General features: G+C 37.6%; 1 protein-coding gene and 2 long non-coding RNA genes across 6 annotated transcripts; 1 reads left to right on the plus strand and 2 right to left on the minus strand.

The window, feature by feature from the left end:
• Window positions 1–27,127: 27,127 nt before the first annotated feature.
• On the minus strand, window positions 27,128–34,462 carry LOC106484417 (uncharacterized). Its single transcript, XR_010886984.1, has 4 exons — window positions 34,345–34,462; window positions 33,164–33,386; window positions 30,884–30,910; window positions 27,128–29,601 (listed from the first exon to the last, which is right to left on the minus strand). It is a non-coding gene; the product is annotated as an uncharacterized lncRNA (long non-coding RNA).
• A 15,042-nt stretch (window positions 34,463–49,504) lies between these two features.
• PTAR1 (protein prenyltransferase alpha subunit repeat containing 1) lies at window positions 49,505–91,942 on the minus strand. The gene is made up of 7 exons (XM_067315461.1): window positions 91,837–91,942; window positions 84,128–84,297; window positions 75,142–75,208; window positions 69,884–69,988; window positions 65,838–66,051; window positions 60,150–60,466; window positions 49,505–58,704 (listed from the first exon to the last, which is right to left on the minus strand). The coding sequence occupies exons 1-7, from the start codon at window positions 91,920–91,922 to the stop codon at window positions 58,356–58,358; spliced, it is 1,308 nt and encodes a 435-aa protein (XP_067171562.1). The 5' UTR covers window positions 91,923–91,942; the 3' UTR covers window positions 49,505–58,355.
• A 186-nt stretch (window positions 91,943–92,128) lies between these two features.
• LOC136995281 (uncharacterized) lies at window positions 92,129–120,763 on the plus strand. 4 transcript variants are annotated; one of them, XR_010886831.1, is made up of 7 exons: window positions 92,129–92,203; window positions 92,843–93,071; window positions 93,164–93,292; window positions 100,633–100,793; window positions 109,565–109,708; window positions 113,818–113,903; window positions 119,817–120,745. It is a non-coding gene; the product is annotated as an uncharacterized lncRNA (long non-coding RNA). The 4 variants fall into 4 exon arrangements; XR_010886830.1 differs by having other exon boundaries at window positions 109,565–113,903; window positions 119,817–120,763; XR_010886833.1 differs by lacking the exons at window positions 109,565–109,708; window positions 113,818–113,903; window positions 119,817–120,745 and adding an exon at window positions 101,627–102,167.
• Window positions 120,764–121,896: the final 1,133 nt, after the last annotated feature.

Raw genomic sequence — 121,896 nt, forward strand, 5'->3', positions numbered from 1 at the left:
CCACAGCAGAAGGGTGAAAAACAAGTTACTCTTGCTGCTCTGCTATGGCAACTACCAGTGCCTCTGATAAGGACCTGCTTGTGCCTAACTGAAACTAGGTAGAGGAATCAAGGCAAAGGAAAGTAATTATGTCTAGTAATTGAATAAGGTAAGTTAAATTTATCCACTCAGAACTGGATAATAATTGAGGAACTTTGGGCTGCAGGCCACTCACACTGAGGTAATCCTGTCAATAACACCATATAAGGCTAACATTACCTAGGTAACAATACTGGAAATACCAAATCTGGGTATGCATGTAGCAACACTGGGACCAATGGCAAAAAAGTAATTAGGGGAGGGCTGTTTACTTGGGAAGAGTTTAGGTGGAGAGAAGGAGGTTGGTGAAAAGGTGGAGAATAAGGTATCAGGTAGAGAAAAAAAAGAAGGTGCAACTTCCGATGGTAGGAGTGTGGACAGCTACAGATGGTGGTAATGCTGACCTGAAGACCCAAGCCCACCGGGAGGCTGGAGGAAAACACGCTGCACAACCTGCTGGACTCTCCATCAGGTCTATGTTCAGAAGACTTGGCATGTTGGGGGAAAATACAATATTTGCACAACTGCAGTTCAACAGTGATCATATATGTGATTCCTTAGAATCTGCATTATTCCGCATTATGAAACTGTAAATTGGTATATTTGATTGCATAGACCCCCCCACTGATTTTTTTGCTGCTTTATTTCCAGTAGTGTGTTTGTTAATCAATAAACATCTTAATCAGTTTGTATCAGCTATATCTCAAGTCTCCAGTCTAGAAGGGGAGTGTCAAAACTTGACAGTAACAAAAACGCGCCTAATTAACTTTTTTTTTTTTTAACATTCTTACAGGATGTATAGTATGAAATCAGATATAGACAAGACTGTCCCTAGATTGTAAACCTGATATGCAAGCAATGCCCTGCAATGATACCAAGCTAAATCAAAATCAGTTTAAGTTACACATTTAACTGGTTAAAAAGATTATTAAATAAAAATATTAACAAATATGGAATGTTTGCCGATCATCGCTGGAAAAGTGTTTTTGAAGACACATTGTAAGAGTCCAATTTTCTCTACTAAGCCTATGAAAGCACTAGCTAGTCTCCACGTATGACCAATTTCTATGGTAACTCTTGTTCCACTGCTTCAGGTATGTAATATTTTGATCATGTCTGTAGTGAGACAGAAAGACATGCTCTGAGAACACAGCTGGCAGCTAGAAATCCTTGATTTCTATCTAATCCCTTCCTGACAATGGGCAAGTCGCATAAAATCTCTCCTTCAGTTTTCCCGTGTGCAACAAGCAAGACGCCAAAATCTATCAGGCTACTAGACTACGGTGAAAATCAGTCGGTGCATATTTGTAGTGAATTCTGAAAATGAAAAGCACAATTTGCATCAGCTAGTCCCAAAATGACACAGCACTGGCAATATGAAATACAGTGGGGAAGAGGAAGGCAGAAAATTTCTTTGAAATAAAACTTCCATATGCATAGGGAACACTTACACTGTATTTCCTTCATCTATTCTATTTTTGTAGCAGGTACACACATACAGCTTAAAACAAGGCTAGTCTACTTAAACATTCAGTTTATAAATACAGAAATGATGTCTCCGTGAAACAAATATCCTGAAGATAATCATCTGGGAGAATTTACGAGAAATGCGTACTTGGTACATAAGCGCATGCAACAGCAGTAATTAAATCAACCATCTCTCAAGCACATTAATTATATGTGATGTAAATTTTTTCACTGCAAGTTAAATGAGGCATACTGTAGCTGATTGAGATTTAAATACCTATAAATAGAGACTGCGAATTTAACTGTAAAACATATCAAGTTCTGGTGCACCCTTACACAAAAGCAGGATGATGAGAATAGGATTATTTTATTTTGTTTAAATCAAACTGGATAGCACTTGAAATCAGGTATGCTTATAATGAAATGATGTCACAAATGGAACAAAGTGAGTAACTCAACTCTTTGAGATGCAAGATCATAGGTCCTCCAAGTGTTATATAGCTGGCAGCAAGATGAAGTGGTAAAGCTTTTAGTTTGAAATTGATGGTATATTTATCAACAAAACTACAGAATTTCTCAGTTTACACAATTCAGGACTGCTTGCGTAGTCCTATTTGCTGTAGCCTCACTGAAGTGAACATGCAATGAGGAAGAGGTCAGACAGAATCTCTGTAAATGTCTTTACACATTATGGGAAACGCTTTCAAAAGCAGAGTGCTGCCATTCCACTCCCACTGCAGGGCAAAACCTGATTCTCTTCAGAGGGCTCACAGGCCAAGATGCAGACTGATCCTCTTATCCATGTATGCTGTCTGTATAATCCTGAAGCTACTTTGCAAGAAAAACCGCCTTTGGCTTCAGTAGATCTCCAAGTATGGCCATAGGCTTTGCCACGTATTTCAGGATATTTTAAATGCCCGTACGTTTTCCTAAAGAAGATAGCTTGAAAAAAAGTCAGAAAAATGCAAAATCCTTCTCCTGGTAGGATTCAGTAATAGTGTTTTATTAAGGCTACACAGCTCAATGGAGTGGGGTCACAAGGCAGAAAAATCTTCCAGACACAAGTTTTGCATTAACAATGGCTACCCACAATCCATTAAAAAAGACTATATAGTTTCCAAGACATAGGATTTTAAAAATCTGTCATGTCATAGACTCACTGGCCTCAAAATAATGGCCAAATTCAAATTTGTTGAATTTGATCAGAAATTAATGTCAGCTGCCTTAAGCAACTTATTTTCTAATTCCAGAGAAAGTGGGGGAGGGAAGCTTGAAAGGGTTTGTTCCTGGAAAAAAGGATCATATCTTTCCTTTGAAACAGTAATCATGGATATCAATCCCAGCTTTTCAAATATGTAATCCCAAGGAACTGAACTTCAGCGGAACCATAACAGGCAGCATACAAATTTGTACTAAATTCACTCCCTGAAATATAGATTTCTATTTCACAAATCAAACTGTGTGCACTGCGTCCAGTGAAGGCAGGTGACTACTGGAGGCGTGAACAACAGCTTGTCATCCACAAGCCTGCATTCTCAGCAGACAGCCCCAGAGCTGAAGGTACATGGAGATATCAAAAAAGACTGATATTTTAACCTGTTAAAGAGGATCAAAAGTTACAGGAGCACTAGCAGGCTGAACGAGGAAAGCTCACAAAATGGTTGTCTACACGCTGTACAATTCTGTGAGTAAGGAAAACAAAAACCTAAAAGGCCAAGACCATCCATTTCACGTTTCTCAAATCTGGCACTCAAAACAAGAACAGCTGAGTGACAAAATGCCACAGTCTGACAAACTCCATCCCCAGTCACGTCAGTGGATCCCAAGGTCACATGCTACAAGACAAGCACCTTTGAAAGGACCTGCCTGCACACTTAAGGATCTGCTCTTGCAGTCCATTTGATTCAAGAGTCTAGCCAGGTATGAACCTTACGCTGCACAGCATCTAACTCTACATTAGGCAAAGACATACAGGTTGGCAGAAACAAATTCTGAATTGCTTTGGCTAATTTTAAATATGCCTCAGCAATGAACTTTGCAGAACTGGAGGCTGAGAAGATGCTTTAATGACAAGGTTTTAGTCTGAAACACTTTTAATATGAAACAGTTTAAATATAGCATTGTGATAAAATGTCAAAGCTTTTTGTTTTCTCCTCCTTGGCTCCAGCCTCATAAATGTAATGAGGATTGTTTCCCTAAATGCAAGAGTTGCTTTACTATTCCAGTGTATAATATTATGTATTAGTTTGGTGTTGACAGCAACAAAAAATCCCCAAAGGCTGAAAATTTAAATTTCAGGTAAAGTTATTAAGCACAAAGAGAAGAGGAAAAAGTATAGAATTTGCAAAAACAGTTAGCGAAATGTGAAAATAACAGGATAATCAAGATGAAGATATAATTTAGATAAATAAAACATCTTTTTGCATTGATTTCATCATTTAGAGTGCTTACTTTTTGCATGTTTCAAAATACTCCTAAAACGCTTTAGCCTTGTGTGTCTCAAGATTTACTGCTTGAGAAATAGGGATCAATTTTAAATGCTGTAAACACATCTTCATGGCCTGAGAGGGCAACTGGTATACTTCTTTCTTTGGATAGCTCCTTTTTCTACCAGCAAAAAGGGAATGGTTACATATGTTCAATATAGAAGTCTTACAGAGGTCTGTGCAACTCAGAATTGCTTCTCAGTGGAATTTCGGGAATCAAGATCAGAATTCAAGCAGCAAACCAAACAAATTCAGAAATAACAAAACCCGAAGAATTAATTCAGATCTCAGCTGGAATATTAGTCAGAAACAATGAACAGGTACAGAAACTGGAACAGACATCGAAACAATCCTCAGGAATAACTAGGACAATTCTTGTAGGGGAATTTCCAGTTCCGCTACAAGGAAAATCTAGAGGGTCTGAGCTTGAGTTTAGCAAAACAAAAACCTGAGAAGTAAGAAGCTATTTAAACTGAGGGGCGATGCTGGCAGAAGTATAGATAGGCATAAACGAAATTTAGACTGGAAATAATGAGTTGGTTCTGCAGTAGCTTTCAAATGGGAGTTCTGGTAGAAGCAACATAGAAGTTTCAATCCCAGCTGTTCCTAAACAAAACACCAACATTTTATGTAAGGGATCATCTGAGGCATCAGGGACTGGTGAATACACATCAAATTGCTCTAGTATGGTATTTCTATATAGGCTTCTCTCCTTGTTTTAAAAGACAAGTCTGTACTTCATGTCTGAATAATTCATGTTTGAAATGCTGGGAGGCTGAGAAAGCATCACAACACTACCTTTCCTGTTTTTATACTTTTTCCTAAGCATTCACTGAGGACAGATGGACTTTGAAAATGTCATCCGTTCAGAGTGATTCTTGTGATTTTTATGAATGCAGTTATGCTAGATTTTGCAAAAATGCTACAGTATTGTAGCATAGTTGTATATAGCTTACAATTAACTGATTGACATTTTCTCAACATGCAACCTGGCTCTCCACTAGTAAGAGGCATATCACAAGCTGGCTTTTCAGCTGTTGCATCTCACAGCTTAACAGACATGGCACTGTCACAGGCACAACAGTCTTGACTTGGGGAATTTTACCTAATTTAACTTATGTCAACTCACACAAACTTTTGATGACTGATTCAGGTACTGAAAAAAGAAAAACATAAACAATTAAACAAACAGGAAAACACATTTCCTCCCCTTCCAGACTTGACTTCAGTCGAATACCTCCTCCCCACTTCCTCATACCAACTCCCCTCGTTTTCACTGCCTCACGCTCAGTCTTCCCCCAGTTCTTCTAGGGAGGTGGCGGGCAGGAGGCTGGGGTGCATAATGGTTTCTTTGTGCGTCTCCTTATTTCTTACTTATTTTCCTCTGCCTGCTCCTTCGTTCTTGCTCATCTCCGCTGCCCCAGGTGGGTCGCCCGTGGCCGCAGCCCTGCAGGTGGTGTCCCTGCCAGGGGGCCGAGCAACTGCTTCCCAGCACACGCCTCCAGCCCTTTCTCCAGCAACACCTCCTCCCACGTGTCTCCCCCCTTGCGTCTCCCCCCTCGCAGTGGCCGCTCTCTCCTAAATACATTGGAGCAGAGGTGCTACATGCCCCTCTGACTGGCTGAGGTTTTGGCACGCGATGGCTTGTTTTCCTCCGTTTCAGAGCAGGCTGGAAGCGGCTGTGGCAGGCACAGAGCAGTTCACGGCCCCCTCCCACACAGGGCACCCTTGCAGTCCCCTCTACCAAAACCCTGCCATTTATGCCCAATACAAGTGAGAACACAGTGATTCACAAATAATACTAGTGAACTCGAAGATGCATTAACATTTTAAACCTATGTATCAAGTACAGCATGGCCCCTCAAATGCTCAGAGCTAGCATTTCAGCAGTCCAAGTACTTTGTAAATTTTGATCATTAAAGGACTTCTATTTAGAAAAACTTTCCAAATATCTCAGACCATATTCACCATGCTTAAGCCTAAATCTCTTTGAATAACAGTTTGTGGTTTTGATGTAAAAGAAATTGATATTTATTGATCAACTAATCATGTCATAATATTTTTCATGACATTTCAGAGCACAGTATAGAATCACAGGAGCTGTTTAATTGTCTTCTTGAAAAATATTAAATCAACTGGAAAAACAATAAGCAATAAAAGCTACGCTGGGGGTGAGGTGGGGGGGCAGGAAGAGGGGAGTTTAATGTTAGCCAGAGTGGCAGCTCAAAGGAAAGCAGGGCTCCTGTTTTCGGGACGAGGGTAGATATCAGTGATCATGTTCTGAGCACTCTCACAGAATTTGCCTGGTCACATTTCACACTTGATTCAGTCATCAGCATGGAAGACAACCTTGTCGCCGACCTGGGATAATAGGAAATTCAATTTGGAAGGGACTGCAGGAGATCTCCAGTTCAACTTCTTGCCCAAAGCAGGGTCAGACCAGGTTGCTCAAGGCTGTACCCAGTTGGGACCTGAGAACCTTCAGGGATGGACGCAATACAACCTGCTCCACTGCTGTTGGTTGCCCTTGGGGGGAAAAGTTTCTCTGGATGTCAAACTCTCTTGCTTCCCCCCTTGCTGGCTGTCCTGTCCCTGCTGCCGTGCGGGCTGTGCCGAGCCCGGCGGTCTCCTCAACCCCCTCCCCATCAGGCATCATCTACCCTTGATAAATCCATGTGGGCTGTTCCCAGTCACCACCTTCTCCCTCACATGTCCTGAAATGTGCTCCAAGAGAACTTCCTCCATGATTTTTCCCACAGACTGAAGCGAGGCTAACGAGCCTGTAGTTCCCTAGACTGTCCTTTTGCCCTATTTCTGAAGATGGATGCAATATTTGCCTTTCTCCAGTCATGGGGGACCTCCCTGAATCTCCACAACCTTTCAAAGATGATAGAGAGTGGCCTTGCAAGTCCTGCCAGATTAAAACCTGACTTCTGGAACACAGGCAGTATAGATGACTTCTGCATAGTCACTTAACAACCCAACACCAAAAAAAAGATGCAAAAATAGTATCTCAACCAGAATAACTGCTTATTGTTCATTTCCAGTAGTCATTCACTTTATTTGTTTTGATTTGAAACATTTATCATCTTTTATTATCGTCTTGTTTCTGTAGTATGTAAGAAACTGAATCCCAATTTGAAACATTTTCAGAAATTTAACTATATTATCCCCTCTGAAAGCTCTAGAAACTTTATACCACATTGGACAGCAAGATGTCCCAAGGCACAATTTATATCAAAATTCAAAATACAGAAAAAACAAAGATAAACTAATTATGTTGCCTAATAATTCATACTGAGACTCTCTGTAATACTACAGAGACAGGCACAGAATAAGAATCTGAGCAGAACAGATTTGTAGATTATATTTGAAAAATAGCACCCAAAATAATGCAGTTCACTGTCTCTCCATGCAAAAGCAATTTCCATTTATGTTCTCTCAGGCATACTGTTCTATTTGTGACATGAACCAAATTATATCTTAATTCTCAGTTACTTAGAGATCTGACAGTGCTTTGCACCAAATCAGTCTCTTCCAAAATTCTTCATTTCCTCTAGGAATTATCTTGGACATTTTCTCTAATGTAGTATCATTCAGGAAGCAGAAAGCGAGAGCAGAGCAGGTCTCAAGAGATGGCACCTGGGAAAACGAGCAAGAGCAACACCAGTCTGCAAAACAAGTTATTTCAGGCTTCATTTGAGGGCTTAACATTATTAATTTGCAAACGTCTACTCTATTTTAAATTGCATCACAGAACTTGGATTCAAAAGACAGGCATGAAACAAGCTATAATTACAGATCACAGAATAAATGCATCCTCACCCAATCCACACTCCACCATAAATCAAAGTTTCTTGTCAGGCTACTGTTCTACCAGCCACATAGTATCCATGTCAGGTAAAAATGCTTCTCATACAGACAACTGTAAAGGCTTTAGATTCTGAAAGACAGAGGTTCAAGCAATATCATTTAGCTAAAAAGCAAGAAAGCTAGACCCCTTCCACTCCACCCACAGTTTACTTGTGAAAAGAGGATGTTCAGATGTGGTACATATTCTAACTAACATGGGAGACAGCAAGCATTCATTTAATAGAATACAAATTACAAATTTAAAACGTTAGTATACAAAAAGCTATACAAACACTGGGTTTACAACCCTCACCTAAAATCATGTACTGTAAGCAGCTCCCCCTTTTCAGAATCACCCTGGGTATATGCCCTAAGACTTCAGCTCAGGATCTAAACTATACATGGGAAATCACCAGGCACAATACTGACAAAGCTGGTGGCATTCTCCAAAACACATATATGATTCTTATATTGTGTGCCACAGATTACATACGAAATCTAAACAGTACAAAGGAAAAAAATAATGGAAGGAGTCAAGAGATATTAAAGTAGTAATAAAATGGTATAGTAAAGGAGATGAGCTCCACTCATTCTGTGAACAGTTCATGTTATTGCTCCATAAATTTAAGCAAGTAATTCTGCTGCTCAGACAACTAAAAAAAAGCTCAAATTCCTATGGCTTTCTATTCTTTGCCTTCTAAAACATCTCTATCATCACTATAACACAGTTGATTCTGTCACTTGATGAAATTCTGATCAGGCAAGAGATAGAACGATCTATGACGAGTCCAGACTACACAAGCAATAGCTGTTCAATACACACATCCACTTAGTCAATTGGCTACTGCCGAATTTATATATAAATCAGTTCAACTTTTCTTCTCAGTGGAGTAAATGAATTTTCCCATTATCTGGTCACCAATTTCATGAAACATGAATGGATTTATTGATTTTTGAGATCTCTACTCTTCCTCCAAATTTGGCTGAAACTAACAGCAAGGATACTGCTGGGAGACAAAAGGAAAAGGGAGGTTTATACAAATTGTTCTATTTCTTTATAATACAAAGGCCATGTTTAACTTCCTCAAGCTTCCTTGAAGACAGTGGAATTAGGGGTTGATTTTAGCCATGTGACTATAAAAATAATCTAAGTGCACAGCTACATGTAGCCTACCCGAAATCCTGTAATCACAGAATCGTATTTTGAGATGTTGTTTGATGCCATTGTATCAATGTCCCTTTTCCTGAAGTCAGGATCAATGATACTGATGACATTTCTGGTATGCGTATTTACCTATTCTCAAAGGACTCTGAGCATCCAAGGTCACTTGGTCATATCCGAGTGTTTTACTGTTAGAAAAATTTCCCAGCGTCTAGTCTGACTGCTGCAGTGGAAGCTGATCAGTCATATCCAGGCCTGTCAGCTGAGCACAGATTGCCCTCCTTCTCTATTTATATCCTGTGTCAGCCTTCCCCTCTTTGGCCTAACCAGTCTCCCTCCGTTCTTCATAGTCTGTATTTTCTGTCCATCTAAGTGCTTTCGGTACCCTCCTTCAGACCCTTTCCAGCTCCCTCTCAAATGCAATGTGTAAAAGAGGACACTCTAGCTGAGTTCTCATGGAGAATCCATCATGCCTCTCCTAAGGCTGTACTCCTGTATTCTCGGTGCAGCAATTGCATTTCAGTAACCATATGACACCAACAACTCAAGTTACCTTGAGACTAGCTACAGTCCCCCTAGAGGTGTCTGCAGAACTTGTCCTTAGGCAGCAGTTTCCTCCTGTATCATCCACCTTGCTCTTGTCTCTGTCAAAAAGCACCTTTCCTTCCCTTCCCATGATAACTCACCATGACTGTTTTCAATTCTGTTCCCGTCCTCCAACATACTGGAGGTTCCTCCCAGACTGCTGCTATCTGCTTATCAAATTTACATTCTCTGTTCTGTTTTTTCCACACCATTAATGAAAGTGCTGAGTACTGCTGATGAAATCCTGCAAAATTCAGCCTGATAAAGCTTTCAGCTTCAACACCGAGTTACTAGTGAGTGCTCACTTTTATGCCACTAACTTCCTCAGAACTACCTCCCCTAGTCCAACTATGAGAACAGCAGAGAAAAGTGCTTGTCAGCACATTTTACTGTACTGTCCCTACACACTTACTACACTACTACATATTCATTTAAAGATCACTACACATTTAGGGAAATTCTGTGGAAATCTGATGTGGAATATGAATTATATCCTATAAAACAGTACTAACTCAATTTAAATCCAAATATAATGGTACTCTGAAACCAACAAAATCTTCAGAGCTACTCAATGAAAACACACCAACCCCAAGTGTGAACCAGTCAACAGTATCGAAATTTAGGGCCTGGATCCTTCAATGTTTTCAGATTCTTTTTTATGGCCTGTGGAGTGTCTTCTGAGCTAGATTAAAATGCATTTCATGGGAAGCACTAATTGCAGTTCACCCAGCCTCTTTCCTGCCACCCCTGAAAAATAAAACTAGACCAGAAGCACAACAGGAAACTTTATTCCAAAGAGAAGAAAAATACTAAAAAAAAACAAAAAAAACAACCCACACCAAAAAGTTACTCAGCTTCCAGCATAAAGATACTTACATACTTCACACTTAACAGAGAGGGGAGACCCCCCTCCCAAAAAAAAACATAGCCAAAATAATCAATCATTAAAACTGTCATAGCCCTTAAACGACTCTGCCTCAGCAAGCAAAATTATGAATTTATACTAGGTCACTTACCGTATTATCTTTTTAAAAACGTAGAAGAGAATAGATTAACAAAATCATAGTGGCAAAGCTTCATACTACTTAAGCAAAAAAAATTACTACAATTAGATTATTTTTTATATCTTTAACCTGCTTTTCAAAACAAATCTCTTGATTCAGCATTGACAAAGAACTTGTGCATCACCTTAAGCTACTTAACCTTTTTCAATGTTCCATAACCTCTGAAAGCACTGTCGTACCAATGTAAGGCCCATGTAATTTTACACAATGTTAAATCTGACAGAATATGATAAATACTATGTTTAAACTGCTACAGACTGAATCAGTCTTTTACTGTAATAACTTAAAGAGTTCTCATTACTTTAGTACACAGGCACTTAACAGAAAACCAAACACTAATCTGTAACTGCTAGCAACAGACTAATAAAAACCCTTCTTCTGCCACTAACCAACGAGCTTGCAACAAGTGAGAAAACAGAAACAAAATGCCCCACTTAAGGTTCAGCTGGTAAACCTGGCCATAACACATATACCTGTTTGTGTTCCAACAGTAAAAGGACAGGTATTTACAGAGCACCAGTATGTCATATAACCAAAGGGCACTGTTGTCTTCTAAGGTGTAATGAGGCAACACCACCCCCACGAACACCACTAAACAGCATCTTTTAAGACAGACAGACACAGAACCACTGAGGAAATCAACAAGACACTCTTCAAATCAAACAGGAAATTCAGCATGACCACACAGTGATGGTAGCCACTGCTTATTTTATAAGGACCACCCTCCCACAAAAAAAGTCACCCCACTTCCTGATTTTTGCCCAGTAAGTGAAGTCCATAAATTAAGTACCCCTATATGCACCATGCACCATCTAGATGCTAGGACAAGACAGCTGAAGTGCCATGAAATTCAGAGAAGAGGATCCATTGCACAAACTGAGGGAAGCTTTTGAACGGGGACTGTGATCTCTTCCCACAGAGTGGAACTATTATGCACCACTCTTAAGTTCACTGCAAAAGTGGTATTAATAGTGACTGTCTTCTATAAGAAAATTCACCATCTGAGAAAGAGTAATGGGAAATTACTGTCATTTTTAGCAGAAGACCAAAGCACAGGCTAGAAAATTAAAGAATTTCAAATCTTCTGAGATCCAAAGAATTCAAATCAAAGTCTGGTAACAAATTCACAAGAGAAAAAAAATGTAACTACACTCAGTCGTAACTGTGTATTTTCCAATACAGAAGAGTTGACGGAAGTGAATAATGTTTGCAGAAGCAATCTTTTCTCTCCATCCTGTCTAGACAAGGATATTTGATACTGTTGGGATTAAAAAAAATTAAATTCCAGCTTTCTTGCTGTTTAAAGTAGTCACATAAACCAAAACCACATGGGAAGGAAAGGAGGAAGGGAAGAATAATCAAAGTCTTAAAGTCTGCCCTTAATCTCCTCATTTGTAAACAAGTATCAGAGTACTTAGAGTTCACACATAGATCTTAAAACTCAAAAGATGAGGCAGCAGAAAGTCAAAATGTCCATATCCAAGTGACACATGATTTCAAAGTTAAAATTTCTATCTCTTATAAAGTGTCTGAAAAGATAATATTAAAGTTTCCTTTCCTAGTTTACTTATCTAAGTAAGCAGACATACAGAGCTGAAAATGCCATCTATTTTAGGAAAATGATAACTATGGAGAAATTGTGCTGGCTTATTATTCTAGGGTGGATAAAAATCCTGGCAAGAAATGCAATAGTTATATCATACTGCCCAGAATAATTGATGTCCATTTTATTTTCACCTGCCAATCTGGATAGTATCTAAAATAGCCAGACAGAAGCCAAAATACATGAGTCTAAATAAAATCCCTTTCCTGATAAGCTATGCATTCATTCTGACGGGTTAAGTTCTGTTTCACAGGAGTGAAAGGGTAATTTACTAAATCAGCCTTTTGTCTAGAAAAATTATATCCAATTGAGCAACATATGAGTTTTGTTCTCCATAGCCCACTACTTTTGATTATGTAGCAGTTGGTAGACACATGACCACTACTGATAGTAGGGATTCAAAAATTATTTCAAATTTTCTATTGAAAATTATCAGAAGAAAATGTTTCAAACAAGTGTAAGTCTGATGATCACCACATTCTATATTTCTTCTAAGGTAATAGCAAATATTATCCTTAGGTTCATTTGCAAGAAGTTATTTCTACAAACAAAAGTGTTAATAGTAACTGCAAGATTCTTATAAACAATCACTGCAATTGCAAAATGACAAGAACTGGATCTAAAAGGGGCCAAAACTTAAGTTTTGTAGCAGTCTTCAGTAATTTTTGATTCAATTAATTATAGCTGAAGCATCTGTATGAAAGAAAAAGGGAAACAAGAAAAAAGTAGTCATGGTCTGCAATATAATCAATTCAGAATTACAGAGGAAGTTTTCTTTTTAAAAGCATGACATTTTTAATCTTCTTTTAGATACATGAATACAAGTTCTATTCTTCATAGAACATCAACTCTTCAAAGACTCATACAAACCCAAACAAACTAACAAAGAAGTGTTCACCAGTACTGCAACCAAGAAAGAGGTCCTTAAAATAAATAAATAAAAAGATGAAAGATATATTTAAGCAGTTTTTTGGAGAAGCTATCACATATGCAGTGTATATATAACTTTTTTTAATACAATTTAATGCTTGTCAAAAAAATGAACAAACAACTAAAACTTCATTAAATATTAATAATATTATGTTGCTGATTTTCAATTACTATTTACCAAAAAGAAAATGAAGAGCCATACAGGCTTATAATATTATGCATAGGTTGTAAATCTTAAGCTGAAAAAAATCCCTATGATCAAATGGCCTGGAAGATATGCTCTTTGATTAGATTGATAATATACAAACAGTAGTTTAAAAGGATTACATATTTCTTTACTTCTTATCCTTAACTTTTTAACCACTGTCTAATTTTAAATTAATTTTAGAAGTGCAGGAGTCTCAAAGGTAGTGCACTTCCTTTACGTTTTCATGGACAATCCCAATTAGTCTTCCCGCCAAAGGAAAGGCACATAACTTGGCCATTTTTCAATACATTTGGCAGCTGCAGGCAGACCACCCAGTGGGAACGACCTGACCAGCAAGTCAGTAAGTGTTCAGCCTTACATTATCCTCAGCCTACTCTGTTTCTTGACTGGTTTCCTAAGGCTTTCTCAGGGAACCTGGAGAAAGGATATGGGGAGTGGGACAAGAAAGTAATACAGCAGTAGTAGAGACACATGCCCTCGCCCTGCAGCCAGCTGTGAGATTTTCCTTCCCTCTCCCAGCTTTCACATGATACACAATAAAAAGTCGTGGGTACACAAAGACAAATGAGGGAAAACCTGCTATGTATTACAAAATGCACCCCACAATCCTATGGAAAAAGCCATGAAGTAGTCCAGTTTACAGATCCTGCAGGGGTTCTGACTGGATAGCGCATGGAAAGGTCATTTGATCTCCTCTAGCAAGAGAAGAGGAAAGTGATTACTCCCATTCTCTAAGGAAAGCTGCGATCAGACGCTCTTGTGCCAGGTTTGCTAAATTCCGGTTCCATCATCCCCAAACACAGACCTACAGCATTGTGAAAGTGAATAGTCCAGACAGCCTGCTGCTTTCATTTATACCAATGAACATGAAAGAAACTGAAAAGGCTTTAAGGTTAAGATACCTGGAGCTGATCCAGTTTTAAACCAGTGTAACAGAGACCAGAAGATGGCTCACCTTTGCTTGACAGCTGGGCAGTAGAGGACCTGGGCAGTAGAGGACGTACACAGTGTGGGAACAAGGAGCCAATTACACAAGAAAAGACACTCCATTTGTCTACCATAATCTTACCAATTAAAGTTTTAAGAGATGCTACAAAAACATCCAAACATCATACTACTGAAAAGTTTCTCTCCTTCCCAGTGTACAGAATCCACTTACTTAGCAATCATTTCTTTCATAAATTATTCTCCTGCTTGGCTTTACTCCCAGCCTGATTTCTTCTAAATTTTGCTATCTGCCTGTTGAACTTTGCTGGGTTCTAGCAGTACAATCACATAAGGACAAGCTATGACAAAAAGCAAAAGATTAAACACAGGAATAACTGCACAAGAGCACTTCTCAGGAAATATATAAATGTAGATCTAGAAGTGACAGTTCCTTGAAAGGGCAGTTTCTCATCTCCTGCCTGTTCCAAGGAGAAGTTAAATATACAGCCAGAAAACAAGGCTATATGGAACCTCTTCCATCCCAAAAGCATACATGGGATTTCATTGATAGCTTTTATATTAATCTATACTTTCTGTCTATACAGACAAATGAGCCAAGAATCTCTCACAAGAGACTCTTTCTCATGATATTTATATCATCAGAACCACTGACTGAATTGTGCAGAGACTTGGAAACAAATAAACAAACTAGTAATTAAGAGCTTTCAGAAGGTTCTCCACATCATCTGAAGAAATGCATCCTCATTGTTAAAGGCAGGCAATTTAAAACACCTCATAGTCTTTTAGGTGGAAATTAGTATGTAACTTTTGATTTAGAACACTCTTTTCATCCCATCTACTTCCTCATAAATCTGATACAGCTAGGAAGTAATATTTTCTGAATTCCCTTAAGCTTCATAAGCCTGCAGGTTAGAAGAGAACAAATTTTCAGCTGTTCCTACAAAAATACCTTATGAATATCAAAATTGTATTAAAACATCTTCCCAGAATCCAAATCAACCAGTTTGTGTGTTTTAAATCATATTGCCCAATACATCTCCTGCCAAAAAACAACAGCAAATTCACTGACTCCAGCAAGAACAGAATCGAAACTATGTGAAAAAAGAGAGACAGAACACTAATAAAGTGATTTTGCCTCCTGAAGCCTACTGAAATATTTGGGAAATGGTACTACCGAGAAAGCAGTCTACTTATTCAGCATGTTTTTTCTCTTATAGATTTCTTCAGGTGGATTTTTTCCCCAGCTACAGGCAAGTGTACAGAACAAAAAAAGTTATCTTTGCTTGTGAGTTCATCAACAGGTGAAACTTATTTTCTGCACCTTAGGTTGTAGTTTCAAAAAATACAAGATAAGAATCCAAATTTAACCATACGCACAGATGGCTACAGGTTACATCTTATTCTGAACAACTTCAATGCAAATATTCAGTGCAAAAGCTCATTAATCAACTGAGCAATTCTGGATTAAAAAAGGTGCAAGTATGAGAAGAGTATAGGATACAGCTTCCAGTATGAATGAACAGAGTTACTTAAACAGATTATGCTTGAGGACAGCAGGAAAAAGAAATGTGGAAACTTAGGGAGTTGCTTTCAAATAGAAAATGGAAATACCCTTCAAAGATGTCCACAAAGCCTCAGTGCCACTTCAGTTAAGTTCCCAAGTAAGGCTTCTGACAGCAGCAAATAAAGATCATGGATTAAACACTAAGGATCGACCCCCAGTTGATTCTAAATCAGTGCACCTCCACAAAATTCTGTATAGCCTTGAGCCATTGCTGTTACCACACCAATGATTTACATCAGGTGTCCCTAGCGTCAAAGACCATTTTTTCTTCAATAAATCTGGGGTTTTCTGCATTTCTGGGGCAAGTCAGAAAATCACCCCCAGTAAGCAGAGAGTTGTTCTGCAACTAACAGGGCACATACTGTAGAAATTCTGAGAGCGCATGAATAACAGCTCCTGCCACGCTAGTATGGCGATTGCAGATATACAACTTTACTGACTCCAAATCATTGTCTGGAACTTGGATAATTATCTTAAAAGTAGATGAGTTAGAGCTGCAAAGTCAAAGGATCTTTCAGCTTCTCAGTCCTTTTCTATTTTCCACTGAGGTACTTCTGCAAATTTCCAAAGATTTGTAATCATGGAATCACTGTGAAGAAAATCCCACTTAGGGAATATTTAGCTAAATTCAGAAATAATGCCACTGATAATACCCTTCACTTTTACTAATTTGAACCTCAGTGATTTTGGATGTCACTGCTTAAAAGCATAGTCTCAGCTGCTATTCAGAACTTTCATAACGTTGTACTCTACTGGTCTGTTCATTGCTCTGAAAATGCTAATGTACTGAACTCTGGGGCATTTCTAGGAGCTTTTCTAGAGCAAGCAATTAGTGAAAATGTAAACAGAAGCATGCTACATAATCAGAATCAAAATAATCTGTTACTTTAAATAAAAAAGGTAATCTCCCACATCTAAAGAATATTATGAAATCACTACTTCTATCCTTACTACCCCAAGATTAAAACAGCAATGTCACCTTAATTTTTTGGTTGCTCTACAGAGAAACACTGCATTGTAGCACTTTGCACATGATACACACTGAAGTAAGTTTTGGCACAAGCTTCAGTGAATTTAGCTGAAAGTCAAGGAAGTCTGCAAATTGCCTTAAGAACATTAACAAGCCCTGGGCATCAGGCAGTAAAGTCATTTAATTTCATATTTTCTAATTACTGAAATAAAGGCATCATTCATCTAAAGCTTCATATGTTCCTAGAAGTTGCAAACACTGCACCTGAGTCACCTTCCCATTCCACATAATAAAACTAAAAATTCACTTCCATTTTCTCAAAGACCTATAATCTGGGTTATATCTGCAACAATAAAAATCAACAATATATTATCACACTTAAGAAAAAAAAAGTTGACAGTACCCTAGCAGACGTTTCTGGTCAAAATCACAATTCACACAGTAAAAGCAGCTATTTCTATATTATTTTATACATGGAGAGCTTAATATTATACATGTAGAGCTTCATGTGCTCTAAGTTGGAAATTTCCATTATGTCCACACAAAAATTTAGGCCACAAAAACTACAGAGTGTCTTAAAACTCAAATGATTACCACAATGTAGGAAAGGTATGGCAGTCATGAAGTACAGCTGAAAGACATACCATCAATACAGCAGATAACAACTTTGATGTGGAAGCCTTCTCACTGAAACAAAAACCATCACTTCACTGGAGAGAACAATCCCTGCATATGGCTAAGGAGATGGACTTATCTTCTCCACTCTGCAAAAATCACTCCAGTGCTTACAGTAATGGAAGAAAACTTCATTGTTGCACCAGTTCTAAAGATTTGGAAAAGTCTGGCAAATTAACAGATTTCACTGTTTTAAAAAACAGAAAAAAATTTAAACAAAATGATAAAAATATATCCCTATCTGCTGCATATTTCTGATAGATGATGCTTTACTGTAGACTGCATATTTTTTCAGCTCTGACTCAAAAATCAGCATCATCTTTGGTAAAAAAGTTGAGGGAGGAAGGGAAGGAGAAACAGTATTTAAAATCTGTTAGATTATTAAATACTTTCAAGCAAAAATACAAATCATTCCATTTTTAGTACATCCAGGGAATTAGCCAATTCAATGACACGCTGTACAAAAATTTTCTCAGCTCTGAGTAGCACTGAAGCCACAACAGTAGTCCTAATCAGTTGCAATCAGACCATTTGTAATTGAAACCTCACCATCCAACAGAGCTGGGCTTGACACCTAGTTATTGTTTTTTGATCCTGGACAAGTAAGAGCTGTGATTGCTCAACAGGCAGCACCCCCTGCTTCACATGTTGACGGTATTACGGTGATGGGCAAAAAGTGTAAATGTGGGTGTGCTGGAAAGAACACCATAAAATTCAGGATGATTAAAGAGACAGCAATGGTATCCAGAAATAATGTTACTCAGTCTTAAATTACTAAAGAGCAGTTGCCACAGCGCCACATTTTAAGAGCATGGGGAATAAGCTGCAGCAACAAGCAACAGTAGGACTCCTTGGGGTTACAACAGAACCACCAGGACCACATGGAGTGAAGGAGCAGAGGAGAAAACCTGAGCTACCTCAAGGCACCTTGCAGCCATAATGACTCCATATTTTCAGTGAAAACAAGTTCACGTACAAACACACATCACCTTCTTATGACAGCCAGCAGTGGCAATCAAAGAGTATTCTGCTAGAAATGGTACTGTCCCTGCAAGGAAGATAATGGTCAAAGAGCACAGGGCCTGCAAAACTCTTCACTCATCTACATTCATTTCCCTGAAACCTACAAATCATTTCCCAACATAATCTAGTACATCAATTAATTCAGCATTATTATCACAATTTCTCCTCAAGCTCAGTATGATTGCTTCAACACCTTTATCTTTAGACCATTCTTCCTTGTTTTATCACTTTTGAACAATGTAATTAACCCCCTTCCACCCTGGACATTAATTCATTGAGGGTACATGCACAATGTTACTGTTTCCCTTTAACCTCTTTTTATCCAGCCTGTATTAGGCTCCCTCTGTCATTCACTGATCCCTACAACTTGTTTTTTTCTACAAATTTTGCTCTCTCTATATTATTTAAAGAGGAAAGGCAAGCAGTACAACTGAGATCATGTTTGCAGCTCCATCAGATACACTCCTTGGTACAGGGCACACTTGTTAGAAGCATCCCACTGACCTTTAAAGGAATAAAAAGATCACTAGACAACATGATCTTATATAATTACACTACAATCATCTGTTAGACTTCTAGATTTACCAATAACTTTTGATCTTCTGTGAGGACAAAATATACTGGTGTTCATTCCTAAAGTTTATTATATTTTATTCAAATATAAATATCAACCTAAACATTTGACCACAGAAACAGTCACAGAACACTCCTTCAAGAGCAAAACTAAACTGGAAGATAATTTACTACATCACAATAAAGTTATGCTTGTGGAAAAACACTGTATCAGAACACTATGTTTGATGACACCCCCCCCCAAAAAAAAAAAAAAAAAAGACAAGAAAATCTGATTACAGCTGTTTTAGGGATGAAGTTGTTCCTGATCACTAAAAACAAAGCCAGGTCAAAATCCTTCAGAATGAGATTATTCAAGTTGAGGATTCCGTCCTGTAGTATTTTTGAAGTCCTCTGTACCACCAGGTATTCAATTCTCCATAACATATCTTCTCACTGGGAGACAATTTCACAGTTTAATTGACCTCAGTCTTACAATACTTTTTCAAAGTTCAGTTTTCCTTTCTGTATCTCATCTCCTCATTCACAATTAAGTCCTCCTTGCTGTTCACAGTTTTGTTTCCCACTACCTTTATCAGGGAGCTCTGACTTTTCAGTTAGGAAGTAAAATTCTTTCCCCTTGTTAACAAAATGGAAATGACATGATTTTTAAGAATCATCCCTACTCTTTGAACATCCTTGTGATATTCCAAGAAAATAACTCATATTGTAAGGGACACACAACTAAGGCAAAGTTTTTAATTTCTTTTAAAGAGAAAAGCATTAATAGAAGGTTAAGCTCTAAGACCGGAAACTTGCTGCTACAATTCATACATTACTATTAACTCAGTCCCTGTACTCCATGCTGCCTCAGTTCGGTAAGACAAAACATTGCAAGAGCACAATCTTTTTCTCACAAACAGATTGTCAAAGCTGCACTCAACTTGGACTTCTGACATGTCTGAATTGTCCAAGGAGACCAAGAGGGGTTCTCCAATCCATGATGAGAAAGGAGAAAGAACAGGGTGGGCAATTTTCCAAAGCATATGGCAATATTACAGTGTCACTTCACAAAAATTCAGAAAAGGAGTTTTTCATACAACTGGTTTGCAAATTGCTTGGCCAGAAACTAATGGGGGAGTATTTGTTCTCACTTCTGAATCCTTTTAATTCACCTTTCCTTCCTTTGCAGTTACTAATTAACCTTGACAAAAGTAACAAAGAGTTTAACTAGTTGATACAGCAGGAGCTGTGGTAAGTAGGCAAGCAACAGAAAGGTTCTTAACAGTCCTTAAAAATAGATAACTGTTCAGAATACAGGATCAAGACAACAGATCATTTTCCAGGATACTCAAGAGAGACCTTGACACAATCTCCAAAACAAAAAGAAAAATAAAGATGACAGATGGAAAAAATGGGCTGATGACTATAGCTATCAGTTGTCAAAATACAAAAGAAAAGTTGATATAAAATCTGTATATACAGAACCAACATAAAAATGATAAAATGGCATATAGAGAGTATATACACACACCCATTATCTTGCATTTATTGGTTATTTAGAAAAAAATTTCTGAATATTAAAATAAAATGTTATTTTCACAGGGAAGACTAATAACCCAATTTCTGCCCCAAATGACTATTATTCTGTTCTTGACAGGGCAAACTATGTAGAGAAAAGCAATGAAGGAGTTCACGTCTGCAATCCAGGAATGCATCTGTGCATAGTAAATCAATAAAACCACACAAACCTCTGTACAAAGCAGCTGTACAATCACAATAGCAACAACGGAGTATCTTCCTTTGCTAATCAAGCACTACAAAATTGCCATGTACTTATTACGCAGTGACAAGAAGAGAAACTGTGTCTGCATCTGTCACAATGAGGTCTTCTATGTCTAGAAGTCACTGAGCATCTTTATTAGTGATGTACAGAAAAAACAAACACCATCTTACTCATCCAACATCTAAGTACATGCAAACAGCATCTTAATATTATATTTATTCATCTTTATTTAAAAAGAAAATCCAAACTGAGAAAATTTGATTTGATGGTCAGTTCACTACGGCCACAGAGAATGGAGAGGCTTTCCTTTAGTTTGGAATATGAAAGCTATGCAGAGTATCTGCCAAGTCTTTAGCATGAAGAGACAAAGGCTTATTTAGACTCTCTAGGCCACTGGATTCAAACTGTGGTCTGTGAAGCTCTTTCTGTCACAATGGTGAAGTCTCTGCCAGTCTTAAAGCTCTAAGGTTATCCCATTAACACAGTCCAGGATAATCCTACAGTCTCTAAGAGATAAAGTGATTTTTCTGAAGCATATGTTCCCAGATTAAATGCGCACACTCACTCTCTTCACATGAGTCCTCCACAGGTTCATCAGATCTTCTGTAAAGCTGTTTTCTTCTAATCTCAAACCCCAGCAGACAAAAATCCGCTCCCCCCCCCCCCCCTTGTGGAATATGTCATACACATGCACCAGGAACTCATGAACTGGGCTACAGTTGGGATGAAGAACTAGCCTCCTCATGATAGAAGATGAAAAAGTGGAAATGATAATGTAATTTACAGACCAGATATAGATGGGTGGGAAGGGAAAAGAGAAAAGGATCACCACATACAGTTCCAAAGCATTTATAATACACTGAACCCACTGCAAAACTAGAACAGATAGAGTAGATGCAAAATAAAACATATATATGAGTTTGCTTTGCAGCCCTTGTCACAAGGATGCTTCACATGCAGATGAAACTGAAGGACTATAACACTATGCCTTACAAGAAGGAATGTAATTCTCACATGCTTCAGCTGGGGACAGAAAAAAAGCCAACACTCTCATAACTAGCACACAGGAAGGCTTCCTGTCAAGTACCTGTGTGCGCGACTCAAGCAAGTGTGAACATGAAGATAATCTTGTAAATACAAATAAAAGCACTGCTTGCTACCCTGAGTTCCCAGAGAAAACCTGGCATTAATAATAAATGAGCCATCTTACAAAAAAGCAGAATGAAATAGGTACATTTTTGCTCAATTTTCACTTCTGACACTCAAATGCATCATCAGAAGCAAAAGTGACAAAAATCTCATCAGTTCTCTGTGTCAGTGCTTGGTAAGCTATAAACATCAGCACAAACACATTTGGGAGCTATTAAAAGAGAACTCAGATACCAGAGGCTGTGGGGAAAGCATCTCACACAGCAATATTTTCCACTGATGAGCAATAGAACAAGACAACTAAACCTCTAAGGTTTTAGCCTCTCCTCAGTAGAAAACAGCTTCCAGAGTTTCACAGCATCCTTGCACCTTAACATATAACCAGTTCATTTTCTCTTTAGACAGGACTGCAGCCAGAAGATTTGCCTTCTGAGTAACAAGAGCATGATGGAGAACTTTGTGGGGGATTCCTTCATTTCAGCAAAAAAAAGTTCATATTCCATGAATTTTGTTCTTAAACAGCTACAGGCATGGGATTTTAGACTGTCCTCAAAAGATTCAGTTAGTAAACAAGAAAAACAGTGAACAAGTGTCAGAAACTATAGAAGTCTGGATACATAATATTCACTAGCAGGTACTTTCTGTACTTTATGCAAAGTCCTGGTTATGTATTTGGCATTGTACAGCCAAACAGTAAATATCACTCAACTCACTACAAAGCTGGGACATCAAAATGCACCAGATAGGTGTTCCAGTTAAACAAAGTCACTTCCCTTTCCCATTCTTCTTCTCCAAACATGATGTAATTTTTAGAGAGCAGTGACAGGTGCCAACACAGAAAAGCCTATTTTGAAAGTTACTTGCTTACCAAAGTGTAATCACTGCTCCAGTTATTTTGGTCAAAACTAACTGTAAAACTTGGTGTTGACTTTGAAACCATTTACAACACTGTTGCGCTGCAGTATATGCAGGGCTTCTTGCAGGGGGGAGCATTATTCTTACCATGGTGAACATATAATTCTACATGATGAAAAGTTTCAGGCAAGTTTGATTTCTTTTCTAAATAACTTATCCCTGCCACCAGCCTCACAGCTCCTCTAAGGCTGGCTTAACAGATGACTGATACTTCTTCATATGTTAAACATTCCAGTTTGTCCTTTCTTCAAAAAAAAATATTAAATGGACTGCTCCGCTTCCCATATCCTTTTCATTAGGCTCACACAGAACTCTTCATATCATCTGTAAAATGCTGCAGCCAGAGAGACCAAAACATGACCCTGTTTCCAGCACACGACAGTGGAGCAGAGTCTGTTCTTCATTTGTGACACCAGTGGGAACTTCTGGGCTAGAGGCCTACTTGCAGGTTGCCAACTGAACTGCAGCAAGAGATCTCTATTTTGCATTTATCTTCTCTATAAGTCATGTTCTCTTTCTTAATACTGCTTAGGATTTCAACTGATTATTCCATGCTGTTCAAACTAAGGATAAATGATTATAACTGACTTTACAGCACAGTACTTCATTCACTGCACATGGATTTGAAAGACCTGACAACAATGTGTTATTTATAAATGCATCTGCTCTTTCTACAGATACCAGATAAAGACCAATGAAACCCACAGAAAGACTATGCAGACTTTACTGAATTGTGATTCAGAGCTACTAAAACAGTGAGTTTTATCAGATACACTCACTATTCGATATGCTATTATTTCTATAAAGCCAATATAAAAAAACTGCCATTAGGATTTGTATGTTACTATGCCATAATAATGGTATTAGATATAGCAAAAACATATAAAGCAGCAGAATTCCTGTACTAAATTAGAGACAGAAAAGGACTTAAACATGGCACAAACTTAAACTTAAAGGGGCACAAGATGTGCATCTAGTTGGAGAAGGTTAGTTATTAAGGAGGGTGTGTATGTGTGTGTGCGTGATTTTTTACATTTTATGTCTTAATAATTGAAGAATAAATAGGATATTTTAAAAACAAGAGGATAACAGCTTTGTGTAACCCATTGCTGTTCATCTGATTAATAAGCCTTCAGACTGACTTAAGTATCTTAACTGACTCGAAAAAATATCTTCCTCTTCCTCGTATCACAAAAAAGCCCTGAATTAGTCATCCCAGCTCTGCAACCTCTTGCCCAATAATTCAGCCATCTGATTGCTGGTGCAAGATACCTATGAAAGAACAGTCCACATCCTTAAGCATTTCAACTGTCCAGTGATCCAAAAACTATTCAATAGATTCTGCTATTTGAAGATACAAGGCTCTGGGACAGGAAGCTTAAACAGTCTCCTTTTCTGAATGAAGTGCTTTTTCTGAATAAAAAAGAACCCTTACCTTACTACTAATGCCATTCTGTTATCTGGAGGGTGTCTAGTGGATGCATATAAGCCTGCACCACAGTACATGTGGAGGTCACTCCTTAAAAGACATGTATACAGAGTTTAACACTGGATCCTAATTAAATCGTGAACTGCTCAGGTTTCAACACAGTTATATACTGGAAGAAAAAATCCAAAACATCTTTGGGGCCTCTGCTTAATAAGTCAGCATTTTCATGGATAGAGATGATGAAGAATAAGAAATGAACACGAATACAATGAAGACACTGACGTTACATTAAAATACCAGACAGCCTTTTTTTCCTTCTTGAAGGCAGTCCCTACTATAAGATGCATTCCAATGTCTCAAGGTATGAAAGTAATGTCACCATATATCCAGCTAGAAGGGCTACAAGGAGGACAATCTGATGCTTCCACGTTTGATCATATGAGGCTGTCATGAGGCAATGCTATACAGTCCACAGAGTAAGCATTACGAGTTATAGCTGAAAAAGTAGTTTTACAGTTGTGGGAGTCGGTAATTCTTTTATCTTCTATTCCTTTTTCTCCATGTGATATAAAGCTACTTCACATACTAAATTCTTCTTTTTTAGTGGGGAGAAAGTTTTAAAAGAATTTGCTGAAAAACTCTAAGAAATTTAGTGGATTAAAAAATTAGCTAATTCAAGCCTTATGATTATATTCAATTATATCAATGATAATATTTCACATATATTTCAAAATATACCTTAGATATACTCTAATAAAATTGGGTAACCTGAACACATTTTACTTACACAAATGCTATGGGGGGGGGGGGGAACAGCAGAAAAAATCATGTAGGAAGACCCTTGTCTGATAGATAACTAAAAACCAGCTCTGATTTAGTTATATTTATAGTCTCCTCAATATTAAACAGTTGGGAATTTTTCATAATAGCTTCCAAAAAGGAACTGGCCAATTATTCTGTTTCAAAGAGCAATGGAACTTTTGAATCATTCGCTACACAAAGCGGCGGCTAGCATGAACATTTATAGAACTTGTTACCAAAGTCATTCTGGTTCCTGGAGATTTGCCATCTTGGAAGGTCCCTCAGCAATTTGATTCTTCCCTCCTTAGTATCACTTCTGCCTTTCCCTTTACTGCCTTTCCCTGTACTTTGCCCTTTCCCACACTCAGCAACCCAAAATGTTTTTAGATTAAGGGGAAGAAAGCACATATAATGTTGCAGAAGAAATTTCTGAAAATGAACAGTGACTCTGGCATGATGTCTTGGCAAAATTAAAACACAAAACACGTTAGTCTTCCTCCAAAACCAGATATTCCTTTGCTATTAAAAACATAACAACCATGACTTATTTTGAAAGAATATAGTTAACTTACCTGTCCCTTTCCCCTACCCTAAAATAAAAAATTACTGTCATGTATGAAAACTGCCCATGCTTCATGCACAAAAATGCTGTCCATAAAACCTACTATTGCAGTTGCAGTTTTAATTTCTAGAGAAACACCAAAATGCAGTAATTTTTCCAGAGTAGAGAACCTATTATTTTTTTGAAAGTGGATTGTATGAATATTAACTGCGCAAAGGCTAGGGTTGCGCTTTTAATATATACTTTTCATAAAACCTCATTTCCACATTGCTATTTAGATCAAAATGCTATTAACTAGCACACAAAAAATCAGGAGGGTAAATTATCCTAAGGGGGTTTTGACAGAGAACCAGATCTCCTCTAAGAAACGTAATGTGATTTCCTGGTCATGAAAAACTAACAACTAGATCCCAGCAACACAGGCATTCTCATAACCAACGTATAAGACAACACGGGATAACGTTTCATGTCACCTACAATAATCCCAAGAGCTACATGATACATTATTGTGACTTTTCTTCCATAGGAAGTGATATGTATAGCAAATACACATTACATCACAATCAAATTTTTTTAATTCTTCTCTTTTGTAGGGAATGAGGATTGGCTATTTTTTAAAAGGCTCCTATATGGTTCATTTCAGTCAGTTCTATTTATTTTTTTCTGGAACTAAATTTTGCTGAAGTAAACTGCTTATGAAAGCTGTAGCTCTTCTGCATTTTCACAAAGATTGTATTTTTCTCTTGAGTTGAAGTCAGTTCAATAAGTAGTTTCTCCAGAGTTCAGAAAGTGTTTAAGTTAAAAAAAAAAAAAAAAAAAAAAAGGAAAAATCATTTTCCTTTTAGCTTTCCTTAAATGAAAATTAAGCTCAAGAGGCTGAGATATCTTGGCTCCTTTATCACTGACCAGAAACAATCAGATCAGTAGCTAATTAGGAATACTAGTTCATTTTAACAAGGTAGTTAGATTTGTATGCAGAACACATTTTGATGAATTGTATATCAAAGTATCAAATGAGTGTAACTCCTGAAACATATGGTTTTCTGTACTCTTAATTACATTTAAATTTACATCCAAAAGCAGGTTGACCTAAATTAAAGTCATTTAATTTTTACATTATCCTTAAATAAAGAAAAAGAAATCTAAGTGTGTGTTAAGATACTTAACTTTTGAGTGCCTCTTCCCAGTGACAAAAGAAACAAGAGTGAATTCATTTTAGAGGCTAGTTAGCTACAAAATCAGCAATTCAACAGTTAACAATGACAGGCAACCTCTCTCTACAAGAACAACTGAAAAACATAATCAATTTTAAGCTTGTTTTATGTTTATTGAAACCAAGGATTGCATGTGTCAATTTCAACTGAGATGAAAACTGCTGATTCAAAAATCAGTGTGACTCAAAAGATATTGCACACAAAATATAAGAAGTTAAAACGGTATGATTTGTACAAGATGGCCAACTATGGCGAAAGAAATCAGACTAATTATCACGAGGTCATAGGTAAAACACTGAAGTCTAGCGAGTCTGTGCATTTAAGTCATTACAGAACCAACATTATTAAAAACAGAGCAGTACTCTCAAACTGATGCTCAACTCATTGTGAAGAATGCAGCAAGCTCAAACAGCTCTCCCACTCTTCTCGCAGTCTTAGTACTTTTCCGTAGGAAGAAGCTTTCAAGGACTTTGGGATTTGCTCATTTTGTTGGTATGAAATAAAATTAAGCATGCCAAAATCTGAATGATGTCACAGCAATCTTATAAGTGGATTACATTAATCATTTATCAGCAAGGCATGACAATTCTTGAGTGAGAACAGAACCTGAGTTCATCCCTATTCATCACTCTTAGACAAAATGTACAATAGCTGTGGATATCAGAAACACAAAGAAGGTACAGGGTATTTAAATGTCCACTGAAATACAATGAAATTACAAGGCTACAGACTGTTTTTACACAGGATCTTTTATTTAATCCATACTTTTAAAATTTGCTGTAGGACAGATCAAAACAGGCAACCCTAAAATTATTAGGGGAGATTTTCTTCATCAGCCAGAAGGTAACTGCACAACATATAATTACTGGGAAAGCTGCTTATTAAGTCTTTCATTTTTTAAAACTAGTACTCAAGTTTTTAAACTGTTACAACGTAATTTAATACAAAAATGTTTTCTACACTTCTGGAGGTTATTTTTCTTCCTTTTGAGAGTCTAAAATTTTTCTTTTTTCTTTTTAAGATTATTGGGTTACCAGCTAAGGTAATACAGCCAATACACTCATATTTCAGTAATTTCTGGGGTGGAGTGAATACAGTATGAAGGATTTAAAAACAGAGCCCACCAGAACACAACCACTGTTTCCTTCACACAGCACACACTCTCTGTTGCAACATTGCCATCTGCCCCAACAGCACTCAGCAAAGTGAATTACTCTTTATATAAGTTCTGTAGGCAGACAGCTATAGTTCAGAGAAAAATCTTGCCTCTACCAGTCATATTTCATACTGGATAGACTGTACACCAAAACCTTTTGCATTCTGTTTGATATTTTTGAAACCCACTAGAGAAGCAGCACTTTGGTTTCAGAATTTCACACATTAGTAGTTCAAAGCCTATATATATTTAGTGTGTAGCTTTTGTTTTAATCACCTGATTTCAGCAGGGTTTAGATCAGATGGCATTCAGGGATCCTTTCCAAACAGGCTTGTCTAAAACAGGTGTTAAAAAAAGAAAAAAGAGGAAAAAAAACCCCCACAGCTCCTCCACGCATACACACAAAATGTGCCAACTTCCTGTTCCAACAGTAGAGGTAGTATTTATGCTCCTAAAATTCACCCGAGTCAGGCAATATATCATAGAATATAACCGGTCTCATCTATCCATCAGATTTAAGTTTGTTAGATAAAACTTTTTTACCTTAGCCTATAGAAGTCCTAGATTTATACCTTCCACTTCCTCCCCAATCTGTGATTGAAGCTCTTTCAAATGTTACTGTCTTTTTTTTTTTTAATGCTTTTCTGATTTAAATTTACCTGGTCAAGGAAGAGTTATACATAAAATTACAGAAGCACCAAGATTTCTAACAATATCTAAGTTCCATCAGAACAGGCATTATACAAGTATTCATTAACACTATCAGCAAAAATTGCAACTCATATATAAGAACGGGTTCAAAAAAAAAAAAGCCATCAAAAAAACCCCAAGCACATTAGAATAAAAGATCATATTTGTGTAAGTTCTAAAATTTCCATGATGTTGTGATTTATTTTTTCTCTTATTTCTGCTTAAAGTTACCTTCTTTTACCCAACTTCTAACCTCTTGCCCTCCTCAGTGCCCACCAAGTTTCCAGCAAAAGGTGTTTCTTGTCAGGAAAAAATTCTGACTGACCAAAAATTGGACAAATGGATCAAAAGTGGATCAGAAACCTCTTCTGCTATCTGCAAAAATGAAAATAATTGGAGAGAAACCAAATGATTTATTCAGCTCAATACAGGGACTCAAACCCATATCTCCTAGACATCAGTCCACTACCTCAACCCCCACTTTTTCCCCCACTCCAGAAAAGCAGTTCTTAGCAGTTCTTCCCATGGTATACGTCCCAAGCACAGAAAAAACAAAGGAACAGTGAGTTAATTTAGGGTAATAGCTCAGCTGAGCTTGGTAGCAGATGGCCAAGTTTTTTAAACGTCATGGCTCTGCTCTCCTGATGTTTTCCTGATCTGTGCTCATCTTTTGGAGCTCGCAGTTTGAAGATCAAATTCAGCAGGGACACTCCTGATGCTCAAAGAGGGTGCCTTGAAGGTTCAGAAAAGCTTAATTAGTTGAGAAACCAAATTACAGCTTAAAAGGATTCAGTCAAAACTTCAAGGATGTGTTGCTCATCTGGCATAACATTTACCCACAGGTTTTTCTGGAAGTCTCCCACTCTCTACTCTCACATTTTCCTCATCTGTGGGATAAGGTGGTCTTTGACCTACAGAGACTGATTTTTATTAATATGCTCATAAAAAAAAATAATGCAAGTACTGCTTAATCACTGCCTTATGAGCAAGACTGTACAGACTAAATAGACAATCCAATAACAGATGATAGCATGAGGGGGGCTACAGCACATGTCTAAAGTTTTTCTTTTTAAACATTCTGAATTCATGGTCTAAATTTCACAGAACATCTCCTCTGCCTTTTGCTAGATGACAGCAAAAATGGAAGTTCCTTGTCTGGTCTACCGCATCTAGACCTCTACCATGTTGTTTAAATATTTCCATTCCATTCCTTTCATTAGCATCCTTTCTGATGTACAAAACCACACTAATTATCAAGAAACACTTGTTCATATAGACTTATTCTTCCACTAAGTATTTGAAATCATACAGAACACAGTATAGGAAATACCTTGTAGGATGTGACCCTGTAATGACCACAGTGTAGACTAGCTGAACATAACCCAGCCCTGTAAATAGCAAGGCCTGAATCCCATTTTCCCAGTAGTGATAGTGGCATCTCCCTATTGACTCCCTGGAAGAAGATTTTCACTCTCTTTTCCACCCCTCTTCTTATGTCAAGACAGACTCCTTCGAACAGAAAGAGTCTAACTGAAAAATATCATCCTATGGTTCACTCAGCTACAGTATCCTTAACTAAGTCTTCTGCCATCTACAGTTGGTATTTTCCCATTATACTGTTCTTTGTTTCACTTCCTGTGCTTATTTATTTATTTATTTATACTTGTTATATATATTTTATGCATATTTATAAAATTTATTTATTCCTGTATTTATAGGAAGTATTCTTAAGAATTAGGATTATCATCATTATATGTCTGCATATGCGAAAGCAGCAAATGAGGATATTTCCCCATGCCCTCTCAGTAAAATAACAAACATAGAGCTTTTTTGGAAAACACAGTCTCATGCAGTGCAAATAGGAAAATACTATCACACTGCTTGCTTATCAAGTCAATTAATACTATGAAGCAAAACCAATCAATCTCTTGTTTTCAGAAACCTTTAACCCCTCTACAACACATATTACACACAACCTATTAGAAATAAAGGAGCAGAGGGTTGCTTGCCAGACCTCTCATTACGTAGAAATCTTCAGCTTCTGTGAAATGAGAAAAGCAAATTTAAAAATGCATTACTAGAACATCAAGGTTTGACTTAAACCTAGAGTAATAGGATCTTGTTTAAATTTAAGCCTCAGTTATTCAAGCTGCACTGCCTACAGACAACATACATTAAACTATCTGAAGAATTTCTAATTTTTTTTTCCTGAGAGAGGATACACAGAAAACATCTAATTCTTCTCAAGCATAATCTAGTGTAAATCCAGAACAGCTGCAGCCAACAGCAGTCAACTTGTGTGCAAAGGGGGGGAAAAAATCCGAATCTGGTCTGAACTGCCTAGGCAGAGAGATGCAAGTTAAAAGTTTTAGCTCTAAGTTTGATTTTCCTTAATTTTGTCAACTTGAAGAGCTCAAAATCTATAACTACTTTTAAAGAAAGCTGATTGTTAAGTTTTAGATTCTAACCCTGACCTCACATGCAGTAACACTGCAGAACCAATATAGCATATATTTTCTCAGCTATTATTTCTGGGTTTACTATCCCATTTCTCTGATTTTGTTTGCCATAAACATTAAGGCACACTTACAAAACCTAAAACCAAGCAACACTGCAAATGACTTAGCATGCTGGCATATTAAAAACATAAAACAAGAAGCTGAACATTTCTTCCCCCCTGCCTCTCGTGCCAGCTTCAGTGCTGGTAGGCACTGCTTACAACAGCAGAAGGTTAACAATGTTTCAAAGATGCACATAATTCTCATGCTGCAGGCTTTTACTTCTTCCTTTTAATTTAAGAATGTAAACATTGTACATGACTGTGGCTTAAAATAATATCAAAGAAATCAGAAGACAGTTACGGAATTAAATTAAAATTAACTCCAAATAAATTTCATTCAAATCTTAAATACAAAGTATTCCAGCTTCTGATTACTATTGTTTATTGGATAGATTCCCACAAACTTTAGCATCAAGATTTTTCCTATTTAAAAGCATTATGTATTCTTAACATTCATATACAGTAAATAAGATGTTCATGACTACCTCTAAATATCCACATCCACTTTCCCCGCCCCAGAAGAATGGGGGCACAATTGACTATACCAAGCACCTCCTGCATCCATTACATCACCCCATCCAACATCACAGAATTTCTTCCAAAGCATTACTTTGTATTCTTTTAATACACATGAGGACAGCTTTAACAAATAAAAAATTGGGAATGTACTTATACTCTTCCCAAAATGTAAGGGCTTACCAACTTATCATACATGAGTGTTTAAAAATTATACTATTAGCATAAGAAATTGTGAAAATTATTTTACATTAAGTAACTACAATACTGAAAGTTATACTAGGAAGTATTTGTCTCTCTCCCTGCTCTCCAACACATCAAAACTATTCTTTCTATCTAACTAGCTGTACCAAATCACTTTCGCAGCATTCTTCCATTTTATGGTCAAAGGACCAATCCATGAACATCTTTATTTTAATAGGCTTCTAAAAGACTGACCTTGCATCTGTTAGAAGACAGAATAATAGACAGAAAAACATTATAGTTATTTTAAGTGAGGACAATGCATTAATGCAAGACAAATGTATTGCTTCAAGCTACAACTAAAAAGGTCCAAGAAAACTTGGACCAATGAACTATAGGATTCATACTATACAACTAACCTTGAACAGCCAGCAGTTTGTAAATCAGTATGGCCTCAAAGCTCATCTGTTTTTCAAATTCAGATTACATTTTTTTACAGTGAACACAAGCTGCTTCTCCTCTCTTTCAGTCAAATTCTGTTTTATATTTCACTCATTAGACATCCATAAAGCCCTTCCCAAAGTGCATTAGAAAGCTGGATTTGCTGGTTTTGCAGCTCCCCATGATCTTGCGTTCTTATTTACTGGACACTTAAGTTTTCAGTATAAATATACACTAACACACAGGTGCAGTAGAATTCCGTGTTAACTGTTCTCCTTCAGTAAAACACAGGTCACAAAGTAAAAATGAATCAAATATTTTTAAGACTGTAGCTCCTTCATTCAACAAGATTTTCAGTAAACTCCCAAAGTTTAAAGAGTTGAGAAACTGAAGAATATAAGCTGCGTTTTGAACTGACTAGGAAAAGGCTGTATGTGCACCATTAGAAATTAAATTAAAAATAGTAACAGGTAAGCAGTCTTCCTCCCCTCTCCCTTCAGATTAAAGCAAAAGGTAAATATGCACCTCACTTCTAGTTATCTGCATATCACTAAAATGTAACAGCTAGAAAATAAATACATTCTTTGTCCTCACCAGGGTTTGGGGAAAACAATGCATCACATACTTGTTTCAGCCACAGGCTGCAGAGACAGGGTCGGCCAGTGCAGATTTTGACAGCAATGCAGCAGAATCTGAAGTACTGTGACTGGAATATTTTCCAGGGCAAGTTGGTCGGGACCTAAGGGCCACATCCACGCAGCAGAACCAAAACTGCAGCCGCTTGGATACAATCTTGTAAGCTGGCGTAAGGTAAAGCCTATCAAAGACAAGAAAAAATGCTACATGCCCAATCTGCCCTACACCCACGTTAGCTCACTCTTAATGCATGCAGAGTCAGGCAAAAGCATCCATGCCGTCCGTTTCCTCGGCAGCTATGAAAACAGCCGTCTCTGTAGTGCACCCTCTCAAATAAACTGCAATTCTACAGCCCAGCAAAGCCACAAGAGGGGAAAGCAAAATGATGCTGTAGTTTTCCAGCCCAGGCCCAAGTTCCCAGCCTCCCCTGAAACGCAGATTTACACATCACGAGAGCGAAGTAAGTCTGGTGCCTATTAACGCTGATCTTTCCAGAAAGAAGGGAGAATACGTATGGCTGCACTGATCAAGGATGTGGCTGAGGCAACGCACAGCCCCACTGCACCGCAGTCGGCGCAGCTGCTTTTCCGGAAGAGAAGATCGGGGGTGTCCCTGTTCCCGGAGCCAGTATTCGACCCCAACAGAGGCTGCCTCCCCTCGCAGCTCAGCGATGGGGGGCGCGAAAGGGAAATCACCGACCCCAGAAGGGGGGCCGGGGCGGCGCAGGCCCCTTCTGCCAGCCGGGGCCGCGCAGGGGGCCGGCAGGCGGCCCCGCTCCCGCCGCCGCCGCCCCTCGCACCCGCGCTGCGCCGCGGGAGGGCGGCGCGGGGGGCAACGCGGCCCCGCACCGCAGCGCCGCCCTGCAGCGTCCGGCAGCGCCACCGGCGCCCCGCCGCGCACACGGCGGCTGGCGGAAGGCTGGAAAGCAAGGCGTTCACACGTTTCGTGCCCTTCGCTGCGGCGCGGCGGCGGGCGCTAACGGACGGACGCACGGACGGACGGACACACAGACCCGCGGCCGTTGCGCGCGGCCCCCCCGCCGGCGGCCACGTCGACCCCCGCCCCGCCGGCCCCTCACGCCGCCCGGCTGCGGCGGCGGCGGGCGCCTTCCCCCCGCGCCCGCGCAGCGCGCTCCGCACCTGGGCGCGGGTGCGGGTCCGCGCCGGCCCCCTCAGCACGCGGGGCGGCTCCGGCCGGGGTGGCAGCGCCGCGGGGGGCGGAAAGCCCGGCAGCCAGCCTCGCCGCCCGCCACCGCCAGCTCCACCATCTTCCTCCTCCTCCCGCCGCCGCCGCCGCCTCGCCCCGGCCCCGCCCCGGCCCCGCCCCCAGCCGGATCCCTCCGCGGCGGCCGCCGTGGTGAAGCGGCCCCGCGTGAGGCGGCGGCATGGCGGCCGCGGCGGGGCCTGCGGTGAGGTGGACACACGGCGCCGGGTGCCAGCGGAGAAGCTCGGCGCGCTTTTCCCCCAGAGCTCCCCTTTCCCCCCCCATTTCTTTCACGCATCGTCATCAGAAAGCCCTGAGCTTCACGCTCGGTTTTGTTTGGGTTCCTTCCCGAAAACGTAGAGATGCTTCTTGAGTCTTGCAGACCGCGCTTGTGTGAAATTAACTCTTGGGCAAATGTGAACAGTCATTTTTCAAACTGAACGGAACACGTTTAAAAACAGTAAATCAAACAAAAAAAAATCCTTAGTGCCAAGAATAGTCCATAAAATTTGTAAAATGGAGCGAGTCTATGAATGAGTACCGTCTGCTGAACGTTAAGTCAAAATCCTGTGAGGGCGACAGCTTTCTGATACACTGTTTATGGTAACCCATAAGAAATGCAGATCAGCCATTTCTGAAATATTCAGATGCTCCTGTGGTGTAAACAGTGCTGTTTATACTAAGCTAATTTTTCGGTGCATGTGCTTTCCCCCCGTGTTGCAGTTTAAAGACAGGCGTTTACCTGGTCCCAGGTAGCAGTGGCTTTCAAGGCTCAGTGCCCCCACAGCACCCAAGCTCAGGGGAAAACGGGGATAAATTGGCCATTCCTCCCAGAAACTTTGCACCAGCTACAACCGGGCTTGTTGCCTCACATATGGCCTGCAATGACGCTGGCCCGTCCACGGTGCTGGAAACCGTCGACCTCCAAGGGCCCCTCGGGACCTGCTCGCGTGCAAAGCTCGTCCTGCGTGTCATGGGCAGCGTCACGCGAGGTTTCTAAATCTGTTTTATGAGGCCACAGTCTGCCCATACTCCAGTAAGACTTCAGGGTCATTTGGCACCAGCAACATGTTTGTTTCGCAGAGAAGCATCTGGCCCTGGTTTCATGCTGACATCTCGGTAACTGGGCCTGGATATATGCCTAAGGGGAAAACATTACACCGAAGGTGTCACACTGTCATGCTATGAAGGTTCCACAGCAACGACTGAGACAGTAATATAATAATAATAAAAAAGATGTTTATTTCCTCACACAAGCTCTTGGATTAGTAACATCCATTAAAATAATGCGATTACTAATTTAGAAAGGATAACATAAAACCATCAGTTACTAATTTAGAAAGGATAACCTGAAACCGTCGATTACTGCGTTATTAATTGGAAGGACTGCTTATCCCTACTTGAAAGCTTTCTTGTTCACTCTCCTAGTGAGAGGGCTCTCAACCTCGAGGAGTTACCTTAACCCAGCGTCCCAGGAAAAGGGGAGGGGGGGGGAATACTCACGGTCCAGCTGGAGAGGATGATCAGGTCACGTTCCCGTCCCTGCTCAAACTCTCCTAGCTCCCAAGTCTCTTTTTATACGGCTGGGGCTCTGGGCAAACACTGCTTTTGCTGACTTTTAGCAAGTTTCACAATCACAGGACTGTCTGTTTGTCTGCTTGGGAGGACCCTGCTAGGAGGCAAGACCACAACACCTCCGTATTGCTTCTTCCCTCCCCGGGGGTCCGTGCAGATTCCAGGTGGCAGACTTCTTCAGGCTTGTTAGTGCTTCCATTCCGCAGCCTTGTGCACATCAATCCTTGTGCATATCGGTTGGTAGACGACTGTAGTCCTGTTAAGTCCTCTGTTCAACAGCTTTGTGCACGTCAGCTCTGGTGCTATCAGTTCTTCTGCATATCAATTGACAAACTTCAGTCCTGTTAACTCTTCACTCGCCCGTCAGAAGGCTTCTCTTTTCAGAAAATAATTATGCTCTGTAAAATACATTGTTTGGACTCAGCGTGTCTACGTTCTGCCTCTATTTATACATCCATTAGCCCGGATAAAAAACCTTGCCATGACAGCTCAGACTTTTTTTATACTACATTAGTCTACTAAGCTTGTATGTATTTTCAGAGGTTTTCAGGGAAATTGCAGTGGTCTTAGGTCTGTGACTTGCTACTTTCAGCCTCGGGCCAAGGGCAAAGGAGCACTCCCAGACTGAAAAGACCAGTGTAAGCTTGACATAGTTTTAAGGTCAGATAGCTCAAGGACCACTAGGGACAGAAATGGATGCTTTTTACCATCTGAAAGCTTGTAATTACAGCTTTCATTTGTCATGAAGCATTAATCTCTAACTCTACTGGTTTGTGAAATATCTGCAGCTAGAATAGACTGTTTCAAAGATTCTTCATGATATTTAAGCAGAAACATAATATTCAGAACTGGAAATGTTTTCAAACTCTGATACTAGCTGGACCAAAGAACTGAAAGAACATAGTTTTATTAATAAAGTCTCATACACTCCACCATCTTGCTTAGTTTGGTCAGAAATAGCTATGTCAGGAGTGCAGAGTCAGATTTATGGATTTCAAACCTGGAGGCCACCATTGTAATCACCTATTCTGATCTCCTGAATAGCGCACCTGTAAAATTTCACCATTTCTGCATCAAGTCCATGACTTACTTGACTGTCACACAAGAGGCACTTGAGTTCCACCAGCATTTTTCTTCATTAAAAAAAACTTCCCATGTGAGGGAGTGATAACATATCCTTAACTACTCCTGCACACTAGACAAGTGCTACAACTCTTGTTTTCTGATGGTCTCCTCATCCCATTGGCCATTGCTTGGAGCAGATATCACATGTATTAGAATGGAAAAAATTCACTTGCATCAGGTTGCGATTATTGTAGTCTGCCCACCCACAGCTTGTAAAGAACAGGTTGTTTCTTTTCTAATATTTTAACAATCTGAGGGACAGTATATCACTAGTTACACTTTGAAGCATTTATTTTGCTTAAGGAACCATATACATAAATTTTTAATTAATTTAAATTGTAGAAATGCAGCGTAATCTATGAAACGGCCTTAAATATGGATCTTAGCTGGCAAGGAGAAAGCTTTTCAGAGTATAATAAAGGAAAATTACTGTGCTGTCCAGAATACTAGACATTAGATTTAATCCCCCAAGAAATTAAAGATTTTGAAAATTTTAAGTGTAATAAAAGAGAACACAGTCAGTAATCAGCCATGTGGATAGTATCATAATGTATATTAGTATTTGGGGAATTTAGCAAGAACATATCTAAGTAGGCAATTTTGAAAGTTTGGAGATATGTTAAAGGAGTGTAATTTGCTTGAAGGCTACCTTCAATTTACTGTCCATTTTTACAAACTGTATAGAGTTTTGCTTCATTTTCCCCTTCACTAGTGAATCAGTCACTTTTTCCTGCTGTTCAGGCAGTGCTTTGAGACATGAACATAGAAAAGCAATACTATTCCTTCCTCTTTTTTCCTTGTTCAAATTAAAGTTGATAGTTGCCCTTTATAATGAATTGTTAAATTAATGGAAAGTGTATGTTTTTCAAAAAAGCTATAACAGTTTAAAGACTTAGCTTGAGAAAACCTCCTCTGTATGATACATGAAGTCTTTAGGAATTTTAATGACCGCAGTGATGGAAAATAAAAGGCATTTTTCAGGTACAACATTCAGAAGAACTATTTGTATAGTAAGTATAAAACACCATTTATAATCAGATTGAAAAATATGTCAATGATGTGACAAATTTGTCACCTACTTTGCAAAATACCTGGCTTTGGACTGTTTTTGCTTTTTTTTTTTTTTTCCTGGCTGCTTTTTCTCAGAGCAGCATCGAACAGCATGGGAAATTTACTGAAGCCAATGAATTCAGAGAGAGTATGTTGCACTTAATACACCCAGCTGGGCTTTTTCATATTTCTCCCACAGCTGCAGAAGGGAATCTCTAGTGGAACTTACACATCAGGAAGCTCACAGAAGGAATAAAAAGGTTAAATTAAATAGGATAGCTGTACTTGCAGATTCACCCTTCTAATTACTCAGTAAGTTACACTAGCCAGCACTTACAAACAGTGGAAACAGGAGCGTAGGGAGCTCGAGAAAGACTGAACTGATTTACCATACCTTACACTCTCTCTGACTTTAGCCAGCTGCCTTCATGTGTGGGATTTCCTTAGGCTGCCTGTTGGCTATGTCCTGACTGTTTGCAACGGGTGAAACCAACAGTGAAGTTTTAGGTGACAGGCATTGTCTTTGTCTTCCTGCAATCGTGTGATACAGAAGGCATTTTCAAACAAGAAGTAAGTTCTTACTGAGAATGACTTCACTTTACCCTCACCACATGCTCCTTTGCCATGGGCATTTTTCTTCTGGATACCATTAGTGTTAGGCTTATTAGCAAGAACATTTCAATGTCACTTGTATTTCTTTGACTTCCTATTTTCCAGGCCTTGCTTTTCAGACCCTCAGATGCCAAGAAGGCTGCATTATTTTTGAGCGGTCTCTTCCAGCACAGTGCCAAAGTGTGCCAAGTAGTTCCATTAGGTGCTGTTGTACAGGTGATTGTGAAACATTAGATTACCTGCCTGTGAGATCTACACAGGAGATGGGCCAATTCGACACTACCTTGTTCTTTCCAATTTAGGACCTATCAGCAGATGGAGTTGGGCCATTATTAGCCCACCCAAATGACCTTCTCAAACAACGATTCTGCAGAATCCCAATGCGCAGTCCAGATTAATCTGTCCAGTGAACACGTGTTAAAAAGGATAGAGAGACATTCTGGGCTGCACGGGTTTGAGCAATGTCATTTTTGCTGATAGCTTCAGCTCTGTTTTGTCTTTTCATTATAGTGCAGTTTCCTAGGTATCTCAGGGAGAGGGAAGTGAGTGGGCTTAAAGCCTGATTTTGGAGAAGGCAGCAGTAGTATTGTGGTTGCCAAGGTCAAAAGAAGTGGAGGATTTGGCAGGGTCTTACGTCTTCCATCTGTTGGTGAAGTAACCTCTCACCAAAAACACTTGCAGATAGTGCAGATCATAGGAGTGTTTGTTTTACAGAGTAAAAAAATCAAATGTATAATTAATTAGGAAACTGGATTTCTTTCCTGATTGAGATTTTTTGTGACCTCAGTAACAAGCCAAGAAGTACCCTCACTTCTGAGCTGGTTACTAGGGTCAGGTATGTTTAGCGCTACAAATGATGCTGCAGAAACCAGCCACTGCAGCAGCCCAACTGCTTGACAAAAAAGGCTAAAATAAGACACAGCTCCATTTTTTTAATCCATAGCCTCCTGCCTGCAATTCCAGGTTTTAAATTAATGACTTGGCACCAGTATCCTTCACATTAGTTTTCTTTTTTCATTTCTGTCAGTGGAAAGAAACTCAGCTCATGCACTTTTGGTGGTGTCCCCAATGAGTCTGAGACAGCAAAAGAAGATTCACTATAAGGCATCGCTGGAAGGTCGAACTCCCTTCTCCTAGTGATCTGTTAGGTCTAATGGATCACCTGCACATGATAGCCTTCAGATCATGCTGCAAGGCTTATTTTTTCAAGGTGAAGCCCTTCACAAATACAAGGTGTGATCTTTTACTGTTTCTTCTTCAAGGCACTGACATGTCACAGCAGTATCTGTATTATGCAAAAAACATATCACATTATATCACACGTGCTGGCTGAAAAGTACATAGCACTTTGCAAGTTTTTATGTCTTAAGCCTCCTAACACTTCCCTGGAGGACAGGAAAGGACAGAAAGTCTTCTTTTAAACACTGTTTGAGAGAAAATTGCCAGTGAACCCCCCCTCACCACTTCTTCTTCTTTTTAACATGGCCACTAATTCTATGTGAGCCCTTTTAAGAGTCAGACTCGTAATAACTTGCACTACTTAAGCCTTGCAGACCAGAGGTATATGTAATATAAAGGAGGGAGTGAGTGTCTCACATCAAACTGTGAATGTGTAGAAATAAACCTCAAAAGCCTCGCCCTGTCTATCTAACTCACTCAGAGTCAATGAAGAATTCATTGGTCTAGGTGCGTGCCTGCATTTAGACCACAGGAGAAAATAAAAGAATGAAGAGGTCAACAGTCTGCTGAAATACAAAGCAATTGAGATATGTAAGAGTTAAGCACAGACCCAATACAGGAAAAGCTGTGATTTTTAATAATGAATGCCATTGGATAATAAAGGCATGTGGAAAATAGAAATAGTCTTCATAATCTTTGAGAATACAGAAGGAACAAGCTAAATGAAAAACAGTCTCGTCTGTCTAGTCTCTTGTTTATACTCATATTTGCATTAATTCGAATTCTAAGAGCAACTAATGCATCTGAAGTCTGTTATAACATGATTTTTAGGACTCTGATGAATTATAGAGATAAATCAATCTCTAAATGTTAAAAAGGTTAATCTGTATCCTTAAAACAGAATATCCTCCTTATCAAAGTAAATTAGCCCAGGAGGAGGCCTGCTTGTTTAGAGTGAGTTCAGAGATGTCTACTAGATTCAATATAAAAAGATCCCTTTATATCCTCCAGTTGGAAAAACTTCATTTTATCAGGACTATGCCTAAATACTGGTCACCAAATAGTTGGTGGCATCAATGAATGAGGTGATACAAATTCTAATAGATTCTAAGGATGATATATTTCAGTCATGGTTACTCTCCATTTACATTTTTTTCTTATTGAAAATTAAGATCATTGAGTTAAGACTAAGGATTACTATCATTTGGTGAAGTGAAAAAAGTGGGTGGTGTAAATGAGTGAAGGGAGTCAGTAGAGGGCTAGTCAAGATTTTTTCTGTATAGACCATGTGGCATTGGCACATTAGCCACATTAAGGTGAAAGGCAACCTTATGGCTTTTGCTAAAGAAATGGGATCTTTAATTTTTTTGTGGGGGACAATTTCATCCCTGCTCAAAGGATTTCTTTCTGGGTGTGCAGCTGTACATAGATTCCTAAACCTATGTTCACATATAACCCTTTCTTCACAAAGAAGGAAGATGGCAGCAAACAGAAGATCCTGACTCTTATTCTCAATAAAGACCTACATTTTCCTCCCTTTCAGGACAAAGATAGGACACAGAGAAACAGACCTGCTTACAAACCAGTATAGACAAGAAATGGAAAATATTAACTGTGCGGTTCCTTAAAAAAAATAAAAAGTTAATCTTACTGTAAAGATGTAGCCTGCCATTAAATAGTGTTTACATATACTTTCTTGGTATTATCTTAGCTTAATTTGAGCTGGAGATAGGCTGGTATTTGTGACCTCTCTTGTGATGTGTTTTGTTTTATAGTATGTCACCATAAGAATGATCTGAAGTGTATTATTCCAGAGCGCAGCTAACAGAGGCAGCGAACAGACACAGCAGTTTGCGCAGCAGTGTTTGGGCTCTGACTAGACCTTGAGGATCTTGTTGGAAGTTGTGGGCTTCCTGAGGACCCCCGAGGAACTAGCAGGTGATCGCTGTGAACAGGAAAGGGGAAGCTAGGCAAGGACAACTGCAGGAGGCCTTGACTTCTCCTGGGAGAAGCTCTAGCTAGGAGTGGCTGCTGCTAACGAGCTCTCTTGGTTGCCCCTGGCCAGAGGGAGTTGGGGCCTTTGATCCCCGTGGCCCTTGATGAGGGCGGGTCAAGCACCCTCTTAGCCAGTGCTAGGGAGAGGCCTATATAAGAGCCAGGCCCAGAGCGCAGCTAACAGAGGCAGCAGTTTGCACAGTGCTTTGTGCAGAAGGGTGCATGAAGGCACCTTCGTTTCTGTTCCCTGTGGTGTACGCTTCCTCAAGTATGGTCGTGACACGCCGCACAGCGCGTTCCCCAGTGGCTGTTGGAGTTGCTGTGCCAGAGGCTGGGACCCAGACCGACCCTCTGACAGCAGATGCAGGTCTCAGGCTGCAGGGAGTGCTTGGGGCCTCTCCGGGAGGCCTGGGCTGGCAGCCAGCTCTCCTGCAGGAGGTGTGCTGCTGTTGGCGAGCTGTGTCGTCAGGTAAGGGAGTTACGGGAGGAGGTCAGTAGGCTGCGCAGCATCCAGGAAGCGGAGCATGAGATAGACAGGGTATTCTTGGAGACTGTGCAGCTTCAGGAGTCCCAACCCCCCACAGCAGTGGAGTTGCCGGAGGGCTCTGTGCCGTGTGAAACGGTACATCATAACACCGTAGAAGAAGGCTGGAAACTGGTCACTGCTTGTGGGAGGAGAAAGGCTCCTACTCCTCCTGAAGACTTGAAGCTGAAGAACAGGTTTAGTGCCCTCCAGGATGAGGAGGAGATGGGCATGGCATGTCTTCAAACACATCAGTAGCAAAAGGAAGACTAGGGGAAATGTGGGCCCTTTGCTGAATGGGGTGGGTGCCCTGGTGACGAAGGATGCAGAGAAGGCAGAGTTACTGAATGCCTTCTTTGCTTCAGTCTTTACTGCTCAGGCCAGCCCTCAGGAACCGCAGACCCTGGAGACAAGAGAGAAAGTCTGGAGGAAGGAAGACTTTCCCTTGGTGGAGGAGGATTGGTTTAGAGATCATTTAAGCAAACTTGATACCCACAAATCCATGGGCCCTGATGGGATGCACCCATGAGTGCTGAGGGAGCTGGCGGATGTTGTTGCTAAGCCACTGTCAATCATCTTTGAAAGGTCGTGGAGAACAGGAGAGGTGCCTGAGGACTGAAAGAAAGCCAATGTCACCCCAGTCTTCAAAAAGGGCAAGAAGGAGGACCCAGGGAACTACAGGCCAGTCAGCCTCACCTCCATCCCTGGAAAGGTGATGGAGCAGCTCATCCTGGAGGCCATCTCCAAGCATGTGGAGGAAAAGAAGGTGATCAGGAGTGATCAGCATGGCTTCACCAAGGGAAAATCATGCCTAACCAATCTCATAGCCTTCTATGATGGAATGACTGGCTGGGTAGATGAGGGGAGAGCAGTGGATGTTGTCTCCCTTGACTTCAGCAAGGCTTTTGACACTGTCTCCCATAACATCCTCATAGACAAGCTCAGGAAGTGTGGGCTGGATGAGCAGACAGTGAGGAGGATTGAGAACTGGCTGAATGGCAGAGCTCAGAGGGTTGTGATCAGCGGTGCAGAGTCTAGTTGGAGGCCTGTAGCTAGCGGTGTCCCCCAGGGGTCAGTACTGGGTCCAGTCTTGTTCAACGTCTTCATCAATGACCTGGATGAAGGCACAGAGTGCACCCTCAGCAAGTTTGCCGACGATACAAAACTGGGAGGAGTGGCTGATACACCAGAGGGCTGTGCTGCCATTCAGAGGGACCTGGACAGGCTGGAGAGGTGGGCGGAGAGGAACCTCATGAAGTTCAGCAAAGGCAAGTGCAGGGTCCTGCACCTGGGGAGGAATAACCCCATGCACCAGGACAGCTTGGGGGTTGACCTGCTGGAAAGCAGCTCTGCTGAGAAGGACCTGGGAGTGCTGGTGGACACCAAGTTAAGCATGAGGCAGCAATGTGCCCTTGTGGCCAAGAAGGCCAATGGTATCCTGGGGTGCATGAGGAAGAGTGTTGCCAGCAGGTCGAGGGAGGTGATCCTCCCCCTCTACTCAGCCCTGGGGAGGCCACATCTGGAGTACTGCGTCCAGTTCTGGGCTCCCCAGCACAAGAGGGATGTGGCACTACTGGAGCAAGTCTAGCGAAGGGCTACAAAGATGGTTAGGGGACTGGAGCATGTCTCTTATGAGGAAAGGCTGAGAGAGCTTGGCCTGTTCATCCTGGAGAAGAGAAGGCTGAGAGGAGATCTTATCAACGTGTACAAGTATCTGAAGGGAGGGTGTCGAGAGGATGGAGCCAGACTCTTTTCAGTGGTGCCCAGCGACAGGACGCGAGGCAACGGGCACAAACTGAAACACAGACAGTTCCATCTGAACATGAGGAAAAACTTCTTCACTGTGAGGGTGACAGAGCACTGGCACAGGTTGCCCAGAGAGGTTGTGGAGTCTCCTTCTCTGGAGATATTCAAAACCTGCCTGGATGCAATCCTGTGCAACGTGCTCTAGGTGACCCTGCTTGAGCAGGGGGGTTGGACTAGATAATCTCCAGAAGTCCCTTCCAACCTCAACCATTCTGTGATATTTAAACAGTGAGGGAGGAAGAAGGACTTTTTTTTAAGATTAGCTTTTATTAAAATAAAACTTGTTTTATTGATTTATATTTATTATTGCTTTTTATTGAACTACATGGAAAATAATATGCTTCATTGTCATTTAATGTATAGCAAGACTCAACTATTTGTAAACTGATTGCATATTAACTGTTCAAATATATAACTAATGACATGAAAAAGGAAATGTTTGAAATCAGAACCTTTTAGTGTTAGAGATCCTCCTAAGTAAAGGCAATTGTGTGCAGAAACTAACTTCACTAGCAGTTTAGAAGCAAATTGTGGTAGGTAGGAGTTTAAACAGTTAAACTTTTAAAAGTTTTTATATATGCAATACATTCAAACAAAAAATATCAATACTAAGACTAAATATTGTGGTTGCTATGTGATATATCATAAAAATGCCACAGATTCTTTGCTGCAGTTATAATGTACTACTTAATTTTGCAATTGTGGTAAAAAAATATGTCCATTGCTCTTTTCTCCAAGAACTTCCCATTTACTGTTTTTAAGGAAGTTAGAAACTGAAATGACAAAATCTATCTATATGTATATATATTTTTGGCATTATTGAAAATATAGGAATAGTAAGATCATACAATCAAACTATGGTTTGGAACTGCCAGAATGAAAACTTCCCATACAAACCAAATTATTCTCCTTTGTATGTATGCCATATGCAATATGGAAGTTAAGGGCTACACCGAAGCAGTGTATTCTAGGTGCCTCCTCTACAGAAGTCTTACATGGTAGTGCTTTAACAAATTTGCTTTTTTTTTTAAAAAAAAAAAACAAACATGTATGCACTGCGTATTCCTCACTTGTAGGTGCTCAATAGAAACTGTGGTGTGCTGAGCAATGCAGAACACTGCCACTGAAAAAAGCTGGGTGCCGAACATTAAAAGCACAAAGGCCCCAGTTTTTTTCAAAGCAGTAGTCAATTTTGACAGATTTAGTGTTTAGCTTTCCTGTGTTAATAGCCTATATATAAAACATGATCAGTATTGCCCTATTTCATAGGGAGACAGGGAAAACTACAAAATACTGAATTAAAGCACTAATAACTCTTAAGTTCATTGTCCTTAAAAGACAGGTATCTGAATCCCGAAAGATGGAGACACCAGGCAGACTGAATTAATATTTGTTTTTAAACAAGCAAGTTTATATTGAGAACAAGATGTTTGAAACACTGTGTTCTGCAGCTAAAAGTCTTTGTTGCTTGCCTACTGCTTTGAGCTGTAAGCCACCAGGAACGCTTACTACAGCCAAAGAAATGCCAATACTACAGGGAATGTCAGAGTTGAGATAGCATATATGCAAAGGAAATAAAAAGCTGTCCCACAGTAAAATAAATTCCCTCCCTTGTGAGCGTTCCACTTCAAGTGACGTAAGGCATTTGCCCTCAAAAGACTGCTTTTTTCCTTTACACACTGCTCTACTACTTTCCAAGCTTGTCAATATGTCTGCATAGTAACTCATCCTCGCCTTATGTATGTAATGACGTGAGACTGATGACAAAATTGCTTTTTCCCCTGTGTTCCACCAGCATACTCCTCTCTACTGGGATATTTCCTGACACACAAATTTTCCATTTCTTTTCTTTTTTACTTCTCTATTGGATACTGTTGAAAAGAAGCTCTCAAACGTTTCAAATGTTTGATTACAAAGTAAGCAGTGAATCCACACCTTGCTTTCTAAAGGTATACCAACCCCAAACAAACTATAGGGGAACAGCCAGGGGCTCCATACCTTTGAAAAAACAGCTTACTAACCAATGAGTTAGTAAACTTTTTACAGTTTATGATATAACATACATAATAATAAAAAGAGAAGAAAATAAACCAAGAGATACATATCAAAAGATCAGTTGGGTGCTTTATTGTCTTGTTTTTCTTGCTGATGCTTCTATAAAATTCTCCTATTAAATTGTATTCAACTTCAAACAATTTGTCTGTCCTGATGGTTCAGCTGATAGTTCTACAATCTGTACCATGAAGATGAGAGAAACTGATCCTGAGCTCTAAATACAAGAGGAACAAACAGAGGTTTGTGAAACGGAAAACAAACAAAACCCCATCCAACCCTGCATCATGTGAGCACATCTACAGACAAATGACAGTATCACAGCTTCTTCTGGAGCAATCTCTATTCCTTTTACCAAAATGGTTGCTTGGCTTCATTGCAGGGTTCTTAATGGTAGCAAACATGAAAGGAAGGACACCAGGAAGACTGGGTATGAAAGGATGGAGAAAATACTCTGAAGATCCCTACTGCCTTTCCAAAGTACACTTTCTACTTCAGGCATTTATAGTATGCATTTCAGGGTTCCAGTGAGCAGAAAGGAGAACTCCTTTTAACATAGAGTTCTTGGAGTTTAATGGAGTTTTCCTTTATAAATCTGCACAAGCAAGACTGAAACATACCAAACACCTGGTAGATTTAATATTTTTATTTGGAATATCCTGCCTGTCAGAACAGAAAGTTTCCATTTCAAATCTGTCAGAAAAGAAGCAATGCAATGTATGGATTCAGTATACAGGTATTTTGCTTAAAATAGGGTATTTGGTATTTAGCTCTTTTGTAAAGTATGAAAAAAACATTGAGGAAGCTCTGCTCATATGCCCGAATAAAATGGCAGCAGCAATGCTAGCTTCTTTCTTCTATTAAAATGCTGCAGAAAGCACTTAGATATGGGGGAGGAAATTAATAATCTCTAGGACTACATGTAATTTGCTAAGTCTGCAAAATATGAATACATATTACATCAGGAGTTCTGAGGAGCAGACAGTTGTCCAGTATAGCTATTAACTCGTATTGTGTGGGTGAAACAGCATTCTGATACCGATAATTTTTAATGGACTTTGGCATACGCTGACTTTAAACAACACCTTAAAAACTAGGATGGTCTCAGCAGTACCCTAACACGCAGCCTTCCTTTGGTGTTTCACATGGTTTTGTTATTAGCATTAGTTTTACACTTAGACTTTTGCACAGTTTAAGTAGCTGTGCATCAGAAATGAGACTCCTTCAATACATGTGGAACCATGCATATTTATACATAGCAGCAGTTCCCAAAGCTCTGGTCCTGCAAGGAGGCTGGAAAGCAGACCCCAAGCTGCAGTAGTCTCTTGTTCCACACTGTTACCCATAAGTTATCAAACCCTAGGGACCACTAGTTTAGGTGAACGGTCTTTGAACAATAGCGCAGGTACTATGTATGACTACTTTGGTCAAAGTAGTGAAATGTCTCTTTGTACAGAAGATGTTGTACACTTGTTCAAATTTTTTTCTGGATTTTGTGGTGCTTCTCTAAGGAAAAAAAGAAAATTTAAACCCCTCTATTTACTACTACATGGATGTTTGTTATCGCTTTGAAGTATGTGTCTATTTAATGGCAATCAAATTTGTAAATATGAAAACGAGGTGGTAGTGAACACAAAAAGCCTACACAAAAAGGGCACTAAACTCTTAAAATTTTTTGACAAGCAGAACCAAAACCAGTCTTTTCTGACATCGAGCAGGGAGTTCTAAGGTTTCAATATGCTTATGAGTTGCTGAGGAACATTGATATTTATTAAGGATTAGAAAACAGTGGAATATTTGAAGCCCTATACCAGAGAACAGACAAGTGTTATAAAGTGCAAACAGAACAGATGACTAAGCAGACACATCACATTATTTTAACGCCATCCATGACTTTTCACATGTATCTGATGAACAAGATACCAAGATAACAATATAATCCAAAAAATATGCAAGTAAACTTAAAAATAATTGGACCTAGGATTCCAGTCATGCCCTGTGAAGTATCTAAAATATGCAACTGACTAACTTTATATGGAGCAGCTTTTACATAGACCCATTATACTAGAATAAGCTAGAATAAGTTTTAGATGGAAAAAAAAGACATTCTGCTAGTATCAATAATTATGTAAATATTGTGAACCTCAGAGTTATCTGGATAACAACCTGGAATGAAAGATCTTTAGAGAACTATTCATTGCCCTGATAAACCAAGCATTGGAAAGAATTATACTGCAGCTTTACCTTAATCTATGAAAGACATCTTAACATAGAATTTTGATAAATAACAATATTCAATAAATGAAAACCTCAAAATTATTCATAAGATAGAATGTTATTTGAGAAGTATAACTGCACATCTAAGAACTCACACTGTAGATCCAGGTGTTAATGCATATATATTTGCATAATTAGGAAGTTTAGAAAAGTAATGAGCATAAGTCAAGAAATTTTTCATCAAGTTCAGTTTAGGAGTCATCTAAGGATTCTTATCAGGTAGTTTCATCACATTTATGCAGCAAAAGTTTTGTTCTAAAGGCAATCAACTGCAATCAAAGTACCACACTTCTATATTATCTCTATCTTTAATCTGAATCAAGCAAAGCATATTGTTTGAACATAAAAAGGCAGCTACCTAGCTTCATGCTTTTAAGATATGTGGTATGTTTTCTAACCAATCTATAATTATAAGCACAGGGAATTTTATGGATCCTAGGAAGACCACTGTCCATGTGGCATAAGCTATTATAGCTGACCCTCCAGATTTAAGAGAGGCAAGCACTTTAATACACAGGATGCTGAAAATCAAGGACGTTACAGAAACATGAACTTCATTCAGCCGTCAAAGTTTTACAACTTTAGATAGTGCCATCAGCTCTCTATTGTCAAAAGCAAATTTCTTAAAAGCAAAAGTTACAGTTCTTCATCCCTGAATAAGCTATGCTCAAACCAAACAGGCAGGAATGCATTTGAAAATATCTTAACTGTTGATGCTTAAATAGACTGTGAATTAAATGTGCTGACACTACCTTATGTTCTGTTCATACAAGAAGATGCAGTCCCTATTGCAAGAAGCAGCTTACCATGGAAAAGAGATCAGCACTAATTAAGAAGGATATCTGTTTGTAAACAATGAATTTGGACTCTAGGTTAAATAAGTTGCCACACAGAGATTTTTTAGGAGATGAAAACTTTATTTAAAAACTGCCAACATTTAACAAAAACAATTTTACACTATTTTCCATTTTCTACAGAAATACAATAACTTACAGCTGTGCTTAGTACATTCTGTCACTAATACATATAAAAACAAGTCTGCTGATAAATAAGTGAAAAAATCCATTTACCAACCACCACCACTAAAATTGTACCTGTAAATTTTGGAAGACATCTGCATAGAATGGTTAGGACTCAAGGGGTGTTTTTTTAAATATATTTTGCACTATTAGGATATGTAAAAATATAATTAACATGCAATACAAAATATTTGAGATAAACAAGGTAAAACTCAGTCTGCACAACTAGAAAGCAATGTTAGAATGCCCTCCTATGTTTCTAACTAGACAGCAGAGAGCTGAACAGTTTATATGGTGGAATTTCAACTTCCCTTCAGAGCAAAGCTAGATTTATAATCATGTTCCACTGGAGAAGGATTAAAAGAAGTGGAAGAAATGAGCTAGTACTAGATGACAACAAATAATTCTAGAACATCTCAAATCAATGTTAAGTAGCTGCATTTAAAAAAAACAAACTAGCTGTTACCTAGGTATAAATGTTCGTGAGATGACAGGATGACAGATGTGCAGTTTATTGTTGCACCATAAATGTTTATAGCACACTTTGAGAACAGTAAGACTTCAGCCACTTGGTATTTATTAAGACTTCCTTCCTTCAAGGTTATATCAGTTATGACCTAAAAACTCACCATCCCTCCCTAAATATCTGGCATCAAGCTCAGTCATCAACCTATGTTCATGTCTTGATATGCAATACTTTCCAAACTTCTTGTGCTTTACCCTGGTTTGCATGCATGCACATTGTACAAAATCTTTTCCATTAAAAGAAAGAAAAGTTTTCCTAGCTGTTTATATCTGGTAGTACTCATATTTCTCTCTAGCTGTCCTTTTAAACCTGTAACATTCCACAATCTTAACAGTCTCTTCTCAACAACAGTGCTAATGAATAAATACTACCCTAACAGCTTTTTCCTATGAAGCCATAAATACAACCATTTGCATAAGACAAAGAAGTCACTTACAATCCATCACACTAAATATGTCAAAGCCACCACGTAGCGACTAATATCTTTTCTGCAGTATGGCCTGATCCTATCTGAATTTTGTGGCAATACTGTCACTCATTTTAACAGAAGTAAAAATCAAGCACACAAAGTGGTAACAAACTAATGACCAGATCCTGCAAATTGTTTTTGTACAAGGACTCTAAAGGATTTGTTACTTGCTCACACTAAGCTCTCTGATTTAATGGACCCCACAATTATACCTACCCACTCACAGCTTCCCATAAATCCTTTCAGCCTTTCATCCCAGCAGCTAGTAAGATAAAATGAAACAAGCCATATTTCCCATATAAGCAGAAAATGTCTCTGCTTTAAGTTTTGCATTTAAAATGATGAACAATATTTTCATTAATGCCCTGTGATTTTAGGTGCTCATTTTAAGACATTCAAAATGAACCACATTGTCTAGGAGAAGAGAGGAAAGGTGCTAGCACTTTCCAATAAAATTGAGGCTCTGGGAGAGATTTAAAACTCAGTAATTTAGAAGCAGGATGCATTCAACATGACTAGTAACTTCAAGAATCTTTTAATGTGATCTATTTTTATAAAAAGAACCACATGAGAAAACACTGAGAATGAGAAAGTACCAAAAAGACTATTTGATGTTTGCATTCAAACATCACTTTCAGTTTACTTTGTGTCTTACATGCTTTCCTCTTCCTAGTTTCCTGAGGTGCTAGAGCACTTCATCCATAATGTGCCTGCCTGTTCCTTTCTGGAGGACTCTTGAAAGGTATCCTGCAGGTAGGACATTGACTGAATGCTTCTCAGTTCTCCCAGCTAAACTTGCAGGACCCTACAAACTCACTCACTGTCTCAAACACTCCCTACAAACACTGAAAGCAGGCAATGCCACCAATAATTTGGCTTGGGCAAATGTTGTTCATCCACAAGGATCACAGAATGAAGGCAGACCAAGCTGCAGAGGGGAAGCAAGAGATATCTCTGCTTTCAGCAAACCCTGATATTGGCAGGGATCTAGACAGATTCAAAGACTTATCTTAAGTCTTCCACAGAAAAAGATCTGTTCATAGATCACCAGTGTTGCATAAAAATAGGCATATATGGGAGATTTTGTCCTTTTACAGAATATTACATTAACACAGTACTACCATCCATCCACCTGTACATACACACACACTTATTGTGGGAGAATAAATACAGATCATTTATTCATACCTGCTAAGATAAGATCTCCTACTGATGACAAAAAATAATCTCTGTAATAAATTTATCCTATAACAAAGTAGAACCAGTGAAAGACAAACTTAATGCTTTATATTCAGTATGCTGTAGAACACGGGTCATTTATCGGTGTCCAGTGTCTTACTGTTCTGTGTTTTGTCATCATTTTATTCTTTCTCCTACAAAACTCACCATTTATCTAATTATCAGCACTAGAAATCTGTATAAAATTCACAGTGGTCACAACTGTGTATCTGAGAATTTTTCATAAAATGCAAAATATTGTTATGGTTAAAAGAGCTGTTTTTTCCTATTATAAAAGATGTGAGAATTAAATATTTTTTCATGTATATCTTGATAAAATAAACATTTTGCCCTACGGAATAGTACTCTGATGGGGGTGATGATGTTACAGAATTAGTGTTTAATAGCTTACATAAATACTGTAGTGCTGAGCTTCACTATCATGGGTTAGAGTGCTACTTAAAATCATTCAAGACGTCTCCTATTTTCTATTACATGGAATTAAAGACGACCATTCCCTGGCATCCTTTTACAAGATGATTACTCAGTTTTAAATGTAGCTACTACAAAAAGAAAGAACTGGAACAAATGGAAATTGTCACAGTAGATATACATGTATTTCGTCTTGTAAAAACAAGTTCTGGTACCTTATGTCGTTAATGTGATTTTTCAGTAACAGGCAACAGCATAATCTTATGTTAAAAAACATTCATTTGTTCACTCATCACAGCCATATAGGGAATGTGACTGTATTACTGGTGAACAAAGTTATGAAATTGGTACATAATGAATGTACAAGAAGATGTCTTCCAAGAAAATCTCTTTGTTTTACCATAATTATATTCTATTTGGAAAGTGTCATGTGAACAAAGTATGCACCTTGTTTGCTGTGAATTCTTTTTCCTTCTCCTCCCTCACTATCTATATGTAGGATTAACAGCAGTTTCCAGATGGTACAGATAAGGATGCTTAATAAACTAGACTTCGGTTAAGAGTTCTGCTCTTTAGAATATTTGTTTCATGCATAAACATATGCTGGCTATCAATAATTAAAAGTTTTTGTAATTCTAGTGTTCAGACTCCTACTAAGACTTAAAAAAAAAATAATAAAAATCTAAGCTACATAGTGTGTCAGCATAGATACAGAGTGAAAAAACATCCTGTAGCTTTACAAGATATGACCTTCTGAGATACAAAATGTCCTACTGAATGGCACTAGGGAGATTTCAGATGACACCCAGCAGTCAGGAACTTTCTGCCAGACTGCAACAGTAATTAAATATACAGAATAAAATATGCGTACGGAAGATGAGTACTGGTGGCAGATAAGATGGGAAGTCTAAAGCAGATAATTAGGTACAGTATTAGCTAGTGGCTAGATATAAAATACTATTCTAGACAAAAAAAATCTTAAAAGCCAGTTATTATATGTTTAGCTTTTTTTCTTTTTTTAAATTAATGACTATAAACTCTAAAAATGCACCCTAATTCACTATGATAGTCTATGCCCTGAGAAGTAACATTACACACTAAGTAAAAGCCACAAGGAAGTGTCAGGTTTATATATTCCAAAAGCATAAACTGACTACAAAGAATTTCTTGGAAGCACATATTTCCTCCATCTTTCAGCAATACATTGCTTTTTCAGAGGAAAAGCCTAATGAAAGTTAATGCAAATTATAGTTTTCCTGACTTTAACCACGACTTGAAGTTTTTCCTTTATTTTTTCTTGTTTGAACTCTACTGGGCAAACTAGATGGCTTCATAGATAAAGCTCTTCCTTTTTACCTCTGAAAGAGGATCTAGACCTAATATGAGGTACCAAAAAATTGAGCCTGATGAACTCCACTTAAGGACATTAATCAGAGCACTTTTCGGGAGGTAGTCAGAGTTACCTAAATATTAAATGAGGCCACCTCTCCAACACTTTGCTACATTCTTCTTTGCTGGTTGGAAGAACAGACAAGAAGTTTGGAAGGAAACATGCCTCTGAACACATTGGAAAAAAAGAAGGAAAATTATCTTAGACAAGGACACTGGCCTTCCTTTGAAAATAACTTGAATGTTAAGTGCATTTAAGAATAGGTGATTTCCCCTCTCTCTCCCCAGTAAGTTCTAAGTGTAAAGAACTCTCATCATCAAAAGAGAACAGGACAAACATGCATTTAGAAATCACATCTACCTTTCACTTCACTGCTTTTTTCAAAGTCTCTGTAGAAGATACAGCCCAATAGGGTTTTTCTTTTCACCCATTTTAAGTGCAAAGGTTCACTTCCTACTAAATCCAAAAAGCTGAGGACCATTCTTCTCATGCAGAAGGTAAAGCAAAACTAGGAAAAAACCCTTGCCCAAAAATTCAATCATCAAGTCTCTGAAGACTCGTTGCTTAAATTACTCTGTGGTAGTCACATTGTGTTCATTGTATTATACATTATTCTGAAAAGGTTTGCTTGCTCAGCTGGCTATGCAGGCAAGCCTTTTCAAGACCCTTTGTTCTGTTCATCATTATTACACAGTACTGTTCTAAAACTTCATTAATTACCTACTTAGAGTAAAAAGTTACTCCTGTCCATAAAGTTTAGCTACACTTTCTGATTAGGTAGCACTAACATAAAACTTGAAATGCCTGAAACTTTGATTGCAAAAGAGAATCTAAGCTTTCTTCCTATATTAACACTTTATTTCTCTTTGAACAAGTTCTGTAAAAGGTAATCAATCAGTATAAACTGAAAACTTACTTTTCTTTGTATTAAACAACACAAGGACACTGACTGTATAAAAAATGTGTAAAAAGTCAACAAAATACTGTAATATGCAAGCATGAATAGATTAACAAATATTAATCACAGTAAATACAGGGATGGGTTCCAATAATAACTTTATATTAGTTTGTTATTGTAGCTATTTTTAATGCTGCACATGTTGCTCCAGTGGTTGTAACATACAAGATGATAAACCAAATGCCAATGCAGTAATAGTTAATGCATGTAACAGCATAGAATTTAACACATTAAAAATATGATCCTTTCTGTTCTCATTTCAGTAGTTTCAAGTTAAATAAAAGATTTTGAGGAACAGATGTATTTCTAGCACAAAGAAATTGCTCACAGATTAATCCAGTGAACAGAAAGTTCGAATCAATTTAAATGGCACATATTACAGCAAAAGATAAAATCAGTAAAGATGCTGAACTTTTTATGAAGATGTTTACAGATGTACAAAGTTTGATTTATATCGGAAGGAACCTCAAAGAGTGACAGCCTTCTACTCCACAGCTTCAGTTGGATGTTTCCTCCACAACAGGACTAAGTTAAAATGCTCTGATCTCCGAAACACAAAATGACTAACATACATTACTTAACACTGTGGAGCTGTTCTCAGTAACTTTTATGTATGTTAACTGCCAAGGCCCTGAAGCCAATTTTTTAAAACTGCTATTTAAGTAATTTAAGGAAAAAAAAAAAAGTGGCCAAATGAGGCTCTGACCAAATATTGAGTGGTTAAACTGATTATGTTACAAAACTCATGGTTCCAGGATATCATACAATTCTGAGCTTTTTATAATTTATTGGAAATATATCTTCAATCATGTCATAGAAGAGGCCTCACATAAGAGACTTGACAGCTTTGAATAATTTAACTATATATTTTCTTCTTTAGCATCATTTATACTGTTAAGATGAAAAAATTAAAACTGACAGTTTACTAAATACATTTCTTCCAAAATGGAAAACATGACCTGCTGCAATCAGGTTTTTTTTGTTTTTGTTTTTACACTATTTGTTTTTCTGTGTGGCAAACTATGGTCTCAAATACTTCTTAAATGTAACTGTTCTCATTGGCTACAAAAAGGAGAATGTTTCCATCAGATGTAGGTTTTAAAAACCTACACTTTGGAGTCAAACTACAGCCATCAGTGTTTTGTAAATGTAATAAATTATTAGCGCTATCTCTACTCAGAATTATCAGAACGTTTTCCAGGTATGAAAACATAATGTAACTCTATTCAGCTATGTAGGATCAAATCATGTATTCACACAAGCATGCATAATGCATAAGCCCTGATGACAATAAATAGGGGCTGCAAACATGTATTTGATGGCAGCAGTTTGATCTTAAGTGTTTATGATGGAAGGACTGTCAAATTTGACATCACAGTATTTCCATGATATATTTCTAAGAAAGCCAACTAAGACCCCAGATTACAGTCTAGAGAAAATATATAATGGATTTCAAGTCAGATTCTGCTGTACTCTTGCAAGTTTCTTTGAAAATCTCAGTCATTCCAGTGCAAGGAGAAGAGAGCATTTCTTCCCTTCCACAGTTCAAGCAGTATTTCTTGTCCTGCCCCCACTTCCCAGTCTGCTCCTTCCTCTAATACTTTTCTGATGAACAGGTAAGTTTTGCAAAGGTAAACGGACAAAACAACTAAGTTACTAAGTAACCTAGGACCAAGAACATGATCCATAACAAAGAATGCCAGCTGACTTCACACTTTCCAGATACACACTAGTCTTTAACGGGATATCTTTACCCAAGCTGACATAGGCTATTACATTTGTTTTAATACGTCTTTTGAACACAGAAGACAACCTGCGGTCTAGTATGGATAAAAGTTCTTGCTTGTTTTTCAATGGTCATAAAGACAACATCATATAACCTAACACTCCTCTCATTCCATTCCAACCCCTCCTTCCCACATGATTACATTATTCTGTAATTAAAACAATCATTGAAGAAAGTATCCCAGAGCATCTGAAAACAAACAGCCATGTATATCCCCAGCTTTAAAGTGGTAAGTACAGATGCTCACAGAGGCAAAGCTTTGCCATGAAGATGCTTGAGTTTTATCTAGAAACTGTAAACATTAGAGTGTACATTTAGAAATGTCTCTGTTAGCTATTCTGTGGCTGAAATGAGTTTATGAACATACTAAGACCAGAGGTAGTCCATCTCCATTTTGAAATGGAAAGAGTAACTCCTATCCACCAACTTATTTAGAATTGCTGGAATTCCACATATTTCAAGCACTCTTCTTTTCAAGTGGTAACTTTTTGAGTGGGCTACCTCTGTTTGTTTCTCTCTCACTGTTGCTCTCTGCCCAACAGAAACAACAGCTTGAAACTTATAGTCAAGAGGCACTTTGGGCAGGAGACACACATACAGCATTTTGGCAAAGGCTTTAGCTTAAATATCTAATCCCCTCAGCAAGTAGTCTCTGTTTTGAACAGAGGTAATGATGCCATTGCACAAACTTCTACAGTTGTACAATATTTCTGCACTGGGTCTTTGGATCACCACAATTCCATTAGTGTAAAATTCCCTTAAATAGGTAAATTCTAAGGAAATTACAAAATAATCCATTCATGTTTAATTCCACTGGAATAGAAATTTGTGTATCAGATTTCCTTAACATTTACAGTTATGTAAACAGAGGTGTATGGTTGGAGAAGAAGTGCTGTCTGAAAGAAGGGCCAAAAGAAAAAAAACAAACTCAAACTGAAGCCCTGTAGAAGAACAAAAGGGAAGAGATAGCTCCCTCCTGCCTCTTTTTTTAGACTGTATAGTTTCAGTGACCAATCAGCAGAATTATTTTGCCTCATCATCTGTTGGACTTGCACAGTCTTGGTTCATGTACAATTTACAAATATGTGATTTAGCAGGCTGTGATTCTGTAGTGTACACAATACATTCAGAAATGTGTATCAAGTGTCATTAACTCTGGATTGTTGAGGTAAAATAAATAAATAAATACAAAGTAGGAAATGAACGTAAAGATGTCTGTTCAAAGAAAAATGTTTCCAATATAGTTCTGACTGTGCACACATGTGAGGAAGAAAATTAGTTCATTTTCCTGCATCTGCTTTTAAGAATTTTAACTTCATAGATTTTCATATCAATCTTATGTGACAACTAACAAGCAAAAAACCCCAAATTACACTAATAGCAAGCATGACTCCAATACTGTTAATGGAAACTGGAAGAAGAAACATTGCAGTCTGGTCTCCTACCAAAGATTACTAACACAAAAGTAATAGCCCTCACTGAATAAAGCCTGAACCCAATAAGCTTTTGTGAGTTACTAGCAGGATCTACTATAGTAAAGAGGAACAAACTGGAAACAGGTTAAGCTGATACTGACAGATCCTCCTATTTCTTTTCCAGATACTCCACCTGTTTCAAAAGCATTTCAGACTCTTTTCTTTAAGCCAAGTTATTCAGAGTCCATCTTAACACAGAAGTTAAAAAATAGGAAAATAGTATGATAGGAAGCTGCCACAAGTAGAAAGAGAATGATTTTTAAAAGGATTAAAGATAGCAAACTGTATATGCTTAATAAAACGGTCTGCCAGTTCTTTAATAAGGTGACAGACATCTACTCTGAATATGAACTTTAGCACTGACCATTAAAAGAGTGAGAACCACATGGTTAGCTAACACTTGCAACCAAGACATGCATTTGTGTCTGAAAAGAGAATATTGCACTAAAAGAAGAACCCTGCAGGCTTTGAACTTTTTCTTCACTGACCTAAAAAAGTAACTAACCATTTTCGATATGCAGTAGCAAATCTGACTTGTTCCATGTCTCTACAAGTTGATAAAACTTTGTCAATGAACCTGTACTCCAATTCTGGGCCAAGAGAGTCCTGCACAGGGGCACGCTTCAGACGTTTTGTTTCTTGGGTATAACCTTGCTTGCTGCTGGATTCATTCAAACCATCAACATCCATAGCTTGTGCCATGTGACTGGTCGCAGGACTGGGTTGTGAATGATTCAAAGTTTCATCACTGCTGTCCACAGACGACAACACCACATTTAGAAGAGGAATTTTGTTGCTTAGGTGGTGCTGAAGGTAGAACACACGCCTTCTTCAGAGAAAAAGAAAGGAAGAAAGAAAGTAAAAGTCATATACTGAAAATAATTTACTGTAGTTGCTGAACGTATTTTTATTAAATGTCAGTTTGCCATCCCATCAGATTTTCCCACAAACACAGTAAACTCCAGCTTACTGAAAGCTGATGGAGAGTGTGCTAACTTCTAGTTTAACAAAGGGAAATGAACCCTTGCACTTCTCTATGTCTATCTCAGAAGTAAAAATTATACCACCATCCAACCAATGGTATCTCAAACACTTTTTAAAGAACTGTAAAGTTTACTGCTTTCCCTTCCAAACTGATATCACTGCACAAAATCCACTATCACAGATCACATGTTACAGAACAAGCTCAGAGGCACCATGCACTGAGTTACTTTATGCCAAGGTGAAGATAAGCTGCACAGGCAAAGGAGAAGGACATGTGCTGTTGCTGTCTGTGTTACATTGGTTCCAAAGCTGAACAGGAAGATCTTTTCTCTATTTGCAGAACAGGTTTAATCTAGGATCTTCATAAGCATTATGCCTCATGTCCAGATTCCTGCTATCTCAATGTGCCTGTAACCCCATGATGTCTGATCTCTGACTGAAAGCTGCATCAAAAAATACAGATACTTTGGTACCAGAAGTCCTCAGTGCAGTCCCTCTGTTCAGCCTAGACAACACTTGTCAAAGAAACAGAGATTTAACTGGGGAAAGCAACTGTTGCATGTATATAATAGCTGTTTCCCTCTCACACTGTCTTTCTGTATTTACCACACAGTAGAAATGTGATCCTATAAGTGACTAGTCCCGAATTTAAGAAACAGACAGATTTTTTACTTGGAAAAGGTATCCAACCACTTCATGCAACATACACTTTTTGTAGCAGCTTTGGCTGCCATATCAGCATACATCCACCCTGTCTAGTTATGTTTTGTCACTGTGCTTTCAGAGTGAGACAGGCCTCCTAGGTAACGAAACACTGCACTGAGAGAGAGGATCAAACACAAAAGTATGTTATGTATTCATCCATTTTGGTAGAACGAAGCAAAAAAAAGGCTCAGTGTCACTTTGACAATGCTGCTGTTACCCAGTCAGGCACAAATATCCAGCTGGCAATACAGAGGTTTTCTGCAGTTGAAGCATCTTTTGTCTATCTTTTGCCCTTTTAAACATTAAGTGTGAGGAGGCTGATTAACAGTAAGGATGTCTCTGGCACCAAATGCCCTCTGGAGGGCCACGTGGAGCTTATGCCTACAAGGTGCTTAAGCCCAATCAATTTTTCCATTCAATAGCTCTGGAAAAGGTTCAAGAGAAAAATCAAAGACTCAGGACACATTAGATTAGAAGTCTGTTACTGATCAGTACACTTTAAGTTTAGAACAACTATTTTTCTGGAAACATTAGGCAAAGAACAACCCAATAATCAGAACAACACTCTTGACCAAGTCCTCTTACCTATGACACCACAAAGTTTCATGCCCTGGGTAAGTATCGATCAAATCAGTGCAGAGTTCTAACTCTTCCTTTAAATGACGGGGGAGATCCATGCTCTGTTCTTCTGCACAGGCAGCCTCTGCCGCTTCACTTTCCTCCTCCTTTTGAAGGCTAGGGTTTTGCTCATTTACCATTTGTTTTTGTACTAGTATATTATTGTCAGGCATAGTTCTGCCTATCAAGGACTTCAGTAAGAACTGGCGGTAATGAAATCCACTATGGTCTGAAACATGCGTGGACACCCAATATTTAGTGGAAGAAAGTTCATCAAGAAGAACCTGAAACAAAAAGCAGTAATCAGTCAGTATACAGGAAGAATTTACCAATACTTTTCCACACTGAGGTTCTCTCTCCATTGGAGTTTCTCAGAACTTACAGTCACTGTGATAACAGTTTTAGAATAGACATAGAAAAACTAAATAATCCATCATCTTTGTCCACTGTGCCCTGACAGATACCTAGGCATCCCTGAACAAAAGCACTTACACTTTCTCCAAATCCTGAAAAGGTAGGAGTCTTAGAAACCTTCCCACAGAATCAAGAAAAAAAAAATAGGAGGAGAAATAGGCACTGGCTTAAAATCTCAAAGTGGCTAGGAATAAAGGTTATTTTGAGAGAAGCAGAAGGTACACCAAACTACATGGAAGATACCATGTAAAGGATTTTAAATTTTGCCTAGTGAATGATGTGTGTCAGAATGCAGGGCTGTTAAAAAAAAAGAGAAGAGATTTAAAGTAATTTATACTTTCATTTTCCAAGAAAGAATTTAAACCCATAACATTGTGTTCTAAGTCCTAGAACCTGCGGAATACAAAACTGTATGTCCATAATTAAGTTGCTTGACTTAAAATAGCTAAGGGGTAAACTCCCAGAAAGGCTTTCAAATGAATTATGATGTATTCGTACATTGATGCTGCAGCTGTATTTGTAACATATCTGGCACCAAATAATTTTCATTCTGAATTTTTTAAGCCTTCAGAATAACTAGAATTTATTAGTAGGAAGACACACAAGTCTGGCTATTGGACAAGGCTTATTTTACTTTACTTTCTCTTACTAGAGCTAATGGATGTACTATTTAGAGGACTTAACCTCTTCATATTGCTCCTCCTCCAGAAGTTTTAAACTCTCTGAAGAGTTTAAAACTGTACCTTTTTCATTTACTTCTATGGACTCTGGATATAACCTTACTAGCATATTCTCCCTTTTCATCACATTTTCTAAGCTGCCTCCTTCACTTAATAAGTTCGACTGATACAAAGAATGTTTCATAGGTAGAACATAGGTAGAAGTACTTCTTTTTTTCTCCTGAGCACAACAGAGACAGCCTCCTGGAAATAAAACCATACCTATTCTAAAAGGTATTAGATCAAATGCAAACAGTATAAATAGCATCTCCTACCCGAAAAATTCAGCAAGCTTTTTTTGTCTTGACAAGAGAGATCAGCACAATCTTCCTTTTACAGACCAGCAAACTGATGTGCACTATCAAGTAAGACACCACACATGGTCTCTTAAGGAAGCCAAAACTCTCCATTTTCAGTCCTGCACTTTAAACCACGTGACCAGCTTCTCTCTTAAGACAGTAACTTCAGATCTGTTGGGAAGTTACTGAACACTACTATTTTAAGACTCTACTAAGAACAACATAAGGCTCAAAGGGTATATGAGAAAAATCAGACAAACCTTATTCCGCTGGAACTGATGCTAAACACAATGTGCAACTCAAATAAATAAGATAATTCCAAGATCTAACTGACATGTTTTAAGCTACAAAGTTAGAGGGGAGCACTGTGATTATGTATTTTAATTGCCTGTATAAAACAGGGTATAGGATTCCCAGCAGCACCCCTTATCTGAACTAGAACACCTCTTTTAGAAAAGCAAGACAGAAAAATTCCATCAAATCTCTTGAGATCTATTAATAAAACAAAAAGCTTCTCCTCTAGGAACCTCAGAGGTTTGGTAACAGTGAAAGATGCTTTGAAGAACTGGAAGTAAAAAAACCAAACCAAAACAAAAACAACTAAAGGCTGACATCCAATTAAAATGCCATTAAAAAAATTTTTTTTAAGTCAACAGTTATCTCCATTTCAACACTAAATAGAGCAAGTTGGTTGTTATTTTTCCATGAATCAAAGAGGAAATAACATGAAAACATCTCCCTCTCCATTACTGACACCTCTCCCAAGGACCCTCTTTTATCTTAGGTGGTAAAGAGAGTATAATGGAATTGGTAACCTGCTGCAAAGTGCATTCAGTGTGACCTCTCTCAAACCTCTGGATTTTTGCTCCCTCTTATACCGTTCCTCCCTCTCCTCCTTTCTTTTTTAATGTGGTAACCACCACAAACTGCGGCCTAAAACTTCCTCTTCAGTCTGGGACAATGAGGAAATGAAAAGGGAGCCCAGTCAGTGAAAAATGTTCATAAGAATAATGAGATAAATATGTCAGCCTCCTCTCACATAAAAATCAGGAAGCTTTGGTGATCCAGTCATTCCAGCAAAAGACAAAGCCTTACTGGGAATGACTACAGGAAAAAACTTACTTTGTATCTTATGGCATACTTATGTGTTCTGGGTAGCTCACAAGATGAGGTATGGCCTTAGTTTGAAACAGATAAACTTATAAACATAAAAAAAATAAACTTTTATCATAACAAATAAAACTTATCTTAGATTATTTCCATCTAAAGAGAAAGCTTTTTTAACATCTTTGTTGAAGTACACCCTGCTTTGCCGCTAAACAACTTCTCCAACATGTCAAGATGGGCTTGAATTTTCATGGACTATATTGGTACAACACTCTTAATTCTGGTTCTCCAATTAATGATGTGCCCACACATTAGTAGGTTCTTCCAGCCCATGTTTCCCCCATTAGCTAATGGCATTGTCATGTCAGACAACATAAAAACTTAACTGAAGTCAAGTGTTTTATTCTTTTATGATGCAGGTACTCCAATAATAGAAGGATTAGATTGATTTGGAATAATCCATTCTTGACAAACACAAATTGAATATTAATATTATTCAAAAATTATGCAAACCTGCTAATACAGTTCAAATATTGCAGGAAAAACAAGTTGAGATGTATATACTTAAACAAGACAGAACACTTTCTACTCTCTAATGTAAGAGTGAGGAAACATTTGTATTTTGTAAAAAAATCTTCATATAGGGCCTAACCTTCCCCTCCTTTATTTCACATATTTTTCCTAGAGAAGAGTGCCACCCAGTCTGAACTGAGTTTCAAAATGTTTTAGTTCCGGAACCACTAGGATTACAAAACCAACCCCCCCCCCCCAAACAAACAAACAACAACAACAACAACAACAACAACACAAAAACCAAACCAAACCAAACCTCAAGCAACTTTCAGAAATAAACTCAAAAGCAAAAGTTCTCCCTCTAAAGCAACCTGACAGTTTTATAATTGATAAACCTGTTTTGAGAAGTTTCAATAAATATACAACATATCCATTATTTTGAGGGGCATTTATTTTCTTGCACACATGGGATAAAAATGCCTAAAGAAAAAACAAAATCAGACTATAAGCAAAGTTTGTATGGTAAGAAGAACATGGACTTAAATAATACAGGGTCCTCTAATTTGAGGCACACTTTCAAGAACTAGATGGTGAAGAATTGCAGTAATTGTTTTATTGGCTGACTTTTTCATCACAGGTCTAGTTTTTTGTCTCAATGACTTTTACAGTTCTTTTCAGATATTTAGACACACAACTGGCTGATGATGCAAAAAAAACCCACTAAGCAAGAAGAAACCTTTCTATTTTTATGAAAATCTGTTATGTCCTTTTTCCCTGTTTTCCTTAATTCCTTTTTTTTCCTGTTTTTTTCCCCTATACCAAATCAGGCAAATACTCACTTTCTAATTCTGTCTTTTAAAGCTCCCTAGAAAAATATTGTATCTTAAAATTATCAACAAAATTATCATCTTTTATGTTCCAAACCGTTTCCTAGTTTTCCTGCACCCCAAGCATGTATTGCAAGGTTATTTGAGGAGATGCATCAGTGTTGTCATGGAAGAATGGGGAATCGACATGGGGGATCTGCCCAATGGGTTAAACACACTATTCCATGAGCAGTGACACTAGTGAATTGTTGCCAAAGGGTATGAAAGCCAGTTGGACGAAAACAGACAGAACAATCACTTCCTTAGTAACCAAGGATGAAAAGGAGACCAGTAGGGGAACTGGGATGGCTGCCAAGGCCACTTGGGAGTGACCTAATAAATTTAAATCATTTCCTCACAGCCATGCTTGGGACCTGTCATTATACAAAGCATTCACAACTGCCAATGAATAAAACCACCAGACAAATTCTGAGTCTGAGAAGAGTTATTTCTATCAAGTTGTGATTCTTTCCATTTATTTAAAACATTACAGAACAGCAGATGTAAAAAGCACTCAAGGTGGTGTCCTCACCTTCAAACTACTGTCAACTAAAGGATACAACAATTGCATTTTAATTAATAGTGCTAACATTTTTTGTTCCCTCTTTTTTTTTCCTTTTTAATAGAGCTAGCAAAGATTAATGTGAAAGTCCCTATTTCACATAAATAGATCTCTAACCCCTGATTTCTAACCTCCAATCCATCCTGATTCTGTAATTCTTCTGAATTTTCCATAACTACCTTTTCATACAAACTTACTTCATCGATGAGACCTGATTCTGGGCTCTCTCTGTCAGAGAGAACATACTTTCTGGAACATACTTTCCATTTACTACTGAACTCATAGCATTATTTTTAATGTTTGCCAGGTAACAATTAACAGGAAACATCAGCAAAACAACACCCACCCCTAGCAGTAGCTGGCCCATAACATAAAAATAATGGCTCTCAGACTCAACAACTGTCTATAAATTCCTCTCTTACTCCCACTATATTTTTATATGATGACAAAAAGCAATAACTTCTGCTGAAAGAGTGAGTTATGGCCTCAGCCTAACATAAACAGTGAATTCACCTAACAGCTTAGAAACCACAATATTATAAAACTGCACCTGTAATTTTAGATCATGTCATGTCAATTAATTCTACTTACAACAGGTGTCTGAATGTTTTACATGTTACCATGTGACTTGAAATTTTTCCCACTGCATAAGACATCCCTGCTGAAACTGAAAGAGCACTCAGTACAAGCTCTGCCAAAAGATGCTCTTGGAGCTGAAGAAACCAGTTACAAGCACAATTATTTCTTCTCTAAAACTCCAACAGTTTTTTCCTAACATTCAATATTCTGACACCATAAAGAAGCAGAATAAGGATAGCACAACAAGAAATCACATCACACTATGAAAATAGTATCTGTCACAAATTATCTTTCTATTCTATTAGGAACTTCAAGTTCAGCACTAGGGATTTAATGCTCAGCTGTCCCTTCTTTGTTTCAGCTCCCAGAGTCCTATCTACCAATTCATTAAGACTAAGTACCAACAGCTGGGCAGAAGCTACATTAGCAAGAAAAATCCAAAATAGCACTCACTACTGCAGTATTTTGCCTGGTCTTTTTAAAATTCCTGTCTGCCTGTGGTAACTTAAAATCATACTCTCCCTCCAAGCCATAGACCTGTTTGGCAAACCATTTTTTTTAAAAACAAAAAAACTTTTTTCACTATTGTATTATACCTTGACAGACAGCTTTCCCAAGTGCTGCAAAACCCAGATGCGATGGGACCAGGCATTGTAGTTGCTTGGATATCTCCCAGCAGCTTCGGAGCAGACATCCATTTCTTCCTGCACTAGTCGGTGAATTCTCTCCACAGGTGCTGCTCCCAAATTTCCTTTAGTCACAAGAGTGGGCAAGGAGTTTTCCTGAATTAGTTGTTGCAGCACCCATCGTCTGGTTAAATGGTGTACAGCGTTAATGATGTGAGCAGAATTTAAAAAAAAAAAAAGTTTTTTCATTTATATTGATCAAGCAAACTTAGCTCAGATAAAGGAATCTCAGTAAAGTTGTAACTAGAGGCTGAATAAAAAGGAAGTAAACAATCAGCTGAGCTATTCTCATACTGAAAGCTATTGCTTTACAATCACATTCCACAGTAATCTACATTTCCAGCTGTATTTCTGTTTGTTCACTTACTGTAAGTTGTCACAGCTACTTATAGCATACTAAAAGAAAAGGAAATAGCATTTTTAGGAAAAACACTGCTAGAACTGGCTGCATGAGATTTCTGATAAGTGCCTCTTTCAGAGACTTCTGTAGCATTAAAACAAAGTTTAAAAAATGAGTCAGAAAAAGTGGTTCAATAAAAATATTTAACTGCACTTCATATTTACTTTTAACATTTGTCAGTACTACTCACAGCAAGCAAAATTAACTTCTGTACATTAACAGGAGAAAGAAAGTGCAACAAGACTGAAGGTTTTAAGGGTTATGGGCACAAATGAAACAAATATTTTTACTACCAAATTATATACATTTGATTTGAAGTCACCAAGACAAACAGTGATTCCTATATGGCTTTTTATTTTGGATTTATTTTTAGTTGAATTTTTAAATGAGAACTGCATTTTGAGAGGTGTCTTCAATACTGCGGAAAATGTATATCTGTGAATTCTTTACAAAGCTAGAAAGAATCATAGTCATTAAGACTTTCATGCAGTAGCATGTGTCAAGAAAATGGCTATGGGACCCCCAGAAACCCTCTGGAAAGCTGGGCATCCTTTGGACAGTGAATCTTTTTTTTTTTTAATTTTGTCCCCATTTTGTACTGGCTCACAGCAGTTTCACAAGCAGCTAACAAATGCTTTGAGAAAGGTGGCAACCTTTAGCAAAAAATCTTAAAATTAAGATGAATTGAATTAAAAAAAATTTTGGCACTCTATCTGCTTTTTCTCTTACATGAAAGCATTTATAATATTCCTGCTTGTTAGTATTATTATATGTTTTATTTAAAATGTGTTTTTTTTTATTTCAGTTATTATAAGCAAGATTTAAACTGGAAGACAATAGTGATAATTCACTAGCATGTAATTTTTGAATTAACTGTGAGTCTCAGCAGAAATAAAAAGCAGTGGGTTCAACCTGCATTCATACACTAGATTCCTATATAGCATTCACTTGAACTAAAAATAGACAGCCAAACAAATCATGCTCTTTGACTGTTACATGATTTTATTTTTTGAAATGAAGTGTAGTAATTTTGCAGACTTAATTTTTGCCCTTTAAAAATGTCTTTAAACCAAACTTGACCACTTAGTGTTTTTGAACTTCAATAAGCAGATATGCAAGAAATGGGAAATTCTAAAAACATTTAAGCAGGAAAACTGAATGAATAGAAAGTCATTCTTTAAAAAAAGGATAAACATTATTTAATATTGATTTTTTGGTAAAATCATATACTAAAAGAGACAATGAAAGACAGATTACTTTAATCCTAAAATTATTTGTTTCTTAAAATGAGGATTGTTTATAAAACAAGGAATTTGGATAAATGAGAAATATAGAAGCGTGTGAAAAAATACAGACTTTATAGTCTCCAGTTATGACAAAAAATATAAAGTCAAGTCTGAGCTACTTTCTAGACTTTTTCATGGGAAAAAAGAAAGTCAAACACTACCTTAGAAGATTTTTAATAAATATGTTCGGTACCTATTGAATATCATTATATTATTTCAGAAGTTTTAAAGAGATTTTTTGCTCTAAAAAATTTGGAGAAAAGAAACATCTGATTTTTTCTTTCTCTCTATATATGTTCCTACTTCTATTACTTAAGATATAGCATGCTTGAGAAATGTCTTGTTTAGGCAAAATGTATCTGAGAGGTTCAGTTTCTGGAATTACAGTAAATGAATGCAGGATTACTTGATGACAATTGTGCAATCAGTAAATATACTGACCATATATGCACGAGATCTATATAAAACTTCAAAAAAGTTATGAAATGAGTTGCAAAATGCAATGCAAAATGCATATGGCAAACTGTGTGACAGATGCTTTGACAGCAATATTGAGTGTACATGCCATGTATAAGAAAAAAGAGTTTTGAATATATTTTACTGAACTTAATAATTGCTCCATTCAATTCTTTTGCAGTTCTGTTTTGCAATTTGGTAGCATATGGTGACACAAAATACTAAATAGACCACTATGATGATGAAGAAAGAAAATTCTTGCACATCTTGTTTTCTAACACGTACTATTAATCTTGTTCAGAACAACCAAATCTGAAAAAGACATTTGTAAAATCCATTCTCAAATCCCCTTTTTTGTTTTGATCAATCATGAGAAAGAGCAACTAATTACAACAGGAGTAAAAATATTCCTATTTTAGGACTGTATAGAACTTACAGACAGAAATTTTTATTATTTCTAAGATGTAAAGATATACTAAGAACTTACAATTCTGATGAATTTCATAAGAATGTATTGGTCATCAAAATATACACATGGCACCAGGTTCAGCATGAGTTACATGCTGAAATTAGTTTTCCTACTATGTAGGTAGGGCTAAAGCATGGAAAACTGCAAGATTTCACCCCCCTCCCCCCCATTATTTCTTCATGCTCCTTTTGCTCCATACAATGCAGTCATGCAGCATGAATAAGTTGGAGATGATGAAAAGCAGTTGGAGAACAACAAAATGAAATGTCAAGATTGCAAAAATTCTTTAACTTTGTTGCTATATCAACACTACTAAGAAAGAAATTAATGGAAATTATGTGGGTGCTTCTAAGGTAAATAAAACTTAGTAATATAAAACGTATTACGTTCTATGTTAAAATTCAGAATTTTATGTCCATGCACATATAAAGAAGAGTTTACCAATAACTCCCACTTCCAAAAATTTGTATGTTATCAGTCAGACTGAAGCTTTATTTAATTCTTGATAAACCTGAATCCCTTAACGGGGTATCAACTTTTCGTTGTTCTAACATTGGACACACAAAATGTAAACATTGTGAACTGCTTTCTAATGTGTTACATTCAAATCTCTTGAAAGCTGTCTATAAAATGATGAATTATCATGTTAAAATATTTAAAAAGATATGCATATACCAGGAATTTTTATTATGAAGTTGAACTATGTATCTATACTTTACTCATTTGTGCTACAGGTATTTTATATACACTCAATCACAACTGAGATAGCCTCGTGCATTTGAGCAATAATGGAGTTACCTTTTCAAAAAATGTGCTTTATTATTTCAGTGCTCAGTAATGGTGATGACATAATGACATTGCATAGTCAGACATGACAAAAATAAATTCACAATGCCAAAAAGACCATAATGGAATAGAAAAGAGCCCAACTTCAGTTACAAAAATTAACAGTTCCTTGTCTTTCTGGAATGCCTGTAAGCAAGCAATATGGCACTAAATTGGGGGGGAAAAACCAGCAATGCTCAAATACTCACTGTTATTTGAATCAGAATTCTCAAACTGAGAATTTTAGGTGCTGCAAGAAATGATAAACCATTAGGAAGAGTAATCCCCCTCCCTCCAAAGTTGTATTAAAAATATACAACATAAAAAGGTGCAGAAGATTTTAGTTTAAGTACAAAATATAGAAAGGTGTCTTCAAAAGCCAAAGCACTCAATTTTATGGCTGGATCAAAGAATCTGCTGTATTCTAGAAGTCCTTCACCTATCACTCTCTCCTTCACAGAAGAAAAACTGTGAAAAAGGTTTAAATTTTGGGACATAATACAAGACAACAAAAACAAACCTATGAATCCATGTTTCTGGACTCTTTGGAAACTTGGTTAATGCCAGTTTTCCAAGATGCAAATCTTTAAGTGGATTTAAAGTGCCAGACAGTATTAATTCTTTCCTATAAAAGATAAAATAAATTTGTATGAATAAAAGATATAACCCAAAAACAAAAGACAAATCCCAGTTACAAATAGATTGGCATTTCCTTTGTAGCATAATACAACTTCACTATCAAACTACAAGACTTTTATAAAGTCCTCAGTGGATTAACCCATTCCATTATATCAGGCACACCCTATTTAACCAGGCCCAACAAAAGTAAACTCAAATAAAAAAACTGTATCTTAGCCCGAACACACACAATCTTTTGGTTCCCAAACCTAAGCAAAAATCATCGAGAGAGTCAACTGTATTTGAGTATTTGTGTTTGTATTATCTGCATGCTCTAAAAGCATCTCAATAACACAAGCTACCTTTTGGGGGGTAAACAACCTGAATATAGGGTTGTATATGTGACTAAATATTACTTGAAAGTAGGGCCTTAGGTCACTCTGTACACCTGAAATGCAGTCATTCTTCCATGCAGCCTCCTCCTTCCTCCTTTCCTCTTTTTTTCTCTCTATACACAAATTTTAAGTATGGTTCAAGATATGGTATGAGGATACCTAAATTTAGAGGAAGGAGAAAATGTTAAATGTGTGTAGAACACTTTAAAACTTACCAGAAAATCAAATGTACTTGCATGTAAAACATAACTTCCGTTTTAAAAAAAATAAAACAAAGAATTTACCCTAACAAAAATTAATGTTCATCCAGTGCTGATTTAATTTATCAAAGTGAAAAGTCCACATTTTCTTTTCTTTTCCTTTTTTTTTTTTCCCCCATGAAACTCCCTGCCCTACATCCTCTTTGTCTTTCTAGGTTAATTTAAAACTCTTACTGCCCTTCTCAAGTGTATTTTTAGATACTTTCTTGTCACTGTGCACTCCAAAGACATTAGTCTCCATATCTCATTCTCCAATCTAGTAGACAGCTACTGTGAAGATGAGAGCTGGTACAGTAAATTCCAAAGTTACCATACGTAGACAGGGAACATGGAATTCCCAGAACCTCCAGAAGTAGAAACAGAACATGTAATACGGTTTTAAATTTATGGACTGACTTGCACAAATAAATTGAGATAGTCTTTTGATGTGAATATTTACTGGCATTATCTGTTTTGGACAACTGTGCAGGGTTCATTCATTTGTGTTCAGTAGGAAACTGACCCACTCTGTTAGGTTTGGATTTGCGTTGCTTTAATTGAACCAGCACTTACCCACTGACCCAGGAGCTAATGGTGGCAATGGTAAGATTAAGCAACGCATTATTTCAATGCAAGGAAAATGATGACATGTATACAATGCCTTTATTGACTGAAAGATGATCCCAGAGAACACAAGGAGGACAGTAGCCTAGACACATTTGTTGCTTCTGAATGAATGGTTGAACAAATCCATAAGTAGGTTTTGCTCCTGAACTCTAATGAAGTCAGTAGAGACTACCTGAAGAGATCAGAAAACATAGTTACTGGGACATTTGTTTTTATCTGAATCAAGTACCAGTAGACTGATGTTTTTATTAGGTGCACAACAGAAAATCCAGGTATCAGTCAGGAATGGCAGATTGGCCAGATTGTTCAGGCACCATACAGCTTCAGTGCTTTGCCTTTGCAAAACAGCCTAGAGAAAGACTCAGTCAACGGAAGTATTGAGGGAGGAAGAACTGGCCCATTACTGCAATGGAAAAGGTGACATTTTGCTAAAAATCATCAACCACATAAACGAAGAAAAAGTGGCCTACATCATTCTAAAATTTAAAACAAATGCATGTACATATTTAACACAGATTGAGATTACCAGGCCAGCTACTTCTCAAAATGTAAACTCTTGGTGGGAATATTGTTCTTCCTATACTGAAGTATTACCTGACAACAGTCTCGCGCACATTTACTCTTCAACTTTCCAAAACTTAAAGCAAATTCAGGAACATTACAGACAAGATTCAGTTTCACTGCCACAGCAGAAAAGCAGTTTTTAGCTTAACAGGTCTTTAAACATGAGATCCTCTCATTCACAAATAAGGGGTTTCAGGCACAGGCATGACTAAAGTATTATATATCCCCAAATAAACTTTCAGGCTCTTTAAGTGAATATCTAACTTGGGATATATAATTTTCAGCTCACTTTTTGCCATTTGAACCATGGATAATTTTTCAGCTTTCAGAATTCTAGCTCACATGGAAGATAATCTGAAATGCTTTTCAATTGCCTTGAGTTTTCACTGACATCTTAAGTCACTGATATCTTATGGGAAAATGTTTGACTTTCAGAGCTTCTTGTTATCTGATGTCCTTTGACTTCTGATCAATTGTTTATTTCAGCAACTCTATCAGCAAGAAAAAATCATATATGAAGTTCTCTGCAAGCATTTCTGTGACAGTTCCTTCACAGTCACTTACATAAAGATTTTGGTCATTTTAGCTTGGAAGATTTTTCAGCTTCCAAAAACAGAAGATAACTGAAATAATGATAAATGGCTGCAAATGTTGTTTTTCCCTCTTGTTGCCCACTCAGTATAAACAGGTTATTTTGTTGACTAAGCAATATTTTCTGTTTCTGTCTTTTTTCCAAGTGGTTAAGTTCCCTCTGAGTTCTAAAAAAAATTACATGTCTTATATTTCTTAGCATGCTCTGCTATGCCATACAGTTAGTTCTTGTTCAGTTCTCCTGGTTCTGGTTATATTTGTTGCCCTCCTATGCCTTCCCAATTATTTTTAATTAAAATAAATAAATAATGCACAAACCTTTACAGGCATAGACATTAAGTAATTACAAGTGTTTAGAGTATCACCAAAATCAAGATAGGTCATCTGTTCCTAGCAGGCAACACAGTCTAAGTTTTACCTTCTGCTGTGCACCATTAACCAGGTAAAACCTCCTGAGATTGTTAGCTGAGTCCAAGTGCTCATCAGCCTTCCCCTCTTTTATTGTATTCCAGTTCCTTGCTCTGCTGAGTCCCATCTCCACTCCTACAAAGAGATTTCCTTTTCCTACTTTCAAACAACTCTTTTCCTGTCTCTCCAAATTCAATGCTGTTGGGTCAGTTGCTACCTGTGAAGCTCTCAGACATAAATATCTAGCAGAGAATTCAACACAGGAAACAGGGGATTATCTCAGCCTAAAATGAAACAATACTATACTCTATATGCAGCACTCTACAGGAAGGGTTGTTGTTATAGAATTTTGGTAAATAATTATTACACTTTTTGTTTTTTAGGGTTCCTAGAGTCCATGATACTTTTTTCCCCTCCAGATAAAATGAGGAATTTGTGTGTGGAGAATATAAGACAGATCTGATGCAACAAAGACCTGTTAAGCAAAATGAAAACAATCATTCCACTGCAAGCAGAGTGCAAATTGCACACAACTACATTCCCAGCTTATTCTAACTCACTGTAAGGTCATTCCTTGCATATTAGTGTGGAACATAGTCTGTCTTCTACTCTATGACCCTGTATGCCAGACATGTTTGACTAGCTTGATCTGTAATCTGGTGACAAGTAGCATTTAGTAGGTATTTCACAGAACAGAAGAGAGGATGCAGTTTTTCAGCTGGGGTCACGCCACTTAATGGTGCCTAGCTTTCAAAAGAGCCAACTCCCAGCAGCAGCCTAAACCAGTGTAGGTTTAGATTCAGCTACCCTAATCTTCGTTAGGGTAGACTAAATGGTACATTCCACAACTGTTGATGAATGGCTGATACCAGGCTCTCTCTGAACGCTACACAGATGCTTCAAAGACACTTTAAAGGTCACAGAACAGAAAACAATCCTCATTTATATCCCTAAATACTTTTATTCCATGTGCAACTTTAAACTATTCATCTCATGTATGCCCTAGCAAACTCTTTCAGCTGTCAAGCAGAAGAAAAAGCCCTGACTAATAAGGATGGACATATAGTGGATGCATTTCCATTTAAAAAAGTACTAAAAGTAGTACCAACAAGATAACATTGTTACAGTAGCTCTAGTATTTACACATGCTGCTGATTTAATTTTATCACTTTATATCTACATGGCAATGTATCAAGGGTACAGTTTTTCATGATAGTAAGTTCTTTGTTATCACCTTCAAACCCCTTTTCTTAGACCTGAGACAACTGAAAAATAAGGTCACAGCAGAATCCTTGGGAACTACACCAGCCGTGAAAGAAGAGCTGAAATTGCTGTATCTAGGGCTGATGGTTTCCCAGAGATAACACCTTTCTAGGTCATTTTGTTCATTTTTCCTACTGCAATAGAGCATCTTAACTGCAAAAAGTCTATTTTTAATATTGAGAACCCTCCCAGACACGAAGATGTAATTTCCTGCCAACCCTCCAACCCCTCTAAAACTATTCTTTTAAGACTGTCCCTAACCTTACCTATGTAGGAGAAAGCGAACATTTCCCCACCTGTGCTCTCTACACAAAAATAAGATGCTGTCAATGGGATTACAAGGTTGTGAAGAACTGCTACTTCTGGACATGGGCAAGAGCAGGAAAGTAAATTCCTGCTCCTCTTCCATAAAGACTTCTGAATAGCAAGGTGCTGCAGCATGAGCAATAGTGAAGCTAGACTAACTCCAACAGGTATAAAAAAAGGAGAGGGGCGGGTGCAAAATGTGTCCAGGATAAAGCATTGTATCTTTCTCCCCTTCTTTCACAGCATATCTACATGGCAGAGTACTACTGAGTGCTATTTAGCTTTCATGAGCTGCATGGATAAGGGCAGTAAATAGAACAGTTATCTCAAAAGGACTCAGGTATAATATTCGAAGAGAGCTAAAATGAGAACAGTGAGAAAACACAGCAGACATCAGTTGGGTGCTACATGATTTAGGGAAAAGGGTATGTCCAGCTAAAGGTTACAAATTGCCTTCCTTAACTGACAGGAGAAGAGCGGCAGTTCTATGTGACTTATCCAAAAAACATGAACCAATTGTGTTTTCACATGCAGTGATATAATCGTTAGCCTGCACTTAGGAGAGGAAAAAAAAAAAAGAAAAAGAAAAAAGCAGTTTGAATTATCTGAGAGAGATACAGAATATAAGAGATTTTTTAAAACTTTCAGTACTTCCTAGCTGAAAAGCTGTTGCTGTGTCACCCAGTACCACTTAAAGCTTATGGCTGACTCATACTTAAGGTGGCTGGCCAAGGTCTTTATGATGCCATCTGCTGAGTACAACATACCTTACATTCCAAGCAGTGGTGAAATCTGGGTTCAGTAGCAGCAGCGTACACGTGATATCTATCAGTTCTAAGGGATTAAACAAAAAAACCACAACGATTAGTAGCGATTCACATATAACAATGGTGTTCTCACTGCATTCCCGCAGTTCCTGTCCTTCCTGAAAGCCTCTTCTCCACTGGCTCCCTTACCTAGGATGCTCACCTCTGTAAAGTACTGCTAAGTCTCATTCCAGCAGAACTACTAGCTTAGTTTAAGAGGAGCATGTGGCCAGTTTAGTTCCCCTTTCCTTGTTTAAAATAATGAACTTCTATCAAGCTGTCATGCTTCTCGTATCTAAGAAGTTTGGAGCTGGAAGTTTACGACCTTTACCTGTAATGCTATAATCAAAAATACAGTATGTTCTCAGAGTGGAACAGAGATTGCACAGAATCCTTGAGAATTTAGTGATTTAAATTGCATACATGCAGTGTAAGTCATAAACAAGAGAATTATTCAAAGAAAATTCAACAACTTTGGAATGACAGTGACATAAAAAATACACTCTATTATTCCAGTACAACTTTGAGCTGCAGATGGCTTCTCTACACTGTACAGTTACAAAAAGTAAATATATTATAAAAACTACATCTAGACAAATGAAACACTATAACCATGAATAAGGATCACGGATTAAATTCAGCTATCTGGCTGCATAGCTATGTAACAGACAATACTTTCAATTCATTCTGAACTGACTGCCTTGCTTCACATTGAGGTACTATGACTAATTCACCAAATAAAGAACTAACAGAAGTGTCTATAATATTTATGTCCCTTTAAGTACAGCACAGACTGTAAATATGTATTACACAAATTTTAACAGTGTCTTAAGAACCAAGAATGAGGTATGTGGTGGCTGACAATGGAGGAGTAATACCATTGTAACCTAGTCTCTCCTTTTCCCTCTGCATTCCTCCACACCAATCAAGCAGTTTGATTCCAAAAGTAAAAAGTATAGTGCATGAGGCTTTTCAACATAAAACAACTGACTGCCTTCAGTATGTCAAGTTTATTTCCTTAACCTCTACTCTCAGGAGACAAAAAATCAGCTCAGTTAATCTGTCTCTGCAGTCACAATTCTTAAATTTATATGGTAATTTTCTGATTAAGTAATAATGAGACAAAGCTTTCTTCAAAGCTGAACACAATTATCCAGGCTTTTACTGCCAAGAATGTTTGGTCAGATTCCTTCTCGCTAATCCTACACTTAAGATACTAAATAGACCACACTAAATTCCATGTGATTTCCAGCAGACAGGAGTCACTGCACTACTTTTTAAGGAAAAAAAGGAAAAGGGAAAAGGAGGATGTCTCATGGAACTAAATCTCTTGTTGCTCAGTTAATATGACTGTAAAATCAAAGCAAAAAAATCCACTGACAGTATAAAACAATAACGGAGCATATTAATGCAAAATGCACAGAAAAATGACATCATGTATCTTTCAACTGAGATGTTTTCCAGAAAAATAAGTTGTTAGCCAATATTTAAGAAATAGGCCAAAAAGTGGAACACCTTTCCACTTAATATACTTACAGTATATTTCTGTATGACTAATTGTTCATACACGTCCAACAAAGTAATTTGTGTTTCCCATGATGTTTCCGCTTAGGAAAACATGTTATGTTGTTATATTACTGCAGTAAAAAAGAACTTCGGGGCGGTGGGCAAATTTTATACTTAGCTGTTATGGTGATATTTGAAAAAATTACCTGAAAGAATTAATTCAAATTTGTATTTCACGTTTTGTAGTTAAGGGCTTCCCCCCACTCCCGGTAATAAAACATTCCCTTTTGAAAATCTCTTTGTTGCCAGGGCATGAATGTTGCTAACGTGATAGAATGCTTGTAACTTGTGAGATGCTGCCTAAACATACAATGAAAATTCTTTGACTTACCCATCCCTGAACCAGCAAAGTACCTAAACACCTACTAAACAGATTAAACACCTATTTAAACAGATAAATTGACCAAATGAAAGTTCCAAGATTACTCACATATTTAAATTAAGCATCTATTAAGTGTTTTACTGGCTACTGTTTCAATTTTAAACAAAAAAAAGCCTGAGGGGCAACATTTTACAAAGCAGCACTAGTTTTATAATGAGAAAAATATACCACATTGTGAGCTCTGGTTGTTTTGTGTACATTTTCTATTTTATCTTCTCAAAATATTAGTAGCTATTTCATCTTTTTAAGAACTCTCAATTGCAGATATGATGCATACACATAACCAAATTCTCTGAGTATTCCACTATTACTACCTTGTGTCACAAACAAGACATACACATAGAAAGCTTTCTGTCTTTCAAAATGCAATGGAGCAAGAACTAATAATAATTCTTCCAAGGTAATATAAATCTTCCTCTTTACATCAAATTCACAGTATCTACAATATGGCAACTGACAGTTTCTTGTAGGGAAGAATTCAGGGATTACAATCTTTGTTGCTAATTGGAAAGCAAGGCTAAACAATTTGGGCTATTCCATTTTTACCCCATTCAGCCAATCGTCTCTCCAACTGGTGATTATTTAAAAAAAAAAAAAAAAACTTTAATATTAGTTTTTCTCCAAGACAAAAGTCACATGCATCTTAAGCTTAAGTTATGTTTAATCTAAACTACTAGCAAATTGCTGGCTTAGTATACTTTAAAACAAATAATAAAGCATTTGGAGCACCAAATCTAGGCTCATTAACACTTCCCATTGTTGGGCAATATATTGAACTATATTTCCAGTTACTTTTCACATTGCCAAGAAGTCTGTAGACTGCACCTAAAGGCTCCAATGCTTCTGCTCAACCATGGATATATCTACCCAACAGGACAGTAAAATAAAGGAGATCTGTCTGCAGGACCTTCTTCATTTATTACAGCTGAAAGGTATGCAGTCAATGGAACTGCAAAATGCAGGATAACAAAAAAATGGAGAACCAGCAGAATGCTGAGAAAAAGAATGGAATCAGAGCACAGACTCTGACATAAAAGAACTCTTAGCTTTTGAGTGTTTGATTTTGTAACTTTAATAATGGTTTTAGTAATTATTAGGTACTATCAGTGTCTATCCTATGGCAGACAAGCTATGTTAAGTGAAACATTATTACAGCCTAGTTCAATGTGTCTTTCAAATACTTTTTAAAAATAATTTTGATAGCTTGCATGACTCCACTTTGAAGGGTATAGTTTGATTATCCTACTACATCATGACTCCCAGCTTACATGGTTATTCTGGTAACGTCAAAGGACAGGGAGAGCATCAAACTTAGCTCAATTTAAATAGAAGCATGCCTACCATTTCTTCTGTTTTCCCACTACAGAAATGTTGGAAAAAAAATCACTGTATCCTAAATGTTATCAAAGGAAGAAAGCAGACAAAAAGAAAAACTCAAAACAATACCTTGTTCTTTCAGTTTTATTATCTTTGACGTTATCTGTAACAAATAGCAGATGAAGATTTCATAAAGTGTGGATTCTGAGCCAGAGATGTCACAATGTCACAATTTTAGTAACCTCTGTATCTCTGTAGCAACTTTTTCTGCAGAAAGTCATATGTCAGATATGGCACACAACAGTAGTAGCTGCCAGCTAGTTCCTTCTGTGACAATCACAAAAAATGGCACATATCTTCTAATTGTAATTACCAAAGCACTTTCTGCTGGATCGAGTTTAAGCAAAATAAAGCATCATGGGTGCTCACAGCATAGGGATCCTCTGGTACACCAAAATTTCACCAACTGCAAAAGGACACGTATGTCAGCATGCTTTTAGCTCATTTTCTTTTTAAATATGGCTGTATTCAAATTTTTGTTTTTGTAAGTGTATCACACTCAGGTGTGCTTTTCAGAGGAATGTTGTAAAAATGGAACTACAGATTTACAGAGAGTAAGGATATTCAGTTGCTCAAGGGGACAAAAGGGCTGTAACACTTTCAATGTAATATCACAAGGGTGATGGTCTAGTTCTGCAAGAACAGGAATGTTCAATGATTTACTAACAGAGCTACCAAGGCAGCTCATGGGTATATAAAATCTGGGTCAAGGCCATTAGGTTGCCATTATGCTGTTCCTCTGCTATAACCATTTATTTCATTTTTTCTTGAGCAACTGGCACTTGTAGATCCCCAGCTGAACGATATCAGCAGCTGGCCCAATGTCCATCTTGAAATTACTTTTTACACAATAACATTTCCAGTTTCAAAATCAAATTCTTTTCATGCTTTCAGAGAATGAAGCAAATTAAAAATAAAGTGACAGTGAAATATGTAATTTTGACAATATGCACAACAGAATACTCTGCATCAAAAAGATGAAGATATCTGTACTCATTTCAGACCATCAGACAAACAACTTGTGACAATACTACAAACAACATATATGCATAAATTTAAAAATGTTGGAGAAAGGATGAAAAGTTACTGAAATTAGGATTTCCAAATGTCTTCAGTTCAGGCTGATGGGAACAATAGCAAGAGAAATTAGTTATGATTCTGTATTCCAAAACACCTTCTTATTGAAGTATACAAAGCAAACCATAACTAGATTAAACATCTGTCATGGTAAACTATCAATGGAAGACAATAAACCACTCGCTTCTTCTAGAATCCTGCCAGAAAGATATCAAATGTCAAATCTGAAAGCAGATGCTTGAATCAGGACCCTGTTTTTCCTCTCTTTTATATTTAAAATGGTTTACAGTAATTCAAACAACACAAAAGAGTTAACAGGAGACTAGAGTTGCAAACACAGGTACAAGTATCAACAGAATATGCAACTGAGTTTGGCAGCAGCGATAATCAAATCTATCTTCTCATTATATTCAGAAAAATACAACTACTGTGCAAAATTCCAAGTACTCAGGAGTTATGTCTATGAAAAGAAATATTGAGGAAAATCCTTGAGGATACTATATTCCAAATGTATGAAAAGGTAATATCTCTTAGCAGACTATGCCTATTTAAACTACATTAAAAACAATTCTGTAACCCCACCTGAGAAAAACCTCTGCCTTCATTCCCTCCACCACTATAGTTCCGTTTCTGCTAAAACTCTCTATCAAATATGGAACTCATTTAAGGCTAAGGCATACTAAATGCTATTAGCTATAGATTGCCTTACAAAGAGGTTATCAACACTGTGACATCCTTATAGTATTTTATAGTAGTGACACACGAAAATGTCAACAGACATGAAAAGGTTGTAGATCCTCTCTTCTCACACATTTTACACTGAGTTTTGTAATTAAAGTAACAAATGAGAAAGGAGTTTCTCTTTAAAAGAAGAAAGAGAAACAACTCTCAACAAATCAGGCAGAAATCTGAACTTCACACCGCTCCAGTATTTATTATGTGATACAGTTCTGTGATCTGCATTTCAACAGGAAAGCCTCTGAGAGCCTCTGGCCTGGTGTAGGATGAGTGAAATATTTTCCAAATAGTTAAAGCACGCTTGCCATTCTGGCAGAATAGGCAGGTGCTGATTGCTGCAGTCATTGCTAGTGTCACCGCAACAAAGTACCCCAACCTGCGTAAACAGAGCAGGGTGCCAGGGAATTACAATCCACCTGCCTTTTCACTAAATAAGAACTATTAGTTGCCTCCTTCCTCTAAATGCAAGAATGAAACAAACCTTGGCTCAATGGTTTAAATTTCACCTAGAGGCAAAGAAAAGGTTTTCGCTGTATGGCAGCTCCTCAGGCAGGACATTTCTGTAATGGTTCATACTCAAATGAAAAATTTCCATGCAGATCTGCAGCATAATCAAAATACATCTTGCAAGGTTCTGTATTCTATCTCAGATGTGCAAAAACCACTGCATGAAAAAATGTTGTTCTGACTGTCTGTCTTAGCAAGTTTTGCTCTGTAAATATTAAAATTTGCTTCTACTACTTATCAGAGTCAACATCATTTCTATTCCCTATATTAAAGGTTTTACTGAATTTTATAATTGTATGCATCACAAACTCTGAATTTGCAATTAGAACACAATTACTGGTTTCTATCAGAACTGAGTACACCAGCAGTAACTTGGTAGCAGTTATCAAAGAGATTCAGGTCTTATTATGTCTAAACATAAACCACTGTATCTATAGACCAAGTACAAATAGGAGTTGCTTGCATTAGAAATACATATCCCTAAGAACAAAGACTTCTAAAGAAGGAAGATTTTTATAATGAGAAAGAATGTTCAATAAAATATATAATATGAAAACAATAAAGGGACAAATGTAACACTTAAGGTCCAGAAAACACTTTCCCTAAGCAATCACACAAAGGCATGATGTAAACCTTCTCTTGTGCAAACCACATGGGCAAACCCAAGAAAAATATTTTGTTAAGCATAAAGAAAATTCAGACAATCAATAAGTCAGTCATATAAAATACTACATGAAAATATTTCAACTTTCCTAAATTACTTTTTGAATACAGAATCAGTTTCAAGTATCAGGACAGACCCTTGTTGCTCCAGCAACTCTCAGGCACTGAGTACCCAGCAGGCACTGGTAGACTGTACGTTACCAGCAATATGGGTTCCTCTGTATCATAACCTGGCTTGCAATCAGGTTACAAAGTTCCAATGTATGACCTCTCCCTGCCCACAAGAAAGTAAGCATGCTCATACTCACACTCTGAGCCTTCTCTGCCATTTAATGCTATTCTTTGCAAAATGCTTGTGTATCCTAGTGCTTGTAACAAGGAATCAAAGTCAGTTTAATAACTGTAGGCCCTACTCTCAGTCAAACTAAAGGAGGCAACATTCATTACCTTAAGAATGCTCCCCTGCCAAGATTTACTGAAGACCTCAATCTTCTTTCTCTATGTTGTCCAGAATATACAAGATGCTCAAACAAATTTTGCTAGAGGCTTCTTGTGTATGTCTGCAAATAAAATAACATTCCCAGAGTAGACTAACACCATCTGACTGTCCCTTATACTACACTTCAGTATTGGAAAGTGCACAACTGGCTTTACCCACTTAAAGTGAGGCAGAAGAGTAAACAGGAGTAAAGCACATGGCATTTATATCAAGAAGATGTTACCAGCCAGGCCTCTTTTCCTAACCTACACAGACCTCTCCTCTCAAAACCCATCTATTCAAGATAACACAGCATGCTAATTCTATGATGACTAGATTCATATTATCAATGTTTTCAAATACACATCAGATATCTGCTAGCGTTCCATTATTTAAAACATTACTGTTTAACCTACAAATTCCTCAAGACCTTGGAATCCAGCAACTAAGGAGGCTGCCTTTGGGCCAATACCATTTGCTGTAGTTGCAATCAACATGACCTAATGGATGATGGCTGTTGAGCACATTCCAAGGGGGGAATTAGAACAAAAATGAGTGTAACAGTTTGGCATCTTAAATTCACTCTTGCGCAGCATTTACATTTTCCAAGCTTTTGGAAGAAACACACACACAAAAAAGCGTAGACAAATACCTGTTGGTAGAATGGTGTGCTGTGCAGTTAGATTCTCAGTTTCAGTATGTGCATAATGCAAGCAGAAAGCTAAATAGTCTGAGACAGACATTTTCATGCACAATGCACACATCCAGTGCTTTATGCATTAATTTCATGCAAACAAAAAAATTTAAGATATAGTAACAGCCTCTAGCTAAAATCCAAGTGCATGTGATATACTAAAGAGCTGAACTGTGTGCGTGGTTACTGGGTATTCTCTGACATAAGAGATGCCCCTATTTGTGGAACACAAAAACAGGAGTAATGCTCTAGCAGCTGAAAGACACTAGAAAGAAGCCTTAGAAGGAACATGAACAAACACTAGAAACATGAACCTGACAGAAGTCTAAAATAAGAATATATTTTTAGGCTGAGTGCTGCTTAGAAGAGACCTGTAGCCATGAGCTAAGAAACTAGTTTCCCTTTTTCACTCCTACGTTAAACAAAAAGAATACCTTGTAAGCAGTCATATATCTGGTGTCACACTTGCTTATAATCACTTCTGCAAATGCTGTGTCCCAGCAACTGAGGTTAACAATTGTTTCCACTTAGCTACTTCAGGTGCCTCACAACAAGTTTGGTCACTGCCAATTCCTGTTTTTCTTGCAGATTACTGTTTGAACACCTATGTAAAAGTCTGCACTGCTGAGGTTCTCTTCCTGCTCTTAGCATCAATAGTTTTTTGGGTTTTTTTTTAAGATCCAGGTCACTAATCTACTTAATTATTTTACTTTCATGAAGTAAGCATTATGTGTATCAGTCACGAATCAAAACTAAAAAAATTTTCCATATTGATCTCTTTTCTTTCCTGGTTCTCATTTGCAAGTACTCAGTATGATCTTATGACTTCATGAAAAGCTTTCCAGATAAACTATTAAACTGTTTTTATTTTTATCCACAGAGGAAATTTTAATAAATGATCTATCAATTCCTTCTGAGAAAAAACTTTCCAACTTTCTTGTGATGCTCTGCAAATGAAGCAGAACTTTGCAACATTTTTCATTAAATAACTTTCCAAATATAAAACATATACACAAGTTTTTTCATGCAAGTAAAACAAATTAAAAAGCAAAAAAAAAAAAAAAAAGATAAAGGGGGGCAAAAAAAGGCTTTACAATTACCACATTGCTTGGACACATGATTTCTGGGACCCCAAAATCTGAAAAATGTCACACTTGTTGCTTAGATTCACACATCACCAGAGCTGTCCTTCTGACTCTGGAAAGCAGGACAAAATTCCTTCTTTAGACAGAAACGTTATTTTCCTAAACCACTCAAGGGAAAAATCTCCCTTTAACTATTCCAACTTGGGCAAGAGAGAGTGGATTTGCATTTTCAGCACAGCAGCACTGCAACATGCTTAGGTCACCATGATGTCCTGCACAACACGTTAAACTGACCTTACGAAGGGTCAGTGTAGTGTCACAAAAAGTAAAAAAGATTGTGTATGTAGAATCACATAAGACTTTGCAACTGAGTAACTTACCATCCTTGTTCAGCCATTGTTTTCTTTGTCTGTAGAGGAGAAGTTTATTGTGGACATATGGCAAAAGAAACTTGACACACCAGCTCTCCACACCAAGCTTGTTTTCTACCAGGACTATAGGGCTCCGGTTATACCTGGCTTCGGGACAGGGTATTAATCCAATTTCATCTCTTCAAAAACACAAAGAAATATAGTTAAACTTATTTACAGTATTCACCAAGTATGCTTCTCAACATAACAGAGTGCCAGTTCTTCCCACCCCATTGGCCCATCACCTTTTTCCTTGCCTTTACTTAAGGCTCACTCATTATCTTCAAGTCACCCTTGATTTTTACTGGACTGCAAGTGCTATAAAATACATTTTCAAAAAGGCCTTCTTCTGCAAAACTCATGCAGTAAATTAATTTGGCAAATAAATAATTCACGTTTTAAAGCATGAATAAAGATTTAAATTGAGAAAAAAAATGTGTTTTATATCTACATGATTTATTCAGATACAGTATAAAAGCTAATTGTGGTTTTCAATTAAGAGCCATTAGGACAACTTATATTAGTTCCCCAATGCTCTGCTGATAGAAAAAACAGGAACATTTTAAGATATGCTGAAAACTCTGAAAGTAATTGCTGCAATAGATGTGCAAACATGAATTTAAATCCTTTACATGTTTTCTAAGAAGATTGCTTCCGCTGATTCTGACTCTTACCTTAAAATTAATTGGAAAAGTTATATCACATTTCCTGAAAGATCCTGCCGGGGAAGACCCTTTTCTGTATTTTTAGTTTATCACCTAACTACTTTAACCCAGTTGAAATAACATGAATAACTCATTTTGTGATGGAGATGTGATGGAGCTGTAACAACTGCTACCACAATGGAAACAGGGCACATTAATTGGTACAGTCACCTGACTGACCAGAAGCTATCAAGATGTGTTCAGTGAAGCAGAGGATGTGTGACAAATTGCTCTAAATCCAAAGACCATGCAAAAGAAAATCACATTCTTTCATACTGTTAACAACACACAAAGCAAGGTATGCATTCCCACACGTACACATTTCAACTCCCATTTTTCCTTTTCCTATGCAAGGCATCCAGTTGAACAAGTGGAAGATTTGAATCAGAGAGGCCAGTTTGACTAGATTGCAACTTAATAAAAGGTTACAACGTTCTGAGCTTTAACCAAACCTTTACATAACAGACAACAACGGCCACAGAAATTCATACAAGCAAACAAAGCAGAAGAAACTCAAGCTTTTTAGTTTCAAAGGGACTTTTTTTTTTTAAAAAAACTTTTTCCTTGCCTTTCTCTAACATGTGAATGTTGCAACAGAGGCTCTTACTAGCTTCCTAAAACTAGACAGAGACTGTCAGTTAATCACATTCATTGGGACAAAACGCAGCATTATTCTGTACTTTCTATTATGCATGATTTCACCATCACCTCTTGTTTAGTGGAAAAATTCTGTTGCTGTGGAGGGAGCTTATCAGATCTCGGACAGAAAAAAAACCCTGTTATTATCTCAGATGGAAAGACACTAAATTCTCTACCTTATATTTTCTTTGCACAAGGTCTAGAAATGCACTCGAAGTGTCAACCCCATAATCTGAATTTGATTTTATGTTGTTACTGGATAATCTAAATGTACTGATTGGATTCTGTGTCCTCATTACTAAGCTAATTAAAAGTAAAGTGACACCATGTGCTTGTTTAAGAACGTATCTGCCTGTTCAGAAAACTGATTTATTCTGTCAGACTGCAACATAAATCTTAAGCCACAAAAAGCAAAAGTAACTTTAAGTAAGGTACATACAAACCACTTGGCCCTTTCTCCAAATACATATTAAGTCCCTTACCCATCTCTTGTCATCTGAGATCAGAAAGAAGAAAGCAAACATTTAGCTGCTCCACCAATTATAAGCAAATGGTATCAAAGCAAGACCCTCACTTCTGCAGCTCCACTCAAAATAATTTAGGCTTTTCAGAAGGCTAGTCAGGTTAGACCTAAAATGACATTCCAGATTGCTTTTTTCAAGATGACACCTTATATCCAGAGGTTTGTACTCACTGTTGGCTCCATTTTCATTTATGAATGTTAAACCTCATCCTTGGACAACCTGTGTCTGCCCTTGCATACAGGGACATACCGATTCTCAGCAGTAATGAAGACAGTTACCCACAACTTTGCTAATTAACTTTGCAAATGATCATGAAAATTTACCAGCCCATGCTCGTACACAGACATATGAGAGGTAAACGTGTGTGTGTGGGGGGGGAACAAAACAAAACAAAAACTATACACCCACATCTTCACTTCTTTCCAAATGCAAGAAGTCTGACTCAGCCAAGCTAGATTTCACAAGATTGCTTTATATATGCCATAATGACAAATAGGTAGGGTTTGTACAGAGCCAATAAGTCAGTCCGAAACAGCCCAATTCATTCAGTAAATCCAAGTGGACAGAGGATGTAGACTGCTGGACAATGAAATTCATGATGATAAACTATTTTCTGCATTGAACTGCATTTGATAACTATTCAGTTTATCCCAAGATGGAAATCAGGACTTGACTTTAAGCAGACACATTGTCTAGAATACTTTAGTATTGTTTTTGATGATATGGGTAGCTCAGAAACCATTTGTTGCATTTAGTTCCTGAGAAAGAATAGAATTTGCAATGTAAAATATCTGAGGAAGAATGGATTTATTTAAGGTGGGGTGCCTAATTTATGGCTTACCAAAACAATTCATCCAAACCACCACCTATTCCCAGCTGACTGCTCCTGAAGGGGCTTCAGTCCTGCAAAAGGTGCAAATAATGGGGTAGATCATTCATTTTTTCAGCTTAGTAGCCATAGCTTGAAAGCACCTGCAGCCTCTCCCCCATCATGTACCCAAAAACACAGCTGCAGCAGGATTGGTATGCAGACACCACCAGTCACACTGTTAGCGCCTATAAAATTATGCGACTGAAATACGCTTAATTGTGTGCAAAAAGCCTCTGGTCATGTGACAGAAGGTATGCAATCCTGTCATATGACCAGGCACAAACCTATTGCAGGACGGAAGATGACTACATTTAGGTCAAGTGACAGATACAAGCTGCTCGCATTACTGTAGGAGACAATGATTGGCAGCTGCTCTCTGGTATTTTCTATTAGCCAAGGCACCATCTACTGTGAAAATAAGGTTTAATATCTCTCCCCGGTTTTCTGATACTGCCTCTTGAATTTTAGGATGGTGTTGGTGTTTTTACACTATTTTCCTAAGAGCAAGTAACACAATCATATTCCAAAATCTGCATTAATTATCTGCAAATTTTCAGGTGATCAAGATACCACTCTAGTTCATGTTCCTAAAATACATCCTGGAGGCAGCCAAAACTAAGAGGAAGATTTTAACTAAGGCTAGCCTCAGAAGAATCAGCTTCTCATGAAGACTACTGTAGTCACAGAGCCTTTTCAACCTGTGTTGAGACTGGGGAAGATGTCCAAGAATGTGGAGTCCATAGACCCTGGAGCTGCACAATCCAGACCTTGTTCACAGTTACAGTCTTAACCATGGCAAATCAATACCGATAAGTTGTTGCAGCATATGCTTCAAGAGCCCCAGCCTGGTGACCTAGCCATTCAATAGCCCACCTCAAACTAAACTCTAGCCAACCTACTTTGAACTTTTAAAACTCTGATGACACAAAAAGTTCCCTCTTTCACAATAAACATAATATTACAGTATTGTTAGGGAGCGGTTATCATGATGGGTCTTCAACTTTCGGGATCTCAACATTAAGGGACCTTGTCTGTTTTTTCCAGAAGATCATCTTTAAAATGACCATACTTCACCTCAAAGAATAGGCAAGAGGATATTAACTAATGGTCAGGAGACAGTTAAAATTTGAATGAAGTATAATCAATTGATATGGTTCAAACATTATCGTACTGACAAAGATGACCGGACCTAGGTAGTTAAATATTCTGGTAATTATGAAGATCTTCTAACAGAGCATGAACACTTGAGAGGTTTATATTTTTAACTTAAAATAAGTCTCATGACAAAACTACACACCTAATGAATTTTCAACACTTGAGAGGAAGAGGGGACCTAAATCCAAACTCTGAAACTTTTTCTTCCCATTATTGTATAGTGCATCATATAAAAAATGAATTTGCAAGTTATGATTAGTGATTATCTTAGTGGGACAACAAAAATCTCTTCCACAAATGAAACAGTGAGATATTACTGAAATCCAAAGTACTTTTTGCCACTATTTGTTTCTAAAGAAGCTGTAGCTATTAGTTCTTCAGTCTCTAAAAGATTACTATTGTTTGCTGTCATATTAATCTTCCTTTAATTCTCAAACTTTTGCTGTAATAACAAAGCTCTGCACTGGTGAGCGCTATCTCTATTATAAGCAAATTATTATGAGCAAATTATTTTTACTTAGTATTGGTATATTTCGAAGCAACAATGTATTACAAAGCTACTAAACAGTCTCAAAAAAGTAAATTGGCAAGAAGAATTTCATATTCAGCTACAGTAAAAACTTAAGAAAGCAGTTACAGTATTTTTCTTTCTGAGTCCCCAGCAGAGACATTTTTAATCACACCAGGAGACACGCTGACTCACATTTTCAAATCTAACCAAATGAAGTGTGGTATTTTTACCATATTAAGAATGTGGTGAATTGAGACAGAAAAAGTGAACCGAGCCAAGCTGACATTAATATTTTTTGACAAACTAGAAATGGTGTCCTCTGGTTTTGTACTCAAATGCCAGGCTATCATCTACGAGATCATCTTTCCAATTACACGTATCAAATTCATACGCTTTTACGACAGTCTGCATTTCTGACTTCACATGCAAAAGAAAAGTTTAAAAACAAAACCAAGAACCCCAACAACAACATGTTGTTTTTTTCTTTACAATTGAAAATATTCCCAGTTTCCTGGAACAGTAATGGCATTCTGTAATTTCTGGAATTGCTGCACCATTTCCTAAAGGTGGTTCTGCTCTTGAGAACATAAGTAAGCATTGATCTGCTCACTGATGGCAATCCATTTAGTTCCACTGGGCCCACTCATGTAAATGATTTTATCAAGATCTATGCTTGTAGAACTGGGTAAAAACATCTTGCAAAAAATTTCACAACCTTACAAAATTGAAAACTAGCATGCTGACACTATTATTCCTCTGAAGATGGAGCTATCAGTGAGACAAGGCAAAATGAATGTTGTATTGTATGTTTAATTAGAAGTAAGCTTGCCTCAAAAAGATGCACCTTCTTGCTCCAAATTTAATTGAAAGCAAAAAATGAGAAACAACAACTCAATATTCTATTTAGCCTAAAGCTGTATTTTTACTTGCTTTTAGTGTTGATGAAAGACTACACCCGTTTTAAACCCTAGAAAACAGAGACCTTGCCAGGAGAAAAAGTCCATTCCCTTAGATGTAAAGGGGGCAAGCAAACAAGGAATGAAAGACAAGAGACAACAAATGCTATAACAGAGATGAGAGCAGGAGTAAGAGAACTGAATAGGAGCATCATGTGCCTGGCAGACCACTTGTTTTCAGTGGAGTCAGGTGCATGCCACATAAAAAAACTCAAACTTGGACCTATGACACAAACTGGCCACTCAAGAGGGTAACATTTGCCAGGAACCGCAACTGATTATAACTGTCTTGGCCAACAACAGGAAGATAAGATGTCTCTCAGATGCAAGAAAATGTCTGGCCAGCAGGGCTGCAACCTAGAGCCCAGGGGGCATAACAGTAGAGGGCCTGTATATGTGCTGTATATAGACCATACCAGCCATACATAATTCCAATTCAAAGCCTCAGTTCAGTAATGCAGCAAGCAGAATTCCCCTACTTTTTCTACTTGAGGGATAAACTAACAGTAGTACATGCTTCCTCACTCTAAGCATGACACAGTGAATCAGCCTCAGAGCGCATAACTCTTGCGACCTACTTTTATCTTCTATGTTGCATCTGTGAAAGAAATCAGCAACATATTCTTCAGCATATTCCTCAAAAACACAAACTCAAAATCTGCTACCAGTGAACAGTGTTTGCAACTGAGTAAGAACTAAAAAGAATCAGGATGTTCATTCATAAATTCTGGCTATTTACAGAGCTTTATGCCCCACAACCTAAAAAAGAAGCTTCATGGCAAAATGCAGTTCTTTTTTGACAGCATCCACGTGCTGTATTTTAAAACCTGACCACCAACCCAAGTTGCTAGCTACATTTATAGAAACTTGAGAATATTCATTCCAGTCCTCTCCTTCATGCAAAGTGTTAAATTAAAAAGTGTCAGTAAAAATTCCCTAAATAATTGCTTAGCACACCATTTTATGGAAATAACAGGCTACCACCTCAGAGACTGCAGCTTTTTTGCCCAACACAAATATACTGCACTTACATTATGAAGTTATTATCTGTTATCTGCTATCTCATTTGCCATAACCAATAGGTCTACATAAACAGTTAGAAAGTTGCTTCCCCAAACAGTTTACATCTTGAAACAACATAGGATGGAAACAGACACAGAAACAGAGGAGGTACCTAAATGAAGAACTCTGAACTGGTCAGTAATAGAACTGAAAATAAAATGCAGACCTTCTGACTCCCAGATTGTTAGATTAACCTGATTCTCAAAAGACAGTAAAAGCAGTTCCTATTTATACAGTCATCTTGATTCTTTCAAAATAATCCACAGTGAAAAGCACCAGAATCTTCATTAAGAGACACAGCACAAAGATATAGCAAATTTGACAGTATTATTCAAGAACGTGCACTATTTGTACAAAGATGCAATTCAGTGGGTTTGAATTCTGAGATTTGCTTCCATCAGTGCTAATCCTGTGACATATAATGCACACAGATTCCTGCTATCTTCAGGGGGCTTTGCATGCTTGATTCATCTACATGCAGTATCAGCCCACTCTCAGCTGCATTATGAATTTAACAGTGGTAGACCTCCAATTCAAGTGAAGTTCATTTAAGGGTTTGTGTTTAAAAAGATACTTATTGCTTCCAAATTTTAAAGACTTTGTAGGTTTCCATGACTAGAACAATAAGTACTCACTCTCCTGTTTTATTTATGAACCTCATTTGTACAGCATGATGATCAAACTACTGCAGATCTATTAAGTGCAATTCACCACAAACACCATCACGGCTACGGTTTGCACAAAGTGCCAGTCACACCGGCATCGAAGAGTTACAAAAAACCCCAGGACAAGCATTTGCTTTTATCCAGAACAATAAAGACAGCAAAGAGCACATCAGTTATTAACAACCTGCCCTGTTAAAGCACATACGTTAAGGAAGACATCTGAAATTAAAAGCAACGTTCATTTAACCGCAGCCCTTCCCAAATATGCCTTAAATCAGGCAGCAGGCTGAAGGGTGTATGCCGGATAGAAAGGGTGACCAGCTCCTGCCCCGGAGGGTCCCGACCCCCGGCCCGCAGCAGGACCCCCCCGGCTGCCGGGAACGGCCGTTGGCGCCTCAACGGCCGCGTGGCCGGGAAGCGAGGGGGAAGGGGGGCAGGGCGGCCCCGCCCGGCGCGCCGGTAACGGCCGTGCGTTCCCGCGCAGGAAGGCGCCGCAACCGAGACGCCCCCCTCCCCGGGGCTCCGCCGCGCGGCCGTTGAGGCGCCAACGGCCGTTACCGGCAGCCGGGGCGGCTCGGCCCCCCGCACTCACATGTGGGGGTTGCGCTTGAAGGCGTTGCGGATGTCCTTCACCACCCGCTGCACCAGCACCGCCACCTCCTCGGGGGACTCGGCCATCTTCCGCGCCGCGCCGCACCGCGCCGCGCCGCCGCCGAGCGAGGCGGGGCGGGGCGGGGCGGGGCGGGGCGGGGCGGAGCGCTTCCGGGTCAGCGGCCCCGCGGAGCAACGAGCCGCGCGCGACGCCGGCGGGGGCGGGGCCTCGGTCGGACCGCGTCGCTTTCCCCGGCCCGGCGGGCGCCGCTCTGCTGCGGCAGCGGCTCGGCTCGGCTCGGCTCGGCTCGGCTCGGCTCGGCTCGGCTCGGCTCGGCTCGGCTCGGCTCGGCTCGGCTCTTCATGCAGTGAGTGAAAGGCGGCTCTGGTGTTTCCCTTTTCTCGCTGTGAGGCACCCAAGCGCTTGGGGCCCAGGCGGTGCGCGGCCGCCGTTAAGCCGCGGTGCTCCCTTTCAGCTCCGCCGGGCCCTCCTTCAGGGCTTCTGCCTCCACCGTCAACATTTTGCGGCGTGGCACGGTGCTGCGCGGGAGGGCTCGGGCAGCGGCGAGGTGATAACCTCTTCAGGGATGCGCGTAGGTTAAATGTAGTGGTGTGCTGACACCCTTCACCCTTTCGAGCAGGGTAAACTCGAATTGCACTTCTTTCTCCTTCTGTCAGTCCTTTATTTGACGTGTAAACAAGAAAAAGCCGTGACAATAGGTACTTCAAATACGAAAGGAGCAATTTATACTGTTATTATGAAAACATTCACAACAGATGTTAAGGCACCTGGCTTTAAAAGGTGAATATGCATTTATATCTTCCCCTGAGTTCAAAGAGAGACAGGTACTCTTATCTGCAGGCAGAAGGTCAAGAACAGAGTCTAATTCTGAATACAGTAATTCTACTGTATTTGCTTGTCATTTAAAAGATAATGTGTTATTTCAAAGCACGTTTGTTTTACAAAGCTTTAACTTTGTTTAATTAAGTTGTCTCTCATTTGAAAGCTTGCGATGTTGTCATCATCTACTTCATCATCACCATCTCCACCACCATGAAGGCCTGGTAGACCCATTGTATATTCCCCTTCAGAAAAAAAGAGGAGGAGTAAGAGTCTGGAGAGAAAAAGGGCTCGGCCAAGGATACGTGTAAGAGAACAAATAGGAAGGTGGATGTCCCTTAGAGAAACACTTAATGTGTTCTCACATGCTGAATTTGCCAAGTTTTGCTGGATTTGTAAATAAACTAAATATCTTTGTCTAAAGCAAAGGTGTGTTTCATGCTGATTCTTGCCTTTTTGATAGTTCAGTTTTATCATATACTTTTAGATACAACAGCTACGAGCACTGAGATGATGTGTGCAAGGAATCAGAAGTGAAGCAAGAAGCTGATGGAAGCCCAGAGTTAAAATCTGAACAGGATGTACCAGAGACCTCTTCAGCAGCAACTGCTGAAAGGTAACTTCTTGGTTTTTATGTTGCTTTCAATATAGTCCCCAAAATAATAATTTTAGGTGTTGATGGATTTCTGTTTAAGTCTGCTGCAGAATTTTTCCACATGCATGCTTTGTTTTTATTTATTATGAATGCAAATTTAAGATCATATTTTCTTCAGACTTGTAGTTACATAGAGCATGTATCCCAGGACTAGAATCAAGGATTTCCTGCATTTCCATTCCTGTGATCTCTCTTTTTTTTTTTTTCTCCATTATATTACCCTTTGTTATAAGACTGATGTATGTGAATAGTCTAAGTCAGGATTTCTTGGCATTGCCAGATGGCAAGCCATCATAATTGCAGTGTTTGGGACAACTAAATTCCTTTGCGATTTAAGGATACCCAGAATTACATTGTGCTAGCAGCTCCAGTCGCCTCCAGTGCAGCATGCTTGCCCAAATTTCTTTGGGATTCTGAAGAAGCTGCTACATTACTACATGAATGTTTGGTTGAAGTAGTGTTTTCCTTTCAGTAGTTCTCTTTCTTCCAGTGCACACCCAGAAAAATGGCAGCATAATGTCATCAGATAGGCATCAATAGCATCATCCAAGTGTTGAACAATAAGTCTGTTCTTATGCATTTTTGAGAAAATGGATGATGCTTTAATTCTTCTGGTTTGGGCTTCAGCTCAGTAACATTTTCTATTATTATTTTGTATAAATGAGGAGAAGACAAGGGCTTGTAGAGCCGTGTGGCACTCAGAATGTGTTTGTATATTAAAAATTGTAGTATTTCACAAATCTGGGCTCCTACAAGATTATTTTAATGTTTGCTATGTTAAACTGCAGTTAGAAAAGTAAATCTACATGAGAAATTGTAAGGATCCTTCTAAATAATACTAGTTTGGGGAGGCCACATCTGGAGTACTGTGTCCAGTTCTGGGCTCCCCAGTACAGGAGGGATGTGGCACTACGGGAGCAAGTCGATTAGGGAACTGGAACATCTCTCTTATGAGGAAAGGCTGAGGGAGCTTGGCCTGTTTAGCCTGGAGAAGAGAAGGCTGAGAGGAGATCTTATCAATGTGTACAAGTATCTGAAGGGAGGGTGTCAAGAGGATGGAGCCAGACTCTTTTCAGTGGTGCCCAGCAACAGGACACGAGGCAACGGTCACAAACTGAAACACAGACAGTTCCATCTGAACGTGAGGAAAAACTTCTTCACTGTGAGGGTGACAGAGCACTGGCACAGGTTGCCCCGAGAGGTTGTGGAGTCTCCTTCTCTGGAGATATTCAAAACCCGCCTGGACGTGATCCTGTGCAATGTGCTCTAGGTGACCCTGCTTGAGCAGGGGGGTTGGACTAGATGATCTCCAGAGGTCCCTTCCAGCCTCAGTGATTCTGTGATTCAGTTTACAGGATTATAATTTCTTTATGATCCGTTGGTCTTTCACACTGTTAAAGGCCACATCTTACTTGAGATACCAGCTTCAGCAGTTCACAGACTGTGCAAGATACAGAGCTAAGAGTGTCAAAACTTGTGCGAGTTTATTGCATAAATCACAGACACCTAAGGTTCTCCAGTAGAAGTTACAGTACTGTTTTGCTTTTTGACTCCTCTGTCTTGATATATTTCTGTTAATCTTTCATCTTCATAGCATTCTGAGTCCTTGGGTGATTGCTGTTGAAGATTCTTAGAAATGTTATTTATGTATATGGACATACTGCATTAAATGTTTCATCTTTTGACTGAATTTATTTACCAGGTTACCTTGTGGAGACTTAAAGGAAGAATCTATAGGCAATTTAGGGGAAGAGTTAATCGGTGATAAAGACTATGATCTTTCTAAAAGATAATTTGGTATGGTACAGAGGTTTTTAGATGTATTTAAAATTATAGACTATTAGAGACTAATTTTCATAATACAGAATCTCTAATAACTTATTTATGTATGTGTGTAAAATCATAAATCTGTTAGTTTTTGTCTAAGAGGTAAGTTTAAAGTATCCCATAAACATAATTTTCTTAGGATCCAAATATTTTAGGTTTAAATTGCTTAGTGAATTTTGTTTTTATCTGTATGTTTAGCTTTCCTTCAATGAAACGCTTGAAAAATGTGTTGATAGCAGAGGATATATTGGTTATCACAAATGAATAGGATGATGGGTCACAGGATGATTTTATAGAAAGCTTTGAGGAAACATCTCCCAGTATGACTTTGGAGGACACTCAGGATGTTGCTCGTGAAAAAAATCATTTTGTCTATGGTTGCTGCATTCTCCAGCTAGCCAAAAAAATTGTTATTCCAAAATGTTTGTTTTGTGCTGGTGAAGTTGATGTTTCTATACAGCCTATCTCCTCCTGTGTGCATTTGATATGGGTGAGTGGTATTCCTTGTTAACATCTTTGTCTGTTAAATTACTCTGATAATTTCTTAGTGAATTTTAAGTGGCTTTACTTGATGCAAACAATCAACCCTAAACCTTGCAGAATCTTAGAAATAATGAGGCTCTGCCCAAGTGTTTTATCCCCACAGAGAAACCTACTGAGGCCAATTCAACACCAAAACCTTTATTATATAGGTGTACCCTCAGAACTGACATTTGAATGTTTATATTTAATAAGTTATGGTTATATGGAGAGCCTCAATATACATACGTATTTGCTTACTTCATATTTACTAACTAAATAATCTGGTTAATCCAATGTGTTTGATTACTTTAGCAGAGATTACCATGAGGTGTACCTGTCTGTATGGTAGATCCTCTTGGTTTAAAATACACCTGTGTATATCTATATCTTCAAGTGACATATTACTGAATGGACACTGGATATTTGAAGCCCTGCTTAAACTGGTATCTTGTAAAATCAAGTTTACAAAGATTAATGCACTTTATTCAGAGTTTTAAACAGTTATTTCCCTTTCAACTTCTGAAAGGCAGACCCACCAATCCAAAACGTGGAAGTAAGAATGGCTATTAACAAAAGAGAAAATATATATTAAAAAAAATTTCCCCATCCCAATTGAGAAAACTGCAAACAGTGAAGATATCAAACATGGATGAGTTTCCTTGGATTCCTAGAATTACTTTATTTTGAAGGATTTAACAGTAGCACAGGTAATATAGTTAGTTTTTAGTGTGTGACATTACTTTTAATTGAAAATGTCCCTTAACGTTTTTATATGTTTCTGAATCTTGTTAGTTTTACTGTTTGTTAGTAACCAAACATAAGTGTGTGGTCTCACTTTTTTCTTTCTTTCCCCCACCCCAGTCCTTTTTTGTTTGTTTGTTTTTAATCTTCAAATATATCCAGAAATGTGGTGCAGCACATGTCATTTGAGTAGTCTTCCCAGCCTTTGATAAAAGGAGATGCATATGCAGGGGATCTTGCATTATCTGCTGCAGTAATACTGTCAGCAAACCATTTTGGAAAAATCTCTCAAATGGCAAACTTTATGAAGCTGACATTCATAAGTACAAATACCTTCTTCAGAATGCAGCATCATTTTATTGTTCCAACAATAGAGTCCTTCTGGTATTGAATGAAGCAACACATTTTAGAAGAACTACATGGGAAAGTGGTGGTTATTATGGGTAAATAAAGGTTTTTGAAGTTACATTGCACATTTTGTTTGTTTTTATGCTGTAGCTTTTTTTTTTTTTTCTCCTAGCTCTCATACTGCACTGTGCTTATTAAAATGGGTTACTTTGATTTCACTCTTCTCCAAGAAAAATGCTGGTTTTTTTCCTAACCATACGGGAGATGTTCATATGGATGGACCAGGTTACTCTGCACAGTACTGTGTATACTTGTTCATGAAACTGGAAACAAAACAGATACTAGCTATTGAAATGGTTGATAAACATAAGACGCAGCTGAACTCTCCTTTTATGGAGAAAGAAACTTTTTAGAGAACATTACAAAAATTGGTAGATGAACAGCTAATGGTCAAAGAACTGGTTACTGATGCACATCCTCAGATCTCTACATTGATAAGTAATTAACTTTTTTTAAAATTTAACTATTTTAACTTTTTAACCAAATCTTACAAAATCACAGGAATTACAGTCAGTTTGTGGTGCAACACTGGCAGTTGAAAATTCTACATCTAGTGATGGATTTCTGAAAATCCAGTGCATTTTCTTAATAATATGTATTTTTAGATTTTGCTTTAGAAAAGAAGACTTTTTTACAGTGTCTGAGAAAAAAAACTGATTACCTTTATGTAACGTATGGGAAAGAATATTTCTCTGGTTCTGTTGCATTAGCTAGCTTGTAGCTTACACTAGCAGTCAGATTCTTCCCTCTCAATCTGGAATGTAATTCCTATTCCTGTCCACAGCAGTTGAAGAGCTGGGTCTTAATATCGTAGAGTTCACCTACATTCACACATACATCTGCCGAATTCCACAAGACCATTGTTTTTCCAAAAATAGATGGTGGTATTGGTGTATAACAGGTTGTAATGCTTACTTGTGCCCTTTAGTTTCAGATTTGATTAATACGTGAATTAAGAGTCAGGATTTGCTAGATAAAAATAATGAAATGAGAATGAAATGTCATTACGTTTTCTGACTTCTGTTAAAAGTATTGTTGGAACAGATTGAAAAATAAAGAGGTCTTAAGGATTTCGCGTGTGTGTGCGGGTGAGCAGGTTTATTTTTGTCAGAGATTTGAAAATTAGAATGCTTTACTTCACAAATATTGTGCTGTTTCAGGCTTTCATTCACTATACAGACTGCCCAGACACCGTTTCAATGTGTGGTTTCTCAGCTTGTAGAAGCAAGCTGATGTATTCTGGATATCAGATAAGCAAAAATACAAATATGAAGAAATGAATTAACTCTAGGTGGGCACTGCAGATCCATTGAGCTGAAACATCCAAACTATTTTTCAAATAGCTTTGATAGATATGTTTAGTATACCCAAGAACTCCCTTGATTTATGTCTACCTGCCTTTCCAAAAAATGAATAAGCCAGCTCTGTGCAGATGACTGCATGTAATTTAAGGCTCATTGGCTTCTCACTTTTTCCTATGTGATTTGTTCAGTGTACAGGTAGGTTATAAATTTGTTAAAAGTGACAAAGTTAACTTTAGTCAGGAAGCACAGTGAGTGAAGTATTTCCAGCTATATATGAAGTTTAAATTCTATCAAGAGGTTTTGGTGAATTGGACCTAAAAAAACCACCTTTAAAATGTCATTAATCTTGCTAGAATTTCTTTAGGGATTAAAAGTCTAACTTTCGTGTGTATTTTTTAACTATAGTATTGGGTACATGTGAAAACCAATCATTGCATTGCAGAGTTCTTTTCTGAAAGTGCTGAATTGTTACAGAGCTACTAATGTACTTTTAAGTTACTTAGAATAATGCAATTGGCTGATAATATATATTCTGTGTGTAACATCATGCATGTTTTTTTAAAAGGACTGAATATTAAATTGCTACTCTTATTTTAATAGCAAAAAAAATGTAGTTAAAATAAATTGTGTACTTTAATCAGGTACCTAGATTACATGATATGTGTGTAAGACAGGCATTAGTATTCAGCAAACTTAAGCTTAATACTGCATGCAGTTCTGTATGCTAGACTTCTGGAGCAGTCACTGAGTTTTAAATCAACTGTATTTATTAGCCCTACCAACATACTTTTTGGGCAAAATTATTATAAATAAGTTCAGAAATTTCACATAGGGTGCATGAATGAACTGTAAAAACTATTCCAGCATGAGACAATCTAAAAGTTATATATACGTTATCCACAGAAAATAAATTTCCATGGATAATCCATTCCTATAACATCTGGGGAGGTACCAAAAATCTTGGAAACAATTTGGTTGAGGTAATACTTCTCTGATGAGTGCAGAATAATAATATACTTCTGTAGTTACCTACAATGGTATAACAAACTGTTTCATTTTTTAAAACTTGGCTTAACCACATCTAAAAAACTAAATGGTTATAATCTTTCAGTTTAGATCCAGTTCACCATGTGCAAAATATAATTGTTAATGCCGTAGCAAATTTGTGAAATATATGTGATGATCTTGGTTAGTTTCTGTGCCCCTCAACAATTGTAATTTGTTACAGCTTCATGAACAGGTTAAATCAGTAGGAGCACTAAGGTCAGTTAAATACGATATTTTGCACCAAACCCCCACTCCGCTGGAACTAACTGACTTCCATTTCAGCAGTCTGGAAAGAAGTGCTCAGAGAAACAAATGTGCATGGTAATCTTACCATGTTACCTTTCTATAGCTTAAGATGATTCCTCCAAATAAGCCATAATGCACAGCCAATAGGAGGAAACTGCATAACCACTGTCCTTGCTTTGATATTATAACAATGCTTTTTTGAGAATTTAATAGCCATGTTACAAGTGCAGGAAGAAACAGTGTCCTTGTCCAGTACTTTTTTTTTTTTTTTTTTTTCTCAGAAGGCTACAGAAAGCATCACTCTTCAGATTTTTCAATGAAATTTCCTTAACATCAAAAAAAAAAAAAGTCTGTGTGTGTGTGTGTATATATATATGTATATACGTATGTGTATATATGTGTGTGTATGTATATATATATGGTTGTATACTTAGTAGTTATACATACATTTGCTTTTCAGGCTAGCAAATAGAAAGATTGTCACTGTATGTTACAGTGGTGCTCAAATATTGTCAATTATTTCTGGTTTTGCTGCAAGGAATCCAATACATATGAAAAATTCATCGTAAGTTATCATTAAGAGTCACAATTTAATATTCCAATAAAATGTTTTTACTGCATTAAGTTACATTGTATTATCATGGTTTCTAACGTTGTATGGAAAGTGGTGTGGCTTAGTTCATCATGTGGTCAATGAACATCAGTTAGCTAGCGGAAACGGCATCATCGAGGAACGGTGCAAACATGATCCTCAAATGGATGAAAGAGAAAAGGAATGGCTAGAAAAGGGAAGCAGAGCTCACACTGAAATGTACAGAATAATTCTGGATAAAAAGTTTCTGAGAAACATCCCATACTTTCTACAGCTTAGGTATAATGAACTTGAATTGTGAATGTTAGCTTGTCTATGTTTTTCCAGATTTATTCTCTTCACTTCCTATTAAATGTAATCTGTATGCCAAGAAAAAAGGAATCGCCCACATGCTAAATCATTCAGTCTTTGTTGTTCAGTAGTATTAAGCCTTGTAACAGTTGAAGCTAAATTGATTTTAACTTCAGTATAACCTTAAGGGGAAAAAAGTATTAAATTGCTAAAAGTACTTACTTGTATTTTATTGATACATTTAATATGTTGGCTGTGTCCTGATATTTTAAGTAACCTAAAAATGTTTATGAAAACCAAATTATGTATTTATTTTCATTAAGATCTACATTTGATCTGGAGCAGTTCCAGCAGCGCTTGTATATGTATGCTACCAAGATGTCTGAGTACACCTACCCTGTCTACAGAGCAAGATGTTTTTGCAGTGATTGATTACAACATGCATTTGAACCGGCAAACTGCACAATCAGCAAAATCAGTTAATGTAAGTGTCACTTTGTTTTTCCTGTTTTTAAATATAATTGATTTATTGTAATTTCTCTGAAAGAAAAATCTGCTTTTTAGCACTAGGTGCATACTACTGGACACACCATCATTCCAATATTGTCTAAGAGAAAGTTCAGAATTCATTACAAGTTCCTTATTGGCAGATACACATTGTAACTGTTTCCCTACCTACATAGATAGGTAGCCTGCCTCTGCTTGCACTTAATATCATGCTGCCTGTGATCATTAAGAGCTGATATGAAAATTCAAAATGACTATTTTGTTTTTCTTCTTATTGTACTATGAAGGTGGAATTTTTTTTGTTTTGTAAATCAATATATTTTATGTTGTCTTTAGATCATACTGACACCCTTATACTTTTACTAAGTTTGTCCTTTAGCTACTTTTTAGAATGTTTTACCATTTTTTAAAACAGATCAGTTTCAGAATATTTCCTTGAGAAGAGGCTGTAAGAACATTAGTTTTCTTTTAGGATATGGATGATAGATAATGGAATGCTGTGAATACTGTACTTCACTATGTTATACATTTTCATGTTTTAACTAATGCATCTTCACAGCAGTCTTTGCAGTATCAGCATGTAATACATGAGTCAGTGACGGTGGGCCTTATTCTTAACTGGTTTAAAAAAGCATTTACTCTTCATCTGGAAACTGAAGGGATAAGGAACAAATTCCTTACTGATCTAAATGTGTGTGTAATGAACTGCCAGATAAGGACTGAAAAAACAAAGTGCAAAAATTTACTTTTTGCAGTGAACTAGTATGTAATTTTTATTAGATTGAATAAATGAATTTTCTTATTCAACAGTATTTTCTTCCGACTTCAACTTGTAGATACCGTAGAATATACCATAGGGAATCTGGAAGATGGACTTTGGTACCTAAGAAAGAAGAAAAGCAGTATGTTTATATTGATAATATAATGGAGGAAATATTTCAGCGCTGTTTGGAAGCATAGAAAGAGATCACAGTCGAGCAGAACGCTTCAAAAATGCAAAATAATGTGTGCTAATTCATTCATTACATCATCTAATGCCTCCAGACTTCTGCCTATTGTAATTGCTAACAATAGTGCTTGGCTCTGTAGGAGGATATAGTTAACACTTATTCTGGGTGCAAGGGGAGGAGGAGGTGATACTCTGTATTAATAAAAACAAAAGAAATCAGAAATATTGGCGTTCTAATTTGTTTGCTAATCTACTTTTATATTTGTGTGTAACATGCATATACACACACAGTATATTACTATTTAATTTTGAGAAATGTATTTCTCAAAGTTTAAATACACTTTTTTTAAAAAAGTGCGTATTACTTTTATCATGTATGATAAATTATTTCTCATTATGTGCTATAAGCTAAGCCTATAAACTTTTGTATTTTTTTTAAATAAAATGTCACTAAATTAAAGATTTTGTTTAGGTCCATTTATCTTACTATTTAATAATTATGTTTTAAATTCCTAGTGGGTTTCATTTTCTTTTTTGTTTTAAAACATTAATTGGTTTCTGTGATGTACTTCATTAATATAGCCCTACCATTATTATAAATTTTGGTACAAACAATGTTATATGTAAGATGTTTGATATTTTTAATAGAAGTAGATACCAATAGATTTGTAAATTCCCATACCTTACAGGTCTGGAGTTTGTGACAACTCAGTTTATCAGTTTGGAACTCTGCATGTGTGTTGTTGAATTAAATGGAATCCATTATAGCTCTGAAAAGATGTCTGTTGATAGACAGAGCTTTTAGACACTTTGGAAAGTCTGCACAAATTTATAGATATTTACACATTGTAAAGGTAAATTAAAAACCTTTTTAGGTAGGAGAAAAAAATAAATTTTCATTTAATAAAGGTTTAACTTTGTCTAGCATCAAAAATTTTCTGTAAAAATGTCTTTTCACATTAAACAAAGTGAATACTAAGGACATATTAGCTCTACTATTGCAGTTGTTAATTACAAAGTCATAAAGAACTGGCAATTACCGATCCTGTAATTGCTACTACTGTCTTGCTGGCCAAGGCACCTTTTTGCTGTATTTGGAACGACACGAGTAAGAATGTGCAATTTTAGTGCTGCTGCTAATGTTCTATCCAGCTTTTAAGTTTCATTTAACAGGAAGAAAAAATAACCAATTTTCAGGGGAAAAAAAAGTAACAAAAGTTGTTTGAAATCCTACTGGTATGTAGCATATTATTTTCTCTTTTGGTTGTTAACTGGTGTTTTACTAAAAGCTCAGAATCAAAAAACATAAGCATCAACTGAAGACTTAATTACAATTGTAAAGAAGCATAATTGGGCAGCTGACCTCAGTCATCCATAAAACTTTATAGACATGCTGAAACTGAGCACCAGCTTTAAAATACTCTTTTAGCAGTTTAAGTGCAGCAAACTAAATGTTAATTAACATAGTTAAAGCGTGTCCATGTATTTTAAAGTGCCATTCAGGTCTGAAGAGTGACTGTTTAATAATAAATCGGGGAATTCTGCTCCAGATGTCTTATTCTAGAATGCAATTGTAGTTTTAGTCTAGCAGTTTTAAGGGGAAAGCAGTTTTTTCCACTACTTTTTCTGCCTATCACTTTGGAACAAATGCAAGAAAGAAAGTAAAAAAGACTGAGCTAGATTTTTTTTTTTTTTTTTTTTTTTTTGCCTAACATGATAATAAGGGACTTGGATCCTTCACAGTATTTAGATTAAGTTATCTTATATGGCTGAGTCTCATCAGTTGCAATGGGAGTTAGATACCTACTATTATCAGTGAGACTATGAAGGCTACAATTTGGCTTTCAGTATCAGTATTACATATGCAGTTACACTTAAAATCAAAGTGACTTTTGGCTGAGTTTGTAGAATCAAGTAGATAGTAATTAGATTAAAAAATAAAATCCAGAGATATTTAGCAGATAAATCAGGAAATAAATCAATGTCTCTCTCTCTTTCCTTTTTTGCTATGGGAGTGCAAGATACTTTTAGGTAGCAGTGAGAGCAAAGTATTTCTGCTCTAAGGACTAGCCAAGACTTTGGGGTAGGACTTTGCAGTACTGTCAATATTTTAAGTGAAAAGACAGGTAGGTAATGTAAACTTTAACTAAAGGATTAAATTGCATACAGGAAGTAATGCTGACTGTGCAGAATTACTAAAGGAAAACACTCGTGGGACTGAGGTCTAAATAGCATTATATAATATTTAGGATTTATTTCCTGGAGCTAACTATACCACTTGATGAGCATAACTGCATATATTAAGGACAATCAAAAGTCAACAGTGTTTTGGTTTACATACTGATCATGAATGAATCTCTTCCACCCTGGCTGTCCCATTTAACGGTTCTAGCCCTACCCCACAAAAATTGGCACACTAGCCCAATTAAGGCTTTTTTCCCCCCCACCATTTTCTGTGTCCAAAACACTGGGAAGTGCAAGGAAAACTTCTAGGGCCTGCTTTTGCCTTGCTAACAGCTACCCTATCTGAAGTAACAGAGAGATGTGGCTTCTAGAAAGGAATGAGGTTGAGCAGAACTGAGTACATACACTCTTGGTTCCTCAGAAAAATGAGTAATGTGTAAGAGATCTTATATGAGAACTTGCTGTCAAAATAGGACAAGATGAACTATGGGTATTTGCAGGTGAGGTGAGACTATGTGTGTTTAAGAGTGGGAAGTATACAGATAAATAAAAACCTAACCCTATGAGATACAGTAGTTCTGCTTAGTCTTAAACAAATATAGCAAATTTTACTCTTGTCTTATGTGCTGCCTCTTGTGGTGTAAGTCTATACTATCTTCAGCTTATGTTAATGGAACCCATCTAGTCATCAATACCCCAGAGGGAATATATGCCTTCCTTTAAACTAATGCTAGGAGTCTGACCACAAAGAAGCTGATATAGGTCCTAACAGTATAGTTTCTGATATTCTTCTGCTTTTTCTGCTTTTCATTTTCTTTTGTTCTATGTATTATGATTTTCTTTCAAGTCTGGATCCATTTGTTTACAAGCAAGATGCTGAATTCAGAATGAGGACTTGATGTTTGAGGAGAAGGGTTGCAGTGAAGCCGTCTCAGAAACAAACTCAGAAATGATTGTACTATGTGCTTTTTTCCCTTGTGTCTATCTTTCCCAAATGATAAAGATACATAGTAACAAAACCTAGAGCTTTTTGTTTTTTCTTTTTTTTTTCCCCTGAAAATCATCTGTGTAACTGTTTCTATTTTATGGAGTGTGAGTTAAAGGAGAGCTAACCATAGTTAAATAGCTTCAATATGTCAGATACCTTTTTCAGACTTGTACGCTTGACTGTCTCAGATCAAATAATGTTTCCAAGTTGCTAAGAATCTTAAACTTAGTCAGATGGCGTCTTACACACTTCTGTTGATTATGGCTGAAGACCTAAGTCTGCTGGCCTCCTCCATTCAAAGGAGTTAGCCTGTTATGTCAACTCTCCATGACCTACTGAGCCCTCCTCAAAAAAGGAATTGATTATTTTTCTTATTGCTCTCAGCCAGCTACAACTTGGGTTTTAACCCTAAGCTTAATTTTCCTGTTGCATTTATTCCTAAAAACTGTCTACTTCCAGGGCAATGGTCCACATTTGTATCTGCATTCACACAGGCATTTAAGAGGCTTCTAGATTTTTTTTTTTTTTTTTTTTTGACCTGTAAGACCCACCTCAAGCCTGCCTTCCTAGACATAGGGTAGTAGCTGTATACAGCTTTGGACCAGGAACTTCTTGTTGCCAGATTTTCTCAAATCTCTGTTTCTTAGGCCTTTGCATTGAACTGACCCCCAGTCCTAAATGGAAATATGGGCCTTCTCCTTAGTCTTCTTTTTGCAACAACCTCCATGCCACAAGTAAGTAGCCTCATGCCCTAAGCTGACAGAGGTACTCTGCATTATATGGCAGCAGCAACAATCAGTTTAAGTGGTCTTTTTCACCTGGATTCACATGTTAACTCTTGTTAGTCTGAATCCTTGCCTTACCCACAAGATTAGTGCAAGCCTATCCCAGTAGTCTGTTCTGTTTCTCCAAACTGGTACCAGGATTTAACCTATCTCCTTTCTCAATTCTTTTGTTATGCTGGGGTGTTTTTTTCTAGTACGAATCCTGCTTATTAGTAAGTAGATGGGAGGAAGCAAGCACGTAGAGAACTGGACAGATAAGGAGTCTCACTCATATATTACAAAGGAAACACCTTTTCTTCCCTCCCTCCAAATTGAGATATTTTTCCATGCTTAATCTAATCGTTAAATCTTACCTTTTCTATTGTTTTTCTTACATTAGTGTTTATGATTTCTTAAAGTTCTTGAGTAGAGAGAATTCTTTATTCAAAATTTTCTAGATAGTAGGAATCATATTTAACATCCACTGAAATTACTTGTCTGTGGAATAAAGCAATGCTTCTTGCTTAGAGTATAAGCAAAACTCATCTCTAGCACTCTCACAAAACACAATTCAGGATGAAAATCCATGGGTGAGTGTTGACTATCAGACTGTAAGATCTTATTTTCTCTTCAGTAAGAGAGTATCAGTGATTGCAATGGTAGGCTCCAATTAAAAAAAAAAAGCCTGAATTTTGCTTATGAAACTTCTATAATGATGTTTGCAAAGATGAACTGCATTTTCCAAAATAAATCATGCAGCTTATTTTGCATGCATGCAAAATTAGATAACTGAATGTGAGGAACTGCATATGTAAATTGTATATTCTCTTGGTAGCTCCGCATATTTTGAAACTTTTCAAAGTTCCTCAGGCAATGAGTAAATTATTAAGCAAACAGACCTCCTTTCTATCCATTCCCACCATGTATAAGGTTAAATGATGGGTCCTTAAAAATAACTAATAAAATGGAGAATTACTAGCACATAAAAAGTAACCTTAGGTTCTTTTTGTGCAGAAGTATAAAACCAATTAAAACGGATAAAAAATCAACCCATTTTTCAAATAATTAAGAATGAAATTACTTGCATTTTCAAGTAGAAAGTATATTTCAAAACTCCTTGGTACTTCTGTTACATAAGTGTTTAAAATGCTGCTGTATGCTATGTGTCCAAACTTCAAAGAAGTCACAGATACATATGATTAGTTTCTTTAATACACAATTGAGATGCTACCACAAGCAAATATAAGTAAAATAACTGACTAACTAAGGATACCTTTGTCAGATGTCATGTACATGAAATTTCACTGGAGATTGGCCTAATGTATTGTCATGCTCAGCCATTATGAAGAAATAGCATTAAGTATACAGCATTGCTTTCCTCATTCGGTCTCTTAGTACTTCCTTGCATTGCATTTTGGCCTTGTGTTCTTGTTAAAACGGTAATATTTCATATCATATAGTCCGTTATCCTGATGAAGATAAATATCTGACTGACCACATGTAAAATTCAGTTCTTATTGCTTTTTAATGAAAGTTTTTACAGCCAAATACGTAGAGAACTTCTTTTTTTTCAACTTACAATTTCTTGGGTTCATTCAGTGACCAGACATGTTACTTGTTGAAACCTTTCTGAAAGATTAGATATTACAAGTTAGAACTTCCTTGACTTTATTTTCTTCCAATGCTTTTCTATTCCTATTCTTATTTTAATGCCTGTGTGCTCTTGCTGTTATCTAGGGAGCCCCGCTACTAACAAGAAGCCAAGTTCTGTGTTTCTTAATTGAAAAACCTCCTGTAGATTTCAGTGAGTTCTGGTCAATTGATGTTGACAGAGTTCTGCTTTTCCAGAAAGTCTTGCTCATGCACAATGGCTGCATATGCTGAAAATAGTGATGTCTGTTTTTTGACTTTAATGAAATGAAAATTCTGTTTTTAGTTATTTGATTCCAATATAAAGCACAGAGAAATGAAACGGGCAAGCAGTAAAACAAAACAATGCAAATTCACGCTTTAAGGATTAAGGTTATGAGTAAAGACTAAAGTTGTTCCAAGTGTCCTAATATATAATATAACTGTCAGTTTTTCTTCTCTTTTTGTCCTGATGTGCTTAAAAAGAAAGAAAGAACACCTGCTAGAGCCCTGTCCCTTGAAACATGACAAGGTGGTTGCACTAGTATGTTCCCTAAGGTCATGTTGATGACGCTGGGATTTTGGAGCAGTTATTGTCTGTTGAGTGTTGGTTTGGAAGCTGTGGTGCTGTTTTTATCTTAGAAATACTGTTTGTGAACCAGTACCCGCCTCCAGCAGTTAAAGCATAGCCGTGATGTGTATATAAACAGTTCCCTGAAATTCTTCACCTGTTCTTCCTCACTATTCCATGGAGCTGGAGTTGTTGCTATGGATAGTAAGGACCATGCTGAGTTACCCAGACCTTTTGGGTGCCCCAAAGTGGACACAGTATGTGGTCCTAAAGTGCTGAATAGAGAGGAATAATCATTTATTTGATTTGATTTGCCTTCTTGAATTGTTTTAATAAAATGCCTCAAACAACTCCAATTTTAAAATGAAAATTAGATCTCCAGTTTAAGCAGTTACTAATCAGATTGAGGTTGTGAGGTATGTGTGGACCACCTGTCCTGTTTTGGGTAAAAGATCTTTTTTAATATCAAAACTTAAACTTGTGAATCAACAGCTCTCAGAAGTCAGAGAATGTAGTTCAGATAAAATGTTAATAATGAAAGAAAACTGTATTTTATCAAACTAAATACCTGTTCAGAAACTTGCTTTCAGTGACTACAAATTAAGCTTTTTTTTTTTTTAAGTTTTCCCCTCCCTTTGCTAAGGTTTCCCCTCTTAGCTTTTCAAAATATATTAACCTGATCAAATCTGATCAAATAAAACTGTTTTCTTTTATGGTGAAGCATGCAAACCTCAGTTAATTCCATCAGCCTAGATAATTTAAAAACACATATAAGCGGAGGGCTACTGAGCTGTTACCTCTGAAGCCTTCAGATCCTGCAAGGCTCAATCTTGGTACTTACAACTTAAAATGCCATGTTGCTTTATACAGATGTTAACATGGATTTCTAGAAATAAGGAGATGATACCCGGAAGTTTGCTTTAAATCAGGGACTTGTTTACTCCTTCATGCTATAGATTGTGAAATTATGGTTTTAACAAAGTTGATGGCAAAATACCCATGGATTTAATATGTATGGATGTGTCTGGATCATCTTTTACAGGCTGGGAAGTAAAAGGAGACATTCTTGGAATTTGCATTCATTTCTGGTATCTGCAGCTGCTGTTGCAATTTACATCTTTTTCAGTTAGGTTTTTCTAGTGCTATTGATGACTCACATTCAAAATATCTCTTCTTAAGAAGATGAAGTAGCTTTGAGGTGGTGATTGGGAAATGGTAATCATTAATCTGAAAAGTGTTTAAGGGCTATTGTTGGGGAAGAACTCTTCTAGGTACATATTAATATAGATAAAAAAGAACTTTTGATACTTCCAGCAATATGCTATATTGGCCTATATCTCAACAAGTTTTTTTGCTGTAAAGTGTAGTTATTAGGAAATAGACTTGACCCCTTCTATTTGTTAATATCCTGAATCTTGTTTAGTATTATTACTAAATGGTTGCTTGTTTTCTCTGGAGGGGAGGCATGAAGCTTATTCTTCATCTCTAAAATGCAATGAGATGCAGCTCTGAGCCTCATCTAAACTAAAGGTAGAAGAAGAGGGTGTAGGGCAATAGTTTCAAAAATAGGATTAATTTTTAATATTGATTTTGAAAGTGCAGGGTAGTTTGTTCTGTCTTCCTACAAATGTGTGTTCTACTGTTTTTTTGTTTCCTTTTTAAGGCACCAAGATAAGGAGGCTGATCCCAGAGTCAAGGATATAAATGAGATTCCTTTGGGTTCAAGGAACTTATGCTGGTCTGCTAATTTGCTGCATGGAAATACAGATGGGGCAAGCAATTGTTTCTTCCTTCTCCTTTGTTATAGGTCAGAATTTTCAGTGTCTGCATGTAACTTTGATTAATTAAACACACCTCATCATGGCCCTTAGCTCCAGTTTATTCAGCAAACATGGTATTTAAGTGTGCAGTTTCCAGTGAGAAGGTTAAATGCAAATTTACTTCCACTAAACTAAGTAGTTTTTTCTCTTTATGTAAAAGGCTAAAGATGTATTAAATCTGTGAATAATCATGTGATGTGTACAGACAGGAAAACAAACAAGGTTTCCCAAATACAGCAGATACTGCTGTGTATTTTATGGGTCTGATCTGCTGGCACACACATGTCAGTAGGGCAAAATAAGGAATAGGTCTACATCACTCTGTGCTGACTAAGCAGACCCCTCTGCTCAGAGGATATAGTATGGAGAAAGGTACACTCAATTGTGCTAAACACTTTCCTAATTAAACACGGGTTATTGTATAGGAATCTTTCTCCAAAAACCTGTAGCTGGCCCTGCTGCAGTTTCCAAGACAACAGCTCTCTAAAAGTCTCTCCTGTTTTCCTGTTTTGTTTTTTTGTTGTTATTTTTTTTGGGAGGGGGGGTTGGTTTGAATTACTCTGTGCATTTCTTAAGCTTAGTGAATTAAGGGGCAAAAGCTGGTACAGTTCTATTAGCTACCCTTTTAATAATGAAACCAAACTACTTCAGCAGACTAAGTCTAAAGTAAAATGTGTTTTGATGCTATATAATCAGCTATACATTTTACATTTCTTGTTAGACATCTTTAAATAATCTAGCTATGCATCTTTATTCAGTTGGCTACAAAGTTATGTTATGTCATGATGTTTTTATTTGCTAGAAACATTCCTACCTCTGAAATATATTAGTATAAGAGATGTCAGGCTTGGACAATCTTTTAAGGGTCCTCTACGAGAAGCAAAACTGAAAAGCACTCTAGCATAGAATCAAGGAGAATAGATTACAGTTTTACATGAATGGCGTGGGAGATTTTATAACCCTTCTTCTAACTTGTTTTCAGAAACCCAACTCCTTTACACTCACGGGGTAAAAATTTAGATTCAGCTACATGTGTGAATAGGACTTTACCTATCCCTTAATTTGCAATAATATGAGTTAATATATTTGATTTGGCTTACGTTCACTTTATAGTTGTCACATAAAATAGTTGTATAGTAAGTATGAAGAATATTGGTAAATCTGCAATAGGTGCAAGAGCTTTCAGAGGTGGCAGATTCCATATTGCCCTACAGCTGTGTAATGCGAACATAAAACACAACCACTCCTACTTGATGTGAAAAGGTTTCACACTTAAAAATGCTGTAAATATAAATTACTTACAGTATTAGACGATACAAGCTTAAAATTGCTTTCTACTGATATAGCAGTGCTGCCATTCTTTACTGAAGACTAGCATTTAACTCACAAGACTATGGAGTTATGTTAGTCTTATTTAAACTTATTGATCTGAAATGTTTAATATCAGTTGATTAAATTAATACAGTGGTGTTCTTCACTGTAAAACTTCATATCAAATGTTTTACTGCTACTGTGTGCTAAGAGAAAATGCTTGATATATAAGTGACGATAAAAAGTAATGAAGGATTTTTTTTTTCTTTCCTCGTTAATGGAGACAGTGGCAATTTTTTTTGATTTCACTTCTCAGGTCCTGAGATAAGGCCCCACTTCATGTCAAGTCATCTGGCTTTCAGAAAGATTATTTGATGTTCTTTGCAGAAGGGAGATATTAAATATTGCTAAACTCCAGTGACAACAAATATAGCACATAAATTTCTGATGTGTGGCATTTCCTATGCATTACATTTCCTCTTCATTAAATTCCAGTAATATGCTGCCATTCTAAACACGAAAAAGAAGAAACCATGTACCTGTTTTCTAGCAGGAATGGTTCTTACTACAACTGCAGAAAAATGATTTCTTTTAGATCTTAACCTCATTTTTCAAACCATTTTGAACTTGATCTTAACTGTATTATGGGGCTTTCAGAGTAACTCCTTCCCTATACTTAGTTTCCCAAGTAGTCACTCTAGGCTTAGACCTTGTAGTGAGAGTACTAAATGCTGTTTTAATAGTTGGAAGAAAAAAAGTGAAAAATGAGAAGGTTTTTGTGGTAAACACTTGCACTTCACATGTTTTACTATAAAATTCTGAATTCAGCTTTGGCTACTAAAAAAATGATTTGCTGTAAGATAAGAATGATTACAAGAGAATCGCTTTTAAACATATAGAACTCTCAATTATATTTTAACATGTTGTGGAGGAACCCTCAGACACAAGGGGGTGCACTAATTCTTTAATGTTAGTATCTTAAGAGACTTAATTCTAACATGCCTTGGCTTGAATTTTTGGTGGTAGATTGCAGAATTGTCCTTATGTGATTGTGCCAACAGAGTGCTGTGACTATAATACACCCCTCTCAATAAAAATTTTCTCTAGAATCCTAAAATTAAATCCTAAAGTTAAAATCCTTCTTCAAAACAGAAAAAATAACAAGAAAAAGCCTAAGCCTTTCCCCTATTGAAATCGTTTATTGCATATTTACCTGCACCTAATATCTTTGTTATCTCATTTACTAATGGATGAAGCAGTGATGAAGATTGTATTTGAAACACTTCTCTCTCCATGTCTTAAGGAACTGTGTGTTAATTGGGAATACTCACCTGCATCTGAAACATAGGTCAGTTTTCAGTTAACAGTGAAGAATCTCAGACTGAGTAGGCCTGACTTTGCTAGTGTTCCCTGGTGGTCTTACTTCCAATAACTACTGAATTTGGTGCATAATATGGAGATATATCTTATGGAAGGAGTACATGAGTGAGTAAAAAACCCTTGAACAGACCATACTTAATTGTGGAGGGATTGCCCGGAAGCAATGAGCTCCCCGGAAACAATGAGCTCACAACAGCCACCTTGGTTAGTGTGAGATTGCTTGCTCTCCTACCTGGGCAAAGAAAAACCTTCTGTTCCTCAATATTAATGACAAACTTCTACAAAAAGGTGGTCAGCTGAAACTTCTTTTTGTTTTAGTCTTTGGAAAGTGTTGGTGTTGAGTGAAAAGTTTCTGAATGCTTCCATAACTACCTTCTGTCTGGTGTATATTTCTAGACTGTTGCATGTTAACCAATAATCCACTACTATCTTAATTCATGTGTTGTCAGGGGAAAAGGCTTTCTTGTGTCATGTTCAACTGTAAACCAAAATTGGTATTGTTAATAATCTGTTTAAAGGTTTTAGCTAAGCTGTATGTTTTCAGAATATATTAAGAATTGCTTTTGTATTTCTGATGATTTTTTTTTCCTCTGTATGAGTTATGACTTTTATTTTGCCTTACATTTTGGTATTTCTGTTTTTTTTTTAAGATTGTCAGTGATGTTTGTTGCAATGATTTGTTTTTCTGCAACTCTACTCTTTTGAATTTGTGTTATGATAGGCAGACAAATTAGCATTTTTTTTCTACCTTCAGTTGATAACAGTGTACTGTTCTGCAGAGCGTGTGTGACAATAGATGCTGACCTTGCTCCGTCTCAGTTGTTGCATCCTGTTCACAGCTAAAGGATGGCAGCATCCATTATCATCAACTTATCATTGTAGTTTTAGTCAATACATAACTGAACATATATGGAAGTCCTCCTGGCCTTTCTTTCATTTAGAGACAATGAATAAATAACATGATAATGAACAACAACAATAATGAAAAGAATGCCATAGATAATGAATGAAAAATGAGTGTATTTTATTAGTACATTTTAAGGGCTATTTTGGTAGCACTGTAAGTTCTAGAACTTTTCTCTGGTTAAATTAAGTTTATACCATTGCTGAAAGTGCATAGTGCCCCATTGCTGAAAAACACTTCATGCTTTCTTGAGCACAGAAACTTCCATTAGTGATCTCATGATCTGATAGCCAGCTGCTCTCTGTTATTTATAGGAAAGCATAGTTCTTCTTGTTCAGGAAAGGTGGTAAAATTACAGAAATTGTTCTAGAGGCAAATAATATAGCATTCCCCATAATAACCTCCCCTTAAATTTTGGACTATTTCACTGGAAGATTGTTGTGTGGGTTTTCTGCTTTTTTGCCGCCTTGGATCATCACATACCAAGTTCATCTTTCTTAGTCCTTTACAGATAATGAATATAAAGAAGCAGAGTTCCCAAAGTCCATGCTAAATGAAGATAACTTCCAAGATGATATTTTTGAAAGGTATAATAAGCGTCTGTGTCTATGTATATTATAGAATTCTGAATTAATTTTCTCAAACTATATAGTGAAGGATAATGAACCGAAACATCCCTTCCAGTCATGTTTGAAGGATTTCTTCATGTCTAGATTTTTCCCTTGATCAGTCCAGATCTTTAACCCTGACTTAAAACCATGTTGTTGTGTGTGTGTGGGGGGGGGTGTTGCTGCTTGATGAGACTGGTATATGGCCTGAAAATATTTATACCATCATATGATATAAGTATGGTTGAAATTTAAACTGTGCATTCTAAGGAAGTGCTTTAGTATATCAATTGGGAGTAGCATCTTCAAACCTGAAAAACAAAAAAAGCTATGTAAATAGTAAGTGAGAAAATGTATGCAGAAGATGGAACCTACTAATTTGTTTTGCTGATTTTTATACCATTTTTAGCTATGGCAGAAGGAGCAATATTTTGTGATAAATGCATATTATTTTGTAAGTCTTTTGGCAAACACCTCCCTGAATGCAAGAATACATGCACCTCTTTCGTTTAACAAATTCTTGTAAAGCTGTTTGACCCAGATCGGATGTCTGTCATTAATTGGTTACTATTTAAACATTTCTTCAAATGGAATAGATAAGTCTGAAAATTTGAACTAATGGTGATTATTTTTCAAGAAACCGACAGAATGTCTTTCAGGGAGGTGAAGCTGCCTACAAGAGAAACTTGAGTTGATTTCTGAAGACATCATCCAAATCACTTTAAAATGTTCATGACTTCTGTTTTTCTTCTTTAAAATGAAGAACTTCAGGCAGATACCTAGTGCAGAAAAAATTTGGAAAGACTCTATCCAATTTCTACTTAGTGTAATTCAGAACTGCTTCTTGATCTGCTCTTGATTGTCAGTATGTATGAGTTTCACTTCCAAGACTGGAAAAAAGCAGCAAAAGGGGTGTTAACTTCCAATCAGTGTTCCCTCAGATACCTATACTAGGAAAGCATAGGTGAAATGTAGGAAAGCAGTACCACCTTTGTTAAACAATGTGTTTTGTTGAGGATATATTCCACTTCTGGCTGCTTGAGATGACCTTATATTGAATTTTACAGATCAAGGTAGGTTTTATTTATCTTCTTTGCCTTGAAACAATATATCCCACTTAAGTAAAGAGTTGTCAGTGTGCTATTTGCATAGCATATTCAGTGTTCAAATCTATTGGTTGCAGAACTTGCCCATACTGAAAAAGATTTCTGCTAGTCTAAATATATGGATTAGCAGAACTACTACTATATACTACTACAGAATAAAAATGTAGATATAATAAATAAATGTTATTGGCTGTAAGTGTGAAAGCACTGTCATGACCTTGAAATAAAGAACGGACCTTGAAATAAAGAAAGGACTTTGAAATAGAGAATGCTAATGGTGATGGCTGTTTAACTCTCAGTAGGAAATCTAGAATTTCTAACTTATTTGGGGGCATTTTATATGCTTCATCTTTTAAACTTTTGATGGAAGAACTACATGCATCTACAATCATGGAAAGTATTTGGTTATATTTTAGGATTATTCTTTAACATTTTGCTGTATCCCCAAATCCAAAAATGTCATTCTAAATATTTTAAATTAGCAAGATAAAGCCCACTCTGGAGAGCAGAGACAATGCCTGCATACGTGATTGCAAGCTACTCACATGAGACAGTTTTTATGCAGGAGTGTAGCTTTGTGGTGTGACTGATGTAGGTACTACAAACCTATTTAAGGTACCATTAAGCTGTTACTTAAAATATATACATATATAACCAAAATGAGTGGTTTAGGAGTTTTTGGTCTAAAAGATGTAGCTACATTTACTGAATTTTAAAAGGGTTTTGTATTGAAACTCTTTTTTACATAGATAAGATGTCCACATTGAAAAATTCCTAACCTCCCTCTCTGCTATGGCTGATGCTGTGTTGATGACTTACCCCTAGCACTTACCACTTCTTACTCTTTCTTTCCTTTCTCACCCTTCTGTCTCCTCCAAATAATGCACACTTAAAGAAATCCAGATAAAAAAATAGTAGTAGCACTGCATAAATTCACCTTGACTTTACATCTGAATGTGATGTTCTCTTCTAAAGAACATTAATAATTGATTATAAAAATGCACTCTCCTTCCAAGTTATTGTCCTGCTAATTTGCCTCTGATAAATGAGAATATATAGATACTCTCTCAGAAATGTTTGTATTTGATCATTATCCTTATCTAAATAGTGATACAGTGAGTTAGAGAAAAAGGGAGGCTTGGTCAAATGCCAATTTCTTATGGTATTTTGTAGTAACGAATGAGTATAATGTCTCAAAAAGCTGTAGCTAATGACATAGGCTCATCACCACTTGCTTTGCCACAAGCACAGAAACCTTAAGGCACCTTTGAAATAGGTGTTAAATCGCCTATCTGCTCTATTTGTCCTTAGATTAAGATTAGATGTTATATTATTGAACCAATTTTGTGTAATGATTAATTTCCAGGTGAGTAGTAGTGGATAATGAATCCAATGTTCAGCCAAAGAAAAACAGAGAAGTGTGGACTTACAGTTCCTTGGGACTTAAACTGGGTGTTCTTTGTGATAAATCTTACATGGGCAATCCATTTCCACACAGTTCATTAACTACACCATCTCTCTGCTGCGAAATAGAAATTAAGATCAGCCTTAATAAATACAATTATTGTTGAGAGATGTTTTTCTAATGAATCATATGCTTTAATGAGTGTAATTACATTGCTTCCTGTTTGCATGCAGAAATGAGTGGCCAGTGATTCTATATGCAATTGAAACCCTGAGAAAAGTAAGATCTGTGTCCCCCCCTTTAGCATAGACAGGGATGTTGAAGGACAGTTTTCAGGTATCTCTGGAAATAAATAGATATAAATCATAGGACTTTAAAGAAAGGGCTGATAGGACTGGAAACATAGAATTAATAGGCTTGCATACTTTTGAACAAAACAAGTTCCTCTGGTACAACGGATGGTGGTAAATATGGCTTGCTGACCTGATGCCACTAGGACCAAAGAGTTTGACACTGTTTAAAAAGGTCAGGCCTTGTCCTCAGCTATACCCCAGAGGAACTTTCCATCTAACTAGACTTTTTTCTCTGAGCAATTTGAGCATTATAGTTCAGATTTCCTCATGTTGTGGTAAGTTACCTGTCAAATTAAAAATGGAAAAGGAAGACTAAATCTGTCTGCAATTAAACTGGGACAAATCAAGGTTTATGCAACTCAGAAAAGAATGTGCAAGGGTAAAAGCAACAATACTATACCACATGAACAACAAACTTTATCATAAATAGAGACCTTTGGGGATTGAGAGTTTTCTCTGTTATTTGTGGGAGAAAGAGAGGTTTCTCCTGCACTGCATTCTGATTTAATACCAAGATCTACTCGTACAGCATGTTTTATGTCCAAATGAGTGTACTCCAGGTACTCATATGAGACCACTAAATAGTGGGTTGATATCAGTTTGAAAGTATAAGTGGCCAGTTTTTGGGCTATATTGGCCTAGCTGTTCAAGTATACTAATTGCTACTTAGGGTATCAAAGAACAAGTGAAAGCTTTATTTTATTCCTGTGCAGTGCTTTATTAACAAGCAAAGTCTCAAACTTTTAATGCTTGATCTAATGTGTTGAAAAGTGATAACTGTTTGAAGAGATTGGTGTACTAGAAGCAGCACATTTTTTTAAAAGTTGATTTTCCTTATGGGAAGTTCATCAAATAGATCTCTGGAAATGATGTATACATATTTTCAAAAACCAGTAACACAAAACAGGATGCTCTTTCTGATTTAATTGACACTGGTGGTCTTCTAGGGAGTTAACAGAGGCAAAATAAAGCTGAGTCACTGCTTAGAATGAGCCAGATTACCTGTATTAATGAATGGCGTAAGTGACTAATTTTGATGGCTGTAGATTATTCTGCAAATTTCTTTCTTGATGGTCAATGACTGTTAAAACAGCAGAAAAGGTAATATTCCATGATACCTGATGTGCATTTTATCAACTAAAGTTAAGGTATATTGTCTTTTATTTGATGACTTTCCACAATTTGTGAGAAGGCAGAGCTCTGCTTACTCAGTCCTTTAGGATGTCTTGAGACAGCAACCCAAATACAAGCCTGATCTCGCTCTACAGAGGTAGTGATGTGAACAATTCTGGTCACTGCTAATCTGAGATGTGCCATTAGTTGTGACATAATGTTTGTCCATAAATAAATGCAGGGTACTTAGTCTTCAGTAGAAGATAGTGGTCTGGAGCTTAACTGCAAGAGTTTGTGCAGGAGCAGTTACCCTCCCAGGGCGCCCCGCAGCAAGTGTAACCATTAGGCACTTATTTCCATGTCTACACCTTCACTGAAGTGAGGCATTTCCTCTGTGTAGTGCCTAACACAGTAACTGAGTTAAGACCAGGACCAGTGAGAATGCAAGGCATGGTATTTCCAATAGTCACAGGGATTGCTGCAGGGGTAGCAAAACACAGGATCTGGATGCAAAAGTGGATGATGCTGTCAGACATAAGTAACTGGAATACTAAACTGCAGCTACAGAGCAACATAAAAGCCAGATGCTCAGCATCCGGCACAGGGACTTGATAAAACTGAGAGGAGAATCCAGTGATGCCCAAATTTTTATTGGCTTCTGCATCTCTTTCAGTTGTACATCCTGACACTAACTGAAGACAATTTATTAGAGTGAGTGGTTTTGTAGAGGTCTATAATGGCCTAAGTTTGTGTAGTCTTGTGTTGCCTTTGGCTACTTTGTTCTCTTAATTATGTTCTAGTGGTGGAAGATGCCAGTATGACTTCAGGCACTCCTCCATGCTGGGTGAAGAGTGGACAACTCTGGGAGGAATTTTGCTTCTTCGGTTTCCCAGCATGGCTGGGAAATATTTGTACTATGACCTTAAGTGCAGTGCGCTGTGCACCATTCTATTAGTGGCCAGTTGTACTGCCTTATGTTAAAGAGAGCACAGGACCAGAAGCCCAGCTTCTCCCCTCCACGTTTTTGTTACATGAATGCAAAGTAGTTATTTCCATGTCAGAATGCACTGTGGCTGGCTGCTGCAGAGGCGTTATCAGTGCTTGGCAGCTCTTTGTGCTCTCTCCGTGTGAACCTGTGTAGGAGTTGGCCACAGTCTGGCCCTTTAGCATTAGGTCTCGGGGGTGTTGGTTTTCTTCATTACCCTCAGTTACGGTCATTAAACCTGGAGTGTGCAAGACTCTTGTCTTGATTCAAATTTAAAAGCATTGCTAGACAGTTTCACTGTATGACAGTTTACCTGATGTATATAAGTTCCCTCTCTTTAAGATTTGCTAGTCACCTCAATTCTGACATGAACACCAAAAATTTTAGCCACGTTCTTTTTCCTCTAGTAAGCAGAGCTCTTGAGACAAGCCAAGTCATTTTCTTTTTTGAATTAACTACAGCCAGAAGACCAGACTAGACAGCAAAATGGTAAAGGAACATTAAGCTGGAGAGGCTCCCCTTTCGATACTTAAGAGGTTGTCTGATTTGCTGTAAAAGCTTGCTGCACTCTTGCTGAGGGTGTTAATCCAGTTCTCACCATCCTACCAACTGGAGACCAGGACAAACAGGAACAGATTAATTACTATGTCACTTTTCACTTTCAGTAGCAAAAATATGTATCCATTTGTGCCTGTGATGAATACGGTACCTAATTCCATTCTACTTGTAAATTTTTGCTTCTGGGACATTAGATGTTTATAAGTGTTGTGATTTTCAACAAATATTCCAAAGAAAAATAACAAGAAATAATGTTCAGATCAATGTTTTATGCGCTTGAAGAGATTGTATTTGTGTTTTTGTGACAGCTGCCAATTCTGCATGTGGTCTTTATGTTATGTTTTTTCTCTTTTTGCTTTCAACTTGTGGCAGGCAGGTATGAATTTACCAGTGCAAAGAAGAGAACTGAGACTAATTTGTAGAGTTCGCTCTTAGGTTGGAATTATGTCCACCTGTCTTGATGATTCCTTCTGACTTCAGTTATTAGTCAACATTCTTGTGACTCTTGGGAAGAAAAGCTGACGAAGATAAATACTTACTTACAAAGAATATGCTTGTCTTTTATTCCCTACACAATGGTTTAAATACTGTTCAATAAAGAGGCATTTAACTGTTCCCTCACTTAAGCTGAATGGAAATGGAAAAGAGGTATTGTGCGCAGCAGTTTAAACATAGTGATATAGTCACATATCTCCTGTTTCACATCTCAACTATGTGCAGTCATATGTTAAAATAGCATGAGACAAGTTAACAAGTAGTGGATACTGAAAATACCTGCTTCCAGTTTTGAGTCCCCAACACAAAGAAGATGTTGATAAATTTGAATACCTTTTAGGGCCACCAAGATGATTGGGGAAGACGAGTAATGGAGCACAGGCCGGATGAAGAGAGTGAGCTTAGTCAGCCTTGAGAAGAGGTGTCTTTGGGGACAGAACTGCAGCCTTCCAATGCCTGTGAGGAGCTTACTGAAAAGACAGAGCCAGGCTTTTCACTGAGGTGCACAGCAAGAGACAGAGGCTGTAAATGGAAATGGGAGGTTCTGACTGCATATAAGGAAAAAGAAATCATTATAAGCATTCTGGTCTGAATTCAGAGTTGAATCTGCTTTGAGCAGGAGATTGGACTAGGCATCTCCTGGGGTCCCTTCCAACCTGAGTGATTGTGTGTTCTCTGCGATAAGTAAAGATTTACATAGACAGAAATGTCTCACTCTCATTCTTCTTTCCCCATAGAAAAAAATTTGAGTGGTCTGAAGAAGTTGTTATGAATGTTTTGAAAGGTTTTAGAAGTTTGAAGTGTAATTCTGTGAACTAGATTCCAGTCCATCTATAAAATTTTAACTTTGACATTAAAGTTGCATGTGATTTACAAAGAAGGCATGAGAAAGTTTAAGATCTGTGAAAACTTAAGTCGTGGATGCCTACTATAGCTGGCATATCCTTACTTTTTACTTTTGCTAGTATTCTGGGTTTCCTTCCACTATAATAGAGGTAGATTCTGTTTTCAGCCTTTTGTGTAAATTTCCTTGCAGAATTTTGAGGGTAAGAAAGAGTTGAGTCATTTATTATCACGGTTAAACCCCAAATCAGTTTACGATTTCATTGATTATCATATATAGACCACTGAGTTAAATCTGAGGGGTGTAAATCTGATACAAATATTGATGGCTATGTTTTAAAACTATTATGACAAACTGATAGTGTCTTCAAATGGTATCAAAGTAATTTTACTGAAGTCAAAAGAACTACAAAGATTCATCTTAGCTATGCATCATCTGCAGACATAAAAACACTTTGGCCTCATTTGACTGTGTCACGTGAAATGGAGAGAGAGAGAGGGTATGTTTAGGTGGAGAGCCCTTCCTTATCTTGGTAATCAACATTTGCCTGCCAGAGCCCCTCATTCAAGGACTTTCCCTGAGCCAGTTTCACAAAGTAGAAAAGAATAAGAATTTATTAAAGCGGCAGATGCAACAGGTTCGGAATTGCCATTGATAAATGCACTCGCCGTGACAAATTTTCCTTCTTTGAGCTCAAACTAACAATTAAGTGCTTTTAGTAAGGTATTCTTTCCCGGGTAACGTCCAATGTTGTTGAAGGCGCAAGTATTACCAAAGAGGTGTCCCTGTTTGGGGAGGAGAGAGGTCCAGGCCCGTCGACCTATCCGTAAGTTGGCGTTCTTGTCCTCAGAATGGAGGAACTTTTATGCCCTGAACTTATACTCTTGCCGAAGTGGGGCTGAGTCAAACACCGTGGGATGATTGGTCCCTGTCGAACTCAGCGGATGGTGTCATTGACTGCTGGCCTTTTCTGCCCTAAGTAACAAGGCCAGGCTGTAAGATTTCCTCTTCGTCCCAGGTGTCATTTCGAGTTGAGGACTGTTGAGTGGCAAGACCTCAGCCTCACCCCGGGCGTTGCTTCACTGATATGGACGTTAAACTGCAAATCACCCT

This window comes from Apteryx mantelli, chromosome Z, assembly GCF_036417845.1.
Source record: "Apteryx mantelli isolate bAptMan1 chromosome Z, bAptMan1.hap1, whole genome shotgun sequence".
In the NCBI taxonomy this organism is placed as follows: Eukaryota; Metazoa; Chordata; class Aves; order Apterygiformes; family Apterygidae; genus Apteryx; species Apteryx mantelli.

Coding starts and splice junctions, on each gene's coding strand:
- PTAR1 (XM_067315461.1), bottom strand. CDS start 91,922: ATGGCCGAGTCCCCCGAGGAGGTGGCGGTGCTGGTGCAGCGGGTGGTG. Junction 75,209..84,127: donor ACAATGGCTGAACAAGGATG/GTAAGTTACTCA, acceptor TTAATCCCTTAG/AACTGATAGATATCACGTGT. Junction 66,052..69,883: donor CCAGAAACATGGATTCATAG/GTTTGTTTTTGT, acceptor CCATTTAACCAG/ACGATGGGTGCTGCAACAAC.